Here is a 121,896-nt window from a genome sequence, read left to right as displayed (position 1 = left end):
CAGCATTCCTGGACCTCTCACAGGTGAGTTCTGCTGGGTTGGTTTGTTGTTTTCAAGGGTCAGCAAGGACCGATGACAGAACTGGGGTTCAAGGGGTGGGCTCCAGCCCCCCCCCCCCCCCAGCCTGTGCTGGTCTGGCCTGCAAGGTGTGACAGTGGGGGGGCTCAGCCTGGGCGGGGGGGGAGCCCGTTTCTGTGTGTATTGCCACCGGTGACTGTTCCCGAGGGATTTTGCAATACACGGCTCAGACTTGCTGTGAGTGTTTGGGGGGTGCACGACGTGCATCTCTTAGGGGGGGCTCTGGTGGGATCCAGCGCCAGCTCTGCGGGGCCAGCAGCGCTTATGTGCAACCCGGGCGGCTCGTCCCGGGGGGGGAGCGGGCTTTACATAAGGCTTTACATAACGGGGCACGGTGAGGTGACACCCCCCCCCTCCCCGCACCTGCCCGGGGCGGGTCCCGTCCCCATCCCCGTCCCGTCCCCCCCCCCCCCGGGTGCCGGCGGGGGCGCGCAGGAGCCGGCGCAGCCGCCCCAGCCCCCGCGGGGGACGGTGCCCGGGCTGCGGGGCTGCAGCGGGGGTGTGCGGGCGGGGATCCCCCCCGCCCCATCCCGCCTTCCCCCGCCCGCCCTGCGGCAGCGCTCCCGGCCCCGGCATGGCCTCGGGCAAGGCGGCGGGGGAGCGGCGCTGGGAGCTGGTGCGCTGGTGAGTGGGGGGGGATCCAGCGGATGGGCCGGGGGGGGGGGGCCCGGCTGGTACCCTGGGGGGTCCCGGGAGGCTCGGGGAGGGGGGACCCAGGCGGGAGACCTTGGGGGGGGGGGGGGGGTAAGTTTGCAAGGGGGTCTCGGCTTTGGGGGGGGTGGGTGCTCCTCGTCCGGGGGGAGTCCCGGCTGCTGAGCCGGGTGGGGAGGGGAATCCCGGCGGTGGAGGGCTCCGGTGGGTTGGGGGGGGGGGCACGGACGCTTAGCCCCGGCACCCTGGGGCCCTCCGGGGCACTCCGAGGGTCGCAGTGTGGTGGCGGGTGTGGGGCTGTGGTGGGTCCCTGCTCCGGTCGGGGGGGGGGGAACGGACACGTCCCCGAGCAGGGAGGGGGCGGTTCGGGGCCGCAGCTGCTGCGAGGGGGAGCTTTGGCATTTGGGGTCCGGTGGAGGTGGTAGAGTCAGATCCCAAAGCGAGATCCTGCTTCTGGGAACTGCCCCTGCCCCGCCCGGCAGAAGCGGGGGGAGCAGCAGCGTCCCCGTCCCGGGTGTCCCTGGGTCTTGTACCTGCCAGCGGGAAGACTCTGGGACACGCGGGGGATGCTTTGGGGACACCCTGGCTGTTGTCGTGGGTGTGGAGGGATGCTGAGGCTGCGCTGGGCTTTGGTGTGCGGAGACCCGCTTCTTCCTGCTGGGGACGGGGCGATTGCGGTGACCGGAGCAGCCGGGACGGGCTGACATTGGAAACAAGCTTTCTCTGTATTTTTTTATTTTTAATTGTGTATGTAGTTTGTGACGTCCAAAGCTTGTGACTTTTGAGCAGGGTGCTGTAGCGATGCCAGGCTGTGACTGGGGTGACTCCCGTTACAGCGTGGTGCTGCTGATGTAAGAGCTGGGAGCGGGCCCAGGGCTCATCCCGCATCCCAACACCGGCTGGGTGGGGAGCAGGGCTAGGCTGGATGCTGGGGCTCCCAGGTGTGGGTGGGAACCCTGCAAACCTGGGTGAACAGCCAGAGTGGAGGTTGTCAGAGGACTACTCTCGGTTTGTGAAGCTCCCCCCACCCCCCTCCTTGGCAGCCTAGGGTACTTTTATTTCTTGCAGGCATAGACCCAAACTGTTAAAATGACTACTTGGCCTGGTTGTTCTGCCATCCCCACTGCCTTCCCCCCCCCCCCCCCCCCCCTTCCTTCCCAAAAGACATTCTGGCTTGCCTGCTGCTACTTTGTGCAATGTTATCATATGCAAGAGCTGCAGGGGAGCATTGGGACTGCAATGTGCTTGATTGCTTATACCAAGAAAATTAGCGGGTCAGTCTGTAGCAGAGATACTCAAGGAGCCTTTTGGGTTTCCTTTTGCTGAGGGCGGGAGGTGCTGACTCCTGCGTCGTCACTGCCCCCCGGCTCTAGCAGGACCCCACAGCGCTGGGTTGGGTGAGTTCGGGCAGGCGGCAGAGCCCAGCAGCAGGGAACAGCCCCAGCCACGGCCCTGCTCATCAGAGCTGCAGGGAGCCCATGGTACATTGGCCCCATCTAGGCAGCATGGCTGGATCCCTGTGGTTAATGGTGGGAACGCACCGCCCCGAGCATCCGCACCCAGAGGAGAGGACCGCAAACTCGCCCCAGCCCTGGCTGGGATTTCACGGATGCTGCAGCTGTGTGTGTGTGTGTGTCTCCAACCAGTACTACAGGGGCTTTAAATAATTAATCACTTGCTGATGAAATTTCACGTTCAGAGGAGGGTGTGTGAAGCGCAGCTGGTTGTTGGGGTGGCGGCAGGCAGCAGAATTGTGTTCTAAAAGATGGCAACAACTGCGGTTACCGACATTTTGCTCATGTAACAGAGAACCCATACTTCTCTAATCAAAATAAACACCATCGATTCATCACTTGAATGTTACTTACTAAGCCTCAACATCTGGCCTGACATTTGAAATAAGGTTAGAAAGGCATTAGCCTGGTCTTGGAGCCGGTGATAATGCTGGGGACGGGGCTGGTGGGGAGCGGCCGGGCAGGAGCTGTTGGAGGCAGGCTGTGCCCCAGGGTGATGGGGACTGCTGCTCTGGTGACAAGGAGCAAGGGTGGCCGGGGGGGCCACCATCCCCTCCCCTGGGGGTTGCCCTCGAAGGGATGCCCCGTCACAGCCGCGGCCGTGCGCTCGTGAGAGCGTCCATTGATGGGAAGGGAAGGACAGGGATGGCGCAGGGATGCAGACAGACGGGGCTGTAATGTCATTTTGCTGTTTCCACTGAGGAACACGTCAGTGGTGGTGTTGGACTTGCGGCTCCCAGCAGCGCGACTGAGCCAGTCGCTCTCAGTGTCCTGCAGCTCCCTCACCACAATCCTGTGCTAATAAATATTTCAGTCTTTCTTGCTGTTATTTTTAGGTATGTGCGAGAAGGCCGGTTTCGGATCGAGGAGAGGACGCTGACGGCTTTCCAGTGGCTGTACTCGCCCCACCAGCACCGCATCGTCAGCCGGGCGGACCTGGGCTCGCCCAGCAGGTAAGGGGGTGCCAGTGGGTGCAGGGCTGGGGGCCGTGGGGAGCACTGGCATGTCCCCTGCCAGTGCTGCTGACAGCCTAGTCTGTCAGGAGCCCTCGTGGTTTTGACATGGGTCTCCTGAGCCTCAGCCTGTCTCTGGAGCCCTGTGAATACCCGAGCGTCTTGGGCTTCACTTTAAGGTTCCAGATGCAGGGGTTGCAGCTGGGAGCCGCAAGCATCGCATAAGCACCCCTCTGGTTTAAAGCAGTGGAAAGGACAAATTAGTGACTGCTTCCCCAAACTTTTATTTTTAAAACCCCCATGCTTCTGGTCAAGCACACGATCTTTTGAGGACCTGCTTCATGCGTGTAGCATGCTTGAGATTTACTTAAAAAATAAATTGGAAGCAAAGGGCTGTGTATCTCCCAACCATAAGCTGTCTCTTGAAAATATTTGTTCTGATACCCCGATTTCATTTGCTGCTTAAACTCTCCCCTTCACAGCTCGTTGAGAACATGTCTTGGAGCCACATCCTGGGCATGTGCCATGACTCTCCCCGCTGATGCGTATGCATCCCTGTCGTTTCAGATCCCAGTGTTTGGTGATAAAATGCCATTAACATAAAAGCCTTGTGGGCCTCAAGACACATATAGCGCAGTGTCTGTTTTCCTGCCTGTTAAGAGCACTGAAACACCCCGAGTCCCGGTGTGGCTATGCGGCTAAAAGCTTTTCCCTCTTCATTTCAGCAGTAGTTTTGCTCTGAGAGCCCTTAAAGCCCTGAAGTATTTATCTCCCCAGAATCGCATATACCAGAATAACAGCAGGAGGGAGGGGGTGCCCGAATCGCACAGCTCGCTGTGGGGAGCAGGGGCTGGAAGGGCTGTGGGTGCTCTTGGAGGTCCCTTCAGGGTGAGGGGTCTCTGGGGGTGGATGGTGCTGCAGAGCCCCCAGGCTGGGTGGGGAGGGCCCTGCCCCACTCGTGGGGAGCATGAGGGGGGGTGACATCCACGCTGGGAAGAGATTTCTAGGAGCAGGAGGGAGGTGCCCCCCACTTTCCTCGGTGGGAGCCACAGTGAGCACGTGTGCCACGGCCATCCGCTTCCTGAGACGGCGATTCCTCCACCTGCCGCTGGGGAGGCCTTCCAAAAACTGAAATTACTATGCTGGTTATTGATTTTAACTAACTTTTGCAAATCACTGCCAGAGGCCGTGTTAATCTCACCCCTGATGCATGTATATCATGCAGCATGTGGAACTTAAACGCGTGCGGTGTCATTTATAATTAATGTTAAGTTCCATTGGGGTTAACTCCACTGGATTAATTTGATTTCCTGGTGGGCTGGGAAGTTACCTAGAGAAGTCTGGTAGAGTGTGTGGGACATCAGTGGCCAGTTATGGATGGTGCCTGCATCACTCTTAAGCGGATAAAATCTTTACTCGGATTGCAGCTGGGACTGTTGCCCAGAGCAGCCCAAGTGCAAACTCCAGCTCAGCAAGTCCCGGGTTTGCCTAAGTCTGACTCTACAAGCAGACAGGAGAGCAGCCCGCCTGGGCAGTGCCTGCAGCCAGGGAGCAGGGCTGCTGGCCCCGCTCAGGGCACAAAGCTGCCGTGGGCTGTGCCATGCCGTTTGCTTCAGGAGCTGCGGGACAGGGGTGAGGAGGAAGCCCCAGCTGGGGATGTGTTATCATCTTTAAGCCCCTCATTTGTTACTGGCAGCAGCGAGGTGTCCTGCAGCCTCCCGGCCCTGGCGTGTCCCCGCTGGCCCAAGCAAGGGACAGGGCACGGAGAGCGTGCAGCTGTGCCCACCTCCCAGTGCCGACGCTTGTCTCAGCCATGGCACGTTGCTGCAGAGGCTTTGGCTAGGGGACATTTTAGTGCCTCAGGTGGCACGCTGACACTGAGATGCTCTGTGGCATTTCAGTCTGTCACGTTATTTATGTGTCATGTTAATTAGATCACTGTCTCTCTTTTGCACTTGCTGCTTCTTCTTTGTGTAATGGTAGTGACACGGCTGAGCAAGAGGATGACTGATCTGCTGGAGGGGTTAATGTAACAGGTGTATTTTATTATGTTTATTATTTGTACACATTAATGTGCTCATTGGTCCCACTTGAGCAGCACTTCATAGGAGGACAAAAACACGGGTCCCATTTCCTGTGGCTCTTCTCACAGCCAGGTTGTTTTTGCCCTGGTCCCACGCACACAGTGTCGTGTTTGGAAGCAGCAGGCACGCTGCTGCTGGCAGAGCTGCTTTTCCTGGGATGGGCCTCTCCTTCAGCACGGGAAGGCTTTTGGCAGCTGGGCCCAGCTGCCCGCTGCCTGGGAACAGTGCTGTGGCTGTTTGGTTTGCAACACAGAGCGGACCTGGGTGCGAGAGAGCGTGATGGATTTAAAGAGTCGGGTGGCTGTCGGTCACCTAGTGCGAGCGCTGGCCTGCTCGAGCCGTGTGTGCTGCCGGCACGCTCTGGCAGGGACCGGGCAGTGCAGAGGCAGGAGGCTGGGGAGCAGCGTGGGGTGCGGCGGGCTGCCCGGCTCAGCCCTGGGCGCCTTCGGTAGCTGAAGTCACCTACGTCAATGCTGAGTGATGTTAAACGGGTTTCAGGGCTGCCAAAAAAGGGAGTTGTGTTGGTTTCACTGAATCTCTTCGGGAACCAGTGGGACCAGAGTGATGCAGCTTGTGACGACTGGGCTGAGCTCTGTGGTGCAGGCTCATTCTTTGGGCTCTGCTGGGTGACAGCAGTGTGGGGCTGGGGTAGATGCCCCGCGAGCTAGGAAGGATGGGCCCGTCGGTGGGAATGGGAATCTTGCCTTTCCTTTCAGCGGGTCCAGAGTTTAGTCCTGCAAGCTCCTCTTCTGCCTGGTCCAGCCTGTGTCTGTCTTTAATTCAGCTGTAATAGATGAAAGGGCTCACATGCGAGACTAAAGCCTGCTTTCAAAGCTGAACCCAAAGGGGTTTGCACCATTTTCTAGTTGTTTGTTCACAAAACAGCCCTTTCGCTCCAAAAAGCCCCGGGCAGGTTTAGTGGGCAGGATCTTCAGCTTTCACTGGCGGGTGCTGCTCCAGCGATGCTACCAGACTCCCCTGGGTGAATAACCCTTGCCCGGGAGCCCACCGAACCTCGAACCCCGTATTCTTTCCTATCTACACCCCCCCCCCCCCCGGGGACCCAGTCCCAGTTTCCAGCTTGCTGCCACGCTTTGCCTGAGCAGCTCTCCTTCCTCTCCCTCTACACGGGTGAAGCGTAGGGGTGTCTGCGGGCAGGGCAGGGCTGGGGGAGGCGGATCTGCCCCGGCAGCCCCCCCACCCCCCCCAGCCCCCGGCTCGGTGCAGGGCTGCCAGCACAGCCCCCCTTCCCCGCCGCCGGGGGGGGCGGCCGCGGGTGCGCAGCGCCGGGCGCGCATTCCGCGGAACCCGGGGGTGCGGTGGCTGCGGCTGCGGGGCTGGGAGACCGCGCTGCTCCGCACCCCCCCTCAGACCACCCCCCCCCCAGCGCCGGGGCTGGCAGCGGCCGCGGGTTTTGCAGAGAGAAGAGCGAGGACGGCACGGTAAGATGCTGCCGAGGGTCGCTAAACCCGAGCCGCGGTCTGCGGATAGCGGCGTCTCGGCAGCGTGCGGGGACCGGAATATACGGGGGCAGAGTAAGCCTTTACCGGGAAAGATTTAAGTCTGCGTTCGTCCTTGTTTTCGCCCCGGAGGGGCTCGTCTGAATGCGAACGTGAGGCAGAGCCGGGAGATCTATTGTTGAAACGCTTCGCGGTTCTCGGCTTCGCTGTTGGCGTTTAAACCCGCGGGGACCGCTTTGTGCGCCGGGGGCTGGGGGCCGGGGAGGTGGGACCCGTGTGCCCGCCGTGCCGATGGCCAACGCTCGTGTTGGATGAGGAAAATTCGAAGGAGGCAACTTCAGGAGGTCTTCGCGGTGCTCTGCTCCCATGTCTTCGGGGTGCGCGGCGTTGGCGCTCGCTCCGAGCAGGGCTGCCGGGGCTTGCGGTCCTGCCTTTGCAGGGCACCTCTTTGCTGAGGAGCCCCGGTTTTTTCTTTCTTTCTTTTTTTTTTTTTTTTTTTTTTGCGTTTGACAGAAACAGGGCGCAGAAAGAGGTTTATCCGAGTGCCCTGTTTGCAGGGGTGACCCTCCTTCCCCCTGTCTTTGAGCGAGATTGCGGCTTATCTCCGCCTGAGAAGCAGCGTAATGTCTGCTTGCGAGGCAGAGCAGAGAGCATCTCTGCGGGCAGAGCTCCCGTGTAACCCGGTGTGCGAGCTCCGCGGAGCTGGTAAGGGCTGCGCGAGCATGTCGCCTGCATCCCTGGTGTATACAGGACGTGAGATGGATCCTGCCAGGTACTGCCTTGTTTCCTCATCTTCTGCACGCTCCAGGCTCCTCTATTTTATTTAAGACTGCTTGTTGGTTTAGTAGCACAAGGGACATGATATCTGTCCACACGGCACGATTTATTGAGGGTTGGAAACATGCCAAGGAGTCTAAATTCAGATTCAACAAGAAGCGTGATTCCAGCCAGCAGGCTCGCTCTCTGTACACACCAGCTTTAACAGATATTTTGTTCTCCCTCTGCTGCTGCTTCCTCCCAAAGGGCAGCTCACAATAACCATAGCAGCAAAACTGCCTTTTTGCTTTGCTTATGTTTGTTTTATCATCCTTCCTTCCTCTTCAGCCCTAAGCGTATCCGTGTGGTAGCAGGGTCCTGGGGGCTGCTCGGAGAGTCCCTCTGCTGCTGTTGCCTGTCGTGTACCTGAAGTCAGATGCTCTGGTTGTCCTTAGCGGCTGCTGTGGAAACAGGAACAGGACTTCAACAGCAACAGTAGGAAGAGACATGTTTTCCAGGAGCTAAAAACAGCTCAGTCTCCCCAGACCTCTTTCCAACTTCGTGGGGGTAGATGAATCCCTGCTTAGAGTTAACATCTGCCTTCAAGTTGGATGCCAAACCAGAAAGAGCTGTTTCTTGATTTTGATTTGAATCTAGCCCAGCTCTTTCAAAAACCATCCCAACCGGTGGAAGAATACAGGTGATATTGGCAAGATGTAGCAGGGTTTTGAAAAGCTTGAGTCGAAATCCTGCGTGTCTTGTTTGCAATGTTTAGATGGAACCATGTACAAGTTTGGCCTTGAATCTGAGCCCTGACTGCTGCCTAAATCTAATCCTGTGCCAGCACATCTTGGCTTCAGGCAGTCGCTGCTTAACCATATGCTGTTGGAGGGCAGCGTGTGGGCTGTGAGGAGAAGCCCCTGTGAGAGGAGGGTGCGAGGGCATGTGCTGGTTCACTGAGCCCAGCTCCCTGCTGCTGCAGGCATCATCTGGTGTAATGTCTTCATAAACGTGCTGACCATTAGTTAGGGTTGTTGGTTTGTTTTTCTCCCCCCCCTTCTGTTATTAGGAAACTCTTCCAGAGACTGTTTGTATTAAAGATTAGAAACCTCCTAATTTCCAGCCAAAGCGTGTTCAGGTCTATCTCATACCCATGCTTTCTTCCCACCCCCATGTTTTGCCAGCCAGCCCTGGTTTTTGGTTTAAACAGTTGTTTTTTCTGTCTCGCCACAATTTCTTCATAGGCTGCAGTTGCCTATGAAGAAATTCATGCCTTCCCCATGTTTGCGGTGCGATCTGGGCCAAATGCTCTCTTTCCTGGCCGTGTGCCAGCACCAGCCTGCCGGCAGGAACAGGGTTTTGTCGGTTTTTGCCCTAACGCATCTTCCCTCCACCGGCCCGTGCTGTTCCCCGGGGGGAACAGGTGACGAGCTCGGGCTCCTCTGAGCAGCGGCAGCCTGGGACCAGGGGACCGCAGCGTGGGATGCACAGTGGATGTGCAGGTAGCCGTGGTGACGGTGCCCAGGGACCTGGTGCTGGGCATGGCCAGCTGCCTCGCCTGCCTGCTCGCCTGCCGGCCCATCTGCCTGCAGCAGGGTTGCCCCTGGATGCGGGAGGGGGCACACTGGGGGCAGCGGTGCCTGCCCTGCCTGGGGCTGGGCTGTCTCTGGAGCATCCTCGGCAAGGCAAGGCACGCCACGTGTGTGTCACAGCAGGCACAGAGAAACCTTCGTGCCTGGCCCTTGGGGGAGGCACGGTGTGTGTGGACACGGATGTCTGCTGCTCCTCTGAAGTACCCTCTCTCAGGCTCAACTTGCTCGGGAAGGGATGTGGTTGGAAGAGGAAGGGAAGAGACACCCAGAAAATCTTCCTAAAGAGAGAGCCTCTCTGGGGAATTTCATCCCCTCGCTAACAAGACAGAGCTCTAAAATGGGTGGACCTGAGAAAACAAGCAACTCTGTATGTTAAATTCATAGTGGGCCGAAAGAACTTGATGAGCCTGGAAGTCTGTGCGACAACTTTCTGTGCATAGCGCTGTGATCAGACAAGATCTGTGTCCCTCTGCGGTAAAGAGCTGGGTCGTGTGATGCTGGGAGAAACTAGTTGCTAACGTGTGTCAGGCTGGGTACCCGGAGAGCATATGTGTGTCCAAAATGCGAATGCTGGGGACGTTCTCGGTCCTGCAGGGTGCTCAGCAAACCCAGTTACCCCCAGGAGGCCTGAAGGCAGCAGCAGGGGACCCGGAGGATCGTGTCCAACTCTCCCGATCCCGTGCACAGCATGAGCTTCAGAGGGATGGGGAGTCGCCCGCTCTGCGTGGCAGGAGAGCAGGGTTTGTTCCTGAACATGCAGCCTGGACGGGGCTTTTCTCGCCTCCCCTCTGCACTGCCTGGAACCAATGAGATCAATACTGCAAAGAAAAGACAAGTTAGCATTGATGGACGTCAGACCCAGAAACAGTTAAATGCATCGATTCCTGCTGATGTTACCGTCCTGAACCAACCCAGGCTTTGCAGAGTTTGGCCTTGTTTTCCTCCACAGTGGTCCCGCAGAAGCGTTTGCATTTGTGCTGCCCTGCCAGGCTGAGCACGGCCCTTGCTGGCTTGTCCCAGAGCCCTGCTCCCACCCATCGCCAACGTTCGCTGGGATGTGTGTGATGGGGGGCTCGAGGACGGCCCTTTCTGTGATCCCCAACTTGGCTGGTCAGAGTTTGCCTGTTCCTGCTGGTCGCTGAGCTGCCTCGTTCAAGGAATGGATCCAGCCTCCCTGGTGCCTGGCTGCAGGCACTGCGTGATTTGGAGATCACTTTACGGTGAGCAGCGGTGCTACCCCGTTCCTGCTGCCCAAAGGTGTTTGGGTATCGTGGGGGCGGGTTCCCCAGCTCTGCAGTGTGTGGGACAGGAGCCCCCCCTGTGCTGGGCTCAGTCCGTTGCTGCAGCCAGCGGGTTCCTCCACCTCTCTTGGTGACCTTGGAGCGGATCTGGCACAGCCCGGGGCTGTCTGTGCCTGCTCTGGGGGCTCAGTAAGGTGAAAGGCTGCAGTGCCGGCCATGTCGTTGCCAGTGCCTTCGGCTCATGCCAGCTCCTCCCTTTCATGGTGTGCAAAGAGCCGGCCGGAGAGTGCGGGAGAGCTGCTTGAGGGGGCGGAGAGGAGCTGGGGGTGCTGTGGGCTGGATGCGGCCCCAACGTGGCTGAGTCATCCGACCTTTCTGTCTCTCCGACATCCCCCATGCAGCTCAGGGCAGCAGTGCCAAGAGCTTATTAGAAACCTGAAAGCTGCAGCTGAGCCAGGGGCTCTGGCCCTGGGGGCTGGGGGGGGCATGGGCGCCTGGCCAGCGCTTGGGGTAGGGGGTGCTCAGCCAGTGCCTGTGGCTATTGGTTTCCTGGGGTCCCCTCCTCTGTGCTGTGGTCCCCAAGGTGTAGCTGGGTGCTCCCCAGTTCCGCTGGGAATGCTTGTGGTGCAGCGCCTGGCTGTGGGGTCTGGGCTGGGCACACGTACCCCTGTCACCGCTGCCTGAGAAGTGAGATGTCACGGGTTGAGCGGTGGCTGCCTGCAAGATCTGGTTTTTTTAGCCGTTTTCATAGAACTGAGCAAGAGGGACCAGATTGCTTTGGACGTAGGGATGAGTCCATGAGCTGTTAGCGGTGGCAAATGGCCTCAAGAACGTGGAAGAGGAGCTGGAGCGTGGTCTGCAGCGTGGGCTGGGCGTAACCTTGGTCTCTGGAAAGAAGAGACTCTCGGGCCTTATCCAGCACTGAATCTGCCCCGACACGTACATGCTGTGGGTGGAAAATGAGCTCCCCGAGCCCTGACCCCAGCGTTCGCCCCCGCCATTGCCGTGTTTCTGATGTCCCTGGGTGGGCTCTGGACCCTGGCAGGGGCAGGAGCCGGCCCGCCTCTCCCAGCTCCCCGCTGTCCCTTGCCCCCACCTCACTCTCCACCAGCTCACAGCTGGTGCTGAGCAGAGCATGCGGGACGGGGTGAAAATGGCAGCGGGGCTTTCTGTGCGCTGGGCTCTGTGGTGTCTAAGCCAGCCTCCCCCCAGCATCCCCAGAGCGGGGACCACAGCCATGGGCGCTGGGGCTCCCGTGGAAACCCTGGTGCTTGCAGGGACCAGAGCTGTAGCTAACAGGGTAGCTGCAGGGTCGCTGCTGCTGCTGGCTCCTTCCAGGGGACGAGGTGGATGTGTATGGATGTGGATGTGTGCTTGCACTGGGGGCTCACTGGGCCACAGCGCATCGCCTCTCCTGTGCTGCTGGTGCATGGACCAGCGAGCCTTGTCACCAGCCTGATAAAACCTCGGTGCCCAGGACGGAGGCACAGTCTGCCTGTCTCCCCAGGCACTTGCAGCACACTTTTTCTTCCTGTTTTCTGTTCCTCCGGCTAGGAGCATCTGGAGCAGGACTGCCTTTCTTAAGGAGGCTGCTAATAGTTTACATGCTGAACTTTCTTCTTCTGGCCAGCTGAGCATTTTGCTGGGCATTAGCTCTTCATTTCTTCTTCATTTCTGCGTGGGTGTGTTTGCAATTCTTGCTCTCTTCTGCAGGCTGATCCTCCCAGTTAAACCTCAGATGTATGGAGCCCTCCCTAATGAGTTTAAGAAGCAGGCGATAGATAAGCAGGCTGTGTGGCTCAGCAACCCAGGCTGCGGTCTGTCCCTAAAGAACAAAGCGGCAGTTTGGGCTGTTGGAAGGAGGCAGTCATGGCGTCCCCTGCAACGAGCAGCCCTGAGACCGACGGAGGTACGGTACGGTCTCTGGAAGCTCTCCTCGGCTTTACTGTCCTTTGGCTGAAGCTCACCTCTTGGGTGACAAACAGCGTTCCCCCTCCTCGGTGCAGTGGCTGGGGCTGAGGGAGCACGGTGGGAGCCGCTTAGTGCTGCGGATCTGTTGGCTGTTGAGCGCTAAATAGCCACCTTTGACAGCAAGCTGGGTTTTGTGCTGTTTAAGGCAGTGAGTTCCTCACTTCATTTCACTTCAGCAGCACCATAAAGGGGAGAAAATACTGTTAAAAATATTCCATGCACTGAGTCAGAATTAATTCGGACACTGTTTTCCTTTGCTTTGTGCACCGAGGCTGATGATATGCACAGTGTGTTCTTCCTGCCAGGACAAAATCTAATATTTCTGGGTGCCCACAACCTTCCTTAGAATCATAATAGAAAGATGAATACCCTCAGTGCGCCGCATGCAATATTAAAGCACTAATGATGCAATCAGTCTCTCTTAGCCCCAGTAACAAAGGAAAGAGTTACACTGCCCTTCCTGGGCATAATTCCGCTCGGTGGTCTGGGCTCTGACTGCCGAAGAGATGGCTGGGTACCCGTGCTAGCCCCTTCCTCTGCCCGTGCCTGCTGCTCGTCCCTCGGCAGGGGCAGCACCATCCGTGCCGAGGGTTCGCGTGGGCAGCGGGTCAGCCCCACGCCTCCGCCAAAGCCCGTCGCTGGTGCTGTGTTGCACGGACCTTTGAACGCCCCGGTTTTGGTGGTCTCGCTGGCAGCCGGAGATGCGATGTCGGGGCGATTCGGGCCCCGTGGTCCCCCGTTAGGTGATGAGAGAGCTGAGTAGGGGCCGTGCAGAATTAGCCTGTGCTTCCTTTCATAAACAGAATCGCAGCCCGGCAGTTTGTGCTCATTAAGCTCTCGTGTCAGGCGGTTGTCAGCACGCTGCTGTCGGCGCAGCCTCGCGCTCCCTCCCCTTTCTCGCTCTTTTGTTGTGCCTGGTTGGGGGCTGCGATGGAGCCAGCCAAAACGGGGGCGCTTCTCCCCCATGCTGGTCCCCCCACGAGCTGCTCTGGGTGCTCCAGGCCCGGGGTTGTGTTCCAGGGAGCTGCAAGTGCCTGGTGCTGCAGGGCAGTTTGGGTTATTAATCAGCTGTTAACAATGGGGCTCGCTGCCCCAGCTGTGTGGCACCCCCTCCCCAGTGTTACTGGTGGGGCTGGGGCTGCTCACCGGAGTCGGGAATGCAGCCAGGGTAGGTCAGGGCAATGGGCTCCTGGTTCTGGCAGAGGCCTCTGGGAAATGCTAATTTTGTCTGGTGCAGATGGTACCAAGGAGGCATCCTCCCCCAGGCCTTTGTTTCTTAATTTTGGCTGATCAGTTATGATTTGGCTGTGCCTCCTCTGAAAGGAGGAAGGGTTTTTTTTTCCCTTTTGTTGTTGAGCCCAACTGTGTGAAATACCTTGGGGGGAAGAGGAGAAGCAAGAAAATGTCATTGCAGTCAAACTATTTCTGGATGCGCTCCCGTGCGGGCGAGGTGATGCTGGGCAGGCACTGATGTGATACCCTGGAGTTGAGGGAGGCTGGTGGCCTCTGGGAGTTGGAGTTGGGTCCTTGGTACATTTTTTTAACCTTTGCCTGGTTCAAATGCTGTTTGTCGCCTGTGTCTGTGGGGGCTGCGGGACGCGTGGGGATGGGGAGCAGGGAGAGCTCCGCTTCTGTACCCACCAGCCACGGGCATCCCTGGGTGCTGGTCCTGCTGGTGCAGGGCGAGGTGGGCTTCGCATGGGGGCTGCCTCGCACCTCTCCTGGGCAGCGGGAAATGGAGACAACATCCCTGTGGCTGTATCGAGGTCCTGCCCTCCCGGGCTCTGAAATCCCCGGGGAGGTATGTGAGTCACTCTTTGTGCTTTAGCAGAACTGTCATGCCAACGAGGCGTAAGGAAGACCTGCCAGAGTAATTTTGACCTACTGACTCCTGTTAAAGGGGAGCCTGGCCCTGCCTTGCCGCACATCTCCCCGTCTCGCCCTCTCTGCTTCCATGTTGCCTCTGACGACAGCGAGTTCACGTGAGGACTGAAGTGGCAGAACAAGATGCAGTAATTGGTGCTTACAGTGCTGCAAGAGTAAATGTTTAAACGAAGAGCTGGCTGTTTTCCTGGGACTCTCCAAGTTGTTTCTGGTGCGATGCCAGCTATAGATGGATGCTTCCCATGGCTGCTGTCGCTACCTGCCACCGCGCCTCTGTGTGCGGGGCTGCGCTGGAGCTGCAGCAGCTGGGTGGTGTTCTGATGCACTGCAGAGCTCGGCCATGCGGGGAAGCTTTTATTTTCAGGCATGTAAATCGTGAGCAGCTCAGTAGAGCTGGGCAGAAATCAACTGGTATGAGTGTAAGAAAGACGTGACCTGGGGGAAGATGAAGTGAGAGGATAACGTCACACTGCTGTTGATGCAGAGCTTTAACACGGAGCATGCACGCCAGAAACAAAAGTGCTCCAAGCAAATGTCTGCTCCAAATATTTCATGGTACCTGAGTTATAGCTTTCAAGCCTGCAGCAGGTTTAGGATTTTTTTTTTTTAAATAATGTCCTTAAGAGCTCTAAAATGCAAAGGATTTCCATCATTTCATCCCTTTAAGGAGAGATGGCCGTGGGCAGAAAGTAGGAGTTGGTTGAAATAGCTGGATTTCAATCCAAGCTTTTTCCCCTGGAGTTGAGTGATTTCTCTCTCCAACTCCCTATCCCCCCCCCCCCCCTTTCTTTCACACATCAGACGGAATCCAAATGTCTCTCAATTTAAAGCTTTTGGGTGCTTGGATGAGAGTCTGACTCCCGCAAGTGCCAAGCGCTGGGCTAAGAGCTGCCTCGAGTCCCCCCAGGAGCCGTGTGAGCCGGGCACTGCCCAGCGGTGCCGAGTCAAGGGGATGTTGTCTCTGCGCGCCAGCCGTTATTGTAAATCACCAGGGTAGGAGGTGAGTGTTCAAGCAGCCGAACCAGTAGGACCTTGGCAGTCGGAGGCTTTCTGCTGGTCTTCAAGCTGCTGGGACTTTGGGAAGCGAGCTTTGGGTTCCGGTATCTCGCGCGCGGTGGACGATGCGCAGCCACGCAGCTCGTCCTCTCCTGGCTGTGGTGCGAGGCTCCGCTCTGGTGTCACCTGCACCGAGTCCCACCACGGCCCTGGGGCAGCGCAGCCCCCCCCCCCCCCCCCCACCCCATGCTGCAATTGCAGAGGGGTGCTCGGGATTCCCACCCTTCCTCCTGACTTTGACCCACGGAGAGTGAGCCCAGATGTGAGTGGGTGCAGATGGGTGCTGGCAGCTGGTTTGGGGAAGCAGAGGGTGTGAGGTTGGGGTGCCCAGACCTCCCCGGGCACTGAGTCCAGACCCCGGCACCGGGTTCGCTTCCCCACGGGCTCTGTTGTGCCCTGCGATGCCCGAAGGCTGATGCAGGGGACGATTGCCTGTTTTCTTGGGACTTTATGATTGATGGGAACTCATACCCAGCTAGAGGTCAGCATTTCCATTTAAATGGGGTTTCTGAAGCCTGCTGTTAAGGGACCGGGGGGTTCGGTGCTGGTCAGGCTGCAGACATGCACTTTAGTGTTACGGAGCCGCTGAGGAGAGAAAACCCGAGAGCTGCGGGGGCCAGGTGGGAGATGCCTTGCCAGGCTCCGGGGCAGCCGGGGATCTGTTTGCTGTGAGAGATGAGGTGATGAAGTTTTTGCTTACTGAGGTTTAATGCTTTTAGCGAGATGTCCCATGAAATACACTGGAGCATCAGTTGGAGGATCCTCTGCCAGGGAGCCAGCCCGGTGCAGTGAACGCAGCCCTGCCGTTCTGGGGATGGACGGGGGAAGAACCACCCTGTGAGGCAGATTTTGATGTTGCCACCAGTGACCCTTTGCACCGGGCCCTGGTGGCAAGCAGGGTGGGGGCAGCCCCGTGGCACAATGCTTATGGGCGATGCCGTGCCTGCGGCTCGGCCACGACACCCACGCTGCCTGCGCAGCGCTGCCCGTGGCCCCACCATTAGGAGAAATACGATATTTGCAGTGTAAGGTTGTGAAAAGCCTGAGGCCACACACACAAAAAAAAAAAACCAAACCAAAACCAAAAAAACAACCCCACACTAAATACCAAAAAGGAAATTACTTTTCTTCTGGTGCTTGTATGTGTGCATATGTGCATGTGCTTCCGTGCTGACCAGGAGGTGCTGGGGCAGCGCCGTGCACGCCGTCAGGAAGTGCCCGCCGTGGTCGTCCTCCACACGGCTGGCACACGGGTGCTGCTGGCCCCATCACCGCGTGTGTGTCCCCTGACCCCGCCATGGCTGGAGCGCCCTGGCAGCACCGAGCCAGCACCATGTTCCAGAGAAAACGCAGCGTCTCCTTCGGCGGCTACGGCTGGTGGGTGCCTTTCCTTTCTCTCCCCGCTTTGCTACTGGGAGCGTGGGGCTGTGCGAGGAGCTTTTTTTTTTCCTGCTGTGGCTTCAAAGGAGGAAGAACCGTGGCACTGCGGCAGGGTGCCCTTGCGGCAGAGCCCTTCCCGCTGCCCCGTGCCAGCAGGAGCGTGTGGGAGTCGGGACAGACCTTCTTCCCCCCCCCGCCGTGCCCTTTGGGAGCCTTGCGGGTGCCAAGCATTGAGGGGACCTCCCTGGGGGCTTGTGGTGGGCTCCCATGGGCATGTGGCCTGCAAGAGGGTCCTGTGGTTTCCCCCCCCCACCCCTCTCACTGCCGAGGACCTGCTGCCCACTCCTCCTCTGCCCGGGCTGCAAAGCTCACGGCCGCCTTCAGCACCTCACGGCAAGGTCCCACCTGGTCCGCGGCACGTTCCCAGTGCCATCAGCATCTCCCGGAGTTGTCCCCGCTCTGTCTGTGCTCGGCAGAGCACCACGGCTGCCGCCTGCACCCCGGGTTCGGAGGGATTGTTCGCTTCTCGTGTGTTGATTTATAGGGGAACAGTTTAAGAAAATGGCACTGTTCTCCCTCTGCCCTTCCTCCAGTTTCCCTGTCTCGGAGGTATTTTATGCCTGTTCCAAGACTGTTCTGCGTGACTGTGATCGGGCTGTGGGAACCGATGGCCAAGTTGGCAATTTTGTAATGATTTTGGCTGTGTGGTGCTGGCGCAGAGGGTCGCTCTGCCTTCCTCTCCTAGTGCCGCGGTTGCTGTAGGGGCTGGAGCTGGGCAGCTGGGAGCCACAGGGGCTTTGGGACGAGCACTTGTGCAGGTGGGCTTGGAGCTGCTAGAAACCTGCTGGGGGAAATGCTGAGTACCTGAGAGGGTTGTGGGAGGGCAGCGAACTTGTCGAGGGTTTCGGCAAAGTCTCCTGGGAATAGAAGCACGCACCTTACTGAAGCCAAGTGTTTTGTCTCAGCTGGATTTTTTTTTTTTTCTTTAAATAAAAATGGGAAGGAAGCACTCAGATGAACTTCTGTAAAAATAAGTTTTGTGAAATGTGGGCTCGTTCTGTGGCAGAGAGAAATCGCAGCTATTGGGCAGCTTTGCTCCGCAGCTGCCGTTGGGAGCAGTGGCTCTGGGGCCCCGATCGCACGGGGTGCATCCCGGGAGCTGCTGCTGTTGACAGCTTCTGGCTGTGATGGAGCGGAGCTGTTACCCCCCACCCCTTGCAGGGGCATTTGGGGCCATCTGGGCTTTGCTCAGTTGTTTTCCTTCTGCGCTTTGGCAGTTGCAGGGAAAAGATAACCACGAGACGGAGAGTCACGCAGGAAAATGCGGTCTGCTGGCTGTTAGGGGGGCGTGCTGCTGTCACGGTCTGGGGCTGGCGGGAAGCAGGGTGCGCGCTTTCCTTTAAATAGCGGCATCGGGGTCTGCACAGTGAGAAAGACAGACTAGGGGCTATGGGGGGAGCTCCCAAGTGGGGCTGGTGCATGACTCCCTGGGGAAGCCCCCCCCCCCCCACCTCGCAGTCGTGCATTGCCTGGAGAGCACCATGTGCGGCTGGGAAAACGCTTCCCCGGGTGTTTACGGGAAAGGAAGGGACCTGCGGCAGCCCCGTACCTGCATCCGCATCTTCTCACGGCTGCGACCAACACACCCTTCCTGTGGGGACCGTGCGTGGGGCGGCCGGGCACACCCAGCCACCGCTGGCGGTAGCTGCAGTCGCTATTTCCAGCCCTCCGCTGCAGTGTAAATCGTTTGGGGTTGTTTTTTGGGTTTTTTTTATGTCTACTGGCCATATCTGCCGACAGCGAGGTCCCGGGAGGAGCGTGCTTGTCCTGGGGCGGCAGACGTGGTTCTGCTGCCCTTGGAGGTAGGGATGCCCATCGCGGGCGATGCAACGCCGTGGCGTTTGCAGCCCGGGAGCTGCCCCCCCCCCCACCCCTGCCTGCATCCCCTTCCTGTCTCTCTGGGATCCCAGTGAGGGATGCAGGTGCCAGCCTCGTCCCCTCTCCTCCCAGGCCGTGGGCACCCAGCTGGCATCGGCCGCTCCTTTCCCCCGGGCACAGCTTTTGGCAGCAGCGGGGAGGAGACACCCCTTTTGCTGGTGCTGCCAGGTCTCGGGGAGCCCCAGGGCCGTGCTGGGGTGCACAGGGAGGAGTCTGGACCGGGGCGTGCGGTGTTTCACTTCACCCCACCTCGGGAGAGGGTGCAGGGCAGGGCCTGACGAAGCGGCTCTTGTAACTTAGTCATATTGCAACTGCGGTTTCTCCAACGAAGGGTTTTTTTTTTTCTCGTGTGTTTCTTTTTTTTTTTTGTCACTTTTTTTTTTCCTCTCCAAGAGGCCAAGTAACAGTAACTGATTTTTCTTCCTGCCGTTCTGGATAAAGCTGCTCGGTGCAGCTCCCTGCTCCAGCGTGGGTCCTGCAGAAGCTGCCCCAGCCACCCGCTGTCCCTGTGGCTCATTTGCACCTGCCACCAAGTTTGGCAACAGCTATTTACACCAGCACACTTTAACGTTCAACTCGATTTAATGATCAACAAGGTCTGTGGACAGGCTTGTTAAGTATTAAGTGACAATAGCGGGTGCCCTGGGTCTATTTTTAGGAGCAGTAGCGTGCCGGCTCTCCAGGAGTGGATGTTTGGGGAAATGCCTGGAACGAGGCTCCCGCGGCTGTGGGGTTTTGTGAATGCAATGTCGGTTTGAGCAAGAGAGGGACCCCGGGAAGGGTCGTGGTGCGTGCAGGCCGGGTGGGCTGGGGTGTGCAGGGCGGCTTTGCCCTCGCCTGTGGGGAGCTGGGACTCCCTGCACGGCGTTCCTGACGTGTCTGCCCCAGTGCCGGCTCAGCCTGTGGCATGGCGTGCCGGGGGTCCGGTCCCGCTGCGTCACCCATGGGTGCAGCCTCCTTGTGACAGAGAAGTTCAGCCTGGGAGCGGAGGGTGGTAAAGCTGAGAGTAGAGGGGAAACTGCATTTCTGCAGCCTTGCTGTGTCCTCTGTGATAACAGTGCAAAACAAGTGGGGTTTGGGGTTTTTTCTGTGTTTTATTTTTTTTGAGATGTGGAATTAATTTAATGCGGCAGATAACAGAGCATTTGCAACGACTGCCACAAGACATCATTTTGCGTTTTGAGACATTACTATGATTTGCATTAATTAATATTAATGTGACTTTAACCACAATGATTCTGTGGAGATAGACGCTTATTAACGGTGCCAAATAAATAAGTGAAGCAACTGGGCCTCCCGGCCCCGCATGAGCTGCCCGGGGCTGGGAGCGATGGGGCCGCTCTGCATTCCATCTGTCCAGGGCTCTCGGGGTGTGCGCGGGTACTCGCAGTGGCTGCGGGCGGGTAAGGGGGTAAGTAAAGGGAAAGTCGGCGGCTGGTGCCCAGGTGGGGATGGCACAGCCCTGCAGGGATGAGCCTGAGCTCACGCAGCGAGGCAGCGACCAGCCAGGTATGAAAATCCTGCACCCTGCTGTATCCTTGTTCCTTCCCCTGGAAGGCTGCAGGGTCGAGTTTGTGGGGTTTGGTGTGATCTTCCCAGTACGTCGGGTCTGCCGTCTTTAAATGTGTGTTTCGCGGGAGATGTGAGCCAGTGCTTCGGAGAGAGCTGGGACATGGATAATGTCCTCCTCTGGTGCCCAGTTCGTCTCTGGCATTTTGGATGAGGAGACAACAGTTCTCCACTGGTCACCACCAGGAAGTAACTGGGGGGATTTTGTTTTGCTTGCCACCAGGCTTCACTTTGGGTTAAATTTTGGTTGATTTTATTTTCTGGTCAAGTCTTTCTGCGGCGACCATCGCGTCAGCCAGACCGATGGCACCTCCGAAGGAGATGCTGGGGCCGGGTTTGCCAGCAGCCCCCGTACCCGAGTCGGGAGGAGGGACAGCCCTCCCTCCTGCGCCCACAATAACGCGCTCCTCTGCTTTCTCCCCAGGATCGACAAGACAATGCTCGCCAGCCTGAAGATCAAGTGAGTACCCGCACTCTTCTCTTTCATGTAAAGTGATTTCCCTGTGAGATACGTTGTGCGGAGGGACGGCTTTGTACACGGAGGATGCTTTCTTGTTAGCTGGGCTGTCTTCCCGGGTCCAGCTCTGTGCAGGGCTAGACCAGCCGTTATCTACCCGTTCCTGGAGATGTGTTTGTGCATGTCACACGGCTTGTTCTCTCCTGTCAAGTCCAAGGTGGTTCAGGCACTGAGTGATTATAATAAATGATATAAATAATAAATTATAAATCGATCAGTGGGTTAAGGCATGCATGGTGCCGTTCAGGGGGCACCAGCTCTGCCTTGGGAGGTATGGGGGTGGGAATCGGCAGGACGGGCCGCCACTAAGCTTCTGGTTTGTAAATTCAGTAGAGTCTGGAGGTTTTTTTTGTTTTGTTTTTGCATCTTGCAGTCTGGAAAGGGGGTGGGTGTCAGTGGGATAGCGGGTACCTGTGCTTGTTACTCAGCTCCAGCTCCCCTGATGCTGGGGGGCTCTGGGGGGGGTGAAGGTGCTCTTGGGGCCCAGGAGGGTCTGTGAGCTGGTGGTGTTGCTTGGTGGGTCCATCTCGGGTTTGCCACAGACTTGATGAAAGCTGACAGTGTGGGCTGCATGGCCTCTGGCAAGGTGGCCGCTGGGCCACATCCTGCTCTGTAATGGAGTGAGGTGTGCGGGATCACCACCCCTGCTGGAAAATGCCATCAGCTGGACGGGGAAGAGCAAGCGAGAACGGACTGGGAATGGTGGTACCGATGCTCTCTGTCCTCCCGGCACTCGCAGCTGTCTGGGACCTGCCGCCCGTTCCCACCGGGCCGTGGCGCATCCTCCCCTCTCCCCAGTTTCTGGATAAGCTCCCCGAGTTGGGGGTTTTCCATTGCAAGTGCACGCTCAGCTCCGGCCCTATCAGTGTAACTGTGTGCTAATATAGAAATATTCTGGCCAAGCCTCCCTTGAGCTCAGGGTAATGTGTATGGGTAACGGCTCATGTGGCTTCCCTCTATAATCATTACTTGTGCAAATTATTCATTAATGGAAAAGTGTACAGAAAGCCTTGGGGGAACCTGCTGCCTGAATGAGCCTGCAAATGCCCATTGTAAATAGCACAACAGAGACGCTGTTGCTACGCTCATTGCTCAGGTTTTTGCTGAACTAATGAGAAGTTTAAATCAATGTTTACCGCTTTTCGGAGTGGAGGGAAATCTCAGTAGACTTGCCTTTTCCCATGGAGCTGAGAAGGATTTAGCTGCTCCTCATACACTGCCATACACTGTGCCCTGATTTTTTTTTTTTTTTTTCCAGGGCCTGTGCAGCAATTTTGCTGCAGAAGTACCATTTAACCCCCTTTCCCCACCATGCCGGGCAATTAGTGCCGTGCTTGGAGCGCTGTGCTGGTGCTGTCCCGGTGCCATGGGGCACGCTGCCACGCTCCTGCTCGGGCAGGGCTGAGGGTCTGGGGCCACGTTTCTCTCTCCTTCCCTCCCTCCTGCCCCGGCTGGAGGAAGGGGTTTGCTCAGGGCATTCGGTGAGCATCCACTGGAGTTGTTTTATCCCCGCTACTTGCAGCTAATGCTTTCCACAGCCTCATAGCGCTTCTGGTTTGTGGACAGATTGCTTCATTAAATGGTCCTGTAATTGGGGCTCAGCCAGAGCCACATTAGGTATTTGTAAAAGCTTTCAAAAATAAAAAAATAGTTTTGGTTTTCTAACGCCCTCTTATTATTGCTGCAGCCTTCTGGCTAAGATACCAGGCGTAGGCAATTTTCTTTCAGCGTATAACTTGTTAACAAAAAGACAGGCTGCTTTCTGCACGCCAAGGAGCACTTCACAAAGCCTCGTGCGTGCTGCAAACATCAATATTGACTTGCAGAAGCCTGGCAGGGAAGGAATAGCGAGCGCGTGGTGGTGGATGTGGCGCCGAGAGGGGGTCCCCGTGTGGCCGGGGGGCTGCAGGAACCCCCGCCTGAGCCGGCCCCTCGTGCCCGGGGCGAGGGCTGTTTGCTGGGGCAGCATCGAGCCCCTCCGTCCCAGGGGAGCGGGGGGCTGCGGGTCCCAGCGGGCTCTCGGGGGGCGCGAGCGAAGTCGGTATTTGGCGAGACCGAACCGGGCAGCGGGAGGGCCCGAGCGAGACGCCGGGCTGCTCGCCTGCCTGCTGCTCTTGTTCGGCGGAATAAACCCGCACACGCAGGTGGCACTAGAGCATCAAAGCAGTTTTCCCTCTGTCTGTTTCTCCGTTTTCTTTTTTAATTTGGGTTTCATTAGTTCCTATGGCAACCATGAATATGTCTGAGGGACTCAGAACTGGAGAGAGTGAGTAGACGTTGCGGAGTGGGAGTGTCGAGGAGAGGTGATGGATGGAGAGCCCTGGCATCGCGGTCAGGGGCTCGGCTGGCCCCGTTTGGTGACAGGCACCGTGGGGAGGTACCGGGGCTGCGCTCAGGCGGGGAAGGCGCTGCGGAGGACCGAGCATCCCCGGGGCGGCTGCTGCTGAACGGCCACGTTCGCTGCTCGGTCTCTGAAATGCCGAGGAAGCTCTGGTGAGTTTGGGACTGGGTCCGCCTCGGGGAGCTGTGCCCGTTCCCTGCCAGGGCAGAAAAGCCTGAAAGTGTCTGTCGGCTCTCCAGCGGGGAGCTTGTGCGCCCGGTCCCACCGCTTCGGGTTTAAACGTGTGGCTGGCAATGGGCCGTCCCTGGCTCTCAAAACCACTGTTCTGGGACAGGAGAGAGCCGAGTTTCTAGCTGCCACAGGGAGCCGTGGGTGGCTCGGAAGAGCTCGGGCACGCTCCCACCTTGCATGGCTGGGGGCTGCTGTTGGGCAGCCTTGCAAGGCACCCAAAGGCAGAGTATGGGGGATGGAGAGTCTGGGGGAGGGCTTGGAAATACTCTACTTGCTGGTTTTGGGGGGTGCATGTTCCCGGGGTGGCAGCAGGAGCTGGTGCTGTGGGGCTCGGGTGCCGGGAGAGGGGCCAGGGCTACCGACAGCCACTGGGACCGGGGCCAGCCCCAGGGTGCTGCGAGACGGAGACTGAGGAACTTGTGCAGTAAATGGGATTTGGCATGTGTGGACCCAGGATTTTGGCATGGACCAATTCCGTTGCGATCCCTGTTTTTCTGTTAAGTTTTTTATTTTATTCCTTACCAGCTTCATGGGAAAGCACTGGGGGCAGCTGAACCCCCCAGGCTGGCAAAAGGAGCATCACGTCCAGAAGCAGCCCTCCAGACCTTGGCTTGGTGGTGGTGTTTTCTTGGGTCCCATCAGGTCTCTGCAGAAAGCTAGCAGTGTCACTGGGATGGCGGGATGCTCATGTGGAGCCCGTAGTGCTCCTTGGGGCACGGCTTCATGCAGGGCTTGTAAAAAGTGGTGGAGTTTGAGGTCAGGTTGTGCTGCCGGGGAAGGGAAGAGCTGACCCAGATGGCAGCTAAACCCACTTCCCAAGTGGGGAGGTCACCCTGGAGGAAAAAAATCAGCCTATCAAAGGATCTTTGCATATCAGAAATCAACCCCAGCCAGATGAGCCTGCCTAATGAGTGCGTTTGCTTCTCAGAACTGCCCTGCGCTAACCCCAGGCAGCACAGCAAGTGCAGGGGTCCCGAGGGGCCAGGCAGGGACCCCTAAGCCCCCTCTGCCTTGGGACATCCTTGTGTTGGGGATGCTGGAGGTGGGAAGGTGTGATGGGGACGAACCCTTCCTCTGGTGGGGATGAACCTGTGGGGGCCTTCCTCCTCCACCCATCCAGACTTCTCGGGAATGAGCCGGTCGGGTGATGTCCCGCGTGGGAGGTTAGCCAGCCCTTTGCCTGCTGGTGGCCCCTCAGCCCTCTGCGCTCTGGTTATTTTCTCTTTGCTATCACCAGTGGGAAGTACTGAGAAACCACAGAGGAATTAAAAAAAAAAAAAAAAATCAATAAAAAAAGTCCCTTATTCAGGGAAAGAGTCACCTCTTGCTTTAGCCTTATAAAGCAAAAATAGCAATGAAATAATCATATCTCTGTGGAACAGGAGGGCCTTGTACACCAATTACTGAGAGTCAGTGTGTGTACAGCTAAAATTCACATGAAGGAGCATGTGATGCTCATCTGGTGATGGGAACAGTGGTGGAAAATAAAGGTGGAAAGAGAAGAGATGAAAGATTTACTTGACCTTCGTAAAATGAGCTGTGTCCAGGCTTCAGGCTCTTTAATATTTGATGGGCCAGAGCTGAGTTAATGGGAAGATGTGGGAATGATTTAGCTTCTTGGCTGTAGCTGCACTGACTATTGCAGTAATCTCGGAGGTTTGTGCTTAGGTCTTGTGAGGACAAGGTCTGGAGAGCAGATTGTGTCTAAGTAAATTCCTTTGACTTTATTACCACCTTTTAAAACGGATAATTGCATGCAAATGTACGTTTTGCAATTATGCTTTAGCTGTAGTAGCATATGTGTTACACTGCAAAAAAAAATCCCCCAAAACCGCTATCAAAACTACTGCTAAGCAGCCGTCTGCAGCGAACAGGGGAGGCGGGCAGGCCTCCTATTTGGTTTGATTTGTAACTGCTTATGTCCAAGGCTGCAGGGTGAAACCTCCCGCAGCCACCCCCTCCCAGCGGGTGTGCTGGGGAGGCAGTTATCTCTGCTCTGGTGCAGAAATGCAAGAGAAGAATATGGGGGGAAGTTGTTCCAAAGGATGCCCTGGGACTTGGAGTTAAAATCAGTGCTGGGGCTGGAGGGGCAAAAAGAGGTATGGGCCGGTCCAGGCTCCCGGCCAGGTGCTGGGCAGAGTCTCTAAATGGGTCTGTGCGCAGATGAGAGTTAATTGGGTACCCAGCTGAGGCGAAGGTTGTTTAATACCCATTGCCCCGCCGGCTTGGATGTTCTTCTCACCCTGGAGTGGTGCCTCTCCCTTTCTGATGTTGCTGTTGCCAGTTATATTAATTTTTGCTGATGTGCATGTGGCTTGTCTAATTGCAGCAAATTCTTCTGAGCTTTTCCTAAGCCATCTTTCTCGGTCCCCTGACTCTAATCTCGCCCTAATTTTTTGTAAAGTTTTGCTGGAAACTCAAACCGTCCGTGATGGGTCATGAACCAGCAGTCCCCTCGCAGGTGTCGGGTGGGTTCTCGCAGGATTTCCCCTCTGCTCATGCAGCAGCGAGGGGCGAGGAGGCAAAGCACGCCCTGAAATGGTACAGTCCCCTCAAAACAATGGTGTAAACCCGGTTTTACCTTGTTTAACGTTTCCCCAGCAAAGCCGCTGCTCTGCCTCCTCTCCCGGGAGATTCCTGTCGCACCGTGGGCGTGCAGGGCCGTGGCAGCTTGGAGGCACGTGGCTGGACACGGCATCCCGGGCAAAGCGAGTCCTTGTGTCGGCGGCGGGTCTCGTGCCCGGGTCCCTGCTGGGACAAAGCCCCTCACGAGTGCCAGGGAGGCTGCAGGCGAGCGGCCAGGAAGGGTGACAGGTCCCTGTTGCTGCCGCGGGCGCTGGCTGCCCCTGTCCCCGCTCGCCGTCTGCCGCCTCCTGCGCGTTTGGGCCAGCCCTCGCCAAGGCCGGGGGATTGGAGGGCTGCACGGATAAATGTCAGTGCTATCCTCACGCAGACCCGAGCTGACAGCTCTGCCGGGCCGGAGACTGGCTGGTGCGGGGAAGGCGAAGCACCTGCCCCCGTTCCCCCGGGGCTCCCTGTGCATATGGCTGGTGGGTGGCTGGAGCTGCCACGGGCTTTGGCTGTGCCGGATCCAGATTCCAGTCCTTCACTGATTCAGTGATGTTTTGGTGGTTTGCTTTTTGTTCGCGTTTGGTTTTTGGTGTGGTGTGTTTTTGTGTTTGTTTGTGGGGTTTGTTTGGATTTTTTTGGGGTTTTTTGTTTGTTTTTTAAGAAAAAAGAAGCCCCACTGACCAGGTTCCGGCTTGTATCCAGACCCAGGTGGTACGATTCGACCCTTCTCTTCTGGGAGGCGGAGATGGGCATATGTGAAAGCATTTCCAAGCCCTTCTTTACTTGCAGCGCGGATCCAAACAAGTGGGGGAGCGGTGGCCGGTCGCTGCCGTGCGGGACCAGCCCGGGCTCTTTCGGAGGCTCTTCCCCAACCCGGCTGGGGCTGTCGAGGCCGGGGGTCCTGCCCCCCCCAGGGTCCCCGACGGTGCTTCCCCGGCTGAAGGCTCTTCCCAGGCGTGCCAGCAGTGGGCATACGAGCGCTCGGCTTTTCCCTGCTGCTGTTCCCGCTGGGAGCGGATGAAGGCGAGGGGAGCCCGGGCGTCGGGACTTGGGGTCCTGCTGCCGCCTGGCCGTGCAGGGGCGGCCCCCCCGGCCCCGTTCGAGGGGGTTTCTGCCTTTTAGCGACCAGGCTGCTGCGGGTCCCGTCACCCGGTTCCGGCCGCCAGTGGCTCTGCGGTGGTGGTCCCTCCGGACCCCGGTGGGAGCGGGGGGCTGCAGGGGTCGGGGCAGCGCTCGGTGCCCTCGAGGGGAGCGGGGAGCGGGCGCTGGGTTCGCCTCTGCTCCTGCCGGGGGGTCCTGCCCAGCGCTGCGCCCCGGGGACCCTCGCAGCGGCGAGCCGTGCTGCCGACCCCCGCGACCCAGCACCCACCGGTGGCCTGTGCCTCCCCAGGCTGGAGATCCTCGGCGCAGCACGGGGAAACAAGGTGGGAGTCGGTAACTTATAAGGAGGAACGTACACCCAGCGAAAGCGGGGTGAAAGTAGGGCAGCGCGTCTGGGGGCCGGAGTGAATCATCAGCCAGCTCTCGCTGCTGCTGCTTTATTTGCTTTTTGTGCAAAGAAATTAGTCGGACGCGTTTGCGTTGCCAGTTTAGGGTCCGGTGGCCTGTGGATGAGCAGGTCAGCACTGTGCCGTCGCCCAGCCGCGGCTGCTGGGGGTCCCGGTGCCCAGGGTGGGCGCAGGGCTGCTCACCGGAGCCCTGGCTGGAGCTTGGCTGCGGTGCTGGCACCTCAGTCACCACAGAGCCGGGCTGAGCGGGTCCCGCTGCCTCGGGAAGGTCCCGTCCCAGCCCCAGCCACTTCTGTGAAATCTGGGCTTTGCCCTTGCGGCAGCACTGGCTGCTAGGCTGAGATAGGGACGGTCCCATCCCGTGCAGGCACTGTGCTGGGGCTTGGCCCTGCTCTGCCCAGGGATGGCATCGGGGTGCAGAGATACCCCTCGTGGCCCCAAAATGCCCTTTGCTGCTGCCGGAGCCACGTGCTCGTTGGGGCTGCGAGTAGGTGCTGCTGATGGGCAGTACTGCCTTTCTGCCTGGGGGCTTGGGATGGCCACAGTAGGTGATGCTGGGGGTTACACCTGATGTCCCTAGGACAGAAATGGATTTTGGGGGTTTCTTTTGCCTTAGTGGTGCTTTTTTGGTATCTCTCTTTTGTGACTAAAGATAAACCCAAGCAGGGCGAGTGCCAGGGCAGGTGGAGTCTGCCTCTCCTCCCTGCTCTCCAGCATGCTTGGAGATGAAGGGACAGGGGTTTTGCCCGTGGAGGGCTGGCACAACACCAGGGTTTGGACATTGCAGCTCGGTTGGGGGCAGCAGCTGGTGGAGCTCAAACAGCATGGCATCCCACTAACACCCTGTTCAAGTGTAGAACCACCCCCAAAAATCATATCTATTTTCTAGAGGGGAAGAACAACCTGGGAGATGGGAGTCTTAATGATATGCTATTTTCTCTATGGACAGAAATTACTTTCAGTGAGTACCAGAGCTGCTCTCTTTGTTGAGGCACCATGTCATTTTAGGAAGAAAAATCACAAAGGATCTGAGGAGCTTTGGCAAGGTCTGGTTGAGCAGAGACACAGCTCGTTGCCCCAGCAGTGAGGATGGGGCAGGGCCCCAGGAGCCGCCCTGGGGCTGCGGGCACTGACCCTCCGTGTTGCAGAGGGGAGCGTTTGGAGCCCCAGGGCTGTCACTGCTGCTTGGTACCTGCCGCGTCAGCCGGAATGGGCAGCAGTGCAGCACCGGCCTCAGGCAGCCACTGGCATGTGGGCACTAGTGGGAGAACGACGAGCTGGAGGGGTTAGTCTTTGCTCATCAGCTCCCAGCGGTGCTGGGGTGGGTGCTGGACCGAGGGTCCCCTGTTAGCAGCATCGCACAGCTTGTCACTGTGTGTTGTGTTGCAAAAGACCCTTGCACGGGCCGTACAGCCGTGGCCGGGAGGTGATGAACAAGGACATGCTGGAGACACTGGCCAGAGGAGGGGTGCTCAGGGATCGGCAGGGAACGGGGTGCAGCCCAGTTGGGGGTGCTTGCCCCGGGAGGTGAGCAGCAGCAGGGGCACGGTCAGTCCTGCCTCGGCCAGCCCCAGGGCTGGCTGGGGATTTACAAAATCTATCCAGTCCCAATGTCTCGCCACTATCTCCGGCGGGCAGGCAGGAGTGCTTCCCTCTTCACAGAAGGGCGGTTATCGGCCCGGCTGTCCCCGGAGACACCCAGCCCCGTGCCCGCGCAGCATCCTCGCAGCACGTTTCAAAGCCCGCCTGGGACGGAGGAAGCTTTCCCAGGAGGAGAAAGGTGCTGTCAGCTTTGAGAACGTGGGGTGTTTCAGCCATTTAATCTGGTAAGATTTATCTCTAGAAAATTTCGGGGGGGGGGGGGGGGGTACTGGCACAGCTCCACTGATGCTCCCGCCCTGGGAGACTACTCTTGGTATTTGGCTAGGTGCTTTCCTCTCAGTAGCTTGCTGTAGATACTTGGGTTTATTTGGGGGTTTATTACTGCAGAAACCCCAGATACAGCGTGGAGGCAGTGGGCTGGGATCCGGTGATGCAAACGCTGCTTCCCGGTGACGTTGGAGGTGGCGCAGCGGCGCGTTCTGCTTGTGTGTGCTACCCAGTCCCATATGTTAAAATGTTGTTGTTGCTGTCAAAACAGCCTTCACATATTTAAAGCTAGATTATCCACAATTACATCTGCCCAGAGGACTTAGCAACCCCACGTGGGTTTATTTTTAGCTCTGTTTCAGGACTAATAAACTGTGCTGGTTTATATATCTTTCCTCCTGCCATATTTATAGCCTGTCAAAATAGGAGCTGTTTGCAGACAATCGAAAGGCGGCTGCTCGGAAGAATAACAGCCTTCTAAAAGCAAATATTGTTGTGACAGGGGGAGGGAGCCTTAATGGCTGGAGGGATAGAGACACCATCTGCCTGCGGGTACATGCTCCCAAATATCCGGGTGTGCAGGGTTGTCTGCGGCAGACGAGGGGGCTCAACCGGGGCAGGGTCCCTGGCTGCTGGCGAGTGCCAGAGGTTCAGAGGGGCTTTTACCCTGCTCGGCATGCCCGCTGGCCTCCCCTTGGCCATGGCTGCGTGTCCGCTTGCCGCTGGTGTGGGTGGGATTTGGGGAGCGCAATCAGCCTCGGCTCTGCTGAGCCGAGGAGCCCAGAGCAGGGCAGGGAGCACTGGAGCAGGAGCGCAGGCGCTGTGCCAAAGCCTGTGGTTTGTTCCTGATGATAATTTTGTTAATTACTGTACCGCTCCCACCGGCTGTCGCTTTTCCTTCTAGTCGGCGGGGTCCTGGCTTCCCAATGGCGGGCGGCGCCGGCGAGCGCCGCGGTGCAGCAGGGACGGGCTGGCTCTGCGCCTGGTGCACGGGAGCTGCCCGGCAGCACTCTTGTGCCGCGGGAAGGTTCGGTGCCAGACGGAGCTGGCAGGGCCTGTGGCCCCTCTCTGGAAACGGCCCTCTCCATCTCCAGTATTTTATTTCCAGTGGGGCTCGTGATGCTGTTTTCATGCTCCCTTAGCTAATACCAGTGTCAGCGTTGGACCCATACAATAGCTGAGGACCTCACGTCTTCCAAAGCCTGTTGTAAAACCCTGTCTCGTCTCAGACTCCCACCCAGAAGAGATGTGTAGAGGCTTGACATATACTTGAATAGGTCAGAGCTACATTATGAAGTCTCTGTGAAGACTCAAAGGTCAGTCCTTTCAGATGCCGTCCTGCCTTATTCCTCTCAAATGTTACCAGTGTCATGCCAGGGACTGCGACAGCTCCTTCCTCCTACAAGCAATTTGGTGTTAATCCTCTCCAGTTTGGAACACAGAACTCGATGTTCACGTAGGGGTGATAAGCAGCTGTCCTGGCTGCACTGGGGGCTTGGAAGAAGGGCAGGTCTTCGCTGGACCTCCAAAAACCCAGTGCAACTGTGTTGGCAGAGTGATTCACTCTTTGCTCGCGTGTTAAGCTTGAGGACAGGGAGGTGTGCTGGCAGGCAGGAGAATGAGAACGTGATGGTAAGAGGTACAGGATCAGACCAGGGGTCTCTGTCTGCTCCGTGAGAAAGTGCTCAGGGAGAGACTGACAAATGGGACAAGTAAGTTGCGTCCTTTCATCTGAGATGCCGGTCCCCTCGCAGGCTCTCTGCAGCCCAGGCCGGTAGAGTTTTCCTTTCGACTGTGTGTGTACCATTTCCCACGACTGCTGCTGCTGCAGCGGCTGCTGGCTCTACGTACAAAAGATGCTGCCTTGACCAGGGCTCTCCCGTGCTGCTGCAGGCACGTCTCCTACTAGAGAGGGCAAGCAGCCATCCGGAGACCCTATAGCGATATGGGCAGCGGGCACGTGGAGCCGGTACCCCTCTGTCCAGCCTCCCTTGCATGTGAGTGTGGGTACCAGCTGCCAGAGAGAGCTCCTGCCCACGGGCCTTGGACCCCCCCCGCTTCCCAAAGCCCTGGCACGCTTGATCCAGGTCTCTTGTTCCTGATCATTGACAAGGTTGCACAGCGCGAGGTGATTTAACGAGGAAGATGGCAGGTTTCCAGCTAACAACTGCATCATTTTCTATCTTTTTGATCTGGAACAAGAGGCAAGAAAAAAGCCATAGAGCAATAGAAACCCATTTCTGAACGTGATTGACTACAGCTCATTCCCTATTGTACGGATGTGTCACTGAGATAATACCTGTGTTTTAGCTCCACAAATTATATGTCTTTTAACGCTCTCACATCAAACAAGGTGTCTGAGGGAGACGGGTAATCGAGATGGCGGCATCTCCTGGGGGAGCTGCCGAGGGCTGGGGAGCTGCTGCTCTGGCTGCTGCCCTCCACGGCACGGGGACACGTTCCCGCACGAACCGATGACCGCCCCTCGCAGCTCACCACCGGTGAGCGCAGCGAAGCAGGGCACTGATCTCCTCCTGAGGTTTCTGGAGGTAGATACTGTCTCTCCCTACATGGCTTCCATCTGTGGTGCTGCCTGGGTGCTGGTGCTGTTCCCACGGGGCAGGGGAGCTCATCGCAGCATGGATTCACGCAGGGGCAGCTACAATCCCTCCCTGTCACCAAAACACCCCAACATCGAGGGAAATCAAGACCCAGAGACAGCACGAGGTTTTTCCAGGGCTCCTGCAGACACCTGCGGCAGTGCCAGGCTGGTCATCCTTCCAGGCTGCCATCTCCCCATCACATCTTTAGATTAAGTCACCCCTCCTGACGCGGGGGCTGCCGCTGCGGTGGTGGGGGGCTCGAGAGAGAGCGTGACTGCTGTGCTGCTGCCTTGTCAAGGGGAATTAGAGAGGCCTGGGTGCGCACTCCACTTGGCTGGGCCTCCTCTTTTACATAATGCGATTAGCGCTTCTCTGGAGCAACCCCTCCCCAGCCAGCTGAATATTCAGCATTACCATGAGGATCTGCATTTGCAGCCACCAGCTCTTCTGCTTGCTCTGTCCAGGCGCAGACATGCTCCCAGCCCGTGCCAGCCACAGCTGCAGCCACCCGCGCCGGACCCCTGCACCACAGCACCGGCGTGGCGGCAGTGCCGGGGGCTGCCATGGCCACTGGGGCCAAGTTAAGCAAAACCTGTGCCTGGGTTTTAGGCTGTGTAGTGTGGGACCGGTGGCACGGTGCTGCATCCGATGCCGTCACTGGATGCTCTGGGATGTTAAGTCTGAGACTGGCTCTCATAGGGATGGGGCTGCAGTGGTGGCTTTCTGCAGCGGCTGCGCTCAGGGACGTGGAGCAGCATCGCCTGTTGCTGCAGGAGGAGCAGCGCTGGCCGGCCCCGCGCCTCTCCTGGCGTTCCCCTGCCAGTGGCTAATAAAAGCCCTCTCAGGGTGGAGGGCAGCTCTCCCCGAAACGCTGGGCTCCACTGAGCAGTCCCTGGAAGGCTGAGCCTTCTGCCCGAGCCCACCTCGCTCCTCCAGCTCTCTGCCTGGGATCTGCCCCCTGCTCCTGCATCCCTCGCAGCATCCTCAGGAAGGGGCATTGTTTGGCTGAGTTTAAAGTTTGGGCCTAATCCTGAGCTTCCCAGATGGATGTAGATGGCAATTGATTGGAATAACGATGTCAGGGACGGTCTTTGTTCTGCACGGGGATCTGGGGAAGGACCAAGGGCTAAGGAGGGTGCTGGTGGCGCTGGAAGCGTTGGGCATGTGGCTGATGTTAGTTTGCTGTGCATCCTGAATCTGGCTTTATTAGTGATGTTAATGATAAATGATGGCATTTAGTTCACTGATTTGCTAGTAAAATTCAAAGGATCTGCTCATGCCGTAAAGACTTATTTCCTCTGCTGATTTGATCTGATTTAATTCAATGCTGAAATCTTGGAGCTCATCTCTTCAGAAAGCCTGTGTTCACAGGGAAAAGTACCCCAAATTATCAAGAATACAATTTCCATATAATTGTGCTGCTGTCATAGGCGTGACTCCCTTGTACTGTGTTTAACCATCAGAAATAATACAGTCACTCAAGGGAGCAAACCGGGCAGGGGCTGATGCTGCACCCGAGCCCCGGGGCTCCCTGCCCGCCCATGGCAGCAGCGTGACGCACGCCTGCCTTCTCCCCTCTGCCCCTGATGTGCTGCCCGGCCTTCGGCAGCTCACTTCATCTCCCCGTGCTGCCGTTTTCCAGTCTGCAAAACGGCTTTGGTTTATCGCGGTGCTTGCTGGCCCTGCGATGTGCCTGCCAAGGAGCCAGGGCCGGTGCTGCTCTGCTCACCGGCACCGAAGGGCAGGCTCGGCACCAAAACACGACTCTTGTTTTGAAGTCCCAGATGTGTGTGATGGGAGAGTGCTCTCTGAGAGCTTCTTATCAAAGCTGTGTCTCTCTGGAGGCTGCTGAAGGAGGAATAAAATAAAACCATGAGAACCTATAGATTTATAGATGCATGTAGATAGATATCTGTAGTTCTTCTTGCTTAAAGCAGATCCAGCTGCCTAAGCCACCTGGACTATCAGAGATGGTTTTATACTGAACACAGACTAAAGAACTGAATGTTCCTGTCTGACCACAGAGAGTTTGATCGGGAAAGCATTGCTGCAGTAGCCCTGGAGGAAGAGCTTTGCCATTGTTTGTGTGTCCTGGCTCTGCTGGCAAGGTTTGCTTTGCAAGTCACAATTATAATTTTGGTAATCTACCTGGGCTGGATGAACCCTTACTGCCACGGACTGCTGCGGCTCCTCCAGCAGTGATGCCAGCTGCACGCGACTGATGAACCCCTGGCAAAGCGTAACCTGTGCCTTGGGTGATGCTTCATCCTGAGCAGGGTTAATTATGTGGGAAGGGGCGGCGGGGGGGGGGGCACTTCTTGTTAGGCTTTGCTGCCCTGGTCCCTAGGATGGGGGACTGGTGCATCCCCGCCCTTGGAGGGAGCCGGGCTGCTGAGGGCTAAGGTTTGGGTCGGCTTTTCGGGCTCGTGGCCGGTGGGTGCGCAATGCGTGCCTCGTGGTGCCCATCCCACGGTCCAGCCCTGCCTGCTCGCTGCAGGGACGGGGGCCACCGGAGGAAATGAGTGAGCGGGTAATTTGCAGCTCATCTAATTAAAAGGCTGCGATTTTGAAGGCTGGTCAGGGAAGATGAGACGGGACATGGCACTGAACGAGAGTGGCTTCTCACCACTGCCTCGGGACGAGTCCCTGGCCCCGGTGCCGGCAGCTGCTGGATGAGGGGGGCCGAGGAATGGGGGCACGGTGATGGGGGTGGGTGGTGTTGCTGCCTGGTGCTGGTGGAGCAGACGCAGACAAGACCTGTGCTCTGCGGTGCAAATCCCAGCAGCTCTCGTGCTTGAGCAAATAGCCATTCGTTTGACCTCCTGCCAGCCCTGCTAAGTAGGCAAATATTTGCTGCCTCCTTCTCTTAGCTGCTGGATGGAAGGGGAAGGGGTATCCTGCTATTGCAGAGCAGGCAGGTCTCGTGGGCCAGCCGTACCACCACCGGTGTTCTGATATGGGTTGCCTTTCTAGGGTATGAATAGCCACGCTGTAACATCCACTTTCAGTCTTTTGTGCTCAAAGTTTAATTACAGTGTGATAATACAAATTCTTTTTTTATCACTGTGCTAACGCAGAGATATCTTAGTTTGTACTCTGCATGCTATTGCAATATACGGCAGCATCAAAGGGCTACTAGTAACACCATGTGCAGAAGTGTCCAGCTGGATTTCATGGCAAAACACCTCTCCCTTCCAGCCTGCTCCATGCTGGCCTCAGACCCTATCCCGTGTACAGCCACGCCTGATCCCTAGTTTCCTACCAGTTCTTATTATCTCAGTTTGAGTGCTCTAGCAAACAGCCCATTTCAGGTGTATTTTAAAGTCTGATTAACAACATGAACATAGCAGCAGTGACATGGTGCTTGGCATCATCTGTACACTCTGCAGCAGTTAACCGTTTCATCGTGATGCTCTGGAGACCGTATGACCCTGAGCAGGGATGGCCCAGGGTGTGCAGGGAGGAGGTGCTGCCAACACCTTCCTTAGCCGCCGCTCCTGGACCCCTGCTCTGGTTACCCTGAAAAGGCTGCGTAACTTGCCAGGACTGGGATCTGTTTGCAAGCAGCAGCAGCAAACAGCTGATTGCACTGGGTAACCTTTGTGACGAGGGACTTGTCTTGCTCTTCTCTGGAGCATACAGAGAGCAAACGGAGGATCTGGAAGGGCTGAGCCTCTGGGTTCCCAGAAGGGAGCAACTTGCACCCCCATGGCTTAATCAAGTGGCGTTTCCTGCCTCTCGCTGAAGCTTAATTTGCTTCTTAGTTCTCCTCCGTGGGGCACAGGGGGTTGTGTGCGAGTCTGGGTGTCTGCCAGCGTGGAAACACACTGTGCACAGCCGAGGAGCCGCCTCTGCAGCCCCTGCAGCCAGCCTGCCGCCGGCCGAGGTTTTGCGGGGGCTCTGCCGACTGGTTTCTGCGCGGTTTTGGGGTGGGCAGGGAAGGACAGGGGGTGCCGCCGGTGTTCACAGTGCTGGTTTCTGCACCAGTGGGATGAGACAGGGAGGCTGCTGAGCACAGCGTGTGTGCGGGAACCACTGCTGGTATCCAGGCTCTGCCCCAGGAGCTCGCCTCCAGTGCTGGTGTCGCTGCCCGGTTTCATGCTGGGGCACCACAGTGGGAAAATTGTTCACGTTTCGCCCTGGAGGTGCTCATAAACTGGAGCAGTAAGGGCTGCAGCCTGCCCTTAGGACCACCTAGGCTGGCCAGAGCAGGTACCGAGGATTTTCAGGCTTCTGCCAGCAGCCTGGGTAAAGCCTGAGCCCACCCCACGCTATGGGGACCCTTGCTGCCTGTCGCAACTGGGACTGGAGGGTGCAGTGCGGGGTCAGGGCTTGCCCCGACTGTGGCCATGGGAGCTGTGGGCACCCAGGTGTCCCAGGCACCGGCCACGGCTCTGGAGACGATGTCCTCAAGAGGCTGGGAGTGAAGGGAGGGCGCTTGGGGCTCAGTTCCCGCGTGGGCTGGGAGCGGTGGTGGCGAGGGCAGGGGGGCTGGCAGAGGGGGTATCTGTGTCCGCCCACCGCGGTACACCAGGATCCTACTGGGGGGAGCCGTGCCCCCTACCCTGTAGGGCCTGTAGCCGAGGGGCATTCTCCCCAAGACCCTCTAGTCTCGCACGTGCTGACGAAGGCAGGGGAGCGGCCAGGCGCCAGGATGGCTGACAGCCAGGAACATGGTTCCCTGTAGGGAAGTGTGGATGCTGTGGCCCTTTGAGGGCTTGGCCTATTTGCTGTGGCTTTTTATAATTATTTTTTAAATTTTTTTTTAGTACTGATGCCTGCTCTGAGGTGCTGGGAGGTGCTTTCAGTGCAGCTGCCCGCTTCTCTCGCCCTGTTGCTGTGCAAACACAGCGAGGGGACGTCACGAGATGCAGCGAAAGCCCTGCCCCATCTGAAGGAAAAGGGTGGCTTGTGCAGAGGGTGCAGCCAAAACGGGGTCGGGTCTGGGGCCTGCTAAGCCCCTGATTATTTTTAGGTCATCTTTTGTGTTCGCTTTACGTACTGAAGTCTCTTCTCTCTAAGCCTCTCTACCACAGAATGGGTGCCCGTGTGCACCTGTGCTGCTCTTTGCTTATCCAGGCTCCTGGCAGCTTCCCAGCCCTTACGGGTGCCGTATCTGCAGTGCCGTTGACCGTCGGATCCTGCTGCCGCTCTCGTGCGGGGCCAGCTTGTTTTTAATGGGTGGCAATACCTGGCTGAGTCTTGGCTTCCTTCTGCAGCGAGAGGTCATTCGCTTGTAATGAATTTTTGTTCTTTCGTTGCGGCTTTGATTGCTTTCCCTGCTTATTTCCTGGGAAGGCTGATAATTGCACTGGGGAGATGAAACATCACGGGCTACGCTCAGCTCCAAGTCAGGCAAAAGGTCGATGCTCGTGCGCACTTGTGAGGGGGACAGGCTCTGGATGGGGGACAAGCCCATTGCGTTGGCTCCCAGCCAAGCACGGCAGATAAATTTCTTTTTGCACATCAGTCCAGTACTTCTGTACAGGAGCCACAGTACTGGGGCGCAGGGAGCCGCCAGGGTTTGGGCGCTGCGGTGCGGCGGGGCCGGCTGTGCCGTTGGCGGGAGCCAGGGGAGCTGGGTCTGCTGCCCCCGTGCCTTGGCGTACATCGATCCCTCTTCCGATCACTCTAAATTGACGAGGTGCTAAGGTTGCTGGTGGTGCCTTGTGCTTGTCTCACACCGTTTCAAGAGAGAGAAAAGTTGCTGTGTTCTCTCTGCATTGCCTGCATGGAGGAGCTGGCTTCATGCTTTCTTGGTATTTCCTCTATGTCTTTCTAACTGAAGCCATAAAATAAATCTCTAATCAGATTACTTAGGGTTGGATGTAACGTAACCTGAAGCTCTATTTCTTGTGATACGTCTTTTAAAACTGGATGCACCCTTATCCTCTTCCTGCAGCACCGTTTGAAATGCTGTAATCGCTTTCTCCCTAGTTTGCAAGCTCCCGAATCCTTTTCTTCCTATGCCAGGGAAATGCGAATGTGACTGCTCCTTTGCGGAGAACCAGTTACTATTTTTGTCTTTCGGTCCGTGTTGCTTCGGTTCCTTTGTTCCTCTCTGGCTCTGGGTCCCTGGCACAGCTGCCCCCCCCCAGCTCTCCCACCTGGGTGGTGCAGGTGCCCGCGCCAGCCACGTCCCGGTCAGGTGGGGAAGCATCCACGGGGGTCTCCGGGTGAGTCCCTGGGATGGTGGGGAAGGGTCCCTGGGCAGAGCTCTTGGTGACCCGTCAGCTGCCACGGTGCTGCGGGGACGGGCTGGCCGTGCCTCCAGCCCGGCCGTGGCAAATGCCTGGCATAGCTCGTGTATTTCTGTCTCTGTCCCTCGTGAGCGAGGGAACCAGAAATATCTCTCGCAAAGGGAGGCGCAGAGGGCGTCAGGGACTTATCCTGCACCGTCTGACGAGGCAGCACCGCGGCTCTGGCCGGAGAAGCCCCGAGTCACCGGAGCGGGGCTCGGCTGCGCCCGCCGCTCAGGTGTGAGCGACGGGGCCGTGGGGGTCTTTGCGGGTGGCAATGTGCCTGTGAGGGGCTTGGGAAGGTCGATAGGCTGCTCACCGGTGGGGGGGTTTACTCTCACTGCAGCATTAACACAAAAGCCAAAGTTATTCCATAAATATGTGGCTTATTAATAATATTAATAGTGTAATTTATTCACGAGAGATTCAGTAATATCAGGGATGAAGGCTTGATCTTGTCACAGTCTGTTGTTTTCTGATCCTTCTTTTTTAGCAGAGTGTCCAGAATAAAATGCCAGGCTTTGCATAAATGAGCCAGCCACCCAGGTGATTTATTAATCATGGCGTGTAATTGTCCTAACCTGCTGTGAGCTCCCTCCAGCCCCTTGGGACCCGGCTTCCTCGTTAGCTGCAAAACTGTTTTCTCTGAAGCACAAACATCAGGGCATTTTTAAAGAGGTATTTATTTCTTCATAAAACAGGGGCAGCTGCTTAACTTGGAGGTTATTTAGTGATTTTTTTAAAGGAAGGATGGAGACTCAGAAAAGCCCAGAAATGCTGGGGGTGGGGAGGGAGCTCGTGGTCTCTAGGCCAGGCTCCATCGCAGAACGGGCTGTGGCTCCCTCCAGCCAAGCCTTGGATGGGGGCTGGCAGCCCCTCTGGGACCTCTTCCAGGGCCGACCCAGCCTCCTCGGTTTTCCCAATTTATTTCCAGTCTAAGCCTCTCAAACTGCAGCTGTCTAAGAGATGTCCTTTGGCGCATCTGCGCAGACACCAGTCGGAGGGCTTCCGCGCGCGCTGGTCCCGACTGGGCGTCCCTCTCCAGCCTTCAGGAGGGCGATGCTCTGGTGGCATCGCTGCGGGAGCCGGAGGCTGGCCGGAGTCACCCCGGCCCCGTGGCGTGGGGCTGGGGAGATGCGCTGCAGAGGCGTTCCTTTAGCCAACAAGGACGCAGGCAGAGTACTTGCCCCTTGGTGGGATCAGTTTGACGGGATCCTCTCTTGGAGAGAGTAAAGGCTGAGCTGGGGACGCACTGCCGGAGCCAAGGAGACCTGGCTCTGCTCCCTCCCAGGTCAGGGTGCCCCAGCGACCCGCGGCTGGCCGTGCGATGCAGCTCGCCGTGCCCGCAGCTCGCCGTGCCGCACAGCCTGCCGCGCCTGCCCTGCTCCCGCTCCTCCCTCTGGCAGGCCGAAATCACCCCTGTGTGCACGGTGTGCCGTCCCTTTGCAAGGGGGACCCGCCGGGCGCGATGGGGGGAGCAGCGGGGGCTGGGGAAGGCAGGCAGGGGCAGGAGCTGTTCAGATGCGCTGGCCCTGCCGCCTCCTCTGTTTCCCCTGGCATCCCACTCCAGTCTTTCCTGGAGCCTTCCATCAGACAGCAGAACATAAGAAATAAAGGGCAGCTTCTTCAGGGACCCATCGCAGCCACAAGCGATGTCCTCGGGAGCTGGAGGTCCCTGGCGCTCCTTCACCTGCGTGCCTAGTGGCTGAGCATCCAGACCTCCTAGGAAAACCCATGGCCTCGTAGGAAGATGTTGCCGTCACCAGATGGGAGCTTCTTTGCGCTGGGGTGGGGGGAGCAAAGGGGGGTCCGGCGTTTCCCTCGCAGCCCTTTCTCTGTGCGAGAGAGGAGGTAGGTCCCTGGCATGGCGTGGCATGGCTGCAACCTGGGTACCAAGCTTCTGCCCTGAGCCTGCACTGCCCCGCCAGCCCCTTGCCATTTAGTATCTTGCCCTCATCCTATAAATTACAAATCAGGTGCAACAGAGTGCAGAAGAAATTGATTACAGCGCAGGCTCCCTTGCTGTATTTGGGTGGCGAAGAAAATATGGCTGAGTGTGTCTGCTTAAAGTGATTCTCTATTTCCAAATATGAAAGAACTGAACATCTTTAAAAATCAATACAAAGCCACTTCAGCATAAAACAAGAGGAGATTAATACTTAACTTGTCTGGAGAAGGGGAAGAGAGACGGTGGAAAATGTCTCCAGAGAGAGAGACTCAATGAAATTCGAAGCTGCCTGTTTAATGCAAGAGGTAAAAGGTTTAAAATTAAAACCCCTCCCCCACCATTAACTGGAAGCTAATGAGGTGCTGGAGAATTGGTATAATTTGGCATGGAAACAGGTTCTAATTTCTTTAGGTTGGTTTTTTTTTTGTTGTGTTTTTTTTTTTTTGCTATGCCTGAGAAATTTGTCAGACTGATGATTTCTGCTTGAAAGGAAGCAGCCAGGTATTTTCTGCAAGAACAAAGAGATTTGTTGGTCCGACAAAAACTTTATTAAAAGGCTTGGCAGTGCGAGTTAAGCACTCTTCCCTGCCAGTGAGGATGAAGGTAGCACCCAGGTTTAACAGAATTCTTTCCTCTTACCCACTCGCATTCTCTCTCCCACCACACCGTCATCCGATGTCGTACTGAGGAGGCAGAAACGTGTTTCAGGGTGTTTTGAGAATGCATTGGGCTTTTCCTTGTGGGGAAGTGGGGACCTTGACACTCGTCTGCTGGAATTACTGTGCTGGAGAGACCTGCTGCTGCTTCAGCCTTCCCAGGGACCCATCAAAATCTGTTGAAATACGAAAATAGTAATCTTGGATTTAAGTGTAGACCTTGACTCTTCGAAGAGCTACCCGTGTGCTGTGTAGGTCAGTGTGGTTGGTGTGGTGACGGCTGAACTGCTGTCAGGTTCTTCTGGGGTGAATTAATGTGGCATGTTGACAAAAATAACGTTTCACGTATTTTTATCTGACTTACAGTAGAATGCATAAAGAGATTACATTGATGATGGTTTTTTTCTATTGAATTTAAAGAATACATCCGATTAGAGATTGTGCTGAAACATTTAGATAGAAAAGAGCAGAGCTAAGGTTATGTTGATCACCTTAAGCGTGGCAGGCAGGAGGAGGCAGCGAGAGCGGCTGCTCCGTGCCAGATGTGGGCTGTGGCTTTTGCGAGCTGTTTGCTCCCCAGCAAACACATTTATTACAGACTTTGCCAGGAGAGCCACAGGCTGTTAATGATTGACTGCCCAGGCCGGGGAGTTTCCAGGCAGCTTGTGCTCCATGGCCCACCGAGGCTGCCGGGCCGTGGCAGCGTGTGGGATAGCGTCCCGGGTGGGTGAGGAGCAGAGGGCCATTCTCTCCATCTTTCCCCAGGAGCTGCTGCGGGGGGGGGGGTTGTCCCACCTGGGTGGGATGCTCATTGCGGCGTGGCCGTGGTCGGCCCCGCAGCCCGTGCGTGCCCCCCAGCAGGCTGCCTGTTTGCGGCAGGATCCCCCCAAACGCCCTGACCTGTAATTCGGCTGTGAGAATTGGCCGAACAGCCGCTCCGGGGGTCCTGCAGCCCGCTGCCAGCGGGAGGTTGTGCTCTCCCTGCTTTAGGGCCAGGCTGGTTAAAGCACACACGTGGGAACACTTTCATGGGCTTGACCAGGCGATGCAGTAGGATTATGACGACTTCTCGGAGGCTGGCCGCAAAGATGCGGAGCACCGGTGGGTTTTGGGCAGATGCCGATGTTTCAGTCCTGTGCGGGGCTGGAGTTTTGCCTGCGTGTTCTCATACGTGCCTACGGCAGGGACTGTGTTCTCATCCCTCTAACCAGAAACACGCTCAAAATGCGGTAGCTAGTCCTGCGTCTAATTCCTGCGAAAATTAAACTCGCAGAGGAGGAAGGTGAGATGGGAGGTGAGGGGGGGGCAGAGGCACCCGGGTGTTTTATCACCATGGCAACAAAGACTTCCAGGGAAAGGTGCTGAGGTTGTGAAGTAGATCATTTACAGTTTACTTAATTAAAATATATATATATATGTATTTCCTGGAACAAGCTGTGCGCCAGCTCCCCCGTCTAAGAGGCAAGCCGGCGGGCTTGTGCTGGCTCCCAGGCCTGGTTCCAGCTCAGCCCCGGGCGGGAGGGAGGGATGCGCTCAGCCCCGGGCGGGAGGGAAGGATGGATGATGTCCAGCCCCGGCCGCGGGGCCGGTCCCGTCCGGGGAAGGGTTGCCAACGCCTGAAACGGGCGCAAAAAGCCGTTTGCCGGGCAGGAGCCGGCCCTTCCCGCCGCGCAGGCTGCGGGGGGAGGCTTTCGCCCGGAGCCCGGCGTCGGGCCCCCCCCGGCTCCGCCGCCGCCGCCGTCCCCGCTCGCCCCGGCGGGGCCCGGTCTGACGCTCGGCGGGGCGGGGGCGACAGCCCGGCGGGGAGGGGAGGGGAGCGGAGCGGAGCGGGGAGGAGAGCGGCCGCCATTCCGCAGCCGCTCCCCGCGGGGCCGGCGGCCCGGCCCGGCCCGGCCCGGCGCTGCCCGCGCACGGCGGGAGGCGGTCGCGGAGGCGGTCGCGGAGGCGCCGCCGCCCCCGCGGGTGCCGCCGAGCGGGGCCGGAGCTCGGTCGCGGCGGCGGCGGCGGCGGCGGCGATGTCCCGGCCGGGCGGCGGGATGCGGTCCCGGCGGGCGGGGATGCGGGCGGCCGTGGTGCTCATCGGGCTGCTGCACCGGTCCCGCCGGCAGAGCAAGGAGACGAGGTGACGGGCGGGCGGGCGGGCGTCGTCGCCGGTGTCCCCCCGGGGCGGGCGGGAGCGGGAGTCGTTTGGCCGGCGCCGGTGCGCGCTTGCCGGCCGGCGGGCACGGGTCCTGCTCGCGGGGCGGGCGGGGGGCTTGCGCTTCGGGCCCCCGGGCGGGTCAGCCCCCGCGCCCGCTTCTGCCGCTGCCGAGGACCGGGAAAGGACCGTCCGCTCCCGGGGCCCGCCGTGCCGGCAGAACGGCTTCAGCTCGGCTCGACGGCTGCTCGCTGGGAACAGCTGACGGGCGGGCTCGTCTTCCCTCGGCTGCGCCGCGGATCGTACTTTATGTTCAACTTCGCGTTCGGAGGACACAGCCCGTTCGCAGTCGTGTGTCTGCTCGGCTCCGCTTCTCCCCCCCGCTCCGCACGGGGAGTTGCTGTTCGCTTCAGAGATTTGCCCTGCTCCGATTTAGGCGGCGCGTCCCGGGTCAGGGAGCTCTCCCTCCTCCGGGACCGTGCTGCTCTGGCAACTTTGTTGTTAAAAATAGTAAGAAACGTGCGTCCGAACCTCGGCGGTGTGCGTTTCCTCTGGTGCGGGGTGGAAGCGACGTGGGCACTGCTGCAGATTGAGGTGGTTTCTTGGTTTGGGGGTTTTGGCTGGTTTTGGGGTTTTTTTTGTTCAGTTTGGGATTTTGCACCAAAACCCTATGAACGAAGCATTGATTATTCAGAATCTTTATTGTAAAAGTGTGTGGCCTCCCCCCGGCCCCCCCCGCAATCCGTGAGCCTGAAAAATCAGGGTAAGACGATTGGGGATGAAGCTTTAGCTCTTTACCCACCCACAGTTTTGGGTCACAGGATCTATACCCCGTTTGTCAGTGCTGCTGCCCTGGGCGCCCTTGAGAGCAGGGTTTCAGTGATGCCTTTATGACTTAACGGTGGCCTTCCTGTATAGTTGCTGTTGTTGTTCTGGGCTATTTTATTCTCCTTTGCTGGGGTTTTAGGCAGACCATCAAAGCTGAACAGTTGAAAAAAACCCAGCCTGCAGGTCCTGATGGTCCTGAATGAACAGCAGAGATAGATGCTTACCTGGGCTGAGCCGTGCCACGGCTGTGACCCCTGTCCTCCCCTGCCCCCAGCAGGCTCGGCCGTTCCCATCCCCGCTGTTGCCCCTTGGGTTTTGTCTCATTTGGCCAAGACCCGTGTCCCTGCTGTAGCTCTGCCCATGGGTCGTGGGCTCCAGCTATGGGCTAGCAAGTTTTGGAGAGGCTGGCTGGCTGGGGGGTGGCCAGGCCCCCGTGTCCCCCCAGCACTCCGTGGTCTGGAGCCTCTTCTCCCGCTTTCACGTGCTGCATGTAGGGAGCGTCTGAGTGCTGGGGAGGTCTGTGCCGCCGGCGGGGGCCCAAATGCTCCTGCGAACGTTGTCCCTGCTGAAACTCGTTGGCCATCCCATGTTTGCCTCAAAGCATGGCAGGGAAGGAAGAGAGTGCTCTACCGGTCACACCGGGCAAGACTTTTCCCAAAGAGTCGTCTTTCCCCTAGGTACCAGGTTTCTATGAATGAGCTCAGCATGACACTTGAGGGCTGAGATAAAATCTGGCTCTGAATTCTCACAGAAATCTGGCCAGTGATGTGTGCGGGTTTTTTTTTTATCCCCCCCCCCCCCCCCCATTATGTTGAGCACAAACCCTCTCAGTGTAGTTCTTGCTGCGGGGTTTGCTGAGGACAGTGAGAGTCACACGGACATCTCAAGGGGAGAACAAGACCCTGAGGAGGTTTTTTCCTGTCTGCTGTGGTCTGAGGAGCCTTCATGGCAGCGATTGCAAGAATTCAAGCAGTTCTTTACGGCGGTTGCTTCGTCTTATGCAAGCTGCCAGGGCCATCAAAGTGACATAATCTGCAGGAAAAGGAAGGGACTGCTAGCGGCATCATCAAAAGGGACTCTGTTCCTCCACCTGCTCCTATTTTCTTTTTTTCCTCCTACATTCAGTCTTTGTTCTGCGTTTGCAATTGAATTTTGCTTTACACGAGCCATATGCAAGCCTGGCAGGACTGGTGGCAGCTGCAGAGTCCCTGGTGGCCTATGTCCCTTTCTTGTTAGCAGCCAGCAAAGTGCAGCACAACAAATGGACTTCACCAAGCTCCCCTCGCAGAGCCGGGCTGGTGCTTACCTTGCTCCCTCCGCCTGCGATCAATCTGCCCGTGCCTGTCCTGCACGCTCGACCTGGAGGGGAGCAGCAGTAACGTGCACCGGCAGCTGGGGCCTGGGGGGCCGCCGCTTGCGGTGGGCTCGGGCTCCTCCTGGCTCCTGTCCCCCCTCCAGAAACCTAGGATTTGGAACCGTGTATTTTTATCTAAATCGGTTTTCCTGAACGTCCCACGTGCAAGCGAGGCGATGCTATGGTGGCTGTCCTCTCGCGGGGTAAAGCTGGTGGGTGGGTGCCTCGGTGTGGGTGCACCCCTCCGTTCATGTATCAGTCTCAGCTGTGGCATAGGCGACTGGGAATAAGGCAAGTGTCTTTACTCGCTGCTGTTAGTTTACTGTTTGGTTCAGCTACTCATGGGTAGCCTGTCTCCCAGAGCCATCGAGTGAAATCTTTGTACTGCTGAAGTCAATTTTAATCCCCATTCGTTTCGGTGGGACGTTCACCAGAGCAGCATCCCGCACGTTTTGGGCCTTTCCCTTCCCCCTCCGCCTCCTGCGCCTGGTGCGGATGCCCAGGCGCGGACAGCGTCCCTTCGCCCTTTGGTGTCGGTTCTGCCGGCGGTTGGAGACGCCGGTTTCTGGGAGCTGTTCTCTGCAATTTGCAAATTATTGAATCAGCTCAGAAACGGCTGCCCAAGGCTCGCTGGCTCGTGTTTGTCAGGAATCGGATCAGACGAGCCTTCTGGTCTTAAAAAGTCTGCGAGTGCCTTGGCTGATTTACCCGAATGCTGCAGGAAATCACCGCTTTCTCTCTGCTCCTGCAAGTGAGATCAGACAACAAAATTTGTCAATGATAAAAATCTCTTTCCACCATTATTTGCGTATCGAGCCTTACTTTCCTAGCCAGACCAAGTGGGAAATCCTTGGCCAGTTGGAAAGAAGCCAGTGTCAGTAGAGGTGCGGGCAAAGCAGGAGCCAGCTCCTCACTGTCCCCCTGAGCAGGACGGACAATGTGCAGGGCAGCAGTGACCCGCACAATCAGCGCAGGCAGCACTGCCTGCACAAGCATGGGATGCTCCAAACTGTTCTCAACAATATTCTCCTTGCAGAGGAGTAATTAAAGCTAAGCTCATTGGCAGTTAAATGTCACCTTGCTCTGAGCAGGGCTTTAGTTCCCGCTTGCACGGGCTGTGCAGTCAGGGAGGCTGTGCGCGCACAGATGCAGGTTGGCAATTTGCAAATACGCAATTTATTGCAAGAAATCTAGACCAGAAAATGCTGTGCTTTTTATTTGCTGACTCTCAAGCTTCAATGCAAGAAGGTCATGCTTCAGGGTAGGGCCAGCCTGAGCCCAGGACGTGACAAGGTACATCAGTTTATCAGGGAAGGTGTTCCGTGGCGGGGGCTCTGGCTGGCGCCTGCTGAGGCCCCAGAGCACCGGCAGCTTCACAGCGCTGGGTGCACGGGATGAAACCCGGGTCTGGGGGGGCTGTGGAGCCCTAGGGCTGTCTGAAGTCAGTGGGAGCCCTGCAGCAGTGCGTGTCCTCTGCCGACGTCCTCCCCAGGATGAGTGATGATGCAGCGAGATCTTGCCTGCCTGGAGTCCCCGGGATTGGATGGAGAGCTGTTCAAAGTCAGAGTAAGGTGCTTCGTTCAGGCACTCACTGCAGATTTCCGAGTGTAAAATCTCAGCGAGGTGCCCTTGCCTCTGTTGCAAAAAAACCCCAAACCCCATGGTTTTGGTTGGTTGTTTTTTTTTTTTTTGCAATTTGTGAGCAGCCAGCCAAGGGCTTCTGGCTGCCTTGGTGCCCGGGGTATCGGCAGGTGCTCACTGGTGTCCTGGGAGCTGGGGGTCGGAGGCTCGGTCCCCGCCGCGGGGATGGAGAGGAGCATCCAGTGGAGGGGAGGGCGAGCAGCCAGGGCTGCACTCCCACCACCCGCCCCAGGACAGGGGCTTAACCCGGGCGGTGTGAGGATGAAAAGCAATATGGAAGCGCAGTCCCCTGTGAAAAGTTAAGGCACTGGGCATTGAATATTAAATAAACTAAAAAGGAAGCAGCTGGCAAGGTGATGCCCATCAAGGACAAAAAAATGATGAGTCCAAAAATAGAGGCTGTTAATTTACAGGATAATCTTTGCTGTCCTTCTGAAGGATACAGCATCTAGACAGGCTGCACTTGTTGCTGCAAGAGTTTTGCACCTCCTTAGGCCAGGTTTCATCTACAGAATTAAGCATAGGCATAAAGGTAACCTGCAGTGCTCCATGTTTAATTTACACAGCGTAACAAAAGGTAGAGCTAACCACTTAGTGTGAAACACTTTGCAGTGTCAGATAATATGTTGGTATCTCCTCTTCCCACAGTTAATTTATACGAATGTACCGTGTCAATTTAGAGCCTGTCTGGTAAATCAAGACGAACAAAAGAAGAAGGTAGGATGCATTAGAAGTTTTTCATTAGGCTTTAGGCTGAGAACGCGGGAGGGAAGTGTGCGCTCGGAGGCGGGGGTTCGGCTGGGAAAGCTTGGGAGCTCTGGGGGTCCCGGCAGCCCTGGCTCTGTACTGAACGGGACATTTTACTCAGAATTTCAGTATGTCAGTGGGGTTTACCAAATTCAGGATATGAATTTGTAGGTGCTTTTGGAATGTGATCAGGAGTGCTCTAAAGATGAGAGAAAGACTTTACCTGCCCTTGCTGTGTTGGGAACTCGCCAGTGCCCACGCACTCAAAATGGGGGGACAAAAATCCCTATTTCCCCCCGCTTTGGGGGAAGCAGGGGGAGCAGCCCTGCCCACGCGGGCTGTGCCTTCCTGGCGGGGGCTGGCAGCAGCGGGGTCCCCCCTGAGCACGGCCCCTCGGCTGCAGCCCCAGCCCCGGGAGGGGGACGGGACCTGTGCCGGGATGTCAGGCTGATCTCATGGTCTCTGTTAGGAAACCCTGCAGTTGGGCCTGCCTAAGTGCATTAAGGTATGTCCTTAATTAGATTTACTAGGTATGTAGGATTCTAATTCTATTTTTTTCCTTCTCTCTTAATTTGCCTAATGAGAAAAACGAAGAAATAAAGTTACAACACCGATGCCTGCATTGCCTTCCGGAAAGGCTGGCGTCCAGCCGTGTGGCTGTGCCGCTCCAGAGGATGCTCGTGCCCGGCTGTGGCCAGGGTGGGCTCGGAGGTGTCGGGGCCGGGCGAAGCACCCGGCTGCCTGCCGGGCACTGGGTGCTGCCTCCGGGGAGCGAGCGCAGCCCCGTAACCTTTGGTTTCCTTATTGATGCTGGAGCCACGCGTCTCCCGTGGTGCCAGGGAGAGGCGAGGGGGGAGTGATCGCAGAGGCCATTTATTGGAGCTGTGCCGTGCCAAGCCCAGGCTTCAGCTCATCACACTATTCTCGCTGTCCTTCCCCACCCTGTCCTCTCCCCCACTCCCTAATTGCCCTCTTGCGTCGTGTCCGCTGTCAGGCTGCGCAGGCAGGAGTTTTGTTTTCTTCTTGCGCTGTGCCGTCCTGGTGCAGGACTCGGTGGAAGAGCTGTGAGCCTTTTTGGGAAGGCTGATGCGGAATGTGCTGGGGGCCATGCCGTGGAAGGGTCCTGGCCCCCGTGGGACGAGGGAGGCCATCCTGCTGCGCAGCGCAGGCAGCGATGCTCGTGTGCTGTGGGCCACCAGCATCCCCTGGCCGGTTGGTCTCCGGCTTTGCAGGGAAACCCCCCGGAGGAGCTGACCGTCCTGGGGCCGCTTCCCGGGGCCCCCGCTGTGGGTGGGAGCTGGATGCTGGCCCTGCGGGGAGCTGCACAGCATCCCCCAGCTCCAGTCCTCGCCGGTGAGCGCCTGGGACCTTTGCTGCCGTTTGGAGACCTGTACCCCCGGCGCCAGTCGGGGACCGGGTCACGGCGTGGGGCAGCCGTGGGCGCCCGCTGGCTCTGGTGTCATCTTCAGGGGAGATCCCCGGGGGCTGATTCTCCGTGCGAGCATGCCGAGCATGCCGGTGCACAGATAAAGACGTGTTAATCTTCCTCATGATTCATTTATCATCCCGTGAGGGTAATCTGTTGGGGAATTAGGCTGATGGCCCTTGACCCTGTAGCTGACGGCAGGCTGAATCATCGGAGCCTGTGGTTGCAGTTTAACGTAACATATTTCCAGTGCACGGAGGCTAATTACAAGCGGTGGCTGGTGAATGGGTTTGTTTTGCTCTCCCCGGAATTGCAGGAGCAGTTCCAGCAGTTTGGCCCCAAAGAAGCAATCAGCATGTGACAGAGGAACACGTTGTTGTGTGAGTGATTTTATAATACTTAGAATATGATGCTATGGCAACCTGCTACAAATCCCAGATCAAATAAAATTATTTGCGTGCATCCCTGTAACTTTAATCTTTGCGAAGTCTGATACGTTTTATGCCTTTGAGGCCACTGTGCAGATTAGTGCAATCAGACAGAGCTCAGGGTTCAAAGCAAGGAGAGCAAAGGATGGGTGGTTTGCTCCAGATCAGGCTGTGCTTTAGTGTCCTAGAAAGACAAAGAGCAAACAGTAAAAATCTGTCATCCTCGGCATTTTTTCAGCAGTGGAGTCATGGTGAGTTTGTGGAGAGGAGAAAGGGAAGGAGCTTGATAAATGATACGGGTGGGCAGGACATGAATTCTGCTATTGCCCATACATCGTCCCACATCCTTTTAATTCATTTCTTCCATTGAAAAACTGGAAGATGCCAAGAGCTTAAATGAAATGTAATAATGTAAGGCAAATTTGACCTACTCTGATTTAAAAAAAAAAAACAAAACAAAACCCCTCATGTATTGGTTTAACGTAATGTAAAATGTCAGTCCTTGGTCTGGATTCACATTTGGACACAAACCACTGGGTATTTCCCCCAGTGACTGCAGCTGCGGTTGCGTTGCTGGCACAGCCCGGGCGGTGCCGCAGCCCTTGGTGCCCTGCGGCTGCGATGGGGCTGGGGACGGGTGCTGCTGGTCCCGCTTTGCCTTTGCCCCTCGCAGCTGCGGGGTAGCTCTCTGCTCCGCTCCTCCCGTTCCCTCGCATTGGAGCCTGGAGGCCAAAAAGTCCACCTTCCTCCTGCCTGCGGCTGCCTGCGCCTCGGGGGGAGCCCGGCAGGACTGTCCGAGTCCAGGACAAGTAAGTCCTGACAGCAGGTCCCCGCTGCCCGCACGCCTGCGCCGCTCCAGGCTCCGAGAAGCGCAACCAGCAATGAATTACCCAGGGGATTTGGTCTGCCGGGTCCCAGGGGTCTGTGAGCCAGGTCCTTCTGTGCTGGCGGCCGGTCTTGGCTGCGGTACTGCCCGGCACGGTGGTGCGTCGCCCTGCCCCATGCCGTGCTGATCGGCCCCGTGCCCCACCTGGGCCGGTGTTATGCCTCTGGGACAGATTTATGGGCTCGAACTCCAGCCCTGAATTTCCCCTGACATCCAGCTGATGTTCCCCTGGCTACGACTGAAGTCCATTAATTCTTGTTCCTTGGTTGTTGACTAATGAGAACTATCGATCTGTGTCCCGTTCGTCCCTTCCTTCCCTTGGTCACAGGCGCTGCAGCTCCCTGCTTCCCCTGTCTCCATATGTGCAGAACGTTAACAGCACGGGCTGACAGCTGGCGGCCCCCCCCAGCCAAATCTAATCGCGCCGGCCGCGGGGCCACGGGCTGCGAGGCACCGCCGGCTCCGGCTGCTCTCCACTGCTCTGCCGTCAAGTCAGTCCCGCAGCAACGGGGAGAGATGCCAAATCCCCGGTCTGGGCCGTGGTGCTGCGAAGGGCAGGCTGGGATCCCGCAGCGTGGGGCTGCGGCCGGGCGGGAGGCTGCGGTGCCTTCCCGCAACCTGCAGCGTGCAGAGAGGGCTTTCTCCTCGATGCTCATCTGTATGTGTGTGTGCGTGCGTATCTGTACATATAGATGCGTTTCAAGAGACGGAGTCAAGTTTCATCAGGAGCAGGAGAAGTCCGTCAGCAAGAGCAGTTGTGCATACAGGCAGGGGGAGCAGGAGCCGGCCCTTCTCAAGCCGCGGTTCAGTCTCTTGTCAGCAAGGACACGGCCGAACGGCCACCCCTTCGCTCGCAGAGGTGACGCTGCGGTTTTGCGCTCGCTGTGGCTCCAACGCTCTTGTCGAAAACTTGCCCGCGGTGCCCATGGCATCCCCGCCGCATCCCTGCGGCATTCCCACGGCGCACGGCCCTGCCGAGGAGGGGATGCAGGCACCCGAGCCTCACCCGTGACCGGCGTGCGGTTGTCACCCGCCATCGCGAGCGCTGGCGCTCGGCGGAGGAGGGCAGCGTGGGCGGGAGGGCAGGAGCCGGGGCGGTGGGGCTGGCGGCGAGGGCGGGCGTCGCGGGAGGTCGGGTGCGCACGCTCCGGTGGGAGCTGCGTGTTTTGGAGAGGGCCCCGACGGGCATCGGTGCCCGGCTGCCGCGCACGCCGTGCCGTGCCATCCCGGGGCGGGCTGCCATGGGAACCAAACCTCGTTACTGGGAGATAAACAGTTGGACGTTTTGGCCCGGTTTCTGCAGGACTAACCTGGCAGGGACGAGAGGAAACTAAATTAAATCTCAGATTTTCTGACTCCCAGAGTAGCATCTGGCAGTACCGCTGCGAGTGATGGCTTGGTTGTCTGCCTGGGAATCTGTTGGTGTGAAAGGGACAGGGTATTTTAATCAGATAATCGGTGGCAGGCCGAGGTTGCGCCGTTTTGAGGTTTAGGGACCTTTTGTGGGGGGCTTTTGTGGCAGGTCCGTGGCACAGGGGCAGCTCCCTGCTTCCCCGGGGTCTCGCATCCTCACGACACCTCTCGCTGCCTCCGAATTCGGCGCCGGAGCGAGGTGCCCTCTTAGCAAAGGGGTCCTCGGCCTTAGCAAAGGGGTGTCCCTGGGGTTTGCGCCGGTGTCACCGAGCCGGAGTCCTCCTCCGCCGTGTCCGTGGTGCCGGGAGGGCGATCGGCCGCGGATCCTGCCCAGGCAGGGAGGGTGCCAGATGGAGGGAAACCGTGGGGATGGGTTGTCATAGAAACCCTGCTGTCCCCGGCAGAGCTCAGCACCACCGGCACCGCACCGCGCCCCAGCACCATGCCCCAGCGCCGCAGCTGGGCTCCGGCTGGCTCCGGGGGACGGAGCCCGGGCGCTTGGTGGGGCAGTGAGTGGTCCCAGCCCGCCCTGGGCACGGGGCTCTTCAGATGACTTTTATAATCTTTTTATGCTGTTCAATTTTTTTCTCAGATTCAAGATACTATTTTACAGGCAGCCCGCACGCCCGCGGCTTTGCCAAGGAAGATAAGCCCTTATCTCCCGCCTCATGCTCTTGCTCGAGGCGCGGGGGAAGCTGATATGCCTGCGTTTGGTTTTTCAGGAAACAGGAGCTGCTGAACAGCACGGATGTGACCGTCCCGGAGCGGCCGCTGTCCCCCCCTCTCACCGCCCCACCGACCATGAAGGTGAGTGTGCGGGCGACGCCGCGCCGGCCGGGCGATGCTGTGCCGGGCTGTGGGCGCGTGGTCCAGCCGAGGTGCCGGTTTTGGAAACTGAAGCTGGTGAGGAGCGGCACTTCCAACGCAGCGGCTGTACGGATTTGGGCTGTTCCCGAGGGAGCAGCAGTAGGTGGTTTCTGGAGTTCAGCCTGCAGCGTGTTCAGACACCATCAGCGGCAGCGGGGCGTCTGTGCCGGCGGGCCCCATCCTGCACTGCCGCTCACGTTACGCAATCACGAGCGGCGGTGCCAAGCAGGGTGCAGAATCCCAGTGCCGTTATCCCGCTAATCGCCCTCCGTGGGCGCCGCGGCGGGCGGCCGCTTGCCAGCACGAGGCAGACGGTGCGTCCCCGGCAGGCGGGCGCTGCTGGCAGGGTCCGACCCACCGCTCGCTCCTGCCAGGACCGCTCGGCCGTTGCCTTTTGCTGTGCTGGCGGCAGCAGGTTGTGGGACACGTCGCTTCCCCTCCGCTCTGCCCGTGCCGGGCTGCCTCTGCAGGGCTCTGCCCCTCCTGCGTTTTTCCCAAACCCAACGGGAGAAGGTCACGAGCAACCTGGTCAGACTTGGAAGCTGGTCCTGCTTGAGCCGGGGTTGACTGGGCACCTCCACAGCTCCCGGCTCGCAGTTGTCTGTCCCAAACAGTCTCAAGCGAGCAGGGAGTGTGCACTGGGACGGTGACCTGGGGCAAAGCTTCAGAACAAATTGAGCAGGAAAAGTCAATCTGAGACATGGAAATGAATGGAAATAGGATAAAATGCAACACGGCTTCACCAGAAGTAGCTTCTGTCAGAGTAACCTGAGACGTTTCTGCGATACCAGAGTTTCCAAAGGCAATCGTAGCTCTTCTCCCCAGGTTGCTGCGGAGTGCTCAATATGCTGCCACCCGGGAAATTACTCATTAAGCTGGAGAAGATGAGATGGATGTGAGAATTACGAGGAGGCTGACAACCTGCTTAAATGGTCGTTAAGAGCAAGTGGGCTTGGAAATAGAGTATCGAGCTGGAGGAGTTTATTAGCGGGGCTTCTGATGATTTGCCTTATTTAGGGTTTTGTGTATGACCTGGGCATGGGAAGGAGCTGGCACGGTTCCCTGGTGACGCGAGCTGTGGCACCTCCTGGGGCTGCAGAGGAGGAGAGGGGAGTCCTCGGGGGGGCTGGAGCCTGGAGTGATGGGAGGGAGCAGGGACGTGCAGTGTGCCGGGCGCGGGAGGTGCCGGTGTGCCAGCAGCAGAGCGTGCTTCCCAGTCCTTGTGCCAGCAGCGTTCCTTGCCGGCCTTGGGCTGGCACCCGAGGAGGGGAAGTCAAAGCCCCCGTGCTGTTTACCAGCGTCGGAGGACAAGAAGTTTCCTGGGATGGCACTGGGCGATGCGCAGCCCTGCCAGGGGCTCGGAGGGATTTCACCTCGGGGGGTGTTGCTGCATCCCATGGCGGGGTGCCTGGTGCCCACCCTGCCCGTGTACCACCAGGGAAGTGGCGAGCATCCGTGTTTCTCCTGTGGGCTGTCCTGGGCGAGCGCTGTGGCTCCTCCACAGCCCTGGCCTGCCTGCCCTGCCCCTGCAGGAGGAAACAGTCAATGCCATTTATTTTGCCTTGCAGAAATGTGGTAAATTGCTCGGTAACACCTGGCTGGAGTTCGGGTAGGACTTTCTGTGGCCGTGAGCGCTGCAGCCCTGCTGCGTCCCTGGGGCTCGTCCTGGTGCCGTGCTCCATCGTGCCTTCCCAGGCTTTACAGCAGCACCTGCGTCCTGAGAGGTTCTGCCTTTGCCTTTGTCCTTGTCATGTTTTAAGTGCCTTTTAATGAGCCTGTGAGCCGAGCAGGATGAGCCCTGCTGTGTGAGTGTGGAGGTGTCCCCCGGTGCCGAGGTCTGCTCCCTGCCCAGGTGCTACTGCAGGAGGCGTTATGGGGGGCGAGACCCCAGGCATGCTGCAGGCGGGGGGGTACGGCTGCTCCTCAGCTGGAGCTGGGGCAACACGGGGCAGCGGGGGGTCAGGCTCTTCGACAACGTTTAAACTTCAGTTCAAGGCTTCCCTCAGCTTGGGAAACTTGGCATGGAAACCTATGGAAAGCCTGGCATGGAAAAAGTATGTAGGTGCTACTCCATATGTGTCAGGTAACGTAAGCTCCCCAAAAGCAAACGCTGAGGTCTTTTTCTTCATGCATCTCGGAGATGGCCATTTCTTCTCGCATCGCAAGCTGCGCAGCCCTGTCTCGCTGTGGGTGCTGTGGCTGGGGGAGAGGCTGGCGATGGCTTTGCCTGAGGACACACCGGGGACCGGTCTCCACGGGCAAGGCTGGAGGCTGCCTGTTTCACTGCTGGTTCTTCATTTTTATAATCACGTCATTAAAGCAATTAAAAGGCGATTACTGACTTGTTCTGCTTTACAGCAGGATTAAAGGGCTCCAGAATCTTTTACAGATGGCACAGGTTGTCCTTTTGGAAAGGCGAGGCAGAGCTGGGAGCCCATGGCATGTCCTCCCTTCCTCCCTCCCTCAGTCCCCGCTACGATGGTGATGGCAGAGCCTCTGCGGTCGTGGCTGGCCACGCTGGCACCGCAGCCGGGCAGCGGCAGAGGAAGATCCTGCATCTTGCCCGGACACTGCTTTGCCAGGCGCAGGTGGCTCCCGAGGTGCCAAACAGAAATAAATCCCTATGGTCTTCAGGCCAGGGGCTGTCTGTGGGCCACTGGGTTTGCACGTCTGCTTGTTTGGAGCTTCCCCGTGCCCCTGCTGCCGCTTTGCTCTCAGCTGCCATCAGCTCTTGAAAGGCAGGGGCTGGTGTGTATTTGCTGACATTTAAGAGATGGAACTGGAGATGCCTGGGAGAGGAGATGTCAGGGATTAGGGAGCCATCAGCTTGATGATGGGAAACTTGGGATGACTGTGGTTGGGAGGCAGAGACCTGGTCCTTCTGGAGATGTCGGCTTGGTCCCCTGACCGTCACGGTCAGCGCGGGGGATGCTGGGCGGTCGCTCAGCGCTCGCGTAGCCGAGCCTGTGATGAGATGCTGCACAGCATGAGTGCATTGAGTCGACATCCTTGGTGCTCACCGTGCTCTGCCCTGCTCTTGGTCGGCTTTAAGGTGCTTCCCAGAGATCTGTGCAAGACTTAGTGTGATGGGGAAGGGACAGGGGGTAGGTATGGGCATTGGAGCAGGGACAGGAGCAAGTCCCCGTCAGCTGAGACTGCCTGTGCTCCATCACAGCCATGCAGGCATTTTGGCTGAAGCAGTTGTGTCTTGCCTCCTCCCCGGGTGGTGTTGGGATGGGAAGGCCCTGTCGGTGCTGGTGTCTACTCTGCAGCTCCTGGGTCAGCAGGTTGGGATGCCCTGAGCTGACTCTGAGAGGATTTATGGTTGGGATTCGTTCAGCAACTTTGGAAGGGCTGTGTCTTTTTTGTGCATGCAGATTTCCAGTTTGGAGAGGTCCGATCTTCTGCCTCCTGCCCAGCACCCCAGGTGAGTGCCCTCCCGAGGGGCACAGCACATCCCGCCATGGGGCCACGCATCCCACCGTGGGGCCACGCATCCCAGCAGGCACCTACCTGTCCCCCCTGCAAACCCTCACCCGCTTCCTGCCCAACCTGTTTCGGGCACTTTGCCTCCCAGGGGAGCCACCCTTTGAAATAACAAAGCAGCAGTCCTGCCGTGCCTCTGGCTGGGAGAAACATTAACGAAGGGAGGTGTCGGGGCTGGGGCTGGATGGCCGGGCTGGGGCTCGGCTGCTTTTGCTGGCCACCCGTGAGGAAGCGTGGTCGCGGCAGCAGCCGTGGCGGCGTGGCTGATGCGGGGTGGGGTGATGCCGGGAAGATGATGGATTTCTTACGGGGACTGCTGGTGAGTGCTGTGCGACCCACGGGGGAGCGCCGGGGGGGGGCTGCTGGGCAGAGCTGTGCCCCGCTGCGCTCCATCCTTGGTGGCTCCCGCCCGGTGCAGGGTTTTCTTTCTGGGTGTCATTTTCTTCGGAAACCTGCAAAGTGGGCACTTACTGGCTGGGCTGCAGCTTCTGCTCTGAGTGCCCCTCGTCCGCAGGTGCCCCCTCGCTAAACTCGGCGCGGGGTGCTGAGGTGGTTGAACAGGCACCGTGTGCTCCAGCCGGCTCGGCTTTGGACCCCGTGTCTTGCGTGGTGCTGACAGAGGGGAATCATGAACTTTTCTGTGCTGAAGCACTGGGGTGTGACTGTCCATCTCCTCTCACGCTTAGCGTAGCACGCTCGGCGGTGAGGGGTGAGGACACGTGAGCAGGAAAGGAATAGCAACTATACCATTTCGGGTTGAGTATTTTGCATTTCTGAGGTTGTTAGGACAAGCTGCTGGGCAGGTTTGTCCTGCCGAAGGTGGCGGGGGAAGCAGCTGTCCACTCTGGTGTTGCCTTTTGGTTGCATTTAAGAAGCAGATGCAGGTTTAGTTTGGAGCAGACAGTCCCAGCGACCCAGGCTGGGTGAGTGTCACCTTTCCTGCTGGCTGGGCCGGCGGCAGGTGGCATTGCTTCCTGCTGGGCGTCACAAAGGTGTAATTGTCTCCACAATAATTACCAAAATATTTGTGGCCCAGGAAAGTTGGCTTTAAGTATGCATAAATCCCTAAAGGGTACAGACTGCTGTCTGCTTTATTAAGTACATGTGCACATTTTCTGCTGAACTTGATTTAGCAGGTGGATCCGGTGCTGCTGTGCAGTTTGGTTCTCTGGTTCTGGCTGCCGGCAGAGTGGGGCCTGGAAACTATTTTAATTGACTCAGAGAGCGCTGCTCCATCGCAGAGACCTGAAGATAAACCAGAATCTAAACCAAGCTCAGAATAAGGAAGAGCCTTTTTAAAGTGCTCCCAGCTTTGGGCACAGAGCCCTTCTGAGCCCAGGGTTTGTTTTTCCTCCCGTAGGTGCAGTAGATAAAAACGGGGCATAGAAACACGGCCAGGGCTGCTTCTGAGCCACGGCAGTCCTCGCCTGTGCTGGCAGCATCTTCCCCCCGTCCCAGCTGGTGTCACTGAGGGCAGCCACTAGGCTGCTCGTGCCGTAAAACTGACCTTTGCTCTCCACATTTATTAAAATAAAATCTCTCTGAGGTTTTCCTTTGGCCTTTGATTTTCATTTCTTCATCTCCTCCTCTGTTTTTTTCTCTCTTTTTTTTGTCTTTTGCGAAATTCAGTCTATTCTGAGAGCTCACTAAAAATCACCCCCCATGCCATTCTCCTTGGTGCTGTGACCCCTTCTGCCCCAAATCTCGCATCCCTCTTCTGCAAACCATTTCTGATAGCCAGCAGCATCAGGGCTGCTCATCCCACTTTCTGCTCTCCCTCCTGGACCGGCAGCGTCTGCCATGGTCCCAGCGTCTCCTTGGCCGGGAGCAAACATGGGTTAGAGGAGAGGTGAGGGGAGGCTGGGGGAGAGGAGGGATGGTGCTGCTGCTGCTTCGTGTCTCCAGAAGAGCCAGTTGCTAGTTTACTGGGAGTGCCCCAATATTTACTGCCATAGTTTGACTAGATAATTTATTTGTGTGTACTTGAGAGCAGGAAAAGCCGGATGAGGGATCAGGATTGTCCGGCTGAGGTTCAGGACCGAGTGGGAAAGGTGGCTGGCGCCTGCCGAGCCCCGGAGCAGCTCAGCGGCAGCTGGGACCGGGTCCCTTTGGGCAGCGCAGGGGGATAAGGGAGGACGAGGGTTTCCTGAAATTCCCCCCCTTGCCTGCGGAAAGGGGCGGCTGAGCAGGACAGACGTGGCTTTAACACGTCTCGTGGAGAGGCGGCGAGGGGCTCTTCCAGCTCTGGGTTTGTTGGCCCGGAGACCCCTGCGCTAAGCGTTTCCAGAGGCGCAGGAGCCGCGTGCGCCGCTGCGGCTTGGGATGCTCTGGGGGCTGCGGCACCGGTACGGCCGGGGAGGGAGGCAGCAGCCCCCCAGCCGGGCAGTGGTGGGCTGGGGGAGCAGGACGAGCTCTGGGCTGCTCTCCAGAGGAGCCACGCAGGAGCAGGGTTTTTAATCGGAGCCTGGGGCTCGCTAATCTCTTTAGTTCGTTTGGCAAGTAGGCCATTAACCCTGCACAGGCAGCCCAGCCTCGCTGGCAGCCGCGTTGCCGGCGTTTCCACAGCCGGTGAAGCGCAGAGCCCAGGGCTTGCACCTTGCAAGGTAAGGGACGTGGGGAGGGCTGCTCTGGGTGTCTCGTTTGCCAGAGGATTTATTTGCGTCTTCAGATTGATCGGTCTGCGCCTGTTTCATTTCCAAAGGGAAGTTTTTTGCTGCTGGTTTGTGTGCGCAGACCCCTGCCTGCCGGGGGCCTGCAAAGCAGCAGGAGGGCTGTGGGGGCCAGGACACGCGTACCCCGTCCCTCTGCCTGCGGTGGGACCGGCTCTGCCCCGTGTCCTCAGCAAAACCCCTGCCTACGGCCCCGCCGGGCGCCCTGCGGCACTTGGCAGCCGCCTGGGTTTTCTCCCCGCCTGATCCCCGAGATCCAGCGCCCGCAGTGCATAAGCGAGCAGCACGTTGCGGAGCAGCGGAGCATGGCCACGGCGGGTGCTCTCCTTCCCTTCCTCCTGCCTGGCTGTCCCCTGTCCCACAGGGCAGGATTGTACCAGCAGCTCTGCTCTCCCTTTGGCATCTCTAGCCCACGTCACTGCTGCAGAGAGCCGGGAAACGTGGACCTCAGAGACCTGAGAAAACACCCAGGGAACAAAAGGAACCCAAAGAGATTGCCCAGCCGATGGTGCCAACACAGCTGTGATCAGAAAAAGAAGTGACTAAAGAACCGTTATCGAACTGTACACAGAGCGGGCTGGGAAATTGTTGGGGCTGAGTGTTACTGGGGATGGCGAACTGCAGCAGGGAAGCCCGAGCTCCGAGTCGGGCTGGACGGCAGCTCCCGTGGCTGGCAGCCGCCCGCTCGCGAGCAGGGAGTGCGACAAGCGCCGCAGCATCGCTCGGCCCATCTTCTCAGGCTTTTTTGGAAATGAAATGCAGAGCAGGAGGAGTTAGGGAGGTGGGGAGCTGCTGCCGGTCGCTGCTCCGTGCGCTGCCTGCGGCTGCAGCGGGGGCACTTGTTGTGGGATGGCTACCAGCCCCGGGAAGCCGGGGCGGCTGTGGGGCTCTGTCCCTGCCCGCCGGTGGGGCTGGACGGGGCATGTTGAAGGCAGATGCCCTCGGTTATGGACAGAGTCCCTTATTGCTGTTCCTGTTGAGGGCCAGAGCCAGAGTGCCCAGTACGAGGTGGGGGGTCCGGTGTCCCTGCCTTGGTTTGGCTTGGGCTGGCTTGCCTCATGTCTGCTTTAATTGAACAGGAGGTTTCCTTCTTTTCTTTTTCAGTCTGCAGAATTCTTCGAAATGCTGGAAAAAATGCAGGTGAGCAGCAGCGTGCATGCCAGTAACGCGGGACTTTCCCCACCCGGCAGAGGCTGCAAGGATGCAGATCCCGCAGCACCTCATACATTTACCGTGCTGGGAGGCCTTGCACGATCATAACATGGTTTGAATTGTTGCTGAAGTCGCCAGTGCTGTGTGAGCCCTGCTGAAAGGGGGCACAGCAGGTGCTTCCCAGCTCAAACCGTGCAAAGAGCTGTGCAGAAATGCCCCAGTGCGTGGGGGGAAAGCAGTGGTGTCAGCAGCGTCTTCCTCCCAGGTTGTTCTGCATCTCCCCGAGCAGTTTTGCAGAAGAAGGTTTAGATCTTGGCCTGTGTGTCGCCAGGCAGGGGCACACGCTCAGAGACGCGGTCCTGTTGCTCCCTGGTAAAGTCAGGACACCGCTGCCTGTCTTTGCAGACGACAGGCTCCGGTACAGAGCACGGCCGGGTCAAGCTCTGTCTCGGTACCCCTTGGGTCAGGGCAAGGCGTTCTCTCGTCCCACACTAAAACACATCAGGATCTGCCCAAGGAGGAGGGTCAGGGGACCAGGGTGTCCCCTGGCACGTGCCTTGTCCCCACGGGAGGGACGCGGGCAGGTGGCACTCAGCCCCGATGCCGGGATGCTCGGTGCTCCCCCGGCGCGGCACGGGCGAGCGCTAGCGAGGTTTGCTGTCCCCGCGCTCCTGCCTGGGACGGGCACTGTGAGACAGTCGGGGCCATCGCCCTGCCACGCATCGCGGCTGTTGCAGGAAGGCAGCGCAGGGATTTCCTTTAGGAGCCCATCCCGGAGGAATTAAGGTGAATCTGGAGTGGGATATGGCGCATTTTGTGTTTGGTGCTGTGCCGGCACCTGGGAAACCTGCCTCGCATTTAGACGTTTTCAGTGTGGTGTTGCTGTGTCCCAGTCTTGTCCCACCACATCCCCGTCACCCGTTTTCGCTGTGTTATGACAGGGTCTGTCCTGGCATGCCGGCAGCTCTGCCTTGCTTGTCCTGGGTAGAACCTCACTCCTTTCATGCCACTCGTGTCAGAGTGATTTCCGTGTAGCAAAATACTCTTGTGGTTTCATCTGTGTTGTTGAAAACACCTTAATAATTTGATTTATTCGTTTTGTTCCAAACAGGCACCAAAACTTGAAGAACAGAGAACTGGAAGCCAAAAACATAAGGTTGGTTGAATTTTGTTTCTTGTGTGGATCTTTTCAAGTCATACCCCCGCCTTATCTCAGGGCTTTAATGTGTATAGTCAAAGACAGTCACTCAAAGGACTAAAACGGATTTAAATGTTGTCTAAAAAAAAGGCACTGACTGAATTGCAAAGATGAGAGAGTGGTGCCTGTAAATCCCTAATCCAGCTTTATGTCCAAACCTGTGTATTTCAGCAGTGAGCTCTGTAAAATGGTTGGGTTCTGCCGCAGAGCTGAGAAGCTTACACTGATAACGGAGACCCCTTTGGAAAAGGATTTACCCTGCTGCAGTGCTTTCCTGCAGACCCCGGGCAGTGCGGTGACACTGCTCCCGAGGCTCGTGCCCATCACATGGTGACCTCACCTGGCAGCATTGCTCTCCGTTACCGCCTGGCGCTCGGTGCAGGGCGTTAGGACAGGAGGGACCAGTGCAGCGGGCGGCCGGGTGCGCTCCCCGCGTTGGAAGTGCAAGGCTGCAGTCTTAAGGGACGGCTGGTGGGGAAGAGAGTCTCATACGCGCTGTTTTGATTCCTTTTTCAGGAAGACTACATCCCGTACCCCAGCATTGATGAGGTGGGTGCCCTGAACCACCCTGAACGCCTTAAGGCCAATGTCTTTCCGAAATTGCCAATAACAGAGGAGCTGCGCAAAGCATGCTCCCCGTCCCCACCTTTGCTGTTGCTGCTTTTCCTCAGTAGCAAATGCCCTCTTCTAGGAGAGGGAGAAGAGGTTTCAGAGAGGGGCTGGATTTGTCCCCCACTGTGCCGGGGCTTGGGGCTGCTGTGGGAGGGGGCAGCGGGGGGGGGGGGGGGGGCAGGACACGGGGCGATGAGCCCCTGCACCCCATGTCCGCACCCCGGTCCTGCCCGACCCCTCATGGGCACGTGTCTGCAGATCCTAGAGAAGGGCAGCCCGTACCCGCTGATCATCCTGCCCCAGTTCGGGGGATACTGGATCGAAGACCCGGAAAACCTCGGTACGCCCACCTCGTCCGACAGCAGCATCTGCGAGGAGGAGGAGGAGAACCTCAGCCCCAGCACCTACGGCTACAAGCTGGAGTGCAAAGGAGAGGCCAGAGCCTACAGGAAGCATTTTCTGGGGAAGGTGGGTGCCCCTGCCGCAGGGGGCAATTGGTCAGCTGAAAATTGCATACCTCCCCCCCCCCCCCAAGAAAAAAAAAAAAATATTCTAAAACTGTGAGCAAAATGGGCAAATTTTGCAACTTCCCTCTTTGCAAGGAGAGGAGGGGAGCGGCGGGTTACCGGCCGTGGCAGTGATGGCCACGCACACAGCCTCTGCCCCGGTCCCCGCAGCTGGCAGGGCCCCCCCAGGACAGCGGGTGGGCATGCGGGCTCTGAGCCTGCCCCGTCTGCGGGGACCTGGGGCTCGGCCGGGCTCGGGGGACCCGGCGCGGCAGCCACCTGCCTGCCCTCTCGCTCACAGTCTCGTAATCCTCTTTCTCCCTCTGCACAAAGCGGAGAGCACAGTGCTAAAGTCCATGGGCAGAGGGATTAAAGCCCTGGTCCCCATGAGGAGGGGTGCGAGCGTGTGTGCCCGAGGGTGGGAGGGTGTCGGGATGGCAGGCGAGTCCTCTGCTCCGGCCGGGACGCGGGGCAGCGTCCTTGCCATCAGCAAGCTGCCTCCCCTAACGCGCTGTTTTCTATTTTTAGGATCACTTAAATTTTTATTGTACGGCGAGCAGCCTTGGGAATCTGATCCTTTCTATTAAGTGTGAGGAGGCAGATGGCACTGAATATTTACGGATTATACTCAGGTATGGAAAAAAAAGCTTTGTTTAACAAAACATTTTCTCTTTAGGAGTCCCTTGTTTTTTTCCACAGTAAATGTTAGAGCCGGGGTGGCAGCACGCTGGCTGTCGCACATGGAGGGGGTTGGGGTGGAATGGGGAGCAGCAGCAGCATCCTTTTACTGTATCTGCGCTGGGACTGCCTGACCCCCAATAATGAACATGAGACTTTGATCTGTTGCTAAACCCGCTGAAACTGAGTGTAAACCTCTCCGTGACACGGGATAATACCAATCGCATCTATCGCCATCCCTCTGTAAGCTGACAGGACCCAGTGCGTCTGAACCATCATGTCATTTCCCTCCAGACTATGAATATTTTAAGAGCTGCAGAGATGGGAAGAAAAATTCAGCTTTTGCTTACTAAACCAGGCCCAACAAATTCTGCAGAACATCGTTTCCCACCAACCAGGGGAGTAGCCCTGCATCCATGCCGCACGGCTGGTGAGGGGGGGGCTGCAGCTGGCGTCTCTTTGCCTTAGACACTGCCTGATGTCTGCTCGTTTCTTTTTCTTTGCTAGGTCCAAAGTGAAGACGTTGCATGAAAGGATCCCCCTGGCAGGATTTAGCAAGCTCCCTAGTATCCCCCAGATTGCAAAGGTAAAATTCTGGGCTGGGCTGGGGATATCTGCAGCAAAATCCGAGCCGCTGCGCCTGGCACCTTGTGCAATGTTGGGCAGCGTTGGGTGGCATTGGGTGGCATTGGGCAGCAGTGCCTGGGCTCTCAGGTCCAAGGGCGCTTGTTGGGTGGTGGTCAGCGCTGGCCCTGCTGTTGGTTTCCTGCTGATTCTGGGCAGGTCACCGGTTGATATCTGGGGGAAGAGGTGAGGACGTGGCAGCACCTTTGACTTGTCTTCCTGCATCCTCAGTTTGGTACCAGCCAGGCCACAGGGCATCCCAATGAGAGGATGTGAAGAGGGGAGCTCCTGCATTCCGAGTCTGGGTTTCGTTCATTTATAAGACATTCACAGTCTTGCCATGGAGTTTCGGCAGGACAGGGGCGTCTGTCCTGCGCACCCAGGGACCCGGCACTGACTGCTCTTTCCCCTTGCCCGCAGGCCTTCTGCGACGATGCCTCCGGGCTGAAGTTTAACCCGGTTCTGTACCCCAAGGTGAGGTAACTTACCCCAAGTTGGTCATGTATTCGGCAGAGAAGGTCAGGTAGAGTTAACTCTCCCCTTTTCTCCAAGATCCAACAGCTGCTTTGGTAGAGAGCGTAGATATTTGTACTGCATCTTTCTAGCTCTCTAGAGCTGCAAAGGGGATGTGAGCGGTGCAGCCGTGGTGGGCCATGCGTGCGTCTGGGCAGCAGGTTAGCTAATGGCCATCTGATGGCACGTGCCTGCCACCGTCTTGTTCTGTCAAGTGGCCACCAAGGATCGATGGCACTTTGGTATTAATCTGCCCTTGGATCATGGGGAAGGAGGGAAAGGTTACTGTCTGTGGGGTGTAAAACCAACCTGGATCTTGGTTTGGTGCCTTAAGGTTTGCTTGAAACCTGGTGAGACGGGTTGAGTCTGTGCTCGAGAAGCCCTGCAGGAATAGATGTAGAGGTGGGTGGGTCACTGCTGGGGCTGGGTTTTTTGTCCGGGTGGCAGTCCCCACTGGTGACGTATCTGGACTGACTCACCTGTTCTGGGATCGCTCCTTCTTGTGTGCGCTCTTGTGCTGCCATAGAGACCTGCTCCCAGGAAGGTACAAAGCACATCCATCATTTTCAAGTACCTTTTATGTTGAAGACCTTTTCTGTGGCAGGCACAGCAGTAAGTTATAAGGCAGTTTCATCACCCTTTGATGTAGCCAAGGTCAAACTGATTTTGTTCATCCATTGTCATTATTGATGTTGCTATCAAACCCTTGTCTGGAAGTTTGAGAACAGCCGATGCCCAGTCAGGGAAGACGGACGTCTCTGACTCAGTCCCCGCAGAGCGAGGCCGGGACTGGGGGGCTGGAGCGCTGCGGGAACTGCCATTATTTGCACCCAAAGGGCCTCAAACTCCCCCAGAAAGCCTGCGAGAGGTCAGGGCTCCCCGTGCTCCCCCTACCATGCCTGGGCGCTGGGGCCACAGCTCGTGCCCACCTGAAGCCCACAGGCATCCAAGCAGTCTGTCGGCCCTGGAGGCTGCAGGGATGCTGATAACCAAAACCAGGGCCACTGTTGAAATCTTTTGGCTTAATTCTGTGGAAATTTGGCTTCTGCCCCCCTTCCACTCCCTCAGGTGCTGCTGCCGTACCCCACTGCAGCTCCGGTGGGCTCTCCCCCACTGCCCGCCACGAGGAGCCGTACCGCGGCTGGTGGGCGATGGCGAGCGTGCCGAGCGGAGCCGTGAGCCTGGTCAGCAGTGTGTGCCGAGCCTGGTTTGCTCTGCTGGACATCACGTTTTGAACTACCAAATGAAATAATTTGTATTTTGTTTTACTGCAGGCATCCCAGATGATAGTGTCTTATGATGAACATGAGGTCAACAACACGTTCAAGTTTGGTGTGATCTATCAGAAGTTCAGGCAGGTGGGTAATCCCCGTGCCGTTCTTGCGGAGCGCATCCCTGCTTGCCAGAGGTCTGTGTTTCACAAGTGCAAATTCAGGCCTGTGGTTAATTCTGTCACGTGTGACACGTTGTGTTACTGGGTGTCCTCACTAATAATGCATTTCTCATTGCTCGGATGTTTCCCCGACTCATTAAAAAATGATGTGACTGAAAAAATTCAGTATGGAAATCAGCCCACAAGCTGCTGTAGGGAAAAGTGGATGTGAAAATGGATTTTAGCAGGCGTGGTATTTTAATCAGATATATGTTTAGACACTGAAACAGTTACAGTTGTCTGGGAGGACTGTGGGCTATGAAGACATGTGTTTGCTGAAAATGCTATTAGCCGAGGGACTCCGGATGGGGAGTGCAGAGGCAGCTGAGTCTTATAACTCACCAAAGATTATTCTGACAGGCACTCTAATTATCTCTACATATTGCATTTTATTTTGGATTGAGTAATTCATGCAAGATGATAATTAAGGTCTCATTGTTTTGAAATACAGCACGCAAGGGACGATGAAGACTTGGGTTTTCCGATGTAGAATCCATTTGTGTTTCGGTGTTTCCTAAACGCTATCGTAAGGTCCTTGCTGTTGGTCGGAAGTTGCTCTCAGCAGCATCGCCTTCGGGTGCCAGCTGGGGAGCGGAGGCACCCCGGGACGAGGTGCTGGTCGTGTCCCTGGGGACCCCGTGGATGGGGCAGGAGGTGGCAGGAGACGGGCAGGCAGGCAGAGGTGGCCTGAGCAGAAATCACCATCAGAGCCAGGGTGGGATGGGTTCCTTTCCCTGTTGCTGTGGCACTTTTGCTGATAGCAAGGTTTGATTTTAAGAAGATGCTCGGAGCAGGGTGACATGCAAGAAGGCGCGTTTCGAAGGGACCTTTCGCCTTAGTGGTGTCCGTGGTTGTCATGTCCGAACCACCCGCAGCCCGACAGAGGAGCAGCACCAGGAGGTCCCCAGGGGCGCAGGGCTGTCCTCGCGCGTGGCAGCCACCGGGGATGGTGGCTTTGGTCACGCTCGGCTCAGGCAGCACAGGGGCCTCTGTGGCTCTGCCAGACCAACGCTGCGGTGGCAGAGCCGTGGCCAGACCCTCCTCCTTCCCCTGGGAGCCGGCGTCTGCTGCAAACAGGCAGGGCTGGGGCTCTCAAAAGATGCGCCCTGTGTTTTGTAGACCCAAGAGGAGGAGTTGTTTGGCAATAATGAAGAGAGCACTGCCTTCAAGAACTTCCTAAGTTTTCTGGGAGACACCATAACGCTCCAGGACTTCAAAGGGTAAGTTAAAAAGAATGATTTTACAAATACATTTAACAAGAGACCATGTCATACGTAAAAATATCTACCATGTGAGAACAGAAGTCATCTCACTCATGAGCGGGATGTACAGAGCAGAAGCGAATATAGCTTTGGCTTGTTTTTCAAAGCCGGGGGAGTTTTCCGAAAAAAATTTGGAGCTGCCAAGAGAGAAAAACTTCCTTTCCTGCAGTTTTGAGGTTGTGAGAAAATCTGGCTATATTCAGCCATAGACGAAAGGAACTTTGTTTGGAAACTCGCCCTATCCAGTGCCGCGGGCTCAGCCGCGGCGTTCCTCAGGGCAGTCGCTGCAGCAGCCCCGGTGGGGGCAGAGACCCCCTGCTGCTGGTGAGGGCTGCGGGCTGGCAGGCGCGGGCAGCCCTCCGCAGCAGCACTCGGGGCTGCTGGTCCCTTGAGTGGCACCCCCGGCTGCGGTCAGCCCCGACCAGCCAGCACCGCTCTGCCGCACACCCTGAATTTCAGACGGGCGATGGTGATGCTTGGTTACAACACATGACGCACGGTTTGTTCTTTCCCGTTTGCTCACTACTAGATAAAGATAAATGAGCTGGTTTGCTCTATCACCCTGTCCCCTGACAGCTGCTGGCGGTCTCTGCTAAGCTTTCAATTAATATTTCTTCGTTTCTCCCTGCCTTTCCCTTCGTCTCCAGTTTTCGAGGAGGTCTGGATGTCAGCCACGGCCAGACGGGAGCAGAGTCTGTGTACACGGTGTTCAGGGACAGGGAGATAATGTTTCATGTCTCTACAAAGCTGCCTTTTACCGAAGGAGACACACAACAAGTAAGAGAGATGAGCTTCCCCGCACCGAAGCGTCTGAGCCGGGGTGCGCTGGCGCTGCTCTGCCCAGCGCCGCCAGCCGCCGAGCCCCAGCGCCGCGGCATCCTCGGCGGGTGGGCGGCAGCGCGGGCAGCAGCCGGGTGGGCTCCCCGGTGCGCGGCAGCCTGTGTGCCCGGAGCTGGTGTTTGCTCCCGAGGGAGCAGAACCGCCTGGCTTTACCGACCAGATGTTTTCCCTTTCTGCTTAGCTCCAGAGGAAGAGGCACATTGGCAACGACATCGTGGCAATTATCTTCCAAGAAGAGAACACGCCTTTTGTCCCAGACATGATCGCCTCCAACTTCTTGCACGCCTACATTGTCGTGCAGGTGGAAAACCCCGAGGCAGACAACACGACATACAAGGTGAGGGGAATCGCGACTTGCACATGCCCATTTTTGCTTCTGTGTCTCACGCCGAGGTCTGGAGGCAGCTGCCCAGCGGCTGCCCTGCCCGTGTGCTCAGTGATACAGCCAGTATTACACCTGACGGATGTATGTATGTGTGTACTAAACATACATATATACATACACACACACAAGTATATTTATGTATGCACTATCACGTAATGTGTTTACACGCATTTACATATGTGTATAAAATATGTGCATGTATAATAGCATGCTCATTTGTTAAAGACTTTTGATGCTACTCAGTGTTTGAATAAGCCTCCGAACAGCTCATACCCATCTAACACATCGCTCAAGTGTAGGTAGCATAAACCCTCTTACCTCTCTGAGAACCAGAGCCACAAATGAAAACAGAATTCATAGGAAGTAAATGTAAAAAGCATGCATGGTCAACTCTCTCATGAAAGCGGGAGTGATGATGGATGAAGGCTGGGGAGGAGCAGTCTGTCTGGCAGGGCGAGGGCTGTGGGGTGCCCCTTGGCTCTCAGGTGCTGGTGCGTCTTGGCTGGGCTGGGCTGGACTGGGCTGGGCTGGGGAGAGCATCGCCAGCCCCAGGCTGGCCACCCTCCAGGAGAGGGACATCTCTGTGCTGGGGGATGCCCTGCCCTGCTGCACCCACAGCAATAACGTTTCTCTTGGCTCCGCAGGTGTCGGTCACGGCCCGGGAAGATGTCCCCTCCTTCGGGCCGCCCCTTCCGAGCCCGCCAGTATTCCAGAAGGTAAGAGCTGAGATGGGAAGCATGTTCCAAGCCATCAAAAAAATATATGTGTATGCCTGAGATGTTTCCAAGCTCACCTGCTTAGGGAAAACATGACTTCTGGAATTTATATGGATTTATTTTGATTTCTAGTGAGGCCCATGGGGTTTATGGTGGGGCGGGAGGCCGTGCACCATCACACAGCATAACCCGTGCAAGGTGGCAGCTGCGGCTCTGCTGCCGGGGCACCTGTGTCAGTGTCGGGGGGGATGGCCAGCACAGGAGGGTACCCCGAGCCCGTCTGGGGTTTTCCACCAATGCTGCCACATCTGGAGGGGGCTGCAGGGTGCTGTGAGCTCGGTTTTTGGGTCGGTACAGCTCCGGTACCAGAGATATGCAGAGTCTTATGACAGTGGGTGTTTTCCACCGTGGCTCTCTCCCCACCAGAGCCCCGAGTTCCGAGAGTTCCTGCTGACCAAGCTCATCAACGCCGAAAACGCCTGCTGCAAGTCCGACAAGTTTGCGAAGCTGGAGGTAACGTCGCCCACCCGCCCCTGCCCAGCGCCGCGGCAGGCGCGGGGAGGCCGTCGGCATTCCTCCTCGAAGCCGCGTTTCCCTGCGCTGAGCTGGGTCAGCGCTTGCAGGGACGAGTGACCGGAGTGTGCACGTGTCTCAGCTCGCTCGATGGCCGCGGGACCCCATGGGTCGGTGCCGCTGCCCCCCTCCCTCGGCACCCCCGGCTGAGCCCCTTCTCGCTCCCCCAGGACCGGACACGGGCCGCCTTGTTGGACAACCTTCACGACGAGCTCCACGGGCACACGCAGACCATGCTGGGGCTGGGGCCGGAGGAGGACAAGCTGGAGAACGGGGGTCACGGAGGCTTTCTGGAGTCTTTCAAGGTAAAGCCCCGTCCTTTGCCAAAAGCGGAGTTAAAACACACCCGGGGCTGGCAAAGCACATTTTAGTGGAAGGTGCAGATGAGCAGCGTTGGGGGACGAGAGGTGTTCCCTGAGAGCAGCACGGCGGGAGGAGGTGGGAGCTCGCTGCCACCACCACCCACTCAGCCAGTGAATACCCAAGTTGGTCCCAGCGGGAGCAGGCGCAGGCTACGTTGTTGGTCAGTGCCACCATCGGGGTGACCTCTCCAGAGCCCCTGAGCACCTCCTCTCCCACCAGCATGCTCTGGCATTTGCCGTGTCTCCGGAGGGGTCTCGGTCCAGGGCCAGCACCCCAGCGCGAGCTGCGCCCGCAGTCGGGCTTCGCTGCTGCAAGGCAAGTCCTGCTTGTGTGCCCGGGGTGCTGGCTGTCCCCGCTGTGCCCCCCTGGCTGCAGGACGGGGCTCGGGCTGGGGGGGGAGGACGGCAGGGGTGGCTGCCACAGCAAATGGGCAGGAGGTGGTTGTCATCGTGTTAAATGGGAGACACAATGAGAGGTGCTGGGTGCGGAGAGGAGAAATGGTGCTGAGTGTGTGCTGGGAGGGGTTGTTGGGGGTGTAAGGGGAGAGAAGGGAGAGCGGGTTGGGAGAAACGGGGGGAGGAGAAAAAGAAATGAGATAAGATGATGTGGATGAAACTGAGCCACCGTTGGAGGTAGGGACAGTGACCAGCTGGGCGGTGGGGGACGTTCCTCGAAATGGAGGGGCAGCTCTTAAGTCTCAGGGGATGAGCTGTTGTCAGAAGTCTCCGGTGAGGCTCCCCTGCGACAGCGGTGGGAAGGGCTGGCACGTGTAAATCTGGGCTGCGCTCACGGGGGGCTGTTCAATGGAGCCCCCCCAGCCAGGGCACCGCGTCCCTGCCGTGGGTGACGCCTGTGGCCGTGCTTCTGCCCGTGCAGCTCCCCGACGCTTCTCCCCATCCTGCTCCTGGTGTGTCGGCTCTGCCTGGCAGAGGCCGTTTTAGCTGCATCTGCAGCGGGGAGGGGTGCTGGTGGGGGGTGGCCGTCACCGTCCCGGGTGGAGGGGCTGCCTGGGGCTGTATGGAGACAACTCCTGCAATTACCTTATAGGCACAGTTTTCTCTGTAGTACAGAGAAACAGGCGCTGGTAGGAGATGAGTCACCTCATCCTGCACCCAACGGCTCCAGAGGAGGGGTGAGCACCCCCCTAGCCCCCGCTGCGGGAGTGGGTGGAGGCTCAGGTGCGTCCCGTTTAGCTACAAGATACGTCTAGAAATGGAGATGCTGGGCGGTCACGTCGCAGTGTTCGCTTCAGGGTCTGAGGCGTTGGTGTTAAATAATCATTTTTTTGCACGCTTTTTGCGTACGAGAAAGTGGACTTTGCTTTCTTGGCGTTGCAGGGTGTGCCGGGGCAGGCGGTGAGCTCCGCGGTCCGGGCTGGGCTGCGTTTGCCCATCCGCCTCGGGACCGCGCTGCTGGGCTGCCTGCTAGCTTATGTCCTCCACCGCGCGCTGTCAGAGTGAACGGGGGAGAGGAGAGACGGTAAATAAGAGGGCTGGGAGGGGGCGAGACCTGATCCCCACCCTTCCGATTTGACCGGCTGCTCAGAGGAAAGCGGAGCTTGTTTCTGCTGGGCTCTGAGCAGGCGAGAGGGCTGCCTTCGCCTCCCTGCTGCGGGGAGAGAAGCCGCTGGCCAGCCCCTCACCCCGGGAAGGGGTGTCGGGGTGCCCCACAGAGCTCCGTGGCCTCGGCAGCCCCAGGCAGAAACCTTCCTGCCTGCACGGCACGAGCGCCTGCCAGAGCTGCTGGCAGCAAAGCAAGCAACCGGTTACTTTTATCTGCAAGCACTGTCAAATTTTGTATGAATTGCTGACCCTAATAAATCAGGTCTGATGGACTCTTGCTTGGTGTTTGTTACTGCATGGGCAGGAGGGGACAGCGCGGGGCTGTCGGGGTGGCCGTGGTCCCTGGCACGGGCTGGGTCTCGGTGAGAGCTCGGGGCTGCGGCTCCCGCTTACCCTGGTGCAGGTCCGCCTGCAGCTCAGTAACCCCTGGAGCCAGCAGCAAACTGGTGCTTGCGCCCCGTGGATACAGTGCCGGGCATCTCCAGAAATCTCGCCCTTGATGGCTTGTTGCCTCCAATATCTCTTTACCTTGAGCTGGGATTCAAGAGGCTGGAGGAGAGGTAGCCATGGCGCAGTGGATAGCGCAGCAGCAATTCAAAGGGAATAGCTGCGAAGAGAAACTTTCCTTTAATTGGCATGCTGGCATCACAGTCCAGTTTGGGCTCCCGTTACTATGGTGACTGCAATAATTGAAATATGGGTGTAGATTTTTTTTTTTTTAACTTGTGCATTTCACTGCTGCTTTTCGTAGCGTGTGCCAGACTTTCAAAAGATCTCGTGGTTGTATTTGTAAGTGCTTGGGACAACAACTGAGAGAAGACTTTAAAAATAGTTCAGGTCCTGTTTAAGCACCCAGATGAGTGTTCGGATCTGCAGAAGGTCTCTGCCTCCGGTATGCGCAGCTCTGCTTGCAACAGTTTGAGTCAAAACAGGTTACAGCAGTCCTGTTCCCATGCTTGTGCCGCCGATGTCCACGGAGCCTGGCCGTTCGTCCTTTCCTGGGGGACATGGAGAGCTCCGTGGGGGCTGCGAGTCCCATTGTGTCCGTAGCCAGCGCGGCACATCTCTGGGCTCTGCCGCAGAGGTGGGCTGGACTCGGTGCTTCTTCTCTGTGCCCGGGCAAGGTACGCCTGGCCGTGGGCATCCCTCGGTGCGCAGAGCTCCGGTGGTGCTCCAGCTCTCCGGGGCAGCCGGAGGGAACGAGGGCACAAGGCCCGGCACTGGGCATCTCGCTCCCATAAAAAACAGCCTGTGCCAAAACGGACACGGATGTTTCAAGGCAGCCGGGAACAGGCTTTGGTTTGCTGAGTGAGCAAGGTGCCTAAGGCTGTGCGGGAAACGCAGCCCTCAGCCTGGACTGGGAGGAGGCCACAGGCGCTTCGGTCAAGCGGTTGGATTGCAGGAGGGGTTTGGTGCAGCGGCAGTCGTGGTCGCTGGTTTGCTGCATCCAGCAGCGGGGATGCAGCAGGAGAAGCCACGCCAGGCTGCAGCACTGGCACAGGGCACGGTGGGCTCTTGGCTGGAAGCTGCCCCCAGAGTCGGTGATGCGGCTCAGGCAAGGGCAGTCCGGAGGAAAGCGTGTCCAGAGCCTGGGGGATCGTGGCTGATGTGAAGAGTGAAGGAAGGGGGCTGTTTGGTTGGGAGAGATGAAGACCGAAGGGAGCAGGGAGAGTCTGTGGCTGCCATGGGGATGATGCTGGGCAGCTCATCTCCAGGTCTCTTAGAGATGCATGGGCCAAACCAGCAGCAGCAGAGTTCAGGCTAAAAGTATTCTTCAACCATAAGCACCCTGAAGAACAGAAGTACTTTTGTGAAGCGGTCATGAAGCCTCCAGCTCTGGGGATGTTTTGGGGCAGGTTGGAGAGGTCCATCAGCGCACAGAGAGGTGCAGGCAGGGCAGGAGGCTCCGCCTGGGACCCGTCCTCTCCGAGTCCAGTTTGAATCATGGGGCGGGTGTGTGCATCCAGGCACTGGCTTACAAGTCAGCTGTGGTCCCCGTTCCTGCTGAGGGGCTTTCGGAGGTCGGCCAGGCAGAAGGCAGGGCTCCGGGGCTCATGTCTGCCGCTCCTGGTCCTGTAGCTGCAGTCCTTGGCCCTCACACGCAGTGTCAGGGGGGCAGTGGGGGAAAAATCTGATTTTGTGGCTGTGGGGCTCCCCGAGGGGCGGCCCATCCTCCGGCTGTGCGGTGCAATGGCTGCTGCCATTACCTGTCGGATTGTTGTTGGTGTTGGGTTGTTACCTGTTGGATTGTTGGTGTGCGCTGGCTCTCGGGGGGGAGGACCAGGCAGGTTGCTCTCTGATGTGCTTGGGGGAGACCTGGGGCTGGGGAGGGAAGGGGTTTGGGGTCGGTGCCCAGCAGGGTGGTGATGACCTGCTGTCTCCTCCGGCCTCAGAGAGCCATCCGGGTGCGCAGCCACTCCATGGAGACGATGGTGGGCAGCCAGAAGAAGCACCACGGCGGTGGCATCCCGGGCAGCCTCAGCGGGGGCATCGCGCACAACAGCGGCGAGGTGACCAAGACCACCTTCTCGGTGAGCGTGGCCGCGTGCCCTCCGTCCTGTGTCCCTCTGTCCACCCCTCTCTCCCCAGCCTGGCAGGGCACTGCAGTGTCCTGACATAGTCTGGCAGTCCCCTGCCCAGGCAGTGAGTGTAAAGGTGAGAAGACTTGAGCAGAGCATGATTTTAGGAATGCTCAAGTTGGGCTTGTTTTGTGGGAGAACCAAAGATTGGCTTCTGGGGGTTTTCAGCCACAAAGTACAAAGGAGATACAAAAGAAATTCTGGCATTATGTGTTTTCAGGATGCACAGGCTGAGAATTGCAGGCAGCATGGTTCCTCGTAGGATGTTTAGTCTTAGGAGCTTCTAGGAAGGAGCTTTGCTCTCCAACCTGGAGTGTTCTGTGCTTTCAGCCCCCCGTACCAGCGGCTGCTGCCAAGAACCAGTCCAGGAGCCCCATCAAGCGCCGTTCAGGGCTGTTCCCTCGCCTGCACACGGGCTCCGAGAGCCAGGCAGAGAGTAGGACAAGGTGGTAAGTTTGACATCGCCCTTGTTAAAAACCCCTACTGCATGTTAAACATTAGAGAAGTTGTTGGGGAGTGCTGGAGACCTTGCCTGGGGCGCAGCCTCCCCTTTCCACACAAGCCAGCAATGAGAGCTGCTTTTGTCGTGTTTGAGGAATTGTGCCTTGGATCCCTTCCCTCTGTTTTAAGTCGAAGTGGTGGTATCCAGAGAGCATCTGTGACTCTTACAGTTTAGCTTTTGGTGTTGGGGAGTATAATTTGACCATCCTTTTTAAGTCTCTTGTATAACTCATGCGACCTGTCTCTTTATGCCCTCAGTGACAGTGTTTCTGGAGCCCAGAAGACACCAGATTTGGGACATTCTTCCCAAGAAATGAAATCTGAAACCTCGTCCAACCCAAGCTCCCCTGAAATATGCCCCAACAAAGACAGGTGAGCTAGGAAGAGCCCCATCCTCCTCCAGCCAGAGCTCAAGTCACCCTGTAGCTCACAGACCATCAGGAACTTTGTCAAACAAAAGCATCTCCAGGTTTTACTATAAATAAGTTTGATATTAAGGGAGGAAAAAAAAAAGATTCTGGTGATTCATGAGCGCAGCTCCTTTATGGTCTGAAAATAGCCATCTTTAAAAAGAAGAGGAAGAGCAAAGAGCAGTATTTGACAGAAGTTGCCCAAACCCTTATGGCACGGGGAGGTCCGTGGTGCCCATCCCTCCCTGCCACCGGGGAGTCAGCCTGACCCAGGGGTTTCTGCTGGTGGCACCCAGCAGCTGCTTTATCCCATGCTTTTGGAAATGGTGTCTTACAGAAGCACCCCGCTATGTCCATCCCTACGGCAGCAGCTTTGCTCTGGGGGTGCGCAGGAGGATCTGTCCCCGCTGCCGTAGCCCATGGGACACATTTTTCTGAGTGACAAAGCTTTGTGAATGACAGCCACGTGCCCTGTGTTTTGTTTTGCCTCTTTCTAGGCCGTTTATTAAGCTGAAAGAGAACGGGAGGTCGAACATCTCCCGTTCCTCCTCGAGCACCAGCAGCTTCAGCAGCACGGCAGGGGAGAGCGAGACCCTGGAGGAGTACGACAGCGTGGTAGGCACCGAACCCACCCCGCGGCACGCGGGGGCTCGGGACCCTGCGGCTCCGCGTGTCCCTGGGCTTCGGGCTGCCTCCGCACCCTCGGGTGGTCTCTGTGCAGGGGAAGCGCCCCGTGGCCCCCCCCGCCAGGTGCCTTCTCCCCGCTGGCATCGAGGGACTTAATCCCGTCCCTGGGTACGGGGAGGAGGAGGGTTGGGGTGCCCGGTGGGACGCCCCAGCGAGCTTTGGCATGCACTGGGCAGCGCTCGGCACACTGGGGATGGGAGGTCGCTCCGTCAGGCTGAGGTCTCCCACTGACGAGCAGGGCTGTAACGGGGCATCAGCAGGGAGCGGGGAGAAAAGCTGGCTCACAAGTGAAAGCCGTGTCCCAATCTCTCCCTGTGCAGGGAAGCCAGCCGTCTACGGCATCGCCGTTCAAGCAGGACGTGTTTGTCTACAGCGCTTCGCCCGGCAGCGAGAGCCCGAGCGTGGGGGCCACGGCCACCCCCGTGATCATGAGCAGGAGCCCCACAGGTGGGTCACGGGAGGGCTGGGGGGAGGCACCGGCTCTGCCTTCGCTCCTGCAGCCCCTGGGGTCCCAGAGCGGCTGGTCGGGATGGGGTCTGTGGGTCTGGGATGGCAAAGCCCCCTCCCCAGCCTTGCCCGAGCTGCAGGCAGCGGCCGCGCTCGCCCTGGCAGGACAGGCATCCCACGGGATGCGGGGCAACCTCTTGCTTGTCCTGAAATCCCCATCCTGACGAGGCTGTTCTGGAGAGACGGCCCCACGTGCTTTATTTCGGTATTTCCGTGGGGAATTTGTTTCCCTTCTAAATTAGAGAGCAGAGGTGGCTTTTGCTGTGTCTTTGCTTCCTCCCTTCTCCCCTGACAGGCTTGTGCAATAGTCGTGGAAACTCGCTGTCTCCAAGGCCTGAGCCATGACTCACAAATTATTTAATAAACAAGCAGCTTCCCTTGGTCTTGGCTCAATTACCCCTGCTGCTAACTCACTCACCGACTCCATCCGTTTCAGTCAGATGTTTTGCAAAATGAGGTGCAATTCGACAGGGTAAAATTGGCAGAAGTGGCCCTTTGCTGGTGCGTCCTGCGGTGACGGCACTGGTGAGGGCGCAGTGGGGCTGGGGGATGTCTGCAGCACTTGCCCCTCGCCCATGGATCGCCGCAGCTTTGATTTCCTCGTGCAGCAGAGCACCTGCTGTAAGGCACCATGATCCAAATGAAAACGCACATTATGAATTTCGGAGCTGTTTGCGAAACAGCCAGAGAGGCACAAATCCACCCTGAACAGCTCTGTGACTGGGAACAACGCGGGGGAAAAGCTGGGCTGCAGAGTGCAGTCTGGCTGGCATTTTGTACCTCAGCACCCCACAGGTCCTCCTCCTTATTTCATTAGTGATTTTCTGAACTATTCAACCAGCCCCTTTTAATGTTTAAAGTGTTTATTTTGTATTTTTCCTGCCAAGAACATGGAAATCCACCCATACATTATTCGGATCAGTCATTTCTTGTAGCCTTTTCAGTGGCATTTCCAGTAGAAAGACTGTGAAATGTAATTAAGCCTCAATTTGTTCCATCAAAAACATTTAATGTACAGATTTTGCCAAACATTCAGCCAAGATAGACTAAATATTGGTAGCGCTCATGACAGTCTATTGAAGTGCCTGGCTGTCAGGCTGGGCGAGCGGCAGTCAGCACTACAGCTTCAGCAAATATGTTTGTTCACAAATTATTACTTTTCTTCTTTGCTTTTCCCCTCCGTCCTGCAGATATAAAGAACAGAAACTCTCCAAGGTCAAACCTGAAGTTTCGCTTCGACAAGCTCAGCCACGGCAGCTCCAGCACGGTAGGTGCCGGTGGCTCTCGCCAGGCGAGATGCTGCGCGGCCGCATCCTGCCCTGCCGGGTTGCAGGCGTGCGGCGTGGGGGGTCCAGGGTGTGCGGGGGCTGTGGAGCAGGAGGCAGAGCCTGTGAGGGGCAGTCGGTGAGGGAGGGGAAGGGGAAGGGGAAGGGATTTCATGACTTCTTGCGTCTTCATTTGCAACCCAACCCATATTCTGTTCTTTGGTTTAGAGCCACTAGCAGGAAGAAGAAGTCATGAACTTGTAAAAGGTGAGTGTTTGTAATACGGTGTTGTGCAAAATGACTTGTCTCATCTGTGGTCAAGTCTGTATAGCTAACGTTGGCCAACTGCACTGTTTATTATTAAATATGTGATCAGTAATATATCTTAAAGTATCCTAAACGCTTTTGTAAGATGAGGGCAGCACTGAGTGAGAAAAACTGTAGAGGTTGGTGACAGACAGATCTGTGCCCATCCGTGCCGCTGTGTAGCTGCATGTGTTCCTTTCTGGAGTTCTGGAGTAGGTGCTCCCACAGCACTTTTGCCACCGGCTCTCAGGGATGATGGGCCACAGCCCAGTAGGTTTCATTTTTCCCAGTTAGCCTTTATGAAACGCTTGTGCCCATCTCTGCAGGGAGGATGAGGTTTGCTGTGCTTTGCTCTGGGCACTGGGGGTGGAAAAGCAGAGCAGGTGTCCTTACGCCTGCCAAAAACCAGATGGAAGCGGCCAATTTACAAGGTGGATTTTATGGGCAGAGGTGAAGGGAGTGCAGCATGATTAGCCTGGGCTCTCGGTGGCTGGGGGACTTCCCGTGCGGCAGCATGGCTTTTACCTGTGCACAGGGCCACCAGCATGAGTGGGTGCTTTCACACAGGAGGCATTTGCAAGCCATGAGGAATTTATTTACTGGTTTTCTTGCAGGCTGTAGTTCCTGGAGTCCTACGTCATGAAATCAAGGTTTTCATTAGGAAGTTCCTAGCTGAGCAGAAGAGCCCATAAAACTTGAAATGAGAGAAATTTCCCTTTCTGAAAGCAAGGGTCTCAGAAAGCCATGGTTTTCAGCCCATCACTGAGCTTCCTCCTCTCCCGGCCCAGAGGCGGCGAGCGGCTTGTTGTCTCGGGGACGGGCACTGCCGCGGCTTCAGCTCCCTCCCTGGGACTGGTGCTTCATAGCCGTCACTGCAGGAGTGAGAATATTCTCCTTCCACAGTCTCTGACGCTTTTATCCTTTTCCTCTTTGCAGAGAATTTTTGTTTCAACAAAGGGAAAACTCTTCAACATCCCGTGGGAAAATGCACGCCCCGGCCGCGGGCAGCGAGGTGCCCTCACCTCCCGGCTGCCCCTCTGCGCCGGGAAGAAGCTCTCACCTTGCCACGATCTCTGCCCCGACAGGGACCCAGCCACCTTCCCACCGGGTGAACCCCTCGCCAGCAAACGCCCCGCACCCCTGCCTCAGCGCCGCAGGAGGAGACGTGTCTCTGACCGCGTGGCACACGCGTCCCCTCCGCCGTGCCGTGCTGCGTTGCCCCGCGGGTGCCCGTGTGTGCTGCGGCTGATGGGTACCAGGTGGGCACCATCCATCCCCCCCTCCTGGCTCGCCAGCCGGCTCCTCTCGGGCAGAGGGGAAGCAGGATGGACCCCCCGCACACTTCAGGTCCCTCCATGTTTGCAGTTATCAGTGGGGAAACAGAGGTTTTTATGTTTGTTTTTTGGAAAGGCGGGTGGTCAGGGCAAAATTACGTGTTTGCTTGGCCCCAGGGCAGTTCCCTTGCCCCATCGTTTGTCGTCGCTCTCCTCTGTTTGGAGACAACGAGGCAAAATTTCCCCCCACGGTGCTGCCGGGGCGGCTCTTGCCAGCACGGCGGCGGCTGCAGCAGCTCACCAGCTGCCCCCCCCGCTGCCCACCCCTTCCAGCTCGCTACCCACATTGCAAAGTTGTAGGGCAGATGCAGCCTCTTAATCCATACTTGGTTTCTGGCACAAGAGGAGGACGTGCGAACCGGTCCCGGGGGAGCACAGCTGGTGACTGGGGGCAACTCATCCTCTCGGCAGCTTTGGAAATGGTTTATGTGGGCTCCCTGCTTTCTCCCTGCCTGAAACTCTGAGCACAGGCCTGGAAAAGATTAACCAAAGCTAAAGCTGTAGTATATCTAAATACCAGAACTGGTACTCAGAGTGAATTTAGCCGGTGGGCTCTGCTTTACCCTATGGGTTGGATCGCCAGGCAAGCAAATGCTAAAACTCCAGAGATGTGGAAGGCATTAAGCTGCTCCACCCCCTGCAGAATCTGTCCTGCTGCTTTTGAATGTGCTTTTGTTTATTTTGAAAGACAAGGATTAGGAATTCTGCAAGGTGGCTTCCCTGTAACACCCTTTTCCAAAAAATACCTCTCTCAACATGCCAAGAAATCCTTTTGCTCTTCTACGGAACTTCGTCTAAAGTTTACTGAAGTCTGGCCATGAATTTCACATTGCTCTGATTTCCCTTACCAGTTTTCTGAAAGGCACACTGCAATGCTGCAGAGATGCTCCCTCCCCCTTACCAGAATCTGTGACCTTTGCAAAAACCCCCATGAAATAAGGTTCTCAATCTCAAGTGAAAGCAATTCTTTGAATTCATGATTCCTAATGAAAACAGAACTTTGAGTGCCAAAGTTAACTTTACACAGCTGGAGCTCCAAGGGGCACAAAAGGATCTGACAGCCAATTTTAGGAGGGGCATGCAGAATTGCACGCCTGGAAGCAGCCCTGGGCAGCCGCCGTGGCTGCGGCTGCTCCCAGGAGGATGCACCTCTCTCTGGGGGCAAGTGCTTGTAGAAGCAAACCATCACCTCCCCTGCGCCCTGTCCCCTCCCCTGGACCAGAGAAAAGCCAGCCGAGCTCTGCTAACCGAGGCTCTGCGTGGTACTGTCTGACAACCTTACTGTTCGGTTTGTATCGGTGCTCCCACTTGTGCATGTAATTTCTCCTTTTGAAAAGAAAAGGCTGTAGCCCTAGTGGGAGAAATCAGATGAAAGGAGGAAAATGCATTGTGGGAAAGGCGGAGAACAGTTTCACAGGCACTAAGTGCACTGTGTAGGACTAGTAAATACCAATAACCACCGGTGGGGACACTCCCTCCTGCTTTCAGTGAGTTGCATTGAAATAGAGTTTGAATCTTGAGGTTTTCTTTGAAAGAGGAAAAGCACAGTGTGCTTGGCCTGGTCTGTAGCTAGCTCTAGGTGTCTCAGGTTCCACATATTTTGCTCTTCAGCACTTCTGTCTGATGATGCTTTGGTAGCACTTTCAAACCCACCCCGAGTTCTTCCCTTTAGAAGCTTTTGGTCTGGTTTTCTTATGCTGCGCAGTGAAATACTGACTGGTGCAACGACTTGCTTTGAGGGTGTGTTCTTGGTTTTTGCTTTTTTTTCCCTGAGAAGTTGCTTGATTCTGTAGATGTTGTTATTCGCATGGGTGATGATCTCTGTGAGATCTTTCAGCAGCAGATGCAGTGGCTACTATCAGCTGAGGTTTTCATTTTTCGTTGTTGTTGTTGTTTTTTTTTACTTGAAACTGTGACTTTCCTTTTTTGACCTAGGTTGATTTGTAGAATTATTTGAATGGGGTTAACAGGCAGGCGGGACAGTGTGAAGCTTTAGGGAGAGAGACGCAGTGCGTTGGGCTTGCCTTTCCCTGCGCCAGCCTGCTGGAACAGCAGCGGGGCCCAGAGCCGAGGTCTGGCACAAGGTTTGCCAGCAGCTCCTGCGTGCTCTGGGACATTTTCAACAGCACTCCTCCAGGCTGGTTGTAAAAACCTACTACAACATCCTTAATGGCAACTGGGCTTTTAAAGCTCCTGTCCTAGCCAAGCTCTAGCGTGGCTTCTGCCTCCCCGCACTGCCTTGCAGCTGTGTGTGCGTGGCGTGCTCCTTTCAGCCCCTGAGTTGTCCCGAACTGTCCCGTAGCGGTGCTGGGGACTGACCAGCAGTTGTGTTAAACCTCGGAGGCACTTCCAGCAGTGGGTAAAGGTGTTTCTGTATATATATTGCAAAATGTTTTGTGCTTGTAAGTGACACACACACACACACATATATATACACATACAGAAAAGTGATTTTTTTTAATTTATGTATGTATATATATATAAAAGAAAGGATCCTTAACTGACACTAAAATTATTGGGCAGTGCGTTTTCCCTTCTGATCCCCACCGTTTCCATGCACATAACTTCTCCCAGACTCGGAAGTGACTTTGCAGAGGGAGCAGAAGGGGCTCAGAAATGGGGCTGGGGGAGGATCGGGGGAGCCCCCGGCTGCGTGGGGAGGTCTCTCCTGTCACGGGGGGCTGCTCCCCTTCTTGCCGGGATTTCGGTCGCCCCGCTTGCTCCCACTGCACCCTGGCTGCCGCTTGGCTGGGACCAGTTCGTGAGCTGGGTGAGAGGCAGAGGCAGGTGAGGTCCAGGTCCACCTCCCCAGCGCCGGAGCTGCAGGCTCCGAGCCCTGGCAGCGCAGCGGGGAGGGAATCCTGCTCCCCTCCGCCAGCGTCTCCTGCATTAGCCCTGGGGACTGGTTTGCAGCTGCGGAGAGCTGGCAGCCAGCTGCTGCTCCGTCTGGGCTTTTATTCAGGAAAGCACTTAGCACGTACTTGCATCCTCTTGAAATCCCACAAAGTCAAGCACAGGATTACACTTAAGCACAACATCAAAGTGCTTTTTTTCTGGGCGAAAAGGGGGGATCCTAAGCACAAACTCAGTTTCTTTCCAGAGTTTTGAGGGTCTTCAGGAACGGCAGGTGAAGGGGCCAGGATATGTCGCTGGCATGAACGGGCTTGTTAACCTGGGCTGAGGTTTCTCGGCTGTCTTCGGCTTGACTGCAAGAGGTGCTTAGCGCTGATAACTGCTTTTAAGACCAGCGCCTGGTCAGAGCTCAGCACCTCTGCAGATCATACCTTGCACTCACGTTGCTTTGCTGATGTTCCAGCTTCTGTCCCACTAGAGCTGGCAAAGAGTCTGTCATTCCCCAGTCCTAGAGCATGCTTTCATTATGTTTTAATGAATGTAGCACTGCGTATATCCTGCAAAGGGAAATGCTGAATTTATATCATTAGAATGTGAAGAGAGTTTATAGAGTGAAAATAAATCTTGAAGAAATGTATCTGACAAAGTTTATTTTTTATGTAGAGAGGCGGTGCTTTGTAGTTCCTGGTGGCCTATGTCTGTTGTAAATAATGTACATTTAATTTATTGCTATGGTAGCAGATTGTATTTGTTATGTATAAAACTAAAGGTTCACAAATGTATATTTTGTTGCTTAACTGTGTCTTTGCAAAATTCACAATAAATAACATATTTTGTGTCCATATGTGTACTACGTTGTGTATATCCATAAAGTGAGTGAGCTCTGTGGGAACAATGATCTTCTTTACATCCGTGTAAAAACCATGCAACGGCATAGACCGGGGCTGAGCTGTTACTGGTGTGAATCTGAGTGAGTTCACATAAAATCACAAACTGAAGTAGAGGAGTGTCAGAGTGCAAAAATTGGGACGTCTCTGCTGATGCTCGTAACGCTAGGACCGGATTAACAGAGGAGGACCCAGCTTCTCTTTACAAATGCATAGCAATTTTAATCAAGTGAACTGTTCTGTTTGAACTGGAATTAGTACCCCATAAAGCTCAATATAAACCGGTCCCTCAATATAAACCAGTCCCTGTCAGCAGCCAGCCCACATGTGGTAAAGAAAATAAACAGGCAGCAATTCAGTTTGTCTAAACCAGCTTAGCTTACCTTGGATCATCAGTCTCCGACATCTTGGCTGCCTTTGGATGTCCTCTGTGAGCTAACAATGAAATTGGATTTTCTTTCTCCAGCTCCTCAGGCTCCTTTCAAATCCCCCTAATTTCCCAGTTCTCTTCCTCTCAGGACACTAAGAAAAAAGCTGTTATTGTTTGGAGGCGGCGTGTCTGGTACATTTTCTCCATGGCTCAGGCTGAATGAAGCACAAAGCTATGAGCCAGCGTTAGTTTTTTAACATTTTTCTGACGAGGGGAATGAACCCATTAATTTGTACCTGTGAGAATAAAATACTTGTTTCTGCCAGGAAAAAAATTCCATCACGAGGAGCATTTTGTTTCCCCTCCGTCGTGCAGCAGCCCGGCTTGGGTGCCTGATGCCCGCAGACCTTGTGGCAACCCCAGCTCGACACCGCAGGGGATGCGCCGGCAGGACAGGTCGCAGCTGCAGCTGTGGGCTGTGGGTGCCCAGGGAGGGCTGAGACGGGGTCCCGGGTGGGTGCTGGCTGCAGCGGCGGAGGGGATGCGCTGGGGTTGCGGCTGCTCTCGCCCAGGCGCAGCAAAGCCAAGGAAAAGGGCTGGAAAGGGGCTTGGGCAGTGCTTGAGCTGCTGCCAGTGCTCAGGGGACGTCACCCCAGTCTCCTTTAAACTGGGGACCCAGGACTTTGCTCTGGGTTGCATGCTTCTGCCTAGAGCAAAGTGTGAACTATGGGGACGTGTTTGTCAGAGCAAAGCGTGAGCTACAGGGACACGTTCGTCAGAGCCACTGGCTTCCACCAGGGATGGCAGATGAAGAATAAAACAAAACCCCCAAAAGTTCCATTTATCTTTATTGGTGTAGAAATCATTCTCTGTTACCAAACCCAAATTCTCCCTTTGTCCATGATGAACCAGCACGGAATCTGTGTGTCACCATATCCCTTCTCTGGCTAAAACACTTTAAAGTGAGGCCAGCCCAAGATGAAGCCACCTCTTTCCTCTGGCTGTGGTCACGTTCCAGTTTGCTGAGGTGAACAGCAAAACTGACTGCAACAGCGGCGAGCGCTTTACAGAGGGCTGGGAACAGGCAGCGCACCAGTCCTGCTATGTGCACACATAGCTAGTGACTGATCGTTATTGGAATTTGGCAGGCAAGTTGTGGGGTTTTTGTCAATGTGCTGGAGATGTTTCTCCTCTCTTGAGTTTTTCACTCATACTTTTTTTTTGGATTGTTGCAATGAATCAGGATAAACATATTTGTCTTTTTATGGCTTTTTCATTAGTGAAGTGCCAGACTTGCCTGCATAAAGAGGGAGAAGAAAAGACTTTGGGTGAGCCATCACAGGTGGCCTGGACCAGCCACACCAACCGTGGAGAAAGAGCTCTTCACCTTTAGAGCAGACAGCCCAGAGGTACAGGAGAGCTCTGTGCCCCCCCGCTACCGTCTTCCACACCGCAATCAGGAGAGGAGTCAAGCCTACCCTGACACTGAGCAACCTTTGACGCTTTCCACATGTCAGACAGGGATATGAGTTCTCTCCTCTCACTCTTAGCCTATTTTTGGCCAAGGATGACAGGCCGTGCCTAGCACAAAGAGGGCTTTTGCTGGCTACTGCAACAGACACTGCTCTTGGGATATGCTGACAGCTTTATGTGCTCAAGCCAGGGGCAATAATTACCAAAGGAAAAGAAGTTTCAGAAGAAGAAAAGACTGAACAAGAATGGATGGCGTAGGGATGTGGATCAAGTGCTCACCTCGCCCTGCAATGCACGATACTGAATGCTGTCTCAGTTTTGCTGCCTTCTCTTCCCTGTTGTACATGTCTATCACATCTGAGAGCCCCCGTCCTACCGCCGTGGTAACCACAGACTCCGGAAAAAATGTTGTCCCAATTGTCCTCCTCCTCCCATTTGCTCTGGGATGCCTTGCAGGAGTGTCATAGCTCTGGCAGGGTGTGGAGGCACCGATGACGTGCAGCCCTTGGAGGCTCCGTAGCGTGGTTCCCGCAGGCAGCGGGCTGCCCACCTCCGGCTGCCCTTGCTTCTTGCTGGGCTGCACTGGCCGACTCACACCGCCTCCGCAGTTCCCCAGCAGGCAGTGGCCTTCAGGCTGTTATTTTCCACCCTCCTTTCCAGATTTGGCACTCAACATGTTTTGTGTGCTCTTTAGAGGAGCTCTGCTCCTTACCTGGCTGGCACTGGAGGTCCCGTCTCTAGTAAGGTTTGGGCTGGAGGGTAAACCAGCAATGAATTAGCGAAGCGTAAAATGGGAAGCACCAAATCTATTTCAGGTAGAAAATGGAAATCAGAAAACACACCTACCTTAGCAGTGCTCCGCACTAGGGCAGGGAAAAAGGAAAAAAAAGTGATTATGACTAAAAGAAGACAGAGCACGGCTTCCACCTCCCGGTACTGGTAACCCAGTTTGGTGACAGGGGTCCTGGGGAGAGCCTCGGCCACCCACCCGCCGTGGGGATGGCTGGCAGAGCAGTGCTGCCACCAGCAGACCCCTTCCCTCCCCACAGCCCAGATTTGGTAGCCTGGAGGTTATTTTACGTTTGTGGTGGTAGCAAAGGGTACCTGCGAGGCACGCGGCGAGGCTGGAGGAGGAGCAGCAGCCAGGCCCTGGAGGTAGCTTCTGCCCATGAGCAAAAGAAAGAAGAACAGCAGAGACACAACGGCTGCGGTGTCTGACCCCAGCCACGCCGCCTGACCCCAGCCACGCTGCCATCGCACGCAGGGGACGGGGACGTGGATGGGACCAGCAGCTCGTACAGGTCGACTGCAGGGGATGAGGGTGAGAACAAGCACCAGCGAGCAGGCGGTGATCCTGCAACCGCAATCAGGCTGCAGCACATTTTATTGGAGTTCACTGATCCCGCTGAATTAAAGGCCAAATTTAGATTTACCTCAAATAGCTTGGCTTGGCACTGCTATTTGGTCTGAAATGCTGTCCTCACTCAATCCTCTCTGCAAAGATTATCTCCTATCTTGCCCAAGACAAAAACCCCCTCACATTTCAAACTTGCTTTGTTAAGAGAGTTCTCTATGTTTTGCTAAGGGCATCTGGCAGATGCTTCAAAACAGACTCAGCTCTTTCTTATGAAGAAGACTGTTAATTTTGGGCCAGAACTGGCCAGTAACTGACTTTCCTAATAAATGGACATTTTTGCAAAAACAAGTGGTCTACCGCATTTATTTAGTTTTGAATCAAGGAGTCAATTTTGTTGTTTTTCATTAAGATGGCAGAAGTCTGATGAAAAAAGAATATTTGTTGGATTTTTTTTTTTTTTTTTTTTTTGAGAAGAGCACTGGAAGTGAAGAGTGAGAAAGGGGAAAGATCAGTGGGAAGTTCCCCCCCAGCAATCCCATGGGGTCAAGGGTGCAGGGGACAATGTCCCCAGGTGAGCGGTGTACCTCTCACCTCCACGGTCACGCTTCTTCTGATGGGGGACTGCAAGCTGGGGTGGTCTACCCAGCACGTGTACTTATGGCCGCCGTCCTTCAGGGACGCTGTGAGCAGGAAGCACCTGGAGGAGCTGTAGGTGCCATTGCTGCTCTGCTGGTCAGCACTCGAGAGAACGTTCTTCATGACATCGGGGACCTTCCAAGTGTCCTTTGGCTCCTGGAGCCACTGAGCCCGGGTGTTGTGTGGGTAGTGGTGCCTGATGTTGCAGACCAGCTTGTGCTGCTCTCCTTCCACCAGTGACAGAGAGGTGATGTTAACGGTCACTGTGGGGTTTTCTGGTGAGTGAAAATTTATTACACTGCTAAGTCTCTCAACTCATAAATTCTGTTTCCATCATTAAACAAAACCAAACGCAGTTTTATGTGCTATGCGTCTGAGCACTTCCCATTGGTCTTAAAAAAGAAATCCCAAGCCCGTGCTATTACCTTCTATTTGCAGCTGGATTGACTGTTCCCCAGCGAGAGAAGCCACTGACGCCAAGCACGAGCAGGTTCCTTCCTCTTTCACCTCCTCATCTCTGAGCACCAGAGAAGCGTTTCCCTTCGGGATTTCCTCCAGGACCATCTCAGCCCGGCGAGCCACGCGTTCCACCTGCTCGCTGGATCCACTGTAAGCGAACGGGCGGGTTTTGTGCCTCCCTTTTTCTGGTGCAATACCCACTGGGTGGGCACAGCTGCCTGGTGGTCTGTGGAGAAGGCAGAGCCCAACCAGCCCTCCGTGGCCAGGGCCGAGCACTGTGCGTGGTGGGAGAGGCAGTGGTGAGGGGCTGGGACCGGGCAGTGGTGGCATCACTGGGGGGCTCTGTGTGTGTGGGGGGGAGCAGCGGGCACCAGCCGCCATCTAAGTGCCCCGGGCTGCACTGCAGAGCCTGAGCAGGGTTGGGGGCTTGGGGGGCCAGTTCCCAACCCACCCGTGACTTAGTCCCTGGGGCAAGGCTTTAGCCTGGCTCACGGCTTGCAGGCCACCGGACCTTCCCGTTTTGTGCACAGCCACGGGACGTGACAAGCCAGGATGCGGGATGCCCCCCGAGTCAGGAAGGGCACGGTCCAACACTGCCCAAGCAGCACTTCTGTAACTCGCTTTTCTTCTGTCCCTGAGCCATGCTATATTTTGTTCTCAACTCATTTTTACGTGACAGGGCAGCAGATGTAATAACCTCTCCGTAACTCTTACTGCAATAGAAGGTTTAATGAACCAGCATTTCTTTCCCACCACACTGGCTGTTGCTTTGGAAATCATCGCAAACCTAAAAGCTGTGAGAGAATATGCACAGGAACCTACATGTGGCCTCAATGCTGGAAGTGCTAAAGAGCGTCCCAAGACGTTGGGTGGCAAATTGAAGTCAGCTGAGTGGCCCAATTAACCTGCTGGGGCTATTATAAAAGGCAGCTGGGTGGCAGTAGCAATGTTAGGTAGGCTGCTTGCAAGAGGGTGCTGGGAAGAGCTCTCCCTGTCTTGGCTTCCAGGCTGAGTTTCTGCCACATTTTCTCTGCTTGGATGTAGTGAGGCTCTATGGTCTCAGTAGAGTGCTCCTGATATGGTAAATAATCCATTTAATTTTTTTTATTTTTTTTTTTAAATGAGGGATAGAGAAAAGGCTGGTGTGGGTGAATCTGAGAAGCTTGGTGTGTAGGCATGGGGCTTGTACGTGCCAGCCATGGGTTCTGCAGCTCCCTGCAGTGATGGATGGTGCTGAGTGCTACCGCTGGCTGTTGGTGCTGGCAGCTGCCCGCTCCTGCGTCACTGACCCTGCCAGGGTCCTGCTGGGGAGGCTGCATGGGCATGGGGCTGTGAGCCCCTTGCTGCAGTGGCCCAGCCACCATGTCATGGGCTGCTTGTCCTCAGAGCCTTCCTGCTATTTTTAAGCATTGCAGCTGTGTATCTCTTGATCAGATAACAGCAGGTCGTGGGGGTGGGGGGTTAAGCAACACAAGTTTGTGGTTTGGAGATGGGAACTAGAGCCTTGCATTCTTGTTCTGACCCTGACTTACAACCATTTTGCACATGACAGCTGACCAACCTCTTTCAGTTTCTTCACCCGAAACTTCTCCCTAGCTGTAAAAGGGCAGCTCAAGCTGCAGAGCTTGCTTTCTGTGCAAACACCATGAGAGTGCTCCATCTGCTGAACAACTAAGATAAGGCTTAATGGGTAAGGTTATGTTAAAGCTTTGGCGATTTAAGCTAGGACTTTTAGTGATGATGGTATGGAAGTATATAAATAGAAAACAATTATGCTTTTGAGAAGCTGTTTTGAAGTTACTAGCTTCTGCAATGTATGCATAATCCTCAACACAAGGGAGAACATATGCTTTTTAATAAAAGCAGTTTGTCTTACAGTATGTTAAGAAGTTAGCTTAAGCTATTGGTAAACTCAGGAGGCTTTTAAAAACAGACTGAGGTGCATCATCACAGAAGGCCAGAAGCTAAGTATTGGGAAGTGACATGATGGTGACAACTGTTGCAATGTGTAAGACCATAGTATGAATTTGTAACACCCCAGTGTAGATAGGAAGGAAAGGGCAGGTTTTCTCCACATAATCCTTCTGAAAAGGTCTCAGGTTTGGGGTACAGTTGAAATACAGCAGGGGTAGCTCTTCACCAATTAACTTCTGGGACTGCAGCTGCAATGCCCTGGCCAACTGCATTTCCCTTCAGTACTTTGAGTGTATGAAAGTCTCCAGGGGAATGTTACTTTTTCTGTTACCTGAAATGTCTGATCGCTCTGCAATGCCTGGGAAAAGCTGTCTGGGATTTGGGTTCTCTTTCTTTCTGGTCTTGCACGAGGAAGGCTGTAGTTGAGTATTTTCTAGCTCTGTGTTTTACGGTGCACGTAAACCAGCAGTCTGAACTGCTGGCTCTGATTTTTCCTAGGCCAGATGATCTGAGTGTCTGCTGTAAAGTAAGGGCTGATCCTACAGTCAAGCTTGTTGACATCCTCAATTGCAAACTGAAGAATATCTGCTGAGGACTCTAAGAAAAAAGCATGCATGGACTTGTTTTGATGCCAGCCCATCTAAATGTGCAGCAAACCCAGCCCACATCTATGCGCAGGTGTTCACGTGGTCCTGCCCAGCCTTGCTCTGCACTGCAAGTGGTCTGTCTCACTGTACCAGCCCCCAAAGAGCCAGCTCTTCCATGAATTAACTCTGTCCCTTCTCTTTCACTCCTGCACAGTGCAGCATCCCACTGACTGAACTGCAGAGGGTCTGGGGACTTACCTGGAAGGAGGAGATGCCTGACTCCTGTTTTATTCAGTGTGTAGGAGGGGACAAGCTGTGTGTGTCACCCAAAATCAGACTCTCACAATGTGATGTTCTTAAGTCCAAGGACAAGTCCTCACAGGAATGTGAAATTGAGCCAGGCACTGAGGTTTGAAATGCTGATTTATTTTTTTATCTTTAGTACCCAAACCACAGTGAATCTAAGGGCAAAAATACCCCAAGAGGCAATGAATCTTCCAGAGCATCACTGAATTTTTGACACTGTGGATGCAACTAGCATCACCTCAGGTGGGACATCAAAACAGAGATCACCCTAGTCCTTGCAAAATGGAGTAGAGGGGCACCTTTGCTGTTCCTCAACACTGCAACTGCTAGCAGTGGTGGGCATCCCGTGGATGCCAGGTAAAAGATCTGTTGCCCCTCTTGCAGGATGCTGTCTGACTTCTCACCTTGATGAGGAGCAAGACTTGCTCTTGTGACTTCAGCAAATAACTCGCCTTGTAGGATAAATGAGGAGATATTGTCTGCAGGAAGGTGTTCTGGCTGAGACCTTTGACTGTTTTTTTATCCAGTTCTGCTCAGCAGGAGTCTGACATTCAGCCTGATGATCTCAATCTTTTTTGTCAGGGGAATGATCTTGCTCATCTCAAACACCCAGAGAAGTTGCCTGCTTCTGAAACTTGGGCCTGCTGTAGTGATTCCATTTGGGTTCCTCATGAGTCCTGAAAGACATGGCCAAGTATACACAACCTATTTTAAAAATGTCACACTTGATCTTAAAAAATAGTAACAAACCTGAGCTTACTGATAGTAGAAAAATTGTGTAGTCAGTACCCTACATGTGTAATGAATCCATTTAGCTTGCAGCAGACTGGTTATGTCGGGGAACACTTTTTTAAAATTTAAACTTAATGAAAGGAAGGTATTTGGGTATTAAAATATAATGTTTTAATGACCGTTATTTTAAAATAAAGTTAGTTCCAACAGTTGAAAGGGAAGAATAATGAAATGAGAACAATGCAGGAAAACCTGCTGAAAGAGTGAAGTGTTTTTATCTCTGTTGAGGTCTCCAGAAGCCTGGGTGCTCTCTGAAGGAGCTGCACAGGCAGCAATGCTCTGCCCTTTAAAACTGCTGTTCCCAGAGGCTCAGGGAGCACTAACTGTGGGGAAGTCCAGCCCAGCCATACGCCTGGCTGTGCAGGCTGGTGGCAAGTGTTAGATGGGGAACCTGCTGGAGTGAGAAACCTTACTGTTGTGGCGGGGGGGGGGGGGGCTGTCACATTAGCTGGGGCATACAGGAGAGAAGGTGAAGTTTTACCAAAGTGAAACAAAAGTCTCAGAAGATGTGCCCATCTTGTGTGTGAACTGAGCAATGATCGTGTGCAGGATGTCTCCATCTCTGCCCACAAACACCATGTGCTGAGGTAAAGGCGGCTGCCCTGCAAAACGCACCAGCTCTCTGTAATACACTCCTCTTGGACTGTCCGGGGCAAAGCGGAGGTTGGACTTGCCATTACCAAATCCAGTTTCTAGACTGAGTCAGCTTATATCACATAGTCTGTAACAAATGGCTGTGAAACCCTGAGTTAGTTTTCATGAAAAAGACTTTTGCGTCCATTTCATGTCTGGAAGCCTCCAGTTTTTTTATTGGCTTTGGGGCTATTCAAAATGCTTTACGGGGTCTTGATTGCTACCCACTTCCAAGGGGAACATTTCAAGCTGCAAATAGGCAACAAACCTGCTGCTCCCAGAAGGCGCTAGCCGGTGTCCGGCTGAGGGGATCTGCCGTGCCGGGGCCCTGGCAGCAGCGGGGCTGCTGCCCCCTGACCCAAAGCGAGCTGTGGGGGGACGCACCGATGGGCAGAAGGCAGCCAGCTGTGAACCACGGTCCGAGGTTGATGGTGGGGCTGGCTGGGCTCCCCTAGCCCGACACCAGTGCTTTTCGCTTTCCCTTCGCCCTGGGGATGTTTGGCTTGGTGGCAGTCAGCGTCCACATAAACCGTCTGGAAAAAAGATGTCAAACTTAGGTTTAGGGTGGGGTAGGGCACCAGAAACCTTCTTTGTGGGCAAGATTGCGAGGATCAGGAATTCAAACCGCCGTACGCACCTGGGTATGGGAAACTGCGCACCCGTGGAGCCCTTCGCTGCTGATGAGCTTGTCTAGAATCTGGTATCCTCCACACTCTGGAAACACTTGTACTGGCTTAAGCAGAATGGGGAATTTTCTGGATTTTCTTCCTTGCATTTTCAGGGGCAAGAGTGTATACTGTAATAACAAAACTTTTTTTTTTTTTCATAATTTAACTTTTATTGGTCAGTAAAAAATTATACGTATTCATTTAGTATGCATGACATCAAGTATTCTGCTTTGTAATTAATCCAGACAGCAAGTGAAAACAGGCAGGGCTTCATCTTCAATTGTAAAAGGTACCCTTTAGACCCTGTAAGTACAGATGATTGTTTAATGACAGAGTACAAGCAGCATTCATCTTCCCTGAGGTGTCTGAACACCTTGTGAGTATTCACTTCAAATTATAAGAGGACTATTGAAGTCAGATGCCATCTTCTAACTGAGCTGGGATGGGTGGGAGGAATCCGGAGACCCTGCCATGTCGCTGTTTCCCAGTCAGGGCTGATGCACCTGTGGTAGCTGTACCACCGTCCGCTCCCCAGAGAGGGGCTGGCACAGTACAGCAAATAAAGCTTGTCTGGTAAAACACAAGACAACTATTATGCAGTGCAAAATTCTTGATGGTTCCTCATATACAGAGCAGTATCAATTTTGAGAGGTTTAAAAAGTTAAACTTTAAAATTAAATAGTGTGAGACAACATTGACAGTTAAACAGTTTAGATGTACCTTTTAAAGGAACAGAAGTATTTTCTAGACCTTGCAGATGGGCAACCTGGGAATTAACAGTTGAATATTCCAGCCAGAATTTGGGAAGTTCCCCAAAGAATCCGGACTCTCAGACTTGGTGGGAGGGAAAGTCAAATTCTCCAGACAACTGGAAAATAACTCAAACCAGACTTCTCAGTCAGAATTGCTTCACTCACTCTTTTAGTTTAAACAAACTGCGAGTGTTGTGGAAGCAACCGCCTAAATCCAGGTTGCAGAGAATTTGGGGGATAGTAATTGAGCTAAGTTGTTCACTTTTATAGCTGAGATGGACCAAATCGTTAAATAATGTTCTTGATAGTGCTCAACTGCTGGGAGTCCTACTCATCAGGTGAAATACAAACCCAAATATTGCAGGTCCTTTTCCCAAGTCGATCTCTAGTTTGGGGTTATGTTTTCTGGACAGGAAGCTCTTTTGAAGCTGAAGAACCTTCTTCAGTTCTGCCCTAGAATATTTAAGACACTCGCTGTAATTTATTCCGCCAGTAGCTGCAGTTATGATATACTGTGTACACAATTTTACAGCTCAGCCTTATTCCATATAATTTTGAACTTGAGATGCTCCAATCAGGATCCTAATTTTCTAGGCTCTGTCTATAGACAGATATACATGATGAGTGGCACTTTGAAACTCTGCTGCTTTTCCTTTTCTTATGAACTACAGAGAATCCAATCAAGCATGAATCCAGGCATAAGAGGAAAATATAAATAATCATTACAGCATTTATCTCCTAGAGGTTTATTACCAGATTACTTACTGAATTAAGAAATTTTCTTTGGACATGCAGCTGTCTATAGGCTTGAGTAATTTTCGTACCTGGAAGTGATCTTTCTTTCTCTGTGCTTTACAAGGCATTAGCAGTTTGCTTGGAGCTTTTAATTCATTCAATTCCAGCTTTCCACAGAACTAAGAACAGACTACCCAGCTTGCTTTTGCAAATGAATTGCATATGTACACAAAACTGGAGCTGAAAACACGGTGGCTTTTGCTTGGCTGCTTACCTGCTTGGAGGACTGGAATCATGGAAAGATGGTTGAGGACTTCTACTGCCCAAGCATCTTCTCTGCTTCTTGTAGGTATGCTCACTATGTCACGGACTTCTAGTTCTGATCACAGAAGAGAATAATTTGATCGTTCAGTTACAGGAGCATCTGCAGACATGAAGCACGCTTTGATGCTACAAGCACAGCACAAAATCATACCTAAAGCTCCACGTGGAGCCCTTAAGCGGGTCACAAATGCAGCAGCAAGGAGCAGCTGTCAGCCCTTTAGGCTTCCAGCTGACTGTTGCGAGCCCATAACCAAACATAAGTCGCCACGCGGATGTTCTGCCTCTCCTGGTTTGAAAACCTCTGACCTAAACGAGTGAAATTTGGGACCCGCGCTAGCGGCAGAACCTGGCGTAGAACCGCCTGCCCTGCCTCAACCGCGCTCTGCGGAGTGGGAAGGGAGCAGAGGTCGGGTGTTTGCATGTGGCTGGGGGAAACCAGAGCCCTTCCTCCTTCCCTGCTACACTGGCTTCGTGTCGGTCAAAACTTGGTCAGAGAAGCCCGAGGTGATGCCCGCTCCCCTGGGCAGCAGCCGGGGCTGCCCGCAGCCCAGCACCATCGGCCCATGCGGCTCTGCCCTGCCAGGGTGCTCAGCGCGGTCCCCGGGGCACTCGCTGGCGATGCTCGCAGCCCCGCTGCCACCCACGTGTGAACCGTGTCGCTCCAACCCCAATTAAAAGTGGTTAGGCGTTTTAAGGCCGTTCCGAATCATCTTCAGAGCTTATCGGATCTGGCAGAACAGTGCGGTACATCTATTAGGGAAGCTGATAAGACCTTGTCTGCCTTTTTAATGAAAGTCTCTATGTACCAGATAATCATGCTGAATAGTACTCATTGGAAAACCTCTGAAATGTAATTCATCAAGTAATTTTCTAGCCACTGTTAGAAAGTAGAATGAAGAATGAGGTCACAGAATGGTTTGGGTTGGAAAGGAACTTTAAAGATCATCTGCTCCAGCCCCCCTGCCATGGGGAGGGACATCTTTCACTACACCAGGTTGTTCAAATCCCCATCCAACCTGACTTTGACCACTGCCAGGGATGGAGCATCTGGGCATCTCTGCTAGGTCACTGGTCCAGATCCAGCTCTGGCGGATGACTTTGTGTGGCTTGAGAAGCAATCAAGGCAGCTGCTAATAAAAAGCAGGCTTGGTCTTAATATTTAAATTTGGAACTAGGGACAAGAAAATCCAATTTAGGGATTTTTTTTTATGCTCTCGATACAATATGGACTCGATACAATATGGACTCGATACAATATGGACTCGATACAATATGAAAAAACCGATTCATAGCAAATGTTTACAGCAGTCATTTGTACATGCTATTGGATGAAGTTGAGTATTCGAGGATGAGGTGTGCATTCCCAAAGCACAGGCAGTGCACTGCAGCAGTCAGGCGCTCTAATGGGACTGAAAATCACTTCAAACCTTTCCCTGGGGAAAGACTTGGGATGACACAGAGAAGAAAAACAACTATGCCTGTTCACTTTAATTATGGTCCTGAGAATTCATTTAACAAGAAGTTTTGATATTTATAGCCAGATTTGTACTTCAGTTCGATTTTTTTTATAATAATGGATGTTTATTTCTCTCATCCATTACACGTCATCCCAGAAGCTGTACAAATTTATGGAAAACACGAGGTGAAGCTGATGTACTTTCTTTGTAAAATTGGAAGTTTTTGGCACGTGTGGGTGTCTTAAGCACACAACTCAATATGCTGTTGAGCTACTGAAAATGTAAATCTTTCAGTATTTAATTTCAGTAGTGACTGTGTTCCCATGTGGGTGGAGAAGAATTTTCCAGTTTCATTCCTTGGAGCTCCTGAAACTCAGAGGTTTCCTCTTCTGGACAGAAGGTGGCACTGGAAATACAGAAATGAAAGCGTAATCCTCCACTTGCTTTTACAAAACAGGCTTGCATTTGAGTAACATCTTGTCAGAGGGTTATTCTCACCTTCAAAAAAATGAGCATTCCCTCTTTCTCAGTTATTAAGGGTCCCATTCAGCCTCTTGGAGAGGATTAATTTACAAGGTGACTTGTACTGACTTGGGAGGGAATTCTTGAGATGTACAGTATGTGCTCCGGGTCCCATCCCAAATAGCAGCATAGTTGGCTAGTTCTCTGAAATATAGGGGTTTTTTTCCAGCCTATACCCACAGAGCTTTTGCACAAACTACAAAGGCTAATGGAAGTTATCACAGAACGTATTAAATATGTCTAAGCTCCGCAGATGAATTAGCATCTAATGTAAATTGTAATAGCCCTGAAAGTTCAGGATAACAAGAAACAAGACACATGCAGAAGTGACTGTAGTTCATCATTACCTGCTGATGTGTTTGCATAAGCAACACTTAAGTGGTAATTTGATGTCTGTCTTGCCATGCATCAGTTGTCTTATTTAAACAGTGCTTTTTGTATGCATTATACTTTCTAGGTATGAGACAGGGCTCCTTCTGCAGAGAGCTCCTGCAAAATTAGAAATGACAATACAATGAGTAGTTTAAGCAACACAAGGGAAAGAGATAAATAATAGCTTTCTTGTTATTATATTGCTGGATAACAAGAGTACACCGGCAACTATACTTAGCTGTAGAATTTTTCAGCTTTAACTGAGGTGAGGTTTCTACTACTGTAACACTGCATCGTTGCAGGTACTAAGCTGGGCAGTTTTTAGATGAGTTGTTACAGAGTTTGGTGCCATATGCAGAAAAAGCAGTCGTTATGACATTTACATTGCTTTAGTAGTTTAATGAGTTTGGCTCCATTCCTGGAAATGGTGTCTCTGCTGCTTCAGAATGCCATTAGGAGGGGGATATATGGAGAGGCGTGACATCAGGCAGCGGAGTGGGTTTGCAACTTGCACGTTGTCGCAGTACTTTCTGCTAGTGCATTAGCCTAAGGACAAACGCCCTTTACTTTAAAACAGAATGAGGTCTTGACTGCTTATGGCACAGCCAGCCCTCAACAGATAGTGTCTTATCCAGATTTCTGGGGAAGATCCTGTTGCTGCCCATTGGTTTAGAAACATCGCTTTTGACTGTTTCTTCCAGCTGAATAATTGAAAAGGTTTTTCTGCAGCTGCTTCATTTCCTGCACTTGTTCTGACCAAACCCAGTGTTTTCTAGGAAACCTCCTGCTGCTTCTCTGCTCTCGCCATGGAGATGATGCTCTTGATGCACATTCCTCCTTTCTTCTTTTGCAGAAGGGAAAAGTGAAGGAGTAAGTCCTGCTCTCCTGCCCACAGCTGGAGACAAGCCACAGTGTTCGCAAAAGCATTTTCATTACTTGATCCGTATTATCAAAAATGCCTTAAATGGCACTGCTGGAGTTCATCCCTTAGCATGCACTATCTTAAACAATGTATTTAGAGCTACTTTTAAGAGCTTTAGAGTTTACTTTGGAAGGCAGGCAAAGCTGTTTGTTCAGATACCTTCTCTCTAATCTCAGTTCGCTGCTTGAGGATAGGAGACAGAGAAGAAGCTGAGCTATAAAAAGAAAAGGGGACGAATGAGGAAGGGAAATCAAAAACACTTGCCAAAAGTCTCTGAAACTTGTACTCTTCATCTCAAATTTTTTGGTGTTTGGCAGTGCTTTGCCTGCGCCTGTGCTGATTATCACTGTATGAGCTGGGGTGGCCACTGTAACTCTTGGCTAATTGCAAGGGTTGCCTGACTTAACCTGTGGTTTGTTGGTGCAAGCAGCTCTTCATTTCACGATGCCTCAAGTAAACCTACCAACAACCCAGAAAGCCTATGTGGAATACTGAAAGAAAAATAGATGTTTTGCTGCAGTGGTTGTGGAGGATGGGGTCTGTAAGACTGCTCACGCAGTCTGCACGGGAAAATGCCTCTGCTGGGCAAAAAGCGAAGGAGAGCAGAGCTGTTACCATGACCATCAGTCTGGGTCCCTGCTGCAGGTGCACGTGGTGCCTCAGGCAATGGGCCATGGATCCTTAAAGGCCTGGAACAGTTGTTCTGAGGACCTGATCTTCTTGAAACAGAGTGCAGAGACTTTTATTCCTCCATTAAATGGAATTTAAGTGTTTTTTAGGGAGTGGAAGATGTGTGTGGAAAGACCAGCTTGAGTGAAAAGCTCCCAGTGACAAAGACTTTGCCCCGCCAGTTCAGCACTGTCCTTTATGCTTACAGCGGACGAGTGCCATCTTCTTTCCAGTTCCTCTTAGTACTAACAAGGAGGGAGCTGCTGTTTGATGAGCTGGGTGGCCGTGTTTGAGGTAAGTGTCCTAGTGTGCCTTGGTGTCCCTGGCTGGGTGACCAAGAGCCATCTGCTCCTTCCCCTGTAGGTCCTTCAGGCTGTATGTTCATTTCATGATCGCACATCCAGTTAACGTGCAGGACCTGAATCCAGCTTACCGTAAGCCAGGACAAAAGGCTCTTTCAAGCTGATCTAAACTGTGTGGATAGATCCTATGTAGGAGTGATGCAAAGGGGATAAGGATGAAGTGCTTCATTTGAAAGCGGACACAGAGCTCGGAGTCTCTGTGATGTGCAGGAGAGGCTGGTTCAGGCCGTCTGCACGGGAGCCACAGAGCGGCAGCATCGCCTCGGCAGCGAAGGGCTTTACTGGCCGCCTGCCACTGCTCTGGACACGAAAAATAAATTCCAAGCACACCACGGAATGTAGATGCTGAAGATAAAATAAAAATAAATCATCTTACTTGTAGAGGCATAGAGCTTACATGCTTGACTAAAATGGGAGAGCCTTTTTTTTTTTTCCCCAACGTTGGAGGTGCTGCAAGAGATCTCAAAAATCATACACTGTAAGAGCAACTTCTCAGAAACAGAACAGCTGCTATTAGGAAAAGTTCAGCACCAATGGCATGCAGCAAGCTGAAAAAGGCAGGTTTGTTTCCATAGCGTTAATAAAGTCTCCTTTACAACTTTACCAAATGCTACAATTTCAAAGAATCTTCGTCCTAATGAGAAGCAGCAAATTCGGCTTGCTTGAAATTCTTCCAGCCTCACCTCACTTTCTGTTACACATAGGGATGCTGCGCGGCCTCAGCGTTTGCCCTGCCGAGTGCTGCTGGAGGGGGTGCGGGTGTCCCCGCTGCCCGCGGGGGTCACCCTGAGCTGCATGGCCGTGAGCAGGAGCACCCTGCACCTCCACCCAGCTTCTACCTGTGGGGTACCAGAGGCAGCACCATCCTAAACTGCGGTATGTTGGTTGTTTTTTCTCTGAAACAGCCTTTCAGAGCCTTCTGCCCTTGGATTTGTCTTAGTTGTCTGCCAATTAACTGAGCAGAAGCCTTTGCAGTTTCATGAAGTCTTCCCCCCCACCCCCTCCAGTTTGGAAGAAGATTGGTGACAGATTCGTATGAACTTTGGTTTTTCTGAAGAGTTTGATTTAGAGGTTAATCCCATAAGCAGCTCAGCAAAAAGGAAGGCTGATGGGGGGAAAGCAGTCATATCATAAGAATGGATTGTGGGAACATATGTCCTGCAAAAACTAGGTATTTTTTTGTAGTTAAGGTCCTCACAGCTTCATAATTTTCCACTTACGAGCCATGCTTTGCCAGTAGCGAGAGCGTCCTGCCTGCATCCAGGTGCCTTGTGCACATCTGTAGTGTGTGTTGAAGACAAAATGGGCCTTTCGGGGAAGTTTTCGGCTCCCACTTTTGCAACCCGTGGCTTCTTTACTCTTAGTGAGAGCTGACATTCTGGAGAACAAGACGATACTGTGGTGCAGCTGAGGAGCTGGGCTGCCGGCTGCTCACGCTGGTAGTTGTACCTGCAGCCCGCTGAGGACGCCGTGGTCCCCCCGGGGCACAGCAGAGGCAGAGGAGCAGCCGAAGGGGCGATCACCGTGTCGGCCAGCAGCACGCACCGTCCCCTTCTGCTCCCTTCTGCTGATGGAGGTTGCCTGCTCTTTGTAAAGGACCTGACGTGTGCGCTGCCTGCTTTAGGCATCCAGAATTTAACCCGGCTTGTTAAATGTCCAGGTTTCCTGACTTCTGCTTTCGAGGGTCACTACCTATGGCAATGTTTAGAGGACCAGAGGAATCAAACGCAGGACTGTCTCATGCTCGGTGGAGCTGGCCATTGCGATTGCCACTGAGATACAGAGAGAAGGTTGCTGAATGATTGTGTACTTCTAATAATGACAAACACAGGTTTGGCTAAGGCTCGAGAGCTGACTGAACACCTAGCAGTTCCCATTGTCTTACAGCCAGTGCCACGGTCTTTAATTTCCATGATGTTTCTGGCTATATTTCATATGTCCAGTAGGAGAGGAAAGTTTGGAAAGGAAAACTAATAGATCTGTCTTTCTGTGCATGCATGGTACTGAGACCTGTGAGACAAATTGTGTAGCTCTGTACAGTGCTGGGCAGCATGATAAATTGTACCGCTACATTATGCTCTGCCCACTAATCTACCTCCCCTTTGATTCCTTCCCATATTGCACTCCCCCCATGCAGTTTCCATCAACCTCTTCCTGGGAAGGACCCCCACACCTCCTGAGTTGCTACAGAAATTTCTTCCTTTAGCCTCCTGATGCCATTTCCCCTCTCTTACCTGAAGTCAGAAGTTGGCTGCAATTTGGAGTATAAAAATGGCCACTTTGGGACACTCCAATCGTGCCTCTAATTGTCTGTTTTCTCTGACAGGGATAGTATTGCTTTTCTTCTTTGCTCTACTGCACTTTCTGGAAATTAGGCGGAGAAGTAGAGATTGGGCTGTATTTGGTGTGCTCTGTTCTCCCTCTGTTTGCTTTGCTTGAGGTCTTCCTGGTGGCTTTTTTTATTAAACAAATTAAATGTGTTGGGAATAAAACACAATTATTCATAATTACTGTGTAAAAGACTCAATCATGTACCACTGACACCAGTGGCGATTTTATAGCGGACGTCAATAAACACAGTATTGTGTCTAAAGAGAGTGCTCTTCTGGCGGTGGTTCTGTTTCTGAAGAAATGACCACATTTACTGACAGGCAGAATTAATCTGTTGGGTTTTGTTTGCATGGATTTTGCAGGAGTAAAATCCAGCTTGTTTTCCATTTCTGCACCATGAGAGGTGTATTGATTTTTCTTCACTTCTGATTGTTCACATTACTGGATTGCTTTTAAATAGTTGACAGAGAGATCATTCATTTTCCTGCCCCAACATATTTTACAGCGCCTTTCTTGTTTTATTTGTGTGTGTGTGGGTTTCCACAGTTATGCATCATATTGATCACATTTTGCAAATTGTAGTCGGTGTGGGAGTGAAGAAACTGTTCCTCTGTGGGGTTTTTGTTCCCTTCCAACCTTCTCCCCAACAGCTTCAGCATCTGCATTTCAGGTTCCTGACTTGGAAGCTGAAGGTGAGATTAAAAAAAAAAACTCTGAGAAAAAGATCAGAAAATGCTAAAGAAATAAAATGACCATGGATAAACCTATAGAGTTGCAAGAGGTGTTAGCAATGGAAATATTGGGAGTGGTCATTTGTGTTTTGTCATTGTAGGAGTGTTGAATAAGGGATGATGTGCTCATCGGGGGATTATGAAGCATTCTTTCAACCCAACAGTCACAATAAATGAGGAAACCTCTGGGCATCTTTTTAGTGCAGAATCCACCAGGCTTCGAAGTGCTGTCCTAGCCCAAACATACACCAACATCTATTTAAGGTACGTGCCTTAAGATGGAGTATCTTGCTCAAAACAGGACTTGTCTGTGGCACAGAAGCAAGCCATTTAAGGGTTGCAGTAAAGGAGCAGATACCTAGCCTTGTTTTCATTTGAAGATTAGCATTAGAAAAAAAACCAGTTAGTAAAGGATGTGTGTAGCTTAAGTGGCAATGCTAATTTGAATGTACTTGCATATTGCACAGGTACATCATTTCTACAATTTACCCCTAGGGAGTGGAAAAGTGTTATTTTTTATGTTTGCAGATAGTGATATTAAAGCCCAGGCCTCCTAAAATATGCAAGTTTGTCCTGCATGGAGTTTATGTCTATCTCAGCAGGAACTGCACATATTGCACAAAGCTTTTGCCCAGAAAGGTTAAAAACATCTTGTCTGTTCAGCAAGACCATGACTAAGCTAGAAATAGTTCAGATGCCTGGGGCAGGAGATGGTAGGGGAATAGTTAACCACTGAGTTAATTCAAAACAGAATAAAAACTTCTGTTATATTGTCTTATTCGTTTCTTGGATTTTCTGGCCACTTATTTTATCTGCCTTTTGCTTTGAGTGTAGAACAGCAAACTTTGTGGAAAAGGATATTTATTTCTCATAGCTCTTTACACTGGAAAAATAATGGGACCTTTTAGTGCTCATATTAAATGTTATTAATATTGATTAAAGTAGCATTACTACTATCAGTCAGCACTATATATAATGATGAGACTATATTGTGGGCGAACAATGCCTTTCTCGTTGCTGGTCCGTGTGAGAAAAACCTGCATGACCAGGAGCAGGTCTCCATCGCAGGCTCTGCTCGGCAGCTGCTGCCCTGCCCGCATCTTTTGGAGGGCTGGGTTCACTTTTGCAGTAAGGGCTGCAGCAGTTACATGCTCAATACCTGCAAATTTGCAGCACAGACGACCTGGAAAATCCATGTCAGCATTTCATCAGTCTGGTTTATGCCTTAGGTGTAGCTCTAGGCTAAAAGATATTTTTAAATGGGATTTAAATGTGAATTCCTCCGCTTCCAGGGCATTTACAATGCGCATGAAAGGCAGAACAAAACTCACCAGAGAGCTTGTTACGAATTTGGAACTAGGAGCGTGCTAATGAAGGCTCACAGAATGGCAGTGGAAGGGTCTGCTACTTGGGCATTTGTAGACATTTATGAATTAAAATATTTCCTTCTGGGGGCTAGTAACATGTCTTCCCCAGAGAAAGAGACAGTAGTCTGGAGACTATGTTTCTCCACTCTGCCTTTATCAGGTCTCCTCCTGTCAATCTAAATGAAGTATCTAGACCTGTCTCACGACACATATTCACTAGAGGAATATAGATTGAATTTATGAATGGTCCCACAGGCTCTGCGTGCTTGCTGCTTTGTTTCTGTCAGCTGTCCCAGCTGTCTCCCCTCCCGACTCCTTGTGCCCCCCCAGCCTCCTCGCTGGTGGGGTGGGGTGAGAAGCAGAACAGCCCTTGACTCTGTGCAAGCACTGCTCAGCAATAACAAAAACATCCCTGGGTTCTCAACACTGTTTTCAGCACAAATCCAAACCATAGCCCCATACTAGCTACTGGGAAGAAAATTAACTCTACCCCAGTGAAAACCAGCACACTAGGGCATTTACCAGTGGACAGATTCAATTTAGTTCAACACTACCATACTAGAAAGCACTTAAATAAAATTAATGGTTATTGCAGCATTCCTCAAGAAGGAAGAGAGTGTGACTGGACCATGTTTCATCCTGTCAATATTTGCCTGCTGCCTTCCTTCCTTCAGGGGATGTGAATTGCCACCGACGCAGAGCCATGGAAATGCAACTACCCCCCAGCACGGGATGCGCCGTGGAAGTGCTCTCCTCCCCCAGGTACGGCTGTCACCCAGAGGGGCCCTCTTTCACTTGACCTGCACTTAGGCACTTGAGTTTATCTGAGCCTGAATATTCCTGAAATAGTCAGGCCGGCATAACGATAGGACATGGCAGCAGTAATTGTGCTGCCCTGGAGCCAATCACCAAGGGGTGAGATAAACCTCCGAATGCTCCTTAGCCCAGGTCTGGAGGTCTGTCTCTAGAAATTCAGATGAATTTTGGTCACAGGGTGTTGGATTTGGGGGAACTTTCTCTGCTGGAGTACAGTAGGGTAGTGGTGAAGTAATGCCTTTTGAGGCCATGCCTTGTCTCACAAATGCCATGACGGTTTTATGGTTCAGGTGCAATGCCACCAGCAGCTCTAGGTACAGGCTCTGCATGAAGGAGCAGCGTTGACTTACTTCAAGGGGATGCGATGGACATGGGGATGATCTGACTGGTACAGAAAGCAGCTGAGAAGTTGGGGCAGCTGTTATGCACGGAGGTGCAAGACAAGCTGTAAAGGTTTTTGGGAGGTGGGGGCTGAGACCTCCATCCAGCAGAGAAGGCAAGTGTGCCTTCAGTCTAGTGCGAGCCGGTCTGTTGTGGGGTTGGTTCAGAGCTCATGAGTGCTCAGCCCTTAGGAACTGCCTTCCCTGGTGGCTAATCCTGTCTCTCCGTGCACATTTCTGTTAAAGGGGATACACAAATGGGTGAAGAGAGACGTCGTCTCTCTGTGGAGGACTGGCCCACCCCCAGGAAACTGCAAGTGCACAAAGGGAGGCGAGAAGAAACCGTACCCAGAGGTTTCCTCCTGCCAGAGGCACACTGGAGGACAGCCCCGTTCTCAGCTCTGCCACCGAAAGCCTGGATCCGATGCTGAGCAAGTTGTCTTGTCTCTTCGCATCCTTGCCCCCCGAGCTGTGTCACCTTTTTGGGCTGAAAGCCCTTTGGGAGCAAGAACTGTCTCTCCCTGTTTGCTTAGACAGTACCTAAAGCAATGGGGTCCTGAGTTCAGTGAGGCCTCCAAGAAACAGGGCAATAGTGCTAATAATGAGAATTAATAATTCATTTATCACTTTACTCTCAGTGAATAATCTCCAATAATCATGTACAAGTTGCTGCTTCAGTGAATACTCTGATAGTAAACAGAGCTGGTAGAATAAAGTCACAGGAATGAAAAGCCCATGTAAAAGGACTGAGAAAATGGTCAAGACTAATTAATTAAAAAAATTCCAAGGAACGTTTGTGCATAATTGTTTGCAGTATTTGCCCGGTTCTAGTAATGGCCTGGATAAAGCAAACAGATGGGAAGGCAGATAAAAAGAAAAGAGTTGCTCAATCTCTTACACAGTTCTTGTTAGAGAGCCAAATATCCAGCTGTATGATCCCAACAAGGAGCCTGTGTCCTGTGGTCACAGGCACACAGACTGGATGATCTAGGAGGTCCTTTTTCCTTCTTTAACCTCACTGTGGGTTGAACAAAATGCAGTAAGAGAAAACTGCTTGTCACTGAAGCAATTAGGTGGGAATTAAATATTCCCAAGGTCCAAATGATTGGGGCATCCAGACTGCAGATCAAAATCAAACCTGCACTGGAAATGCAGAGAAAATTACCTTTTCACATGGTATTGCATTCAACACAAGTAAGGGTGAGTTTGCATATAACTACCCATAATAGCTAAATGACATTTACTTCCCCATTTTCTCCTGCCTTTCCTTCTCCCACAATTACTAAATTGCTTGATTCATAGGGCTGTGCCGGTTCATACCTAGAAGATCTGGCCCTTACTTTCATTTGTGTTTATTGCAAAGCTGTTTGTGAAAAAGGCAGATACCAGCAGCATGGAACTGTGTTAGGCTGCAGCGTTGTTATTGGAAACTGTTGAAACCCCGTCTCTGTTACCAAATGGAAATCTCTTTCAGAAACAGATCCCACTTGAATTATATTGTTTTATTTGTAGCACGGTGTTTACAGTGCCTGCTCACATTATCCCTCACTGATGTATAGTGATGATGCCTAAGTTAGATTTCACAACGCTGAGAAAATTAACGCTTCAGAAGAATTTATCTCCCCCGTTACTGATGTTCTGTCAGTAGCAGCGTGCTAATATTCTCTCCAGAGAAACTAATGGCACTGACAAAAATCACTGAACTTCTGTTCTCATCTAAATATCTAGATAAAAGACGGCATTTCTGTATGCGAGAAGCATTATTTGGTGATAGCAAACTGTTACCTGTTTTCCCCCTTCATGAGTTACAGGGTGTTTGTTAGTTTTTCTTTTTTCTGGCCAACTTTCTGAAACATGATTTGGCAGATGTTATTTACTCATGCTTTGCTCTCTTACATCTTTTCCCACAGAAGTATTAAAGCATTTAACTTTCGTTTAGGCCACCGATTCCCATTCCTTTCAACTAGAAATAACATGTCTGGATACCTGGGAGGATCTGAGTCTCTCTGCTGATCTTTCCACCACTTTGGTTACTGCACAGCTCTGGCAGACAGCATCACTCCCCAGACGTTCCTTAGCTCTGAGAATGGTAAAACCATGAACCTCTGATCTTGAATGCAATTTGCAAATCCTCCCAAGCAAATACTTTTGGAGAGATGAAGCACAGTCAGAAGCCGGATGCAGCCTTTATCCAAAAAATGGGTTTGGACTTGAGGTGAGAATTAATTTTATGTTAAATGTGATCATAAAGGCTTAGATTTTTCAAGGGATGTGAAGAGTAAATAAGCTAATTCTTGTCAGATGCTTTAAGCTTCTTTGAACATGACATGCACAAATCATGATTTTTAGGAACATCCAGACTGTGACCTGGAGTTTATAATCGCAGGTTGGGTGTGTTTGCAGGGTAAAGTCTTTTTGGAGTTTGTTGTCTCGTTGCCTTTTCCCTATTGGCAATGTGGCCTTTCTTCCTGTGAAGATTAGAAGCTCCCTGTGAACATGGTTGTGAAATGGTTTGCAGTCTCTGAGGGGTGAGCATAGATGATTTTCCCCACATAGGGCAAATGAACTAGACTTTTACAAAACAGATTCTGTGCTAAGTGGAAAAGCGGAAGGTTCTCTCTGCAGAACACCCTGCTGGTGGTTAAACCTGGGGATTGCCTAGCAAGGTCCGTGGCCGAAGAAGTCATGCCCATCTTCCTCAGCTATGTTACCGGATGGCGGAGGGGCAGTTTTTGGATAAGAGAGTCATTTGATTTCTCCACATAGTGGTGGACTTTGCAAGCATATTAATTAGTAGAAATGATGGAGAAAGTCTCTTCAAAATAGACCATTATTAACTGAAATGTCAACAGTAATAAACTTCATGGGGGCATCTGGCAGCTGCTGGATTAGACTAATGGTTGACCATTGACAGCCCTGAGCTGGAGCTGATCAAGAGGCTGATCCTTTGAGGAAGGTGATTTTTGTCCATCCCTCCCTCCCCAACGCTGCTTCTGAACGGGCTGTTCGACTGGGGCATCATCCCAGTGTTCATTTCTGCAGTGGCTTGAGTCATGCCGAAGGCTGCATTGTGTGAATGCCATTCAGCTTCTCTTTGATTTCATTGGTAACCAGGTCTATTAAACGAATCCCTCCAAATGAATATTCAGCCTTACATACTCATAAGTTTGTGAATAAAGCCCTGTTGGTGGGATGAACTGCTAGAGCTTTCCTGTACACAAAAAGCATGTGCATTTCTAGATAGAAAAATGAGAGTGTAACATTTTAAAGCTATAAGGAATTCAGATATTTAATGTTTTGGAAAGCTGATTTGAAAGTAAAAATCCAGGCAGAGATTTACTCATTTTCTCATTAAGCCACCTGAAACGAATCACAATGGCTGCTCAAGATGCTTTCACTGAAGGACACGGACATTTGCCAGTACTAATCAAAACAGCGCGGGCTTGGGAATACTGCAGCTCGCAGACTTGGCCGAGCAACAGGGAAGCCAGCCAGAGCCAGTGCGTTTGCTGGATCTGCTTTGCCTCGGCGCTGGCGGAGGGACGGCGTGCGGAGCTGTGGCAGCAGAGCATCTCCCAACCTGGGGAGCAAAACCTGCCCCTGCGTCGCCGCCAGCACCAGCCTCGCCTGTGTGCTTGGGTTATGGCAAGAGCTGTGGTGCCTGGTTGGTGGCGGGGGGGTTGACAGGGGCTTAGGAACTTTCTTCTCCCTTGTGCTGGCGCCAGTTGATGCTCTGAGATTCACAATGCCTGATCCAAACCTCCACAGTCCTGGCGACTCCGCAAGCCTGCAGACCCCGGTGCTACCCACTGCTAAGTAAACATTAAACCTCCATCTTATAGGCATGTCATGAGACAATTAATGCTTCTGAAGTACTTTGAAACCCTTGGACGACAAGCAGGCTAAAATACTGCTAGTCCCTGGGGAGCTTTCCCCTTCAGCGAGGAATTTTGGTTTTTTTATTTAGTGAGCAGTGCTGTCTGAGGACTGTCCTGACAGTGATTACTTCTGAGGCAAAGCAGCAGCGCATTCACAAGGCGCTGCTGAATTTTAAATGGATTCCAGTTTATCATTGAAATACAGCAATGGAGCAAACGATCCCTGTTGCCCCACTGCAGCAAGCCCGACCTGAGTCTCCAGAAATGGCTCTACAACTTAGTGCAAAAAAGGCACACACAGAAATCATAGTGCAATGTGAACAAGTTCAAGAGGCCCTACCTTTTTTTCCTCAGGCAAAAATGTATGGAGCCAGATAATTCACCTTTTCTGTGGGAAAGTCTTACCTTGAGTTGCATCTTTCTCTCCTTATACCTCAGGGGAAGGTCTGGGGCAGTTCAGCAATGCCAATAAACAATGTTACGATAATGAAGATTATGTAAATGTACTAGTTTTTCTACCGTTTCTTGTGCTACCCATGGGAGCAAGTATTTTCTGGTGTGTGAGCAGGCTGCAGAATTGAACCCTCTTCCTTTTTAAAAAATGCTTTACAAGAACAGAAATGTCTTCAGAGGTTCACTCGCCTGATACCCTAACTAGGGACTGTGAACACAGCACGTGCCATGCAGAAGCCAAATAACCCTCCAGGAATCCTTCCTATTAAAATAATTGCTAGGGCAGAGGAATACTGCAAACAGCTGTGGTTCATCCCATAAACATATTCTCCCTCCTTTTGGAGCCTTGGCTTCCAACTTATGCCAGAGCCTGTCAGCTGCAGGAATAGTGGAGCATATTTCCTTTGCAGAAATGAAATGATTACTGTTGAATAAATATGTTGTGCATAGAACTGAACTATCCAGTAAGTACTGCATATGCAAAAAGGAAAAAAGTGACAGTGTTTCACACTGAAATGAGCTGAAGTGACAGTTCATCTGCCTAACACGGTGGCAGTGGAGCTGCCTTGTGTTAGCAGCCTAGCAACACTGAGTTTAATGAAAAAAATCCCCTGAAATCAGTTCGGCTCTGAATGGCATCATCTTGCCATTACAGTGCACTCACCCTGAGTGGGAAGCAGGCTGTAAAACGTCAGGGGGGATGTGCCAACAGAGAGGTTCCCCTGCAGACCCAGCATCCTCCTCCTGTTGACAGCCGGTCCTTCCCCACGGCAGCACGTGCATCCCCAGCCGGGTGTGCTGGTGGGTCGGGGTATCCAGCCCCCGACGCCTCCCCCTGCGCCGCTCTTCTGCAGAGCTGGGAGCTCCAGCGCAGAGCGGGGACCGAGAGCGTCTTCTCGGGACCCTTGTGCTGACTGCAATGGAGAGCGTCTGGGCAGATTTATTTATTCTTAATATGCCCTTCTCCCAGAAATGGCCCCAAAATGAAAGCTTTGCTGCTTAGCCCAGGATGTATGACTCTGGTCCCTAGTCCATCCACCTCTGTTGGTAAGCTCCCAATTCGTTTCAGAGGGCTGAAGCTTCCCGACTGCCCCATCAGGCCACCAGCATGGGTCCCCCCTTCTCCCTCTTTGCTCGGGCCAAGCCTGGTGTCCGTCAGACTGCGGCTTGCAGCTGCTTTGTCAACTTGGCTCGAAATGTGCCGTTGCAGTGACAGACGGTGCCGAGCAGGACGCACGGCTCTCCTCGTAGGTGGAGACTTCATTATTGTGAGGAAAAGCTATTTCCTGGGTTTTGTTTTACAGTGTTGTGAAAAATAAAACATGAGGCCCCTGGGGATTGAGAAGACTGACTGACTAAGCAGATTGTTAATACTTGATTTGAAAGAAGGATTAAATTTTAGAGCTGGCAGTGGCGTTGTTCTGCAGAGGTAAGTGTACTGTGATGCTCATGTGGTGTGGGCGGTGGTGGGATCCATGTTCCAGCTTTGAGGCTTGCTCTGAGCAACCAGCACCATCTCGCCTTGCTCTGACTTTGCCCTTGTTTCTGAGATGGCAATGCTTTGGGGAAGGAACTTTCTGAGCCTCTTGCATTCTGCTTGTGCCTGGGCTTCTCGGTTGGAACAACTGCCACGCAGTAAAGGTTGCTCCTGAGTTTGCAGGCGGTGATGGGCGATGTTTGTTGGCAGCTGCCAAGCCCAGCACTTCGGGGACGGCTGTGCGCGGTGTGGCCTCTGTTCCCCCATTTAGCGTGCCCCGCGAGAAAGCATGTGTAGGGAGGGGAACATGGTTGGAAGGTGGGAGCTCTTTCACCTGGCTTTGCCATTGCAGCCAACACACTGTGAGATAAATCCCTCAGTTACAGGGAGCATGTGGAAAGGTGTTAATATGTGACGTGTTTCTTCAATGCTTTGGCAGCCACCCTCTGTCTCCGTGTCTCCTGAGCACAATTTGTGTCCACCAGCAACATCAGCTGGATCTGCTGAGACTGTGAGTCCTCCTGGTGCAGAAAGCACCAGGGCAGTGTCCTTGCAGGCAGGACTATGCCTGGGTGACCTGGGAGTGCTGGTCACTGCTGGCTTCTGCTGCTGAGGGAGCAGAGGCAGGGACCTTTGCTTGGGGTGGTGAAAGCAGGATGGGTGAATCCCAGCCCACGACTGTAGCAGGGCACTAAATTAAGCACTGTAAAATGCTCCACCATCGGCGCAGGTTGCTCTCCTGACAAATGGGAGAGAGCTGTGATGGTCCTAATGCCTGGTGCCGTTGATCCCCAGAGTGGGGCTGAGCATAAGGAGCTGATGAATCGCCCTGGAGATATCCAGGTACCCGCATCCCCCAGGCTGCAGGAAACACTTCTGAACCAGTTCCTCTTAACCCTTAAATTAACATCAGCGAAGCTGGAGTGAATGTTCTTAAGAGAAGTTGAGAGCTAATAACAGATGGAGCTGAGGCTGTTTTGGCATTCCCCCCGGTGCCGCAGGGCTGGTTGACACGCAGAGCTGTAAGAGCTTCAATCAATGCACGATGTCCACGATACCCTGAGCCCGGGGAGCCCCGGAGCACCTCCGCCACAGCCTGCCAGGAGAGCCGGGGAGGTGCACACCGGCATCCTCGCTGCTCGTAGCGCGCAGTGCACACGCTGGAACGCGGGCTGGTGCAGCCCCCAGCACCGCTGCGGGACTTGAGGTGGCTGCTTTGGCCGCAGTCAGTGTTCAGAGAGGCTCCAGCCTGGCTGCTTGTTCTGCTTTCCAACCCAGCCATAGAGTTAGTCTGACAATACTTATTTTTCACGAATATCAGTTGCCTTTTGTGCTGTTTCTTTATTATTTTGACCAGGGGCTTTGCCAAATTATAATCTAATCTTGAATAATTTACAGACAGGCATCATTTTGATCTATCTCAGCCCAATGGGAACAGATATGGTTCTCTAACAGGTTCAGATTCCCCGGCTGATTTTAAAGTACAATGTGAAGAAAAGCCTCATTTGGGAAGGGCTGGAGCTCCTGGGTGCACTCACACCATGCCTCTCCCCGCAGCACAGCCCTACCGTCCGTCTGTGTGACCGGTGGCAAAGGGCCGAGCTGGGCAGGGCAGGAGGGTGGGCGACCCTGGGGCCAGAGGGGCTCGGGGTCCCCGGGCTGGGACCACCAGGTGCTGCTGGGCTGTGGTTTGCTGTTACAGAAATCTGGGCGAGAGCGGGAGCCCCTGGACCCACCGATCCACCCGGGGCAGCTGCCTGGTGCTGGGCAGGCCGACGCAGAGAGGGAGGTGAGACGAGACAGAGCAAACCCCAGCCTGTAGCTGCAAAGGGACATTAGGGAAAAAATGCAGAGGTCAATGGGAACTGTATTTTCCCTAGTTTTATGGGCTTGGTATTCGCCTGACAAAGTCAAACCCTCTGACAGGCCCATTTATTTCTGTAAGTCACGTCTGACTGGAGGAGATGAGCAATGGACACTGCCACCTATGAACCTGATGTATTGGCGAGCTGTCATCAGCCTTTACTGTCACAGCTGTATTTCTTCCCGCTCGGCGTGCGGGAAGGGGAAGGTTTTGCAGGGAGCGGCGCTCGCCCGGCACGCCGGCTCCGCGATCTGCCTGTCATGCTGCTAAAATAGACTGTGCCATATTTGCAAAATATTGTTAATCAAGAGACACAGTTCAAGGCATTTGACTGGCACATCCAGTTAAGTGGTAGCAAACACATGTTGTAAAACTACTGTGCTGAGGCCACCTTCCTAATGAATGCAAAGTGGGAGCAATCAATCAGAGCCTCGAGAGCAGTCAGCACTCGGCTCCCTGCATCTGCAAACGCAAATTGAATGAACAATAATGAGTGTTATCTAATTAGTCCACACAGCTGCAACGTTACAGCCCCATATAGGACATACCTTGTTAAATTTCATGGTATGTATAATAGAGTGTCTAAGTTAAAATGATTGAGATTCACCATGTGCATGCCTAGTACAATACAGATAGGTAGATTCTTAGTCATAAATGCATTATCCTCAGCAGATGGCCTCTGGATTAACTAATGCAAGAATCTCTTTAACAGTAAGCTAGTTAAAGTGCAAATTAGCCAGTGCAACACAGTTGGTTGGTGAGTGCTTTGGCCCAGGATCATCTGTCGTCTGGGAGCAGAGACCTTGCCGTCGCGGGGCCGGTCCTCGGTAAGTTTTCTCACGCAGCTGCTTGTCCAGGAGCTTTGTCACTGGGTTTGGAGGGTCTTGGGGGAGGACGGGGAAAAGAGCTGTCTCAGGGCGCTGTGCCGTGGGGAGCTGCCGCGTGCATGTCTTCCACGGGTGTTTTCTTTGGAGCCAGCAGTTTTAAGCTGGGGACCTTAGTCCTCTGCAAGCCATGGAGCTCTGTTCTTTGCCAACAAGCCTCCTGAGAAGCAAATGTGCCTCCCTCACCCCAAATTGTGGGTGGGAGTTCTGCTTGTGCTCAGGCTTACCCTGTCCCTAAACACACTCCTCAGCAATCACACTCCTGGTGTGACCATGCAGGAGATGTTCTTTTGCATTGTCCAATAATCTTGGTGTTTTGAAGCACTTGGCGTGAAGTGATGCTGGAAAGAAAATGATAAATGATTTAGGATCGGCAGCTGAAAACTCATTCTCTCAAGCAGCCCTAGATTCTCTCAAGCAGTGTTTGAACTGGATGCACATGCTGATCATCAGCAGGGCTTAGGAGTTTTTGAGTCACTTGTGACTCAGTCCTGATTGCGTTCATAGTGATTTGTTTACTTGAAGTGGTTGGAGCATCCCTCACCTTTAGGCTGCTAGTAAGAATCCCACAGAAAAAGGTACGTTCCAGTGGGCAAGTGTGGTAGGCTGACCCTGGCTGGACACCAGGCACCCACCCAGCCGCTCTATGACTCCCCCCCCTCAGCTGGTCAGGGGAGAGAAAATGCAATGAAAGGCTCGTGGGTCGAGATAAGGACAGGGAGAGATCACTCACCAACTACCATCACGGGCGAAACAGACTTGACTTGGGGAAATTAGTTTCATTTATTACCAATCAAATCAGAGTAGGATAATGAGAAAAAAAACCAAATCTTAGAACACCTTACCCCCACCCCTTCCTTCTTCCCAGGCACAGCTTCAATCCCAAATTCCCCATATCCTCCCCCTCAGTGGCGCAGGGGGATGGGGAATGTGAGTTGGGGTCAGTTCATCACACCTTGGCTCTGCCACTCCTTCTTCCTCAGGGGCAGGACTCCTCACTTGTCCCCTGCTCCGGCGTGGGGTCCTCCATGGGCTGCAGGTGGATCTCTGCTCCACCGTGGACCTCCACGGGCTGCAGGGGGACAGCCTGCCTCACCATGGTCTTCCTCATGGGCTGCAGGTGAATCTCTGCTCTGGCGCCTGGAGCATCTCCCCCCCTCCTCCTTCACTGACCTGGGGGTCTGCAGGGTTGTTTCTCTCACATGTTCTCACTCCTCTCTCCGGCTGCAGTTTCTGTTGCACAGCAACTTTTTTCCCCTTCTTAAATATGTTATCCCAGAGGCGCTACCACCATCAATGATGTGCTTGGCAGGTCCATCTTAGAGCCGGCTGGCATTAGCTCCATGGGACACAGGGGACGCTTCCAGCCGCCTCTGACAGAAGCCACCTCTGTAGCCGCCCCGCTACCAAAACCTTGCCACGCAAACCCAGTACAGCAGGTCAGCCTCCCTCCACTGACTGTATTGAAACCTGAATATTCTGCCCAGGCTCCGCGGCTGGATGATCAGAAGACCTGCCTCGGGCTAGTCCTACCTAACAGCATCCAGCGGCACGCAGCGGTACCCAGGCTGACTCTCACCGACCGAGCACGTCCACCGGCTGCGTCTGGTGGGAGCAGCAGCGTGTGCTTGCTGCGGAGCTGATCCAGCTGAAAATTAGCTCTGTGCATTTGTCTGGCTCTCACTTTACCTGCACCGAGACTAGAAACCCATTTCACAGTAGCTCTTAACGATGAGAGGGAGCTAGGGCCAAATTTATCCCTGAGACAGTTCTATTCAAAACCGTGTCAGGAATTTGGCCAAAGAAGTATTTCAGGGAATTCTTGAGTCTTTGTCACCTTCATGTTCAACAATATCTGCTCTTCCCGCAAAATCTGTGGTGACACTGCAGGGGATAGTGTTTAAATATTGATACTTTAGCAGATTATGTTTTTAAGACATTTTAAATTATGCACATTTTTATTGGACTCAGAGGTTCATCATCAAATTAGTCTCTTCCAGCTGCGCAGGAGGGTGTTTAGTAGCTCCGCATTGATTTCTGCCTCAACCTTTGAATTCTTGTGACTGGATGCATCTTAGTGCCTTGGCAAGGTAAACAAATCCACAGGCCTTTATTTGAGCACTGCTGGTTAGTAGCCATAAACATATAATGAACAACTTGGTATCCTTGGAATTAGATCTTCTTAACAATCATTAGTTTCATCCCTTGCCATTTTAATAAACCTCTTGGTAGCAGGCCAGAGCCAATTATATTTGTGCTTTGAAAATTATACAACAAGGAGAAAAACTGTGTGTTGCCACAAAGAAGTGAAAATTTTAACTGGCCTAAGACTGCAACATGTGCAGGACTCATCTGTTGTCTATCTGAGGTTGAGAATTTAGTATTGGAGACAATACTAAGGGAATCTATATTTATTTTGCACGTTTATGGATTCTTCCACCTGATGCTAAGGCGGCATCGGTGTGCATGTCCTGCCGTGGCTTCCACATCCCTTGCTTGGGCCCTGTGGAGCCGAGACACCTGCCCAGCACAACCCACCAGGTCACATCGTGAGAGCTTCAGTGAATTAGCTCTGATTAAAAAGTGGTTTTTTTGAAAGATCCCTGGCCAATGACCCACTGAAATCCTTAGAAGCGAGGATGACTGTTACGATATAGTGACTGAATTACTTGTAATTGAGAGTGATGGAGAGCTGTGGGCACTTGTCACTAAAGCCCAGGTCTGGGAGTCCAAGGGCTGGCTTTTCATTCCCCCCCCCCCCTCTTCTGCAGCCCTGGAGAGATCATGGAGCATCCCTGCGGACCAGGTCTCTGCTCCGGTGCTTCCTTGCCTGTTGGGATGAGCCCAAGGCTGCATATAGCCCAGCGCGGTGCCTGGGAAGGAGCTCGGCAACTCCCGAGTGCTCTTTCTGTTCCCGCTGCATTCAGAGTGCCGTGCCCTGGCTGCTGTACAAGGTGAGGGTTTTCCCTCCACACAAAGAATTTACTCTCTAAAAACGCAGAAAATGGTGTCATCCCTTAGCTAAAGGATAAACACTCTTATTGTAACTGGTTTTTTCTTTAGATTTGGTGAATGGGCTCTGTATTGTTCAGTGGGACTTTTGCAAAGCGCAGTGAGAAGAGAAGATGTATTTGCACAAAGTATGACTGTTGTGTGGGCTCTTCCTACAAGAAAATAATTAATAAAAGATCCATTCATTCTTCTCTGGGCGGTTCTTATGCCATCATGCACAAGATATATTTTTCGAGTGACGCGATAAGTTTCTAGGATGCGACATTGGTTTTACAGGAGAGCCGCTGGCATTAGTGAGAGGAGAATGGTAACATAAACTGTAAAAATAACAGATGGAAGGAAGATATAATAAAATGGAAGCATAGGCAAATTATAAAACCATTCAAACTGTTCATGCAGATAAAACAAGGAAACAAAACCACATCTGAAATCACAAGGACCGGGTGTTTGTTGGGGAAAAAAAATGTTTGATTTTGTTGTTAGTGTTGTTTGCAGTGGAGGCATTCAAGTTCAAAAGACCTGAAGGAGCAGCAGCGATTTCTGTTGCAGGGGGAACTTTTGCTGTGACACCATCATTTGTGGTGAGGATCATTTTCAGTGTGGAGGCTCCATGTGTGGAGATGGTGGGTTTTTTCTCAACCCACACTGCAAATGTTAATGTTCATCTTGTGCCAGTGCAATTAATTTCTTGCAAAAATAAAATATCATCTAAATAATTTAAGAAACATGAAGGGGAAAAGAGCCCTCAAAAACCTAAAGGGCTTTTTTGAATACAAAAGTGGAGTCGCAAAATGATGCTGGGATCTTCTAGTGTGTTCCTGGATGTTTGACGGGCTAGGGGACAAGGGACAAGGCTGTCCCTGGCTGTCCTGCCAGGGACAAGGCTGAGATGATGGCACGGTGGTCAGGAGCAGACCTCAGTGAGAGCAGGGATATCCCCTGGGGAGACGCGGGCTCCTGGGGGCTTCTGCGAACACGCTGTGCCAGGAGACAGGCTGTAATTCAGGAGTGGCTTTAAAAATAGCCATAGCATGAATGTGTCTCTGTTTTTTACAGGAGATTGTGGTCTCGGGGATTTGCTCTGAGGCTGGAATAGAGCTGGGGTTTATCCGGGACTAAAGGCCCAGGCTGTGGGATGTTTTTTACCTGTAACCATGAATTGTCCCATTTGAACTGGGACACACTGAGCATCTGGTTGTGGTCCGGACCCCCAAGGGAGTTACAGGCCATTGCATCCAGGCGGGGTTTATCCTCGTCGTTCACTGGTGGCATTAGACATGCAAGCAGGGTCCTGGGCTCGCCCGTGGAAGATCCCGAGGCACCTCCGACATGCTGCTGCCGCTGGTCCCCTCCGGCACGTGCTGTTCCTCAGCACCTCGGGCTTGCAGATGTAGGGAAACAGCTTCGTGGAAATGTCGTGTCCGCCTGCGGGCAGGACAGGTTGGTGTGAGGCAGAGCCCAGGACCCGTGGAGGTGGGCAGCGTTTGCAGAGAGGTGAGGCCGTGCAGAGTCCTTGTGAGGCCGTGGGTGGGTGACGTGGAGGTTGTTTCTGTGCTCCTGTAGCAGGGCTGATAACCGTGACTGATACTCCGGCTGCCGGACCCGCGTGCTGAACCGAACCGACCTCGCTGCCCTTCGTGCACGGCTCACCGTGCTGCTGCGATCTTGAGAGTGACAATAACTGATCCATAAACCCCTGCGGTCGGACACCCCCTGTGCAGACCCTGGCTTTGGGGGCTTCGCTGGCAGGTGAGCTCGTGGCCCTCGGATCACTGATGAAGGATGCTGGAGGCTGTGAGCACCACAGAAGGTCTGGTAAGATGATTTTTAAAAGACGCAAACCAAAGACTAGGTACGTTGGAGTACCCAAAATCATCTAGCCAGTACTCTGTCTCCAGCAGAAACGGGACAAACACCAAGTGATCCACGCCTACAAAAAAGGCTCCCAGTTTCCAGTAATTAGCAGATTAGAGAATTCCTGAGCCAGAAGTTGCATTGGGACCAAGGGGCTTAATAGCCACAGATAGGTTTCTCCTCTGAATTAACTGAATCCATTTTGAACCCATTTATCCTTCTGGCCGTCATGCACCTCACAGTTTAATTACACAGTGCCTGATGATTTAACTGGGTGCCCCTTTCCCGTTGTACTGAGCATAAGGAACAGACATTCATAGTCTCACCTTCACACCATTTATCCAAAATCTCACCGCAGGTTTCTACAACATCTGCTGCTTACTAATGCCTCACTTTCTGAAGACACTGAACTGGGAGTCTGTCTTCTTTTTCTTAATGATTTTATCTGTGCATAAAAAAAAAGGGGGGGGGGGGGGGGATCAGATCTGAGTATGTTCTGAAATCTCTATCCAGAAGGTAAACAAAGACCCTCAAGTGAATTTCTATTCTGAAGACTTAGGATTTTTAAGCTAATCTCACATTTGTGGCAGAGAGGAGGAACTGGTTCACTGAAATGTTGTGTATTTAGTAGAAGGTAATGCAGAGCTAGTGAAGGTAAAGAAGTATGTGGGCTCTGTGGAGCTTTCCTAGTGCGAAAGTGTACGGATGGGGCTGGAGATTGTTCTGGTTTCCTTGTGTTCCAACAGCCTGGGGTGCTGTTACAGGAGACCTCTCCGTCCGATAGAAGGGGTGTTATGAACTACTATCCGCGCTGCAGTTTATCTGTATTTGTGAAGTCTGTGCAATAGCTCATGAGAAGACTGCGGTAGCTGGGGCTCAGGAAAGAGGGGTGCTGTGTTTCAAGGAATGAAGCCACTGGCTGTCTGCTGCAAGAGGCTCCTCTGCTCAGCTCCAGCCCTTTACACCAGCCGAACCCATTTCTAGGAGTTAACCCCAAAGTTATCCCTAATTGTATTCTCCAATGCAGGTTTGACCTTAGTAGTTGTACACCCTGATCTTCAACAGTGTGCAGTAGAGTGATAACACAAATAAAACCCAACAGCTTACAGTGACAGCATGTTGCAAACAATACTTTGATAACAGAGGAGACAGGGATGAGAAACTGCAGGGCAGGGGATGATCCCCGTCCTACCCAGCCCATGCAAAGGGGTGACAAATACTTTGAAACTGATGTGAGCTATGCTGTGCTGAGCACACAGTTTGGCACCTTGATTTATTTTTAGACACCCTTGAGCTATATAATTGACTCTTTGTTCTGAAAGATTGGCATTATTACTCTAAATTTCATAATTCTTCCCAATATAGAATCACAGCATTTGGAATATTGCTCTGAAACATTTGGATCATTACAGTGGAGCTGGGTGTTATAGCTAGCCATTATGTTTTACTCTGCAATGGGTGCAATTAGAGATACAGCTTCAAAGTAAAATGTGGGAAAATATGACTACTGGGGGGGGTTGAAAGGGAGGAGAGAAAAAAATATTGCCTACAAGCTGATTCCGCATACATAAGAAGGAAAAGGTTCATGGCTAGTTCATCAGGATGAAACCCGAAGTGTACCAGCTGGATCTCTCTGTCCGTCTGGGGTGTTTTTAATAGCCCATTTGCTGCAGCACCTACGGTAGGTGTCGGAGCTGCTGCTCAAGCACAGGGGGAAAACTGCGATGACTGCAAACTTCAGTGGGTGCTGCTGCCTCTCTGAAGCGCACAGAGAGCTACCCGCTTGCGAGGGGACCGAGACACGATGTCCCTCTCCCAGCCTTTTTCTTTCTCCCGCAAGGCCAGAGATGATCTGACTGTCCTGTGCAAAGACCTGCAGTATTATATCGTGTGGCAGTCGGAAGAGAAAATAACTGTCAAGTCTGGGCTCAGCGGACAAAATTGGGAGTAGTTTAACTTTCTTATGAGTTGTACCTTGAAGAAGCATGAGAGCTTCCATGTTCCCGCAAGACCCCGGGACTGCTCAGCACCTCCCTCGCAGATCCCCCAGCTTCTCATCCGGCACAGCTTCAGGCACCGGAGCTGGCAGGATGGTGCCCTCGGGATGCCGGGTGCCCTCAGGATGCCGCGTGCCCTCCAGACCCCTGGGCACCTTGGCTGCCTGGCTTGGCAGCTAGCAAGCTCGTGCGACTGCACGGATGTCAGCCCCACAACAGAGGTGGGATAATTTCAGGTCTGCAACCACACAGCCTCTAACAGCTTTTCTCAGTGTCTGCTCCAAGCTGTTTATGAGTCTTGCCCAAACAGACGTGGTGCCGTGTCCCAGAGCGACTGCTCTACGGCTCCGGTGGCCTCTTTCACACCACTGAGCTGGGTCCTGCACTCCTACTGAGGGAGGGAATGGGCTGAGCTTTCTGTTTTGCAGATATTGGGGATTCAGGATCTGCTTGGGGTCACGTGCAGATGACAGTGATGTTTCCTCATCCTCTTCTTGCTTTGCTTGTGGTTGGAAATACTTTTAATTTTTTTTGTTTTGTTTTTTTCTTCAGAGGGAAGGCAAAGGACTAAACCTTTCAAGCTGCTCATGATCTCTTATTGATTTTATGCAATTATATTCTTATTTATAACAGCATCAGGTCAGAATTAGGCTTTTTCTACCAGTGTTTGTGATGATGCTGGCAATTTTATGAGTCCTTGACTTGCAGACCAAATGAGTGATTAAAGTTTTGACTGACCTTGTGGTAGCTACAGTTTTTTGCATTTCACTCTGGAAAATCTAAGCAAGAGAAGCCATTGGCCTGTTTGCACTGTTGGGGGGGCGGTGGTGGATTTGTTTGTTGGTTGGTTGGGGGGGTTTTTTTGGCTGGGATTACAGGGATAATACTTTATCAGAAATCCATAGTTTTCTGTGATTCTTAAAACATTCCAGTGTATTTTACATTTAAATAGAAATGAGGCCGCCTTGAAACAAATTTATTCCGGTTGGCTTTGCACATTGATGATTAAAGAACGTGGCTCAATTTTTTTGTCTCATTCTGAGCAATGTCTCATTAGATTTGCTTTTTATTGCTTTTCATATCCATCATGATTTGTGTCAGCAGAATGGTTATATAGATGGACAGCTTATTATCAGCTTTAAGTGAAGAAACAGAACACAAGAATGGTTGCTAAAAAAAGGGAAAGGTAATTAACACTGGGTGCCAGAATATAAATGAAGCCTGACATTTTCACTTTGTAAATCCAGATTAACCCCTGTCTTAATGTTACAGAGTGCAGGAGGGAATGCTGTGCCTCTGCCCACGTCTCTGCATCTCCCCGGGTGCTGCGTGTCCTGGCACAGCGTGGTGCAGCACGGCGATGCCCGGTGTGGCTTCAGCTGCTGGCGTGGTGGGATCTGATAAAGATGTGGAAACTGCTGCAGAGCTCCTACATCCACATCTGAGCTGCTTAACCTGCGCTGCAGTTAGCCCACAGTGAGAGCTTTTGGTCAGTTGGGAATTCAAACAATTGCTTTTTCAGCGCACTTTGCTGTCCCCTCCTTAATTTTCTCATCCTAATGTGATATGTCTGCAAAGTAATTAGGCTCAGTTATTTGATGTATAAAGTGGGAGTGGGAGGGAGGGTCAGGGAGGACAAATTAAAATGAATTGGGAATCTCTAAGTGAGGAGAAAAGAGGACTGGAGGGAGCCATGATAACACTTTACAAATACTTAGAGGGACATAATAAAGAGGACAGGGACCAATTACTCTCATTAGTGAGAACTGAACAAGAAGTAATGCCTTATTCTGCAGGAGGGAAACCCAGATTATGATGGAAAAGATCAAAGAATAACACCACAAAAGGAGCTGCCACGCGAAGGTGTTGGTCCTGCTGCCCCAGGACTGCACAGGGAGGGCTTTCAGGGGCACTTCAGTCCTTGGGGGGCTCTCAAGTGGCCGTGCATGTCAGATGCCCAACTTAACACCTACCTGCATCCGTAAGTTGCTGAATATTTTGAAGAGGTGGTTATGAATGTTCATTGCCCCCGCTCCGTCTGCTCCTCCTGCCAGTACAGAAAAGCTTAAACTTTTGTCCAGATGTGGAAGCTGCTCTGCTTAACTTCCTTCTGTGCAGTGAGCCCGGGGCTGCTGATGCCCACTTGGAGACGTGTGCTTCAAACAGCTTCGGGGAGACCGGAGCGTACCGCGGATCCTGTTTTGCAGCTGTGAACTCCGGCTTGGAGGCATCACCCAGCTTGCCTGGGGCAGGCAGCTGTGTCGGCTGGGACGACAGCCCTGGTCACCCACAGCCCAGCAGACGTTCTGCTGGCACCCGGCTGTCCTCTCCACAAGGAGCAGTTACGGGTCCTGCCGCTAAAGCTGCAGTGTGGATCCTAATGAAGTAGTGCTCGCATGAGCCTCGAGCAGTACAGAGACCTGCTGCTGCTGGACCCTTGTGAGGTTGAAAATGCCCTTAACACCTCTGAAAAGAAACCAGTAGCAACCACTGATGATTGTCTGATAACTGAGCAACTAACGTGTGTCACCACTGTATAGTGTTTCTTTTGCTATAATATGGGGCTTTTAAGGAGAAAATGAAACCTGCCAAGCATCATTACATGATAAGCCTACCAAGCAAGCAACTATTCAGATTTCAGTGGCCTTGACTGAAGAACCTGGTAGAGTTCAGACAACTGGAAAATGCAAACTTCTGGCCAGACTCCAGATAATTTACCAGTACATTAGAGATAATTTTTTGCTGGCTTCATGTATACCTGGTGATTCCTATTCAGCTATGGAATTTTTTCCTGTTCTCATATAGATCCTCGTTATTTGAGATGACATATTGGGTACCAATCTACAGTTTGTTGCTCCTACTCCTTCTGATCATATACTTCTCATTGAAATGGAAATGAAAACAAGAAAAACTTGGGAGAAATCTGAGTGGGAATCATGGGGAGTGTATTAGCATTTGGTGAGCTGGGCACAAGAATCACTCAGGAAATTAAAAGGAGGATGGTATTTTGAGGTGATAAAACATTAAAGTACGAAACTTGCATTTGAGTCAGATCCAGCCTCAATTTTTCCTTTTTAAGCTGTAGCTTATGAGAAGTTGAGCCCATGCCAGCAACAAATGAAGTCTTTGGGCTATTGAAAAAGGGAGAGGGGAGAATGAATTAAATGGTGTTAGCGCTGGACTTCTTGGTGAAGTCCTGATGAAATGAAATGAGAAATGCAGAAACAGGTCAAAGGACAGAGAAGGTGGCCATGTAGTTGAAACAAAAAGGCAGGAAAGCCTACTTACACGACGTGTTAATTAAG

The 121,896-nt window shown here is 54.0% G+C and overlaps 2 protein-coding genes across 13 annotated transcripts; one reads left to right on the top strand and one right to left on the bottom strand.

The window, feature by feature from the left end:
- The first annotated feature begins 524 nt into the window (after positions 1–524).
- RAP1GAP2 (RAP1 GTPase activating protein 2) lies at positions 525–82,192 on the top strand. 12 transcript variants are annotated; one of them, XM_049801836.1, is made up of 26 exons: positions 525–702; positions 3,080–3,196; positions 20,552–20,587; positions 52,193–52,277; positions 59,597–59,632; positions 60,756–60,800; positions 61,359–61,391; positions 61,713–61,922; positions 62,489–62,592; positions 63,146–63,224; positions 63,683–63,736; positions 65,050–65,133; positions 66,327–66,427; positions 67,117–67,246; positions 67,491–67,646; positions 68,339–68,410; positions 68,837–68,923; positions 69,154–69,288; positions 73,302–73,439; positions 73,818–73,936; positions 74,247–74,360; positions 74,896–75,013; positions 75,406–75,532; positions 76,783–76,859; positions 77,086–77,124; positions 78,100–82,192. In XM_049801836.1, the coding sequence occupies exons 1-25, from the start codon at positions 653–655 to the stop codon at positions 77,092–77,094; spliced, it is 2,316 nt and encodes a 771-aa protein (XP_049657793.1). In that variant the 5' UTR covers positions 525–652; the 3' UTR covers positions 77,095–77,124; positions 78,100–82,192. The 12 variants fall into 12 exon arrangements, with proteins under 12 accessions (XP_049657793.1, XP_049657792.1, XP_049657794.1 ...); XM_049801835.1 differs by having other exon boundaries at positions 76,780–76,859; XM_049801837.1 differs by lacking the exon at positions 20,552–20,587 and having other exon boundaries at positions 76,780–76,859.
- A 2,735-nt stretch (positions 82,193–84,927) lies between these two features.
- On the bottom strand, positions 84,928–90,011 carry LOC126039337 (uncharacterized). Its single transcript, XM_049802381.1, is given in 9 exon segments — positions 84,928–84,943; positions 85,185–85,242; positions 86,022–86,348; positions 86,499–86,718; positions 86,721–86,807; positions 88,094–88,214; positions 88,778–88,942; positions 88,944–89,043; positions 89,792–90,011. Coding segments are annotated over 9 exon segments (1,314 nt in total).
- Between the last annotated feature and the right edge of the window lie 31,885 nt (positions 90,012–121,896).

This window comes from Accipiter gentilis, chromosome 6, assembly GCF_929443795.1.
Source record: "Accipiter gentilis chromosome 6, bAccGen1.1, whole genome shotgun sequence".
In the NCBI taxonomy this organism is placed as follows: domain Eukaryota; kingdom Metazoa; phylum Chordata; class Aves; order Accipitriformes; family Accipitridae; genus Astur; species Astur gentilis.
The sequence above is the reverse complement of the archived record's forward strand: the minus strand, read 5'-3'. Positions and strand labels throughout refer to the sequence as shown.

What these genes read in the sequence shown, in the direction of transcription:
- RAP1GAP2 (XM_049801835.1), top strand. Translation starts at nt 653, where the DNA reads ATGGCCTCGGGCAAGGCGGCGGGGGAGCGGCGCTGGGAGCTGGTGCGC. An exon ending in AAATGCTGGAAAAAATGCAG is followed by an intron (nt 59,633 to 60,755) that starts GTGAGCAGCAGC and finishes TGTTCCAAACAG; the next exon opens with GCACCAAAACTTGAAGAACA. An exon ending in CCGAAGGAGACACACAACAA is followed by an intron (nt 67,247 to 67,490) that starts GTAAGAGAGATG and finishes CTTTCTGCTTAG; the next exon opens with CTCCAGAGGAAGAGGCACAT.